The following is a 136,671-nucleotide window of genomic DNA, read 5'->3' on the forward strand; positions in this document are numbered from 1 at the left end:
CTCGGTTATATTGCTGCTGGTAAAGTTTGGAAGCTCAGTAATACCACTTTCACACTGCCACCCTGGCAATATCCTGGGTATATGAACCTGGGATATTACCGGGGGACGCATCCTCCGACCCTGACAAATAACAAGGTAGCCTATGTTCACACTGAACACGGGGTCTGCCCGGGTCTCCATGGCAACATCACAAGAGTAGCTCTGATTGGCTCCGCTTGTGATGGTTTTTCATTTTTAAACTTTTTAATGGGTATCTGTAAGACTCGGGTTTAAAAACCCGGGTCTCACAGTTCACACTAGAGGCTACCCGGGAATAACCTTCCAAAACACCTGGGTTCAATTCCTGGGTCATACGACCGGGGTAGATGCAGGGGACCCCTTTCAAACTAAGCCTGGACAGGGGTTGTCGGGGCTCGCCCCAGCAAAAACCTTAGGCAGTGTGAAAGGGGTATAAGTGAAACCTTTTATTGTCAGGTGCCGCCCCTGCTTCTCCTCTCCCGCGCAGGGACAGGCGCCTGTGCCCGATTTACTCGCGTTCGGTTGGCGAGCAACCAGGCGCATCACTTCTGCCCGGAGCCCTGGCCACACCGCGCATGCTTGTCCCATTGCTAGGCAACGGGATGGTGGTTTTAAACCTGGCGGTGATTAGCCCTCCTTGCTCCCATATATAACAGGACTCTGATACCATTAGGGTGGCAGAGTATTAGGTCAGACCTTGCTCCAGCATTCCTGTTGGTGTGTTCCAGGGCTCTTTTTAGTAACTGTTATTTGGCTCAATGACCCGGCTTCCCCTGACGACTCTCTTGAACTCTGATTAGGCTCCTGAAGATATTTGGCTCAATGACCCGGCTTTCCCTGACGACTCTCTTGAACTCTGATTTGGCTCCTGAAGATATTTGGCTCAATGACCCGGCTTTCCCTGACGACTCTCTTGAACTCTGATTTGGCTCCTGAAGATATTTGGCTCAATGATCCGGCTTTCCCTGACGACTCTCTTGAACTCTGATTAGGCTCCTGAAGATATTTGGCTCAATGACCCGGCTTTCCCTGACGACTCTCTTGTACTCTGATTTGGCTCCTGAAGATATTTGGCTCAATGATCCGGCTTCCCCTGACGACTCTCTTGTACTCTGATTTGGCTTCTGAGGATTATCTGGAATCTGACCTCTGGCGACCTGAGCTCTCTTGGATTTCCCTTTGGCACTGAGCCCGCCCGGCTTGATCCTACTCCTACAAGTTCGCTGACAGCTGTCTTAGAGAACAGGGACCTGTGAATCCCTTGTTCCTAAATCCAAACCATCTTGCGGGGGTCCTCCGAGTTTCCAGTTGCAGGAGTGACTATCCCAGAAAGTAGATATCCTCTATTTTCCTGCCTGTGATAGTTATATTGTTGCTATTGATTTGGATGTAAATGTGGTAGCTTGTGGGGCTGTAGTTATACAACATATAACGTGCATAGCACCAGGAATCCCATATGTGTTGAGAAGTCTCTAGGGCCCATTAACGGGAGCGTCTTACTTCAATAATGCAGTTACCAAACTTGTGTACAATGTGGGGTTAGATCATGTAATAACGTACAGCTGTCACACACACAGGGGACTTCATGTACAAAGCGACGTGGGTGCCTAGTGTAAGACAAGTTGGGTTGCACCACAGCGCATAGATGGTGCACCCAACGCATTTCAAGGTGTGCGCCTGTTCTCTGGAGATAAACTAGGAGTGCATCTAGGCAGTCAGAAATCTGAAAAGACGCACCTTGCAAAAGTGTAAATGTCACATCAATGTCCAACCGCCTACCACTTTATAGCCACCCTTCCATTACATTACATATCTGGAGTTTTCTCCTAAAATGCTGCAGAGTTTCCCGTCATGTATGGCTAACATTAATGTACAGGTGTGTATTTGATGGTTTTCTTCACATTGGTAAAACGCGCCTAGCACGGTGCTTCCTGGTGAGATACAATGATAAGGTGCAAAATGTGTCCTGTTGAAAGTATAGAGTGAAACCTGATCTCTGCCAGCTTATATCTCATCAGTGCCCTCTAGTGGAGAAGATCAGTGTGTGCAATGAGTAAGTTTATTCTCTTACTAGGGACCAGTGTGAGCTGACAACTAGGAGAGAGATCAGTGAGAACCTATCAGTTATCTAACAACCAGCGGCATCATGGGGGCTCTGTATCCCATAGGTTCCTGGTGATCTGACTTTATCCTCAGAATGGCGGCCTCCACTGTGTGGATAATGGGGCTTTCTAAGATAACATTTAGCAGAAACATTGACATTGTTACTGCCCTTATTGCAGGAAGTGCAGTTATTTGTCATTATAAAAGGCTGTCACTGGTCTACAATACAATCCATGTGTGCTGTGTAATTATCTGACCGCTGAACCTGGCCACACTCGTGGTGATATTACCGCCGATCTTCCCCTATCACCACACAATGACCAAGATGTCTGATAATAATCTGATCATAGTTATTGTGGGTGTTTCATATCTGTGTTATTATATCCCCCTGTGCGTTCTCAAAGTCTCTCAGAATTCTACTTGGGTTTAGTTCAGTAAAATAAATATTCTGGATAAGGATTGAAACCCTCGTTATCATTGCATTATTTATATGTTAGACGTACGTGGCGGAATAAGGAGTCACTGGGAAGATTATGATCATCATGTGATTCCTTAGGCGTATTTATCCCCTTTATGTCCTCAGACACATGAGTGTTTCATATGAATGCACAAAAAAGCCGTTTCTATTATTCTGAGGACCGTTTTGGACATCACGACAGAGAAGGAATTAACAATAATTAATATATAAATAAGTGAAGGCGTCTTAATACAATTTACTAACTGGTTCTATATTCCATTTTTGTAGTCCCTGAAGAGGCACCAAACGAAATAATCTGAAAATAGATCAACGTGTCAGAGAGAGACTTAATAAAAAAAAAACCTTATATAAAATGTTTAATGTTTTGTCCTTATCTTCTGTAGAGTTGGCTGTTCTGTACTTCTATGCCTTCTCCTTAGATGATATAATAACAATGCATTCAGTTTAAATATCATGCACAAATCTAAACATTTTATGTTGAGTGTAGTGACATCATTCGGTCTGTAGGTGTCACTCTTACTATAGCTTTCATGTCAGGATTAATAATTATCAGGTTAGTAACATAAGCAGTACAAGTGGCACCTGTAGGGTACTAGAAGGTAATTATTCCATACAGTAAGACCTATATAGCAGTGACCCTTTACTCCAGTTATATTTGGTCAACAACGTAGGTGTGGTCATCCCCCTGGTACATTATACAGTATAATAAAGTAATATTATAATGTATTCCCACTGAAGGGTTTATTTATCTATAGCAGACAGTGACTTGGATGCGGGAACATGTTTCTTTCTGTTTAGTTCCCCTTGACAAAGATATATTATTTTGGCAATAAATTGTAATCATAAAAAATTAAGATATGTAGAAAATGTCCTTGTTGTAATAGCCCCAGATTCCAAATATCCAAAATTCAACACCAATAAAGGTCACTGAGATATTTTTCAGCTGACAACAATCCCTAAAATCCTGATTAATTATCAGAATTCAATATAAAGGTAAATGAAGTGGGATAATCTGAATATTACTCACAGACATGGGCTCCTGAGATACATATATTATTAATGACTTCCAAACCAAATGTCTGAGGTGGCAAAGTGGCCAATCCAGGGGGTAGATTTATGAATCCTATTAAAAAGAACAGTGGAGGTGTTATCCACGGCAACCAATCAGATTCCAGCTGTCATTTATCTAGTACATTCTAAAAAAATTAGAGCTAGAATCTGATTGGTTGATATGGGAAACATCTCCACTGTTCTTTTATAGAAGGATTGATAAATCTCCCCCTAGATCAGTGTTGGCTAACCTGTGACACTCCAGGTGTTGTGAAACTACAAGTCCCAGCATGCTTTGCCAATATATAGCAGCTTATTGCTGGAAGGGTATGCTGGGACTTGTAGTTTCACAACACCTGGAGTGTCACAGGTCAGCCAACACTGACCTAGATCAAGCAATTAATAAGAGTAAAACCCCTGTATAAGAAAAAAAATGAGACACACAAATATGAGAATGGATTGGTTGACAGAAATAATCATTAGAAGACCCAGGAGCCGCCATCGGGTTCCGGCCAGTGAGCTTGTAAGGACAGATCCAATCACCATATGTGCTGAGCTGAGAGTACAGCAGGGTGCTGACATGTTGGTTTAGATCTGAGGAAGCCTAGAACCTGAGGAAAGAATATAAAATATGTATTGTATTTATCATTAACCATAGTTGCATACTCTCCCCGATTGCCCGGGAGACTCCCACATTTTTGAGAGTTCTCCTGCACTCCCGTAAGAGCAGGACAACCTCCCGCATTCGTTAGTGAAGTGGGTAGGGGCGGGATAATTGCATCATCCTGGCCCCACCCCTACTGTAATAGGCCAAAATTGGTATAGTTTGACAGGGACGGGGCCAGGATGACGCGATTCGTGTGGCCACGCCCCCCAGGACGATATACTTATTTTTCTTTTTGGAATTTAGTGGCATAATTTTATGCCATCCTTTAGCTTATGAGTCACTTTTACCTTTGCAGTCGGCCCAGCCAGACTGCAAATGTAGACTTAACCTCATGTGTCAAACTCCCACTGTCCCATAGATTGTATGAACACTTGGTATGATAGTTTTACAGTTTTAATAATTGTTGGTGTTTTCTCCTTTGTAAGTATTTAGAGATTGATACACAACAATCCTCTGGAACAGCAGCAATTATCATTACCAAGTTTATTAACATATAGCTATTTTGGAACCATTTTTTACATATATTTTGATCTGTTGAAACTATTCTATAAACTATACATTAATTCCCCTATTGGGATTCCACAGAAGTGGCCGATATTATCCATCCTTTTGGATAGCATAAAAAATCTTTTTCTTTGTAGGTTTTGGAGGGATACAAAATGATTGTTACTGCTACCCACTAGCCACCGACATAATTAGCCCCCTGAATCTGAGTCTATGTTGTATAACTGAACTAAACTTAGAGGACTTGTAAGTTCTGGGCTGGCTCGCCAACTGCTGGTCAAAGTTGAGTTGTTAAAGTAACCCGCACCTCAACCCTCATTTACTCCCCTTTTCCCTTAGTTTGCAGTAAGGATCTGTGACGAGATGCTTTGCCAATCCGTCGAGGATTTGATTTCACAGATACATATTGGGGTTCCTTTTACCGTCATTAATCCGCTGCCACTGACCACTCCGACTGTTACTTGGCCACCAGACACTCGCCGCGTGTGTCAACTGTGCACCAGCTGAGGGTGTCCCACGGCCGGTCACCCTCGCATGTTTAGAAGAGCATAGATTGTAAGCTTCTCAGCCGGGCCCTCTTACCAATCTGTCTGTACTACCCAGTATTGTTTTACTACTGTTTGTTCCCAATTGTAAAGCGCTATGGAATGTGCTGGCGCTATATAAATAAATGTTGACGATGTTGATGAAGAGCAGATCAAGGCCATTGCGGTGGATGGACAAGCATCAGTGCCCCCCGACAATGGCATGGAATCCATTGATTCCACCACTTAATTTAGAAACGCTGCAGGTAGCACGTTGTGTTGTGTCTGGAACTTGGTGTATACTCTGCCTTCTAGAAACAATCAAGAGAGTTTCTCAAGGCTAAAATACAGTATACAGGCACACAAATCCCCTGTCTGATATTAACCACAGCAATGTACTCTCACAGGTCTTACTCCAGATCACGTATATTGTCAGGTTACGCACTCTGTGCATATCGCATGTTACACCATGTCCTGTGCAAGGATTAATGGGAGGTCTGGAAAAATCCCACCCATGAATGTTTGTTCATGTCTGTAACAAATTGCCTTAATAAAGCTTTGTTCCCTGTAGCTTCTCACACTGCATCAAATTATTATATATTGTGATTATTATATCTTAAATATTGTTGACAAATATTATATATTTCTTATTTCATAGTAAAAAAACATTAGATTGCGCTTATCCTTTACATATCACACATCTGTCTGTAACTAGCAGATTTGTAATGAACCTTTAAAATAACTGCAGCCTTGTAAAGTTGAACACAACAATATGCTGTGCCGTACAGCTTACAATCTAATAGGGGAAAGGAGATGTGTAATGCTGGGGAAATAGTTGTGTGAAGTATGAGACGTGAGATTAATGGTATATTTGTATTGTGTTACACACAACGGTATAGCTGTGTCATTAGATGCATTCCTGATGTGAAACGCGTAGAGTGTTTGACCAGGTTTATCGCCAGTTTTAATCCCATAACTATCTGTAGACTTAAAAGTCTGAGTTTATTGGAAATTGGGTCCAAAGGATAGATATAATGTATAATAGACAGGAGAGACGGTTTGGTGCAACCTATTCCGTGCTCATCCAAGCCATGCCCTACTGACGCGTTTGCATCATTTCATCATTCAGGGGCCAAAATGATTCACTGCGCCCTGTCCACCTCCAGACTGCCAATTCACCTCCCCTCTCTTTCTGTTTCTCCGTATGTGGAGGCTCATTTCTGTTTGTAGAGGCTGCTTCATAGCACGAAGTCTGGACATCTATCTTTGTGTCCTAGTAGCACCGTCAAGCCGCACTGGTGCAAAACTAAGTTGTTTTATGGTACGCATTGTGCGCAATTAGCTAATGAGCGTCAATTAGTTACTTTAAATCCGGGCACAGAAATTTGGAGAACGGGAGGCTCCCGCCATGCTCCCTGCTAATACAGTGGGTGGGAACATGGTGGCTCAGTGGTTAGCACTTCCGCCTTACAGCACTGGGGTCATGAGTTCAATTCCTGACCATGGCCTTAACTGTGAGGAGTTTGTATGTTCTCCCCGTGTTTGCGTGGGTTTCCTCCGGGTGCTCCAGTTTCCTCCCGCACTCCAAAAAAAACATACTGGTAGGTTAATTGGCTGCTAACAAAATTGACCCTAGTCTGTCTGTGTGTGTCTATATTAGGGGATTTAGACTGTAAGCTCCAATGGGGCAGGGACTGATGTGATTGAGTTCTCTGTACAGCGCTGCGGAATTAGTGGCGCTATATAAATAAATGGTGATGATGAGGATGAACAAGTTTTAAACAACCAACGACTTATTTCATGTACGGACTGGTCTTTTACATAACGATTTTTCAAAGTTCAAAAAGCCATGTTGGTGGCAAATAGCGTGGTTTATTATCGGCGACAACAGATAATCATTTTTAAAAGCGTCTAAGGTTTTTTAAAATATTTTGAAAATGTTTTATTGATATTTTTACTCCAATGTTAAATGAGCCTCTGTCTTCTCTCTCTTATCCGATTGGCCCCAGCCCTAGGAAAAACACAACGGGAGCAGACCAGGGCAGCGGGAGAATTTGTGCATCGTTCATAATTAGTTCAATGTCATTAGTGCAACCAGTGAACGTTAATGTAAAGTGTCAGCTGCTGGTTTGTGTTAGTGTAAAACACAAGAATTCTCTTCACACCCTTTAACACCTGAGAATCTGAGTAAGATTAAACAGATTCTCAACAGCTGCATTGTGCTTACAGCAAAGTCACTCAACATAATTACTGCAATGTATGGAATTAATTCAACAGGTGTGCGATCCGTGAAACCAAGTCAACCTTCCATCTCCGTGTATCTTCCTGTTTTGATAGCAATGTCTGTAGACATAATAAGATTATACGTCATTGTTCAGGCAGACATGATAGCAAAGAAGAAAAGGAGTCATAACTCGGACGTCCCAGCCACTTCCAATTAGTAAGTGGACAACCCCTTGGTGTGTCCTGTACTTGTGTGTGTCACCTGGTAGTTTAAGATCACCTCCGGCCCGGACACTGGACTCCCAGGCTGTCACTGACTGTCAGAGGGGCCCAATGCAAATACAAAGGTGCTACAGGTAGGAATGGCAGGGCAGAACCTTCATTCCACCTAAATTGGGATAGTCGAGAGGCAAGCAGACATGATGCAAGTGGCCATATTGTCCCCCAGTGATGATGTCATCCAGTGGCAGAACTACCATTGGTGCAGTAGGTGCGATGCACCGAAGCCCAAGGAGATAAAGTGGCCCGCTGTATGGGGAGTTAGCGAGCTGTGGTCCCTGGTTCCATCCTCCCTGCTTCCCTGCACTGGGGCCCACAGCTCGCTTGGTCCTCCTCTGATGTCATCACAATAGCCACCACTTGGCGCTCTACTGAATCCTACATCTGGAGCCCTACACTGCATGATGGACCAGTTGCGGATTGTCTTACCGGGGTACAGGGCACGCCCCGATGGGCTGGCCCCTAATGTCCCCAGTATGGGGAAATACAGATGGAGAATTCAGGCGTTTCTCCTTACACCGTCACTGTATATGTCTGGTGTAATAATCGTCATGGATGATGGATGACTAGGCCGGGTATCTGCGAGTGCATGGAGGTAACAACCCCACCAGTGGGGTGGCACCATCTCTCCAGGCCACCTCCATCAAAATGTGCTGTAACTAAGTAATATATAGTTGTCTACTCTCCCGGAATGTCCGGGAGTCTCCCGAATTTCTGGCAGCTCTCCCGCACTCCCTGGAGAGCAGAGCAACCACCCGCATCCTGCGCACTTCTTTAGTGAAGTGGGTGGGGGCCGGGGCTTAGTAACGCGATTCACAGAGAATTAAGTCATCCTTGCCCAGCCCCCTGCTGTAATAGGTCGAATATGGAGTCTTATAGCAGAGGGGGCGGGGCCTAATGATGCAGCTCCCGTGATCACGCCCCCAGGACAGAGCAGCGAAATCTCCCCTCCTGGAGGAAAGATCTAAAATGTTGGCAAGTATGAAGCAACCGGCGGGCACAGGTGACCTGATCAGGCACACTCGCTCGTGTTTTCACTGTGGAGTCCAACAGCCGTCCGCCAACCCCATTCTGGGCCGAAACAACATGGGAACAAGGACATGCGGTGATTGTGGGCTCCTGACCTGAAGTCAGCAACTTATGACCTTAACCTGAAGGACACTACATGCATAAAAACGTATTGATCATATATTGATTTTAATGTTATCTGGGAGGGCCCCATGAGCCGGTATGATGAAGACCCCCTGATCAGACCTTTTCTTACAATCCGCCCCTGGAGAGGTGGATGGCTTGTAGAGTAACTGAGCAGCAGACATGTCATACTAGGTTATACGATAAAAGAATATAATGAGCGCATTTGACCAAGAGACAGGGGTCAATTAATGGGATGATGATGAAGGTTACAGAGGGGACTGTTGGTTATTTGGCAGTCCGCTCGCTTGGTTCTCTTCCAGTCCTGTCGCAACTTGCTGGCATGTCTGTGTTACACGCAGGGAGAGAGTCATATGATAGTTCTGAGCAAACAGCTAATGAATGGCCTTGACTCAGGACAAGCCATGGACAGTGGAAAAAACACAATGTATCAGTGATTTGATTGTGATTAACGAATGGGATTGTGGAGGGACTGGGTGTACTAAAGTAGCCTAAGCCTACTAGGTGTACATAACAAGCCTATTCAATTATTCTGATCCCAGAGTACAGGATGTTAGGGATCTGTTTGTTCCTATGCAACAAAAAAAAATTGTAAAAAAAAAATTGAATGAAGTACAATATGTCTAAAAATATTGACCACTGAAAAATTATTTATTTAAAAAACAAAAATCATTACTTGTTATATAGCAATGCAGTGAACCATTCCCCAGGCTGTATAGGGTGGATGAGAATTCTGCCCCTTGATTACTGCAGATAGCAGCTAATTACAGTATTAAATTCTGTTTTCAATTAATGAGTGTATAAACTCAGTGCCATAAAGGTCCGATCAAGCTGAGATTTTCCCGGCCAATGAGCATAGCTGCCAATATTTTAAATAATTTGTTGGGACACTTTGGTGCAGTTCAAGTGCAAATCAGCTCGTCATATACTGTACTGTTTAGGTAGACCTATGTGAAGTATAGTTGCTGTCATGGCAAGTTTACTGAATGAATGAAGATTGAAAATGAGAACTGCATTCATTATAGAGAATTGTACTGTGCAGATGGTCAACAGAGTGAAAACATTTCTACAAATCTAAATGTCTAGATAAAATCAATTAGGTGACACTTTCAAGAATGTCCACTAGAGGGGGTGCTGCAAAGGACTCTCAGGAATCGGTTCATTTTTACTAAAATAAAACGTTCTTCACAACTGTCCCCCTAAGCTGGGGACCTGCCGATTTCTAAATTAATATTAATGCATAGATTTACCAAAGTTCTAAAAGCTCTATTGACTGTGAAAGCAGGAGTTTCAGGGCTCTTTTCCATTTTGCCCAATACATGAAAGGGTTAACACCGGCGGTAACATTGCTATCTCCAAAAATAACCCTTGCCCTTTGCGCGGGGAAGTCTATATAACACGTATCATGTTGGTTCTTGTATCGCACCAATAGCTGTTCTGTTATCACCATCTTAGAGTGGCGATAATAGATTAAAATATATATATATTTTTTGTAATTCAGTCATTTTTAAAAATTTTAAATTTTTTAAATAAATTTAATCTCTTTACTGTGTATATTGGAGTCGACTCAGGTTTGCGGACAACTACTGGCCCGGGGCAAACGAGTATCGATTGGCTGCCCTCGGCAAGTTTTTTTTTGTGGCGATTAGAGGTCACCATAGGGTTATATTTTCCTTGGTGGTATTGAAGCTTTAAAGTGGAATTAAATTTTAAAAGTATTTCATGAATAACGCCATGTAAAATTGGTTTTAGTAAAAGGATTCTAGGCTTTTCAGATACATGCTGTCAATAGCAACAAGCAAGTCATTGAATTACCTGCGGGAATAATAGGCTGATCCTGGGTTTTGGATTCCAAGCAGACCATGGTAATGGAGGGACCCTAGGGGGTAAATTTATCATCCTTCTAAAAAGGAAACTCGGAGGTGTTGCCCATAGCAACTAATCAGAGTGTACTTATCATTCTCTCTAGAATGCACTGTATCAACGATAACTAGAATCTGATTGGTTGCTATGGACAACACCTCCACTTTACCTTATTTTCAGAAGGTTTGATTGGTCCCTCCTTTGAATAAGCCTGAATCGGACTAAAAGGTTCAGCAACCAGCAGTAGAGATTAAATATATTATTGCTTACGTGCAGGGCCGTAACTAGGGCTGTGCCATAGGGGCGACCGCCCAGGGCGCAGCGCTGAAGGGGGGCGCAATTTAGGAATATTTTAGGTTAATTTGGTTAAAATTGAGGGCTAGGGGGGCAGCATTTGTCTTTCTCGCCCAGGGCACTAGAATTCTAAGTTACGGCTCTGCTTACGTGCACTATAACCAGCCCAATTCCCCTCAGCTACCCATGTTTAGGACCCCTGCAGTCCCTGCTTACCATTGCTCAATCATGGTCAGTTCTCCAATGATTGTTGAATTGGGGAATATTTAAAGAATACAGTGGTCAGTGCAGGTGTATTGAGAGTGCTGACCGGACATACGATCTGAGTCCTTGACACATTAACGCCCACTAGGGAAAGACCCAAAAGCCAAATACAGAGAATCCCCTGTTCAGGAGGACCCGGGTCATCCGTTTCCCTAATTTGTATGTTTACTTACACAGTTAAACAGGCCCAAACATGTATCAAATATTAATTGGTGATTCTCTTCCTTTTAATCCCTAGTGATATTTAACTGGTGTCTGACATTCGGACGTGTAATAATGTGTATGTACTAGACCCTGGATCCAAATATCACCTGCTTATTACCCAACTCTACGTGGATTACAAAACTATCTCGGGACAGGGGCGTATGATGTTTGATCTGCTGTCACATTCGCTGATTATCAGCCAGGTTTTGAGAGGTCAACACCGAGTGCTTCATTCTAAAGACCCCGGCAAACACTCTATTTCGTCATATTGCCAGGACTGTGCTCATTCAAACACGACAGAGGTCAGGTCATCAATTACAGCAAAAAAAAAGGTTCTAGGTATTAAGAAAAAATAAATAAACGTTTGTGCGGCTAATAAAGTAAAAAAAGTTAACGCCACACGGTGAAGGCAGCCATTTTGTCGGCTGAACCAATATACATGATAATGAAGCCTATCAATTTACTAGGTGATCGGTGAGGCATAATTTCCCCACAGAGGGGTAGATTTATCAAAGGCTTCTAAAAAGGAAATGTGGAGGTGTTGCCCATAGCAACCATTCAGGTTCTACGTGTCATACTCTCTAGAATGTACTAGATAAATGGTAGCTAGAATCTGATTGGTTGCTATAGGCATGTCTAGAAAATGATATTGGAGGGAACATACATAAAAAAAACATAATAACAACAATTTATTCTGTCATTCATTACAAATATGTAACTGAAGAGCTTAAAAATAAATGGGACGGACTTTCTGTGAAAAAAATAAATAAAAAAACAACCTTACGTCCTGGAGATCCATATTAAACAATATATTCTAGGGCTATAACTAAAAAAAAATGTCCTACTCATACGGCTAAAATGGCAGGCTGAAAATCAGGGGAGGTGCAAGGGGCATGTGGGGAGGTCTGAGTGGCCTGTGAGGGACTTCTGAAATATATGAGGCATCTGTGTGCTTGTGGAGGCATTTTGTGGCAAGTTGGGGTCTGAGTGGTACGTGGTGGAGTTTATAAATGGACTAAAAATCTATATAAACAATGGACCGATGTTCCAATCCTGCAGTGTGTCTGCACTCAGGACCGGCAGTGTCCATAGATCTCTATGGAGTGTACAGAGTCAGGATCTTTTCAGCTGATGGTTATAACAGATGAAGAGCACAGATCTGACGGTAAAACTTATAAAACGTGTACAGTGTGTACACAGGAATCGGCTGCAGATCGGGACTGTCAGTCATTGGTAAAATCGTTAGCAATATCGCAACGGGAGAAATTTTCTGTAGTGTGCACCCAGCCTTAGACAATTGAGCAGATCCTGAAATTTCGACATAAAGTCTGACATTATAGCAGTTTCCTGCTCTGACAATAACAATCAGTGACTTGTTAGCTTTGAATAAGTAGCTTCATGAAGGACAAGATAAGGGTTTCAGAAGTGACAATTACAGCAATGTTTCCCAAACCCAGTGCTCAGGGCCTGTAACAGTGCAGGTTATCTATATCTCTTTCCTCGAGTACAGATGTGATCATTACTGAGTGATACAATGTAACAGATCCACAGGGTGTACTAATTATCTCATTTGTGACCCGGAAAACCTGCCCTGTTAGGCAGGGCCGGACTGGGCCACCGGGGGGCCGGGCTATCCCCGACCCTGATCGCTCCCCTCTTCGTTGGTGGGGGAGCTGGTAACTTTAGAGAAAAAGAAATACGTGGCCGCAGCGCTCCCCGACTCCTCTCTGCTCGCACTAATTGTCGGGCGTGACGTCATCACGCCCGATGTTCAGTAGGGAGCGGCACAGAGAGGAGTCGGCAAGAAGAGAGAAGACAGAAGCTGATAGAAAAGGTAAGTGTAAGAACGGAAGCAAGGGGGAGTAAAGGCAGCATGGCAGCGAGTGAGAAGGGGCAAATGCAGCATGGCAGCGAGTGAGAAGGGGCAAATGCAGCATGGAAGAGTGTGAGAAGGGGCAAAGGCAGCATGGCAGAGTGTGAGAAGGGGCAAAGGTAGCATGGCAGAGAGTGAGAAGGGGCAAAGGCAGCATGGCAGAGAGTGAGAAGGGGCAAAGGCAGCATGGAAGAAAGTGAGAAGGGGCAAAGGCAGCATGGAAGAGTGTGAGAAGGGGCAAAGGCAGCATGGCATAGTGTGAGAAGGGGCAAAGGCAGCATGGCATAGTGTGAGAAGGGGCAAAGAAAGCATGGCAGAGAGTGAGAAGGGGCAAAGGCAGCATGGTAGAGTGTGAGAAGAGGCAAAGGCAGCATGGTAGAGTGTGAGAAGGGGCAAAGGCAGCATGGTAGAGTGTGAGAAGGGGCAAAGGCAGCATGGTAGAGTGTGAGAAGGGGCAAAGGCAGCATGGTAGAGTGTGAGAAGGGGCAAAGGCAGCATGGTAGAGTGTGAGAAGGGGCAAAGGCAGCATGGTAGAGAGTGAGAAGGGGCAAAGGCAGCACGGCAGAGTGTGAAGAGGGGCTAAAGCAGCATGGCATAGTGTGAAGAGGGGCTAAAGCAGCATGGCATAGTGTGAGAAGGGGCAAAGGCAGCATGGTAGAGTGTGAGAAGGGGCAAAGGCAGCATGGTAGAGTGTGAGAAGGGGCAAAGACAGCATGGTAGAGTGTGAAGAGGGGCTAAAGCAGCATGGCATAGTGTGAGAAGGGGCAAAGGCAGCATGGTAGAGTGTGAGAAGGGGCAAAGACAGCATGGTAGAGTGTGAAGAGGGGCTAAAGCAGCATGGCATAGTGTGAGAAGGGGCAAAGGCAGCATGGTAGAGTGTGAGAAGGGGCAAAGACAGCATGGCATAGTGTGAGAAGGGGCAAAGGCAGCATGGCATAGTGTGAGAAGGGGCAAAGACAGCATGGCAGAGAGTGAGAAGGGGCAAAGACAGCATGGCAGAGAGTGAGAAGGGGCTAAAGCCGCATGGCACAGTGTGATAAAGGGGGGCCAGGAGAAGGGGGAGCAAAAGCAGCATGGAGGGCGCAGTGTCATCATAAGGAGGCACAGCATGGTGATGAAGGGGCACAGTAATGTGTGTGTGTGATGGCACAGCGGGTTTGTGGCAATGTAATGTGAGTGAGGTAGGTGGTGGCTAACTAATGGGTGCTATTTGTGGGGTGGTGGTGGTGGGGCAATTTAATTTTATAGTGGGGACTAGTGATTTAAGATGGAGTGGTTTGGGGACTATTATTTGAATGCGGGCTGAGTTTGAGGAGCATGAGGTCTATTTATCAAATGTGAATATTTAATAACAGTGACGGTGGCAGGAAATAGGTATATTTATTATACGCAAATGTTATTAATTTATTGCAGGGGCTGTCTGAAGGGAGGGAAATAGGTTTATTAAATGGGAATACTATTACTTTAATGTTGGAGCTGGAGGAAGGCCTAAGTATTAATTGTGGGTCCTATTGATTTAACGCCGGGGCTGGTTGGAATTTTCTAAATGTAGCCTTTTTTTTTTCCCAAATAGGGCCCCCAACATTCCAGGACCCAGACAAGCCGCAACTATAGAAACCAGCAGCCACAGGTGGTGAAAGTGACAAGAGCAGGTAGGACAGTCTGTCAAATGTTCTGAGTCTAGTGGGACAATCCCGATTTTTTTGGTGACTGTTCTGCCCAATCTAACGGGCAGGTCAAGACTGTGTACTCTTTATATACATACTGCATTCTTTACATACTACACTATGGTGCTAGCTGTCCTTTGTGGGCTGGCCACTCCCCCTCTGGTGGGCCCCTAGCGTTGTAGTCCCCCCGGTGGGCCCTTCATGCCCCAGTCCGACACTGGTTTGGGAAACACTGAATGACAGCAAAAGATCAGTCACTAAGTAGTTACATATTGGGGCTGCTTTTCCCTTGACATCTCCAGTGGTAGAAACAATTGTATAAGGCTCAGGTGAGACATCCTCCTGTATCTGTACCTTGATTGCTGGGTGTTGTAACATCAGAGGGAGTCAGACAGGCAGGTACTGAGCTATAACACACCCCCTGCCCTCCCCTGTCAGTATCTGCTATATGTACAGGATCTGGGAGAAGACAGATGTTCCAGAGCGTTCAGCCAGCACTGTGAGTACAATATCCCTCTTACTTACCTGACACTGTCTCCTAACACCAAGCGTCCTGATTACCCCACTGCTGCAAGATATCCCTCCTTCTCCTAGTCTCTGACAAGAGGCTGCTCTCCTCCTGCCATGTCTGTCTCTTCTCCCCCCTCTGATTGCCTCTTCCATGCGTGGTACAGCTCTGTGTGTCTGGTTCTCTAATAATACGACAAGCCAAGACAAGAGGCTAAGCTGGACAAATGACAGGTGGGATTGAAACACCTTGTTGCAAGTTCAGGCAAGCTATGCTATTCAGCTTTCTTGTAATGCAAAGCCCCAGCAAGCTGGGAGTTGTAGTTTCCCAAGAGCTTGTCTATCCAGGCAATAGAACCAGTGGTGGTTATATATATGGATTTATACCCAAGCAGAGGATGATGTGGGGTCCGTAAGCAGAACACGGGGTCTATGGAAGGGGAAAGAACTATGGGACCCCAGCCCCTGCGGGGCAGGTGCCCCTCTGCCCCTGGGGAAGAGCCATAGGGTCATTATCTTATTGCCCTATACATCTTAGGGGATACCACCAGCAAAGTCTTCCCTCTACCTTTGCAAGTATTAAGCATCGCAGTGATAGATCTCAGGATGACGTTACCAGAGCAAAATCATTTAAAGAAATATTTAAACTATTTTCAATGCTGCAATGTTTAAAAATACTTTAATTATTACAGTAAATAAAATGTGTTTTTGATACTTTTATTTACATTTTGGGGCATTCAGTTCCATTTAAAAAGTATAAATGAATTAAATAATGTATTTAAACATTTTTTAAATTCATATACTTAATTGTAGTAATTGAATATGTTTAAACACAGCATTAAAAAAATAGTTTACTATGAATAAATCATTATTATATTTTTATAATCCTTTCGTTCTATTAATGCTTTTTAGAGACCCGTCCCTATGCAAAGGTTGGTGGTAACTTTTTAGATGTAAAGGACGATACGATAATGAGACCGATCGCCCGTGAAAACTCTTTATCCACTGTAGGACTCTTCACCTTTTCATAAATAGCCCATAGAGATAGGATGTGATACGTTCTTTTATTTCTGGCTATACACCTTCCTGTGGAGCATATATATTGTATTAATTACCCATGGATCACTGGCCGCCGCAGTCGTTGAGTCTCATGGTGGCCATGGAACTACCAGCCAGTATGCAGTGCATGCTGGGACTTGTAGTTCCAACGTGAGTTGGAGATCCACATACTGCAAAATGCTGCTTTAATCAGAGTGCTACCTTATGACTGGCCATAATGCATTGTGTTCTGTTTTAAAATATTTCCATAGAACTGTATTTATACATGATGATAATATTAGATTTATGACAGAATAATAACTCCTACGTATTAGAACAGTAGATAGAACAAGAGTTGTATTGTGCAGCCGTCAGAGCAGATACTGAGAATTGCTTCATACAGATCTTATACTGAGATCTCCATACAGAATTAGACAGATTACTTAGCCATTGTGTAGCAGTCAAAACTGAACAAAACCAGGAAGCACTGTCATGTTTAATTATAGATCTAGGCAGTGTCAGTAACATTAATCGTTTACAGTAATTGTGAGTAATCACTTGATGACTTTGGGTTGCATCAGTTTAAGTGAAATATATTATAATATATATATATATATATATATATATATATATATATATATATATATATATGTATGTATATTTTTTCGGGGGCAGAGGTTGTCAAAAAAAAAAAAAAAGCCAACCCTAAAAAATCCTCACGCTCAGGTTGGAATTCTGGGCATTCCCATGTCCAATCATACTCTGCTCATTCTAGAGCATTTTACCTTATAACTGGGGCAATGTGTGCCTATGTTTGCTTCTGCCAACAAGATCAATACAGGGGCGTACTCTTACCCTCTTACCTTTACAGGTATGAATGCAGAGAAGAGGGATTGAGGGGAATGTTGTATCATCACTATAGAATAAGTGGATAGTTAGTCCCTCCTGATTTGGCTACAAGGCTCCGTGATATTTCTGAGTGTCAGTTACATGTGACTGATAAGTGCTGAGCAGCACAGGAGCTAATTTTGCTTGTTTTACAACATCTTTTGCACTTGTCCTGGGATAACGCAACACAAAGAGGCTTCCTGCGTATAATTGTACCTGATGCAGAGAGCAGCGCAGAGGTGTGTTGTATTTCGCCACAACGGGGTAAAACAACTCTGCCTGGTGATACATACACATGGCTGAAAAGCATAGAAGGTACAGTCAGTGGTAAAATTTGTGGAAGGCGTACGGACAGAGGCATTTAATGCAGCTCATGCCAACAGATGCTGGGACGACTGTTGCTAATCCACGTTCAATGCTGCTTAAAAACTGCTCTCTAACCTCCTCACTTGACCTCTCCCAGTAGATTGAATCCACTACTCATCAGGATCTCCGCTGTCCTGATCTTGTTTTCTCTAGACTATAATCAGTTTCTAATTTCCTTAACACTCCTTTCCCCCCTCTCAGATCATCATCTCATTAGTTACCCGATCACCCCCAGTTCTTTACCCTCCTTGCTGTCAAACTCTTCCAAGCCTCCTCATACCCGCAGGGATATTACTTCTATTGATTTTCAACAGTATTCCACCTCTCTCCAACACCTTCTCTCCCCTATCTCTACATTCTCCTCCCCTGATATGGCAGTTACTCATTTTCCCCAAACCCTAGCAACAGCCCTTGATCAAGTGGCTCCAGCGACTATACATACTCCACGTAGAATTCGTTGCCAACAGTGGCACACTACAGTAACACGAAATCCACAAAAACTTTCTCGTAAAACTGAACGTCACTGGCGTAAATCTTGTACCTCTAATGATTTCATCACATATACTGATATCTAAGGGAAGCACAGTGGCTAAGTGGTTAGCACTTCTGCCTCACAGCTCTGGGGTCATGCGTTCAATTCCCAACCATGGCCATATCTGTGTGGAGTTTGTATGTTCGCGTGGGTTTCCTCCGGGTGCTTTGGTTTCCTCCCACACTCCAAAAACATACTGGTAGGTTAATTGGCTGCTATCAAAATTGACCCTAGTCTCTCTCTGTGTGTGTGTGTGTGTGTGTGTGTGTGTGTGTGTGTGTGTGTGTGTGTGTTAGGGAATTTAGACTGTAAACTCCAATGGGGCAGGGACTGATGTGAATGAGTTCTCTGTACAGCGCTGCGGAATCAGTGGCGCTATATAAATAAATGGTGATGATGATGATATCTACCACTCCTATAGAAATGCTCTGGACACTGCTAAACAAGTATACTTCCAATCTCTTATCTATGCTCAGGCTTCTAATCCCAAACGTCTCTTTAACACATTTAAATCTCTTCTCAATCCTGCTGTCCCAAATCAGCCGAATACCATCAGTGCCCAGGAACTTTTTTCCCTACTTCAAGGATAAGATTGATAAGATCAGACTTGAAATGGTATCATCTCCCTGGAGAAACAATCAGATCAATTCCTTCCCATCACCCTCTGACACCTTCTCTTCATTTGATCCCACAAATGAAGAGGAAGTTTCTACTCTCTTCTCATCTTCCTACTCTACCTCCTGTCCTCTTGATCCCATACTCTCACAAATTGGTATGTCCCTGTCTCCTGTGCTCATCTCAACTCTAACTCAAATCTGTAATCTATCTCTCTCTGCTGGTATCTTTCCATCACTATTCAAGCATGCAGCGATTACTCCTCTTCTAAAAAAAACTAAATTCTGAGCCAAACTCTCTCTCAAATTACTGCCCCATCTCTCAGCTCCCGCGCCCCTCCAAACTTCTTGAGAGAATTGCCTACACTCTTCTCACACGTTTCCTTTCTGCAAACAACCTATTGGATCCTCTTCAGTCAGGCTTTCACTCTCAACACTCAGAGACTGCGCTGACCAAGGTTGTTAATGATCTGATCACAGCTAAAAATAAATAGGGTTTACTCTCTTCTAATTCTCCTGGATCTCTCTGCTGTATTCAACACTGTTGACCACTCTCTCCTCATACAGACGCTACAATCCCTAGGTCTTGAAGGCACTGTCCTTTCCTGGTTCTCATCCTACCTATCTAATCGCTCTTTCAGTGTTAATTTCTCTTGATCCACCTCTGCTCCGTTTCCTTTATCAGTTGGAGTACCGCAAGGCTCAGTCCTAGGTCCTCTGCTATTCTCTATCTACACCACTTCTCTTGGAAAACTAATAAGCTCCTTTGGATTTCAGTATCATCTCTATGCGGATGATACACAAATCTATCTATCCTCCCCTGATCTTTCACCATCTGTGTTGTCTCGTGTTACTGACTGTCTTTCTGCCAATTCATCTTGGATGTCTTCTCGCCAACTCAAACTCAATCTTTCAAAAAAAGAATTAATAATATTCCCACCCAACAACAGAAGCTTCCTGCCTGACATTTCTATTTCTGTTGACAACATGACCATAAATCCCACCCCGCAAGCTCGCTGCCTAGGTGTGATCCTTGACTCGCAACTATCCTTTGTTCCCCACATCAGCTCTATATTTACATCATGCTCAATATATCTAAAAAACATTTCCAGAATACGCACATATCTCACACAAGACACTGCAAAAACCTTAATTCATGCACTCATCATCTCTCACATCGACTATTGTAATTCCCTCCTTATTGGTCTTCCCAAAATCAGACTAGAGCCCCTACAATCTATTATGCACGCAGCGGCTAGATTAATTTTCCTTGCAAATCGTTTTACATCTGCTGAGTCATTCTGTCAGTCTCTACATTGGTTGCCTGTTTTTCAACGAATCCAATATAAAATTCTTCTACTAACATAGGCCATCAACAAAATTGCACCAACATACATCTCCTCACATGTCTCAAAATATCTCCCAAATCTACACCTTCTGCACAAGATCTGCGTCTCTCTTACACTCTCATCACATCCTCCCATTCCCGGTTACAGGGCTTTTTTCGGGCTGCACTCACTTTGTGGAATTCCCCCCGTCTAGCCTTTAAACCTTCAAGCGTTCTCTGAAAACCCACCTCTTCAGACAAGCTTATAATATTCCTCTACCACCCTCTTAATCTCCCTAGGTTACCCTATTACCACCCACTACACAGCTAACACAAGACAACAACCCTCTGACCAACATAGTTGTGTAATTGATCACACAGCCCACTAAATACTTTGTAACCTTTGCATTCTACCTGGACAAATATTCAACATGATGCAGCACTTACCCTTGTGTATCAAACTATTGTCCTATAGATTGTAAGCTTGTGAGCAGGGCCCTCTTACCTCTCTGTATGTATTACCCAGTATTGTCTTATTACTGTTTGTACCCAATCTACAGCGCTACGGAATCTGCTGGCGCTATATAAATGATAATGACAGGGCAATAGCTGGGGTAAACCAGTGATTTCCGCTCTGCATTCTGCCCGCTGATTGATATTTCCCGACAGGTGGCCGCACCCTGTTCTCAGATGTTCATCTGCTATATTACACTTTCTTGACATGTGGCATTCCTTGCTTTTGATTTTGGCTAATCACGCGTCATCCAAGCCTGCTTTTCACAGGGGAACCTGTGGTGCCCTAGGGCCAGAAGTCCTGTGCAACGTCCCTTCTCTAATTGGAGGTGACATGTATATAATTTGTGCTTTGCGTTCCTTTCACACATCCCTGCACCCATGTTCTATTCCTCCAGGCCAACTAACTGCCTGCATCCAGAGAGCGGAAAGTGTTACCAGGGTGTAAAACTTTTCACCTGTAAGTGACACCTGTGCTTGGGGCGTCCTGCTCTGTGGAGGGCACTTGGCCACGGTCACTCCCCCAGCAGACACTATTTTTGCACAAGCCCTGAGCTGTTGGAGATCAGGGGGCAAATGTACCCAACCTTCAAAAAAAAGGCAGAGTAGAGGTGCAACCAATCAGATTCTAGCTATTATTCTCTAGTGTAGTAGATAAATGAAAGCTAGAATCTGATTGGTTGCTATGGGTAACACCTCCTTTTTTCCTTCGTATGTTTGATGTATTTAACCTTAGGTCTTGTCCTAGAGCACTGAGGTTTAGAGACACCTAAAAGGACTGAAGGAGTGACAAAATGTCACTGAGCACCAAACTTAAATTAAACACCCCTCATTCCTTATTGGCTGACCGGACGAGGGGTTGTGTGGAATTACTGAAACGCTTTCTCCCTGGCCCACTCTCTCTAGTAGCGGGATGTCATACTGTGCAGTGACGGAACTACCATAGGTGCGTGCACCGGGGCCCATGGAGATAACGGGGTCCGCTGCATGGGGAACTAGCGAGCCTTGGGCCCTGGTCCCCTTCTTCCGGCTTCCCTGCACCGGGGCCCACAGCTCGCTAGTTGTGCCTCGAGACTGTGTGTTGCTCATCCTCTGTGTCGTGGATAGACGGGGCGAGTGACGCTGGGCGTGTAACGTTTGTTGCCCTGCGTTTTAGAGTCTTACCCATAGGCAAACCGAGGGAGGGGGGTTTCTAGTGCCTGGAAACCCCCCTCGAAGCCTGGGACACTGTATAATTGAGGTGGCTGGACCCTGCTCCCGCTTCACACGGCTCTGCTTGAAAAGGGAGAGCTGTGTGCACCTAACAGTAGTCCACGCAGCATTGCCCATGTATATTATGGGGATAGGGAGAGTTGGAGAGCAGCCAAGCATTGTCTAAAATTATAGCCACGCCCCCATGCATGCTGGTCACACCCACTGGTGGCGTGGTGTGGAAACCCCCCTCCTCAAATCCTGCATTTGCCCCTGTTACCCTCCACTTTATTCATTCTCACATGCCTGTTAGACACCACACTATTGCCATATCAGAGACCTGGATACAAACACAGTGAACGCAGCAAAACTTTAATTTCAGTGCCAGGGCTACATTATCTGACATAAAGTTGTGCTAAAAAGGAAGGAGACAGGGTGTACAAACCATTGTCTCACTATAAGAGTTTATTGCTTACACACAGAGCAAAAAAAACAAAACCTGACTCCTGTTCCCTGGTAGAAGCCGGACTGCCCCGCAGGTACAGGACTGTTTGTTTGTAAAGCAGAATCAGGTATAATTTACTATAGGTTTGTGGTGTCATTTGCTATCCACCCCTACCTGGAGCAGGATATCAAATGACGCTGAAACCATTATATCCGATAAATAACAGTGATATAATATTATTCTCATTTCCTCTTTCCCTTGTAGGAAAGTCCCTTATCTCGGTAACCCTTCATCCAAGTAGCATACACCCATATATGAATTGTCAGTAGAGAGGAAAGTTAGAACTGGTTTAGACTCTAGTCTCTAACTGCTAATTACGTGTAACCTGATTTTTATTCTAAGGTGCTTTAAGCCAAAGAAACATCCATTAAAGTGACAGGATAGTGAAAACAGCATTATAAGGGGCAGATTCAATTGACCGCGTTACTATCGAAAATAATGTGGCCCGTGCACTATTACTGTTACTACGATAATGGTGATTATTGTTAATGTTGGTACGGTAACTTCAACACTGATCTTTGCTGAAATCCAGGTTAAAATGACCATATTAACGGTAATAATACGCCCTATTGTCGTAGTAATGGTTATAGTGCAAGGCCGCGTTAGTCTCAAGTGCGCTATAACCATTACTACAAAAGAGGCAATTGAATCTGCCCCTAAGACTCATCTTGCAGAGATACCAGGGTACCTCCCCCCTGTCTGAGAAATAGTTTATTCAATAGATTTTGCTTGGTGATGCCACTCTCTAGGTTCTTGTCCTTATTGTATATGCTTTGTAATATATTTAAACTACCTCCATAACCACACTGGTCTTCTCTTCAGGGGACTCCCATATTTACCAGGGTCTTGGGGAGCAATCACGGGGCTGGAGAACTTTCTGGGTCCCCTTAATCATCTGTCACTTGTGGGTACAGCTTGCAACAGCTTCCAAACACACAATCACCTGAATGACCTGACACAAGAAGATTTAGCTCACAATGGGTCATATAAGTCCAGCATAGACCTTCTGCATGCATCGGGCATATTTCTGTAGATCGTTGACATAAACGTGCATTCAAGCAAATAATATCACACAAGTTCAAAAACATGGTATTGTCTTTTATCTGTGACCCTGACCGCAGTGTTAGATCTACAGTTTGAGAGGCCCTTTAATTTGTTGTGGACTTGATCTCAGACAGAGACACATGTGTAAATTAAAGTATTGGTTGCATATTTGTACTCCTGGCTCCCCTTTTTCCCAGGTCACCTGATACAGCTGGGATACCATGTTTGTTGCGGGACCAGCACCTATTAAGAAACACACGACAAAACGGTTTCCGCAATTTTTTTTTCTCCTATATTGCACCCCCTACTGGAAACTAGCGTGCATTACAGGCTTGGGTAGAAAGGTAATTTTGAGGCAGTAGTTTGTATAATGTCCTAATTGATATACCTGCCCCACCTTTTTCCAGTTTCCTGTGACCTTTACAATGAATTCATCTCACATTTGGAAAAGAAAATCGCACACAGAAGTGGTAGCAGCATTGTGGGATTTCTCTTCTTACCATAATCCCTTTAGCTCATCTCGGAGCTTTCCTGTCAATCTTATTGATCAAGTGATAATTCTCTCACCGTACAATAGCTTGGAGGCCTGGTGGTAAGGATATGAGTGATATCATTGAGGGGGGGTTATGACATCATTGGGACTGTAATCAGGCCCAGGAAACACTGAACTTGGCAAAGACACAACTAACTGAAATTGAGTTTTTAATGTATATGCTGTATTTCGAGTTGCATATGACTTAAGACTTGTACAGCTTATAATACAAGATGCAGTAAATATAACATGCCATAACCCTCCCTCCAATAAAACAAGCACCAGCGCGCTTAAATAGGCTGGATACAGCTAATGTGGGGTGGACGGCTGTCCTACTCTAACAGGCCCTAAGTGTGTACATTGGTGTCCGTTGGCATCTACCCAACTGGATAAGTAATTAATGTGAAAAAAGAAAAGGCAGTGAATTAATATTCCTCAAAGCACACATAGAAATATGTATTGGTTAAAATGCACTTGTCAACCGCACTCAGTGGTGGCAGCCATTTTGTGAGGTTAACCGATATATATGAGAGAATTCAGCCGTGCCATGACAAAATGGCCGCCTCCACTATGTGTGGTCGACTGGTTCTTTAACAATCCTTTGTAGATGACTGTACCTAGAACTTTGATGTTATTTTTCTTTTTCTCTTGTTTAAAGGACACTCCGTGAGTTGTAATCACTACGACCTGACTGATCTGTCGCTGAAGACCTACACCACAGGTCAGTGAGAAATGTTGATCAGTTTCTGGTATTTCAATGATCTGAAAGATCTCTGGGGGCAAAGGGTGGGGGTCCTTCCCTCACTAAATGCAGCCACTTGAGGGGGATAGGGGTTGGTGTGAGTAGGAGCAAACCATTAATGAAGCGCATGTTTGCTATTGTGTCAATGATTTGTGTAACAGTTTTAGTTGTGATGGTGTTTCAATCTCTTCTTCCTTTTTATATACTTTTGCTTTCAGTGTCTGGTGGTTTATCATTTGCTTAGGGGGCATATTTCTTAAGAGGCTGTAAAGCCCTATTGACATCGAATACATAAAAGGAGTTACTGCAAGTGATATATTATCTTACCGGCGAGTCTTTCCCAGAATAACAGACCAAATGCATAAAAAGAAAAAAATATGCTTTATTCTTAGAACAAAATTTTTATTTTTTACTGTTCAAATTATTTTATTTTTTACATAACTTACATCTATTTTTATTCTATTTTTTGTTCCCATTTGTGAAACTGAAGCCCAAAGAGAGAGGGAGAAAAAAAGCTACAAATGAGCGCAGAGGACAGAGAAAAGCGCTAAAGGCCCCTAATTAATATTATAAGTCGATGACGCCGATTTTTCTATCGCTGCAACGAAACAACAAATGTGTTGTAATAAATGTTACATTAACACCTTGCACAGTGTAGAGTCTGACTCCACTACCAGGGCTGCATTCACAGCTAGTGGATTGTGAATACACTCTTTCCTTAGGGCACATGACACAAGGGCCCATTGAGCTTTGGGGCCAATGATAGATTAGATAATAACATTAAGGACAGTGATGGGAGGTGTGACAGACTTTCACAGAAATATGGCAAGACTTAAGCTAGGTACACACTACACGGTTTTCACCCAATAATCGGCTCAAACAGCCGACATACGACCGCTCGTTCAAAAGTCGGGTCAGTGTGTGTTGTGACACGATGGTCGAAAGTCTGCCCAAATGAACGATTGTCGCCTCATTTGATTGGTCGTACCGTTTAATATTTTCATTCCAATCTCGTTTCCGCTGTGTAGTGTGTATAAACTTCCGACCGATCCACAACATTGTGTACGAAATTACAGTCATTGCTCAGGGCAACATGGCTGTAAAAAGTGGCTAAAGGGACGTCCGCTCTTCCCTTTATCGTCCTAAACAAGGCTAGTGTGTATGCAGTCCATGGACCGAGCGATCGCAACATCGATCGCATATAAAATCGCTCTGCATAAAAAAATGGTGGAAAATTCTGTAGTGTGTACCCAGCTTAAGGAAGCCACATATGTATGAATTCCAGATTTAGCCAGCTGTACTAAGAAGGTAATACAGCACCCTTTAATGTCCTATACCACAAAATACTTATCTTTCTAGGGGTGAGGTTACTAAGGTATGTCTAACAATCATGCATGTACATATAGTTTGGGCTATAATTCACTATAACTTTGTTTTTTTTTCCTTTTGCCAGAGGCAAAATGTCGCAAACCAAAGGCACAGTGGTCTTGGCATACAGCGGGGGTCTTGACACATCCTGCATTCTCGTGTGGCTGAAGGAACAAGGATATGACATCATCGCCTATCTGGTGAGTTATGGTAGTCGCACCCGCACAGTGATCCCGTCACGCGACTCAGATCCGCGAGCAGCGCAGACGCATATTTCCCCCAATAACCGAATTTTCAGTGTCCAAAATGTGGGCAAGTTTACATATAAAAAACTCCCTATAACCCTTATAAATGAGTCATTAGCTGTTAAACTTAATGGGAAAAAATGTTAAATTGGATATATTGAGGTTTTGGACACCCTGGGGCACAAGGCCTCAGCTGCCTTGAGTTGGCTCAGTCTCTGCAGAACAGTTATCTCTTGCATTAAGTCTAGTGCAACGTACACAGGTCAAATGTGTGCGTGATAGATAAAATGTTACCTTTGTGACACTTCTGTATGGTCTCCACATGTCAGCAGTATGTTAGAAATAGCTGAAGGTGATATTTATATAATCATATTATTTATTTATTTATTTTTTGTAAAGGATAACTACACCTTTTTAGAACTGAAAATTTGGAAAAATATCCGCCCCCCCCTCTCGTACCCCCTTACCTGAATTACTGGTGTGATTCCTGGGAGACCCCCCCCTACTCTGGCTGTTTTTAGTCCATGATTACACTGGGGCCCTATAATGGAGGGGGGCCCCATGCAGCGTCCTGTGTTTGCCCCTCCTCCTGCTATCATCACTGCGCACCTTCACGCTCACCACCCAATAGTCCTGGTGCAATGACTTTTGGGGCCGGGGCTCTTGAACCTCAAAGCCTGAAATGGAGATGACAAGAGCACTGGGCCCAGACGCCTATCCTATAAATTTATCCTCTTAAAATTCAACTTTGTGTTTTGTTCTTGCTTATTTGGGCCATAACGCTTAAAATGTTGAACACAAGGCCGTGAGTCAAGGTAGCCCACTCTGTACCCGCCATATTCCTGCCTTCTGCGCCATATTTCCTGTCAGTGCTACTTCCTGCCTCCAAAGATAGCGCACACTTGCCAACTCTCCCTGAATGTCAGGGAGACTCCCTGAAATAGGGGTGATCTCCCTCACTCCCTGAAGAGTCTGGTATTCTCCCTGATGCTGAGCCAGTACAAGACGTGGTTGGCTTTGACATCTGTGGCATGATGACACAGTTCAGAAATTGTGTCCTATGTCCATGTATTGATGCCTATGGAGGTGGCCATTTTCATGGAGACCAAGATTTAATCAAAGACTGACAGGTAAGACAACATGACTTCAGTAATGGAGACAGAAATGTAAAAGACACTTCAGTCTCTAGAGATTCATTAGCTGCTTTTCTTTAACGCATAGTTGTCTATTCTCCAGGAATGTCCGGGAGACTCCTGCATTTCTGGGAGTCCTCCTGGGAGAGCAGAGTAACCTCCCGGTTCTCGTCCCCGAAATAGATAAGTGACGAGGGGCTGGGCTAAATAACGCAAATATCGTGTCATCTGATTTGATTCTTCAAGCCCCGCCCCCCGCGAGCCCACTTCCACCGCACAGATGGCAGCGTAATATTACCGAGGGGGGTGATGCAATGAGGGGACACGCAAAAAACTTGATCATGGGCCCGCTCCTTTTTAAAAAAACGCTTATTATGCACTTTAAGATACTTTTTAATTAGAGACAGAAGTAATTGTTTTAATGTTGATTAACTATAAAACAAAATGGCCCCTTCAATAATCTGGGGTTACAAAAAAAGTGAGTGAGATATTATAGTATCTATGAGGTATATGTGTTGTATCATATACTAGATGGTTTAATTGTGTATTTTAGCACAACGCTGTAACTCCTGCATCCACCTTTCTCCTCATGTAGCCGGCACTGAGCTGACCACTTATCCCTGCACAGCCACGTCTGATCCCAAGGGCTAGATTTACTAAACTGCGGGTTTGAAAAAGTGGAGATGTTGCCTGTAGCAACCAATCAGATTCTAGCTGTCATTTATTTAGTGCATTCTACAAAATGTCAGCTAGAATCTGATTGGTTGCTATAGGCAACATCTCCACTTTTTCAAACCCGCAGTTTAGTAAATATACCCCCAGGTCTAATGTGCTGAGCCCTGTCTGGTACTAAACTATAGAGAGATATTTTAGTTTTACAGCATTGAAATTAATATTTCTGCACCACACACAGTCTATCTCCCCACATAGGACACTAACTTGCTGTTCTCCAGTGAATTCTTTAAGCCGTCTGGTTGGGGAATGGCAGAGTAAACTTGAAATTATTTGTAAACGTTACTGATTGGGTAGCAGGCTGCCATCGCCGGCCCTGGGCAATCATATTAATGGGCATAGACCCACTTCCTTTTGTTGAGTCCTGAACTCCGTGGATCTTGGCAGTACAAACCCTTACAGAGCGGCAGCGGACGTTCGGAATGTCCTAGAAGCCTCGAAATGTTCTAAAGCTTTGTTTCCACAATCATTATTCTAATGAACTTCAAGAGGTGGAGAGGGCACATTATGGGGGGGGGGAGAGTTCCAGTTTAATGGGTGTTCGCAGAGTCCCTTTAGATGCTTAAATTGACCCAATTTTTGACCATTGTCTGAGGCAGCAGTGTTTGGCATTACTTTCAATGACCTTTGTGTCACCTATATATAAATATAACATTAAAGCATACCATTGACGAACAAGACAATATCCACTTAAGACATAAGTGAGGCTCTAATTTTGGGAGGAAAAACAGAAAACTTGTAATTAAGTGGGTGGCCCTAGGCAGAACAACTTAGAAATCTCCCTTCTTCTCGTTGCATTAGTGGGACTGCTTCCATGGCTCTTCCTATGCCTGCCAGGACAATTGTACGGACGAGACCCAACAGGCGGTCTATAGGTTTAGGTTCTGTCCCGACCCAAACCTGTCTCATGCTCTATAAACCCAGTGAGTGTTGACTTACAGGACTTCCCTATAAAAGGCATTACCCAGAATTCTATTCTCCTTTTGGAGTGGACCAATGAAAGGTCTTGTTAGATTCGTCTATAGTCAAACATAGAGAATGACAGACAGGTCATATTGACAGAAGCCTTTTCTGTCCTCTCCTCGCCCGGGCTCTGGTCATCTTAGTTCTACAACAAGAGCAAACAGTAGCTACAACCATGTCCAGCTGCAATCTGGAACTGTGAAGAATGAAGGACTTTAAATCCATACCCGTTACTTACTGATTTATATAACGGTCCATTGGCCCATAGCAAACACTTTACACCCTTTCATTTTAAGGTCTGTTCTATATATAATGTATGGTGTATGTGTGTATATACTATATAAATGCCTAGTGGCGTGTGTGAAAAAAAAAACCCAAGCTGCAGCACCACCTGCTGGGCAGAGTTATACACTGACCTATATATTTCTTGAAGGAGAAGTGACAGTTGGGAGTGGTTGGTGGTTGCCGGGGGTGACAGTGGGGAGTTTTTAACACCTTAAGTAGCTTGATGAAGGATGTGGCGATGAAGATGAAGGATGAGGTGATGGAGAAAAATGATGAGGTGGTGACATGTGGACAAAACCACGTTAAAAAAGGGCGCTTGCGTCGGGAAGTAACGCTCTTCCCCTGAGGAGGCCTGGGCTAGGCCCAAATGCATGACAAGAACCTTTTTAACACCTTAAGTAGCTTGATTTGACTAGAATGCACGAGTATCATGCACGGGTTAACTTGTGTGTATATATATATATATATATATATTTTTTTTTATTATGAGATATAGATTAGATAGATATAGTGGTGTAAGCTGGTACCTGTCTATTGTGCTACAGTTGTTGTGATTGGTCTCATTGTGGACATACAACAGTGTAATTTAAAATCCTCTGTCTCTGGTTAGGCAAACATTGGCCAGAATGAAGACTTTCAGGAAGCTCGGAAGAAGGCCTTGGCTCTTGGGGCTAAGAAGGTAACCTCTATATATCTCTATCCTTGGCTACTAACGACAAGCTAATAATCACAGTTCATAATTCATGTGCACTAAATGAAAAAATATCAGAATAATTTATAGCCGTAGAAACCATATATACAATTAATAGAGAGTACGCTGAGAAGAAAGTATAATGCACTAGATATGAGGAATCTGCTTGGACTTGTATCATAAGCAGAGTCATGAATGTCCCTCTATGATAAGGTGTTATACACATGTGGGGAAAATGCCATTCTATTGGACAACATTAGAGAAAGGAGACGAGGGGTTAAATGTATCAAGCTGCTGGTTTGAAAAGTGGAGATGTTGCCTATAGCAACCAATCAGATTCTAGTTATCACTTTGTAGAATGTACTAAATAAATGACAGCTAGAATCTGATTGGTTGCTATAGGCAACATCTCCACTTTTCAAACCCGTTGGAAACTCGCAGCTTGATACATTTACCCCGAAATCTCAAGTGTGAAATGGCTTTATTACAATGTGCAGAATAATAATCACAGTATGAAATCTTCATTATTGGGGTTTTCGTTAATTCCAAACTTTGGTAACATCTGAGGTTGTAATTTCACCTTTTTATCATTGACGATTTACTTTCCTTGGCACGATTTACTTAACAATAGTTTGCAAAGAGTGCACAGTTGGAATCTCTTTAAGGAGTAGTAATAATATGTAGTTTTATCGTATTAGTGTGGACCTTATACAGTGCTTCAACATTAGAACCTTTTTTTTTCTTTTTTTTTTTAACTTGAGCTACAATATGTTCTGGGACCTGTAAAACATAATATGGATTGTAATCTATAAAGAATACAGTCTGCTTATGTTCCTGTGAGGGTGAACAGTTTATTGTTCCACATATGAATATACGTATGTACATCCAAGTTTACTCTCTTAGGCAAACCGAGGGGGGTTTCCTAGTGCCTGGAAAGCCCCTCCAAGTCTGAGGCACTGTATAATTGAGTGCCTGGTGCCTCCCACTTCACACAGCTCTGCTTGAAAAGGGAATACTGCACCTAACAGTAGTGCACGCAGCATTGCCCATGTATATTATGGGGATAGGAAGAGTTGGAGAGCAGCCAAGCACTGTCTAAAATTATAGCCACGCCCCCATGCATGCTGGTCACGCCCACTGGCGGCGTGGTGTGGAAATCCCCCTCTACAAATCCTGCGTTTGCCCCTGACTCTGTTCCACTTTCCCCTTCTGCTTCTACCCACGTACCTGGTTTCTGGTTGAGTTTGTCTAGACGTGGTACCGTAGCTGCTGGTCTCCCTAAGTCACCCCCAAGAAACCCCCATAAGGATGCTCTATTTCAGCGCTGTCTTCTAAATTCTCATTATTCTCCCGTCCGCAGGTTTTCATAGAGGACGTACGTAAGGAATTTGTGGAAGAATTCATATGGCCGGCAGTCCAGGCCAATGCCATCTACGAGGACCGCTATCTTTTGGGCACTTCACTGGCACGTCCTTGTATTGCCCGAAAACAGGTGGAAATTGCCAAAAGAGAGGGGGCCAAGTATGTCTCCCATGGTGCCACGGGAAAGGTAACTGTTGTTCGTGGACCATCCCATAGTCACAGCTGTCTCTATAAACCACACAATGTCAATTATAGAAAATGTTAACCAATTACAATTGAGATTTCCAAATGCCCATGTTTACAACTAATGTTGCTCTAGACATTGTTAGTGAATATACTTGAAATTAGTGATTGTGTAGGTGTAAACTTCACGTCAAACTTGAACCGGTTATCACTTTTGTGACACCCCTGTCATTCAACCGAACTTCTGTTCTTCTCCTAAAATAATGAAGGTGAAACCGGGATGGTTTATTACATGCTGCATTTTTCGTGAGGGAAGTCTGTCATTGAGACCAGAAATTCATTTCTCCTATGGGGGTAGAAATCTGTTTCTCCAGTGGAGAAACTAGTGACAGGAGCTCATTGAAGCAAGGGCAGCATGGTGGCTCAGTGGTTAGCACTTCTGCCTCACAGCACTGGGGTCATGAGTTCAATTCCCGATCATGGCCTTATCTGTGTGGAGTTTGTATGTTCTCCCCGTGTTTGCGTGGGTTTCCTCCAGGTGCTCCGGTTTCCTCCCACACTCCAAAAACATACTAGTAGGTTAATTGGCTGCTATCAAAATTGACCCTAGTGTGTGTGTGTGTGTTAGGGAATTAAGACTGTAAGCTCCATGGGGCAGGGACTGATGTGAGTGAGTTCTCTGTACAGTGCTGCGGAATCGGTGGCGCTATATAAATAAATGGTGATTATAATGATTGAAGTGTTTAGACCTTGGATCTAAACATTGACAATAGTGCAGAGCAGTGCTATGAGGTTTGACAAACTGGTGCAGGATGATTGAGGGGTTACAAGCACCTTGGTATACGTTCATGCGCCCAGCATGTTTACATTCATTATAACCTTCCCCAATGAGAACTCTACGTTCATCAAGCATTACTAACTAGATAATGTTGCAGCAGTTAGGGATGTCCACTAGAGGGCACTGTGATATTGGAGGTCTCCCTGACTGCATCATTCTGCAAGTAAGGATTAAGCTGGGTACACACTACAGAATATCGTTAACGATTTTACCAACGACTGACAGTCCCGATCAGCATGCAGATCCATATGCAGGGGGGGTACGGGGGGTACTGTTGTACCGGGCCTGGGCTCACCAGTGGGCCCGGTACAACAGCTCAGCACAGACTTACCTCGGGGCCCGCCGCTGGTCTCCGCTATTCTGTCTTCAGCCTGTCACCGTGACAGCCAGGCACCAGGATCCGATCGCAGGGGTGGAGGATTCATTTCCCCTGCGATCATGTGCTCTGCCTGTGAGAGAACGGCAAGAAACAAAGTTTGAAAGTAGAATAGAAACGAAAGCAGACCCTGAAGTCTTAGACGAAAACTATGAGGGGAATTCTGTTATTACAGAATGAGGGGGAAGTACAGCTAGTCCTGGAATAATACCCAGCTGCAGCCGGGAGCAGAGGACAAGCAAACATGACATCAAGTGCATGCTGATTACACTGAAATCTGGTACAGACAAAGTACACATCAGATCAGAGAAAGTTCAGCTATTGGCAGCTTATAATACACAGAAATCTTAGTTGGTACAAAATAAAAAGTACTGCCACAAAATATTTACATTTTATTTATTTATTATTTTCCCCCACACAGCAACAAAACTGAGTAAAACAAATAAACAACTTCATGAAAATAACAGACACTGTAAATAGAGGAAATATAGACCAGTACAAGTCACAATATCCAAACCCCAATTTTACTTTGTAATTTTTCATGGTCCAAAAAAACTGTGAGTAGGGAAATGCGTGAGTGACTGACTTTTGTGGGGTACTTCCTAATACACGGGACTACCATCAGACATTGTGTGGCCCAATATTAATGAAACAGACAGACCCCCCCCCCACCACCTCCTATGAACAACCCCCCGTCTGCCTGGGTAGACACAACTATGGGCGACGGGCATGTAACAGGCATTTGGGGAGGTCTGATTGGTGTGTGGGGGAGTTTTGGAACACATGAGGGATCTCTTGTGGCTGCAATACCATTATAGTATCACCATGGTACCTGAGCAGTGGTCCGCTTCCAGGGCTTTAGTTTATTCATCATCACCATTTATTTATATAGCGCCACTAATTCCGCAGCGCTGTACAGAGAACTCGCTCACATCGGTCCCTGCCCCATTGGAGCTTACAGTCTAAATTCCCTAACATACACACACACAGACACACAGACACACACACACACACACACACACACACACACACACACACACACACACACACACACACACACACACACACACACACACACACACACACACACACACACACACACACACACACACACAGAGAGAGACTAGGGTTTATTCATCAATGTATTTATTTCACATATAGATGACCAAAGAAAAACTGTAGGGGTGCTAACCATTTTTGAGAATTTTTTTATTAATTCCACTAAAAAGGAAAAACATGTTGTCTGTCTCTATAGTGATGTCCAGTAATAAAATGATTATTAAATAATAAATGGTTTACTAAAAATGTTGAAATATCCACTAGACAAGAGTTTAAAAAACTTTTATGGTAAATTCATACAATACATAAATTTAAAACCTCGTCGTCCTTATGGATGAATGAAAATTACTATTATATATTACTGATTTATCGTAAAGATGCTACATGCCCGTTTGGCATAGAGATACAGGTTTAGTGTCTAATGTTTAGGAAACGTACTGTCGTGGTTAACAATAGGAGAAATCATTAGCATCTGCTATGGACATCAGGGGCGCACGGAGGATTTTTCAAGGGGGATTTCCTCCGCCCCTGAAAAAATAAATAAATTTTAGAGACCTGTAGGGCACTTTTTAGCGAAGGGGTGGGGGGGGGGGGGGGGTTTCTGGGTCTCCAGAAACCCCCCCTGCGTGCGCCAATGGACATCAAAACTTTATCAGTTCATTCCTAAATGTGCTGCTCTGCCTTGTTTAGTATTGCTGCACAGATTCCGCAGGGGCGGGGCGACTGAAACCAGAGTGGGTGGAGCAGCCTTCCCCAGAGAAGTTCACTACAGTGGATAGAGAAATATATATTTACATTTGTATTTTTTTGTGGTGATGCTAGCAAGTCTGCTTGCAGAGCTTTCCATTTAGCACAGTTCCATTGTTGCCCTTCTCTTACACAGAAACCCTTTAGCTACGGTCAATTAAATGAAATGAAGATTCGATCATCTCACAATACAATAGATTGGTCTAATGGATATGTGTGGCATAATTTGGGGTGTGGCTAGGTCCTGGAAGTTCAAGAAAATAAAATATATAGTACCAGCTTTTAAATGGAAGTTGGCAGAATGTAACAAAAACAGTTCTGCATAAGATTATAGCACCAACATTGTCCCGTACAACAGGGACATTTTGTGCGGGTCTCCGTGAAGTGATGTGCATGCAAAAAATGGGCATGTTGTCAATTGACCATCTATCTTGAAAGTATCCTAACTCTTCCAATAGGATGTGATTTAGTAACCTATCACATATATTTATTTCTCCCTATGAAAACCTCAACACTGAACTAAATTATGACCTCAAGTGTAAAAATTGTTCATCTCTGTAATAGCCACTAGATGGCGATAAAGACCATCCTTTTACATTGTAAAGTTGTTTCTGGGAACATGAGAATAACTAAAGAGTAATTATCACAAGCAGAATAATGGACAGGCAGCAGCTCTTATTACACAATGCTAAACGTATATTGTTACCACAGTTGTGGTGAAATCGTAATAATTTGTAGTGCTACATTGTCCATATAACTATCCATCCAGGTGATACATTACCTAGTATAGTTATCTCATACATTCTGGAATTGGCTCTTTCGGAATTTGGTTTTACCAAAGAAATATGAAGTAAATGCTGCTTTCCCGGTGGTCCTGACGCATAATGTAATATCCCTGTCAGCGTTATATACTGTGTTTATATTAGAATTTAACACCGTTAGTTCCTTGTAGTCGTTCTACTCTACTGTTTCGTAGAGCAACAGTGATATGGTGATGTCAGCGTAGAAACTATGAAGGAAAGAAAGATGGCAATCATGGGAAGCTGCTCGGGATCGTGATATCGTGCACTAATTCAAAGTGCAAGGGAAACCGGGCGGGCAATTGCAGATCAATTGTCTGCAAACTCCAACCTGAGGTGCAGTCGTCATCATCATCATCAACATTTATATAGCTCCAGCAGATTCCGTAGCGCTTTACAATTGGGAACACACATTAATAAAACAATACTGGGTAATACATACAGACAGAGAGGTAAGACAACCCTGCTTGCAAGCTTACAATCTATGGGACAATGGGAGTTAGAAACACAAGGGCATGTGCTATATCATATTGCACACTGAACCAGCTAGAATGCAAAGGTAAAAGTATTGAGTGGGCTGTGTGTGGCAATGTTGGTCAGAGGGTTGTTGTCTTTTGTGTTAGCTGTGTAGAGGGTGGTAATAGGGTAACCTAGGGGGATTAAGATGGTGGTAGAGGAATATTATAAGCTTGCCTGAAGAGGTGGTTTTGAGAGAACGCTTGAAGGTTTGAAGACTAGAGGAAAGTCTTACTGAGCGAGGGAGGGAATTCCACAAAGTGGGTGCAGCCCGAAAAAAGTCCTGTAACCGAGAATGGGAGGATGTGATGGGAGTGGAAGAGAGACACAGATCTTGTGCAGAACGGAGGTGTCGAGTTGGGAGATATTGTGAGACAAGTGAGGAGATGTATGTCGGTGCAATTTTGTTGATGGCCTTGTATGTTAGTAGAATTTTATATTGGATTCGTTAAAATACAGGCAGCCAATGTAGAGACTGACAGAGTAGTCACAGTTTCATCAAATATGGTCGTACAGGACCAGAGCAGGATATAATAGGATGGTTGTGGGGCATTAACCACTCATCACACCTGGTAATGCGCGATGGTGAGTTCAGTGGTGCAAAGAGCACAGACAATGGACGACCGAGCAGGGTAGGACGATGATCTGATCATCGTCTGCCATGTTCTCCTGGTGTTTACATGGGTGTCCTCTGGGTACTCCTGTTTCCTCTCGCCCCCCCGTAAACATACTGGTAGGTTAATTGACTTTCACCGAATAAACCCTGCTGTGTGTATATTTGTAATAGGGAAATAGAGTGTAAGCTTCACTGGCCAGGGACTGATGTGAATCATTAAATATTCTATATAAAGCACTTAGTAATATGTAGGTACTATATAAATACATACTCTCCCCAACCTCATAGTATTGCTTAGTAACTTCACTTATCGTTTGCATAAGACCTATTTGGAGCACTGTGGTTACCTGGTAATCTCTTATTTCCAGGTCCGTTCCTCTCCTTGTCCATCTTTTAGACCAGCGATCCCAATTTGAAACCAAAATCCCCATTCCCTTCCGTATTGTTCCTTTTTGAGGTCTGATGTATAAATATATAGAAGTGAACTTCATCGATCCCCTAAAGATCCAGCTTGTCTGAACCTTGCAATGATCTCAACCCTGTGTTGTTGTTGGTGTTAGTCTTCATAGTTTATAATTTGTATTCCAACATCTGCGTGTTATGTATCTATGAATATAAAGAAAAATAGATATTTGTATCATTAATCGGTGTAATCTAGCTGGATTGACTCCTAGCTCTGAATGAAGGACACAGTACACAACATTATGTAGTAAAGCAGTAGAATGACAAGACATTTCTTGGGATTGAGCTTGTGACTAGAGTTTATTTCAGCACTGCCACTAAGGGACAGTTCTTCAGAGAGACTTGCTCTCTCCAGGCACAAGGAATTGCACCCACACTAGTACAAGGTCTGAGCTCTCTCGTTATCTCAACACAGAACCATTAGAGCTTCCAAAATTTCTGCACGTATTCCTAGGGCAATTTTACTGATGAGCAATATATAGAGTTATGGATATTGAATTGATAGGTAGGCACAGACTATGCAGAGGGTCAGTTAACGTAAGATAGTTCACAAAGGCTTATTTGTGGCTTATTCTGGGCGCTTCAATCTTCATCTCTGTGGAACGGTACAGGAATAGGGGCCTGACATTGTCCACAACTCGTAAGAGAACAATATGGCTTGCTCTGCGCTTAATGACACACAATGTATAACCTCTCTGAAGAATATTCAAAATGTAATATTTAAATTGGCCAATGTCTCTCTATGGGGTAGATTTATTAAAACTTGTAAAAAGAACAAGTGGGGGTGTTGCCCATAGCAGCCAATCAGTTTCTAGATCTTGTTTTCAAGCTTGTACAACATAAATGATAGCTAGAATCTGATTGGTTGCTGTGGGCAACACCTCCACTTTTCCTTTTTAGAATGTTTGATAAATTATTTGCTTATTTAATGAGCATTAAAAATGAATGCTTTATTCGTTAATTGGACTCTCGGTTCCACAGCGCATGCAAGAGACCACAAACCTGATCACGTATTTCGACTGTAGAGACCGGTCCGGTGAATCCGTAATTTACCCCTTGGCCAATTCATGACCAGTATCGCTGAGACGGCTAAATGTTTTAGTGAAATAATAAAAAAAAAATCACTATTTTTGACTGTGCTCTGAGATGGGTAGAAATGTTAACTGATAAATATTTATTAATTATAACAGTAATTATACTGTCTAATCAGATACATGGGTAGTTTATTGTTTCATAAATAATGACTCTTGTGTTTATAATTCTGTTTTTCAATGTTTTTACAATACTGCGTGTGAATAATTCATGCCTACTGCTATACTAAGTTGATCAGATCTTGCTGTGGTTTTGTTGATATCCCTCAGTTGACAAAGCAACTTGCAAAATAGCATTTAAACATTTGCTTAGTATGCAGTATAAAAGGCTGTAGATACTTCTCTCCAATGTCTGTTGTAACAAATAAAATGAGTTGATGTAAAAGCCCAAACATTAATCTTAGCAAGTTCACCTAATACAGATTACATATTTTATTGAGCAGAAAAGTTGATATGTTTAAAAAACAAAAAAACTTGAATGTGTTTAATATCCACCAGAAGACTACGCAATATTAAAAAACAAAAAATATTAAAAAAATATTGTTCATTGAAAAAAAAATACTTTATTTAAAATAGTTTTTTGTTTACTTTTAATTAATTTTTCCATTTTCGCCACGAACAGGGCTTTGATAAATATACCCTCAGTCCTAAATGCAAGGTTATTTTGAACAATTGCATCCTTTTAAAATTGTTGTTCATTTGGCAATAATGTACTTGCACGGATCACTATTTCAACAGTCTGTGTTAAAGAAGCTTCCTCATTTGGTGTCCTTGGATCAGTTAATTAGCTCTAATTATAATTAGGATTGTTATGCAATTTCTAATGCACCTTCAGATGCAGAGAACAGACATCAGTTTAAGGTACACCCTCTGCATCTTTCAAATACTTTGCCATACCAGTGTTTGGCCACAAGAGGGAGACATAGACCATTTTCTAGTTAAAAAAAAAAAAAAATTTATACAAAAATTATCATAAAGTTTTTTTTTATTTCTTTTCTACTACATCTTGAATCCTCACATTTTGTAGGAACAATTATTTTTGTGTTTTTGAATCTGCTATAAACACATCAGAGAGTGCATTAGATATTCTTTATTTGAAAAAGAAATTGTCATGTTTTGAGCATGCATAGACTGATTATATGCAGTCTGGTGTACTCCAATGTCTGTACATACCGTACTTGTGTACATGTACACAGCATATCGTGTGCCACAGCACGAGGAGAGCATCAAGTGACCTAGATGGATAACAGCACAGTCTTTGAAACAATATAACACAGATGTTGGTTTGTGAGCTGCGTGATGTCTCTCCTTCCACCATCTGCTCTCCGTTCACCTCCTCTCTCCTCCTTTCTTGCAGGGTAACGATCAGATTCGCTTCGAGCTGACCTGTTATTCTCTATATCCAGAGGTCAAGGTAAATTTCAAAATCCTAAATATCCTTCTGTGCTGATCAACACAAACACAATTGTCTGATTTCCTGTACAATATTTTATTTTAGAAAAGTGTAAAACTTCTTCAATGCATTAAAAGTTGAAACACATCATTTGTTTTCAATTCATTCTCCATATTGAGTTTTATATTATATTCTATTGTGTTATAGTGTGTGTGTGTGTGTGTGTGTGTGTGTATAGTTATTAGTTGCTATGACAGGGTGTGTTGTATACCAGGCTGTTAGGATAGTATTGCTCCAGTTTATACGATGTAACCAATACAAAACTTTAGAATAAAAATCTTGTGCAGACCGTCTTCTATAATCTAGATTAAGGCATAGTAACCTGTGGGTTGATTGTTGAAAATAATCAGGTATTTATTTATAAGACACATAATAGGACTGTTCTGATATCAATTGATTATTTTTAGTAGAACCGTTGCAATGTCTGTATGAAATGCAAATACAACCTCTAATGGACACAATAAGGGTAACACTAATCGGGGCTTATTAAATAACAAGTGGTGTTTTCCCCTAGAAATGTACCTTGTTGCTTGTTTTTTTTTCTATTATTATTTTACTTTTCATATAACCTCCTTGTAATTACTCTCTTCCTGACCTTCTCTCTCCTGCAGATCATTGCACCATGGAGAATGCCTGAATTTTACAACAGATTTAGAGGGCGTACTGATTTAATGGACTACGCTAAGGTACCGTACCGGTTTCTCTTCATTTACTGCAGTGGTCAGTGTCCCCTCATCTCAGACACTACACATCAGCATCTAGAGTCAAAATTGTCTGCTGTGAAATACTTAGACTGATGTCAGGTACAAAGCTATATAACTGCCCATTTGTCTTCCCAATGGAAGTATGTTGAAGGATTTATAAAACCGCAGGAAGAGTACCTGCAATAGATAAGTATCCTGACAGGCTGTGTGCACCAGGTCTACATCGGTAGGATTTACTTGAACGCGCCCTTTTTGTTCTTGACTTACACTTGCACGGGCCTTGCCTCCTCTGATCTGCCTCTGTAAGCGTAAGAAGTCTTATATGCAAAATACACCTGACTCTGTATACAGAGGCAAGCATAAGTCTGGTTTGTTTCTGATTTGTTTTTTGGGCACGCGCAGTTGTGAAATACGTATCTTGCGCTACGCAAATGGACTTGCATCCAACTCTACATGAAGCCATAGATGATGAAATTAGGGGATTTTGCTTGAAACTATACTTTAATTATTCCCTGATTCAAACATTAAACTGCTTCTAATTCACAATAGACCATTGATGTTCTAAACACATAAATCTTGCTTACACCAAAAAATATCTATGTCCATGAAACTATGACCAGACTGAATGCCTGCCCCCAAAAAAAGAACAATGATTGATGGATCTTGTTAAAGAAGACCGCTGCGATTTTTAACCAAACCCATGTGTATTATATAGGACAATGTTTAAAGGACCAGTGAACCTAAAATATAAAATGGCCATTGAAAGACCCAGCAGGAGGCCGCTCGTAGTGGAGTTTGTGCTGACCACACACTGTGATTTCAATTGGCAATTTGATCCGTTTTTGAGACAAAATTGTCTCGCAATCACCGGGCTTATGGGTCCGAAACACTACTATGCAGTAATCAAACTGTCAGTTGCCCACTTTGACATGTGTATGTGATCATCGGCTGATCGTACTGCATAATCCATACCTCCGGCCCCAAATCTGTCACTTGGACCAGCGTCTGTACAGGCAGTGTAGTTGCCTGTACAGCGATTATGCAGAAGGATGGTTGTGTTGGGCAAGCACTATCCTAATCATCAGCTATTTATATAGCACTGCTATAGAGGGGAACTTCTTGCACTCCTCCATTTGAGTATATACATTTCCAAAAATTCTGTCACCATAATAATGTGGAAACTCGAGTCGTTTCATATATCAATTTATTAAAGGACGACTTCACTTAAAAAAATGCCAGTTAACTAAAGCTGACGCTGTAGAGCGAACTTACTCCTCAGAATTCCGATTTAGAACCTTGGGACAGAATAGGCCACGCCCTGACCCACCATTGTTGCGTTAAGTCAGGACTGTTATGCAGACCTAAAAATTATAACTCTCCAGTATACTTGACTTTAGTTTTAAAGTAAATGTTTGGATTATTTTTATTAGCCCCAATCGCACTGAACCTCATCCTAAAACCTGTCCCCACAACGGTGAATGCAGCTTGGGACCAGAGTCCTCTCATACAGGTTACACGGCTGCTGGGGGCCCTGTGTGTGTGTGTGGGATGGCTATTAGCTTGTGTGTATGTGACAGATTTGCCCTTTGGCATACCCTGAGCTGGTGATTATTACCTATTCAGAATAAACAAAGAGCGGCATTAATTGACTAACAAGCTCTTGAAAACTAATGAGCGGCCCTGAGTTCTGTGAGCAGCAGAGCATGAGGCGTTCCCCCTAAGATCGCAGGACATTGTCCCACATGACGCATGGTCCCATCTGGGACGCTCATTTAATATTGTAACATCGCTGAAATAGGAACATTTAAGCCTCCGCTTTTTAAGTCTTATGTTGCTTTTGTCTGCAACTCCCAGTTTATTTTTATTTCTGTTATCTGTTGCTTGTGCACCTCCACCCCTGTCCTGTACCCATTCCTCCCCCCACCCACCCATTAGTATCTCTTCCTTCTGGTACTGGACGGTGAGCTCTGTTCCATGCCTGCCAGCCACATATTTTTTTATCAAAGGGAACCTACCCCCCTCTTCCTCCCTTGTGCAAACGCAAAGTATCATTGGGAGAGTTAAAGGGACTTTTCTGTAAATGAGAATAGGGCTTAAACAGATCGGTATCAGTGAAACCCTTGTGCTTTCAGAGTCCTGTCTACCTCCCGTACCTATACCCCCCCCCCCTCCTCCTTCTCTTTCCTAAATAATTGGTGGCATTTAGGAATGAGATAAAACTTAAGTGTTCCATCCCCCCCCCAGGCTACAGATTGATCAGGGCTCTGTCTGCAGATAAGTAATAGGCTCTCAGTTAACTTGGAGCCTGGCTATTTATTAACTGGACGGTGACATTAACCAGGATTCACACAGGCTTCCTCTCCTTTCACTGCCTGTCGCTGCCATTCACAGAAGAGGCGATTCATTCAGGGCGTAAAGAAAAGATACAAATTGGAGTTTGTTACAGGCTGGTTATAAAAATCTCAGATAGTCAATAGGAGTATTGCATATAGTGGTACATTATATTACGGGGCAGTGTAGGGTATATTAGCATGGTTTATGGCGGTACATCATATTACAGGACATCATAGGGACACATTCTGCACACACTCTTTAGTCGTCATTGTTTTATTTATATAGCGCCACTAATTCCGCAGCGCTGTACAGAGAACTCACTCACATCAGTCCCTGCCCCATTGGAGCTTACAGTCTAAATTCCCTAACATACACACACACACACACACACACACACACACAGAGACACACACACACACACACACACACAGACTAGGGTTCATTTTGACAACAATTAACCTACCAGTATGTTTTTGGAGTGTGGGAGGAAACCGGAGCACCCGGAGGAAACCCACGCAAACACAGGGAGAACATACATACTCCACACAGATAAGGCCATGGTCGAGAATCAAACTCATGACCACTGAGCCACCATGTTGCCCAAATGCTATATATGCTTTACTATCCATTTAATGGAAAATTATCTCTATTTATACCGTATAAATTCCCTTTAGATTATTTTATCACACCCAGCCCATGCTTGTTATATGATGTTTGAAATGTATAATTTTTGGGTGCTAGAATGTCCCCTAAATGGGATTACTCCTAATGAGTCAAACCAGCAGAAATCACTGCAGTGACATTCAGACTTAAAACACTTTCTAAACAATGAAGAACAAGCTAATGCAGTGTTCACTAGTAGCCCTTAAACGGTCTAATCCCTTGTTGGTGTGACTCAGAGGTTACGTGTGCCAACACTGTCGCTGGTACAAACCCTGGCACAAGTACCCATTTGCCTCTTTTTGTGTTATATGCACCAACATTTTATTATAAACTAAAAAATATAAAGATAAAGTGCACAAAATAAGTGTATAAAAAGTGTTTATTTTTAAAGTCCCGTCCCATTCCGTACAAACTGTGTCCTAAGTGCTGGTGTTATTTACCCACTGAGCACTGTGACACATCCAGAGAGTCTAGCTTACTGACTAGAGCAAGCTGCAGTGCATTATAATGAAGGACAAGTCAATATAACAATGAAGTGTCTTCTGACTTGTGACATCTTCATTATTTCGGCTCCGGGCATTCTTCGGAGATACTGGACAGCTCATAAGTGTGAATGGCTTTACAGAGACCCCTCTGCTAAACATTAGCCAGAAGCCTTTCTTCGCATGTGGGTGGCATTGGTGCGCGCAGTTAGAGAAAGCTTTGGGTGTGTACGAAGGGGGCCTTCGGCTCTTTGTTCTGTTCATCAAGGGTCCATTGCTTACCCTTCAGTGCCTAGCCCAATGACGGGGGACACATCCTCGAGCAAGCCTTCGGACCACCTAAGGGGGGGCCCACCTAGGTCCCAGTTGGGAACCTGCTTTTTCCTGCGATGAGTTTGTTAACATATTAGCAACCTCGCTGAGACGGAAGCGATTCTGAGTTATTCTAAGTACTGGGAGCGCACCTGGGGATACGTCTGGAGACGGCGGAGGGGACGCTCCGTATGCAGGATGTGAAAGGAGGAATATATTTGATCAGCGATGTTATGTGAAGTGTAATGTCTGTGCTGGATTTGTGATTACATTCACAGAGGGACGGTGGTGGTGTTTATAATGCATAGAATCCATTGACCATTCATAGTCGCGTATATCTGTGCTCGCTCACTTGTACATACAGAACATCCCTCTATGCATATGTGTACGCTTTATTTTCTCTCTGACTGTTCACATAAACTGTCTAACTGTATTGGAGTTTAGAGAAGACCGTGTCCGTCATCTGTGTAAAATAGATTCAATTCAGCACTGGTTATAAAACATTCCTGTATCCCCTAAGGCCATCGCTGGTATAATAACTCTCCCCAAGTTCATTAGAACACACTGTAGTTCCCTCAATCCAACATCACAATATGACTAATATCCTTTCATATATATCATCATCATTTATTTATATAGCGCCAACATATTCCATAGCGCTTTACAATTGGGGACAAACACAGTAAACTAATACACAAACTGGGTAAAACAGACAAAGAGGTGAGAAGGCCCTGCTCGCAAGCTTACAATCTATGGGACAATGGGAGATAGACACATGAAGTCTACATTTTGCATCTTGGCCCAACCAGACTGCAAAGGTAAAAGAGACTCATAAGCTAAATGATCCCATCACGCAACAATGTTGGTCAGGGGGTAGTGGTCTTGTGTGAAATTGTGTAATGTGTGGTAATGGGGTAATGTAGTGAGGTTAAGAGGGTAGTTAAGGAATATTATAAGCTTGTCTGAAGAAGTGGGTTTTCAGAGAACGCTTGAAAGTTTTTAGACCAGAGGAGAGTCTTATTGTGCGAGGGAGAGAATTCCATAGTGGGTGCAGCCCGAAAAAAGTCCTGTAAGCAGGAATGAGATGATGTAATGAGGGTGGATGAGACACAGATCTTGTGCAGAACGGAGTTGCTGAGTTGGGAGATATTTTGAGACAAGAGAGGAGATGTATGTTGGTGCAGCTTTGTTTGATGGCCTTGTAGGTTAGTGTATATATATGTGTGTATATATATATGGTGATATTACCAGCAGCTTAGCGTTCCGATTGTGAGGCTCATAAGTGCTTATTACATAATCCACCACCGCTTGTTCTCAAATGCACCTAACCATTGTACTGTAGTGTTGGGAACCAACTATGGTGCCATACTCACTCCTTATACACACAGCCATAAAGATTTATATTAAGGTTGGCCACACGTGGGCCAATCCTGCTGCTCGACCCGATTCGTTGAGTGTGAAGGTCATTGTTCAGTTCTGTCGCGTGGCTGGGCCAGGATCTGGCCTTTCTTCTCTCGAGTCCAGTGGCCGACCTACTCGAACAACGATCCTTTAGCTCGGATAGTCTTGATGCCCCAAAAACTTTGTGGCCGAACACAGCTGCCTTAGTTTGCCCCATTATCGGCACACCCCTATGTGTAAACTCGCGTAGCTTACTTATAAGCCAGAAGACATTGGCTGACCCCCACTCAGTGAGCAATGACTACAGAATGACTTGGGAAGCATAAATAATGTTAGATTTGTTTCCTGAACGTCAGCCGGACCAGGGGCATTGCTTGGTTCTCAGAAGGGCCTGGCCCCAAAAATTTGTACTCCTGCAACTGGTATAAAGATAATCTAAATAAAAGAAAAAAAATCTATTTATATTAAAGCACAGCAATAATAGTCTCTATTTTAACAGGACCAATGGTATGGGTGGACCAGGGTGTGGTCTTATGTCCCAATTTTCAATTCCGAAATGTTGGGGAAGTATCAATTAATACATTTTAATAGATCACGTGGCACTAGTCAGTTCCAGCCCCTTGTAGTACAACGTACCCTCCTGGTAAAAGAGGCAACTTTTCATCTCTTTTCAGAAACATGGGATCCCTGTACCCGTGACCCCGAAGAGCCCCTGGAGTATGGATGAGAACATCATGCACATCAGGTAACTGCTTCAGCTTGGGATAAGAGGATCCCATCAGGAAATCCAATTATAGGAGTCACTGTACTGTCTCTGTAGACTGAGCAAGATGGAAATTAAAGAGTTAAAAACAACTAGATTTGTTAGTGAAATTCCGTTATTCAGGGTTACACTGAACAGCAGATCGACACTGCAGCTCTTCAGGGTAGATTGTTTTCAGGCTTACATTTCCAGCTTGCTGATCATAGTGGAAACGCTTATACAAAAGGTTAGGGGGTAGGTCTGGGAGTTGAAAGGGGTTGTTATTATCTTAGAACACAGAAATACAATAGCTGAGCGCTGGAAATACAATAACTTCTGGTGTTTTTTATTTTCAGCTATGAAGGTGGAATCTTGGAAAACCCAAAGGTAAGTGTCAATCATCCCAAACACTGGCTACCCCAGTTTCCTCTGAGTGCTCTGGAAACTAAAGGGTTAACTTAATGTAACCGTCGTCCGGCTGCAATGAGAATCTGCCGCTCGGTGCCCACATGGCACAATGACCATCTTCTAACCAGTTCACTTTTTAATACTATAACTTGCAGACTGCTCGCCCTAGAGGGGACAGGTGGTATTACACCCATCTGTGACCTGGAGGATGTCACAAACTCTAACCTCACGGTTCCAGATCACTCGTCCTATAACATTGTATTAAACCTAACACAGAGGAGACTTTGTAGTTTAGTGTCGGTGTTTCCTGATATTTGCACTGGGATACAGCTTCCGGCATTCCTGAAACACAGATTAGAAACTGTCCTTTAAAAAAATAAAAATAAAACATGGACTCATTGCTCCATGGCTATAGAGTGTTTCAAGCCGTGGTGGGAGTGGGCTGGTATACGGGGGTATGTCATACCGCCACTTCTCCTACTGCCTTCATTGTAACACTAGCACATTCCAGTCACTTACACTTTCCATACCATCACTTGTAAATTTTGGCCACTAGTTTAAAGCCATGTGACTTAAAGGGCTGACTAACGCAAATGTCTGACCAATAGGGAAACTAATCTCAATTCCCAGACATATGCCCAAGTAATTGACTCATCCAACCTGTACAGAACAATGCAAGAGGTTGTCATGAGTTCCCTTTAAAACTGCTTTAGCTGAAGACCCGCTTCCTGTTCTGGAGAGCTTACAATCTAAAATGACTGTCATTGAGACCTAGTAAAGGATGCAGTCCAGCGAGTGAGCAAGACATTGTCTTCATGCTCTGACAGTCACTGAGAGCTACTTTAGGTAAACGATCTGTCAGCACTAATTACACTATCCGTCAGAATGAATGAGCCTGCAGGGTAGGGGATGAGTGGCGGGGCTGAGGTGTGCGATAGCGGGCGGAAGACTCCACTTTGTTCCAATATTTTGATAAACATTTGTCTTTGATCAGTCTGTCAGCCCCCCGTGGCCAGGCTGTTTAACCCCGGGATCCAGGCAATTCTTTTTTTTTTTTTTAACATTTAGAACACTTCGCCCTACTGTGTGACTTTTGCTTATTTATTTGAGTGGTGATGACACTGAGAACAGAATGATGTACCTGATATGGCATGGTGTACACAAAAGCCCATTTTTGCAGACAAGGTCATTTAAAATCTCCAATCTAGTGCACTGGAAATCCATTTTTGTCTTTATCTATTGTATATTTTTATTACTAAGTTTTTACTTTACTCCAAGTCCCCGACACAACCTCCCATATCGTCTCTCCTCTGTCTTGGATCATCCCTCTTTTACTAATTTTATGAGTTAATTATGCATAATTATTAAATCTTGATAGAAGAAACGTGTTAATCATGTTGGCAAGCTATGCACAATCCTATAGCTGCGTTGTTGCCTAATTTCAGGGGCTAAACCAATAGCCAATCAGTTCCCTGGGAACTAGTGACAGACGTACATCACTGAGGCCTACAGTCTGTTCTGACTTTAGCCTCAAGGCAATAAATGACTTCTTCTTTTTTTTTTTTTCATCGTGGTGATGACTAAATCACTTAGGGGATTATTTAGTAATGTCCACATATGCCCCCCATTAATTATTATCCATTATCCGTAATAAGGGATGACATTACGCAGCCAATTATTAATAAATCATCCCAGGACAGCTCCCCCAATCAGAGGCAATGAATTTCCTTCACTAATAACTCCAGGATCTGACCAGGAGTCTTTATTGCGTGCGCAGAGCCATTTTTGTTAACTGAGGGGAAAGCGGGAAGGCTGCCGGAGAAGGGTCCAGAGATCTCTCTCCTATGATGCTCTCCCCGTAGAGCAGAGCGGCTAGAGGCCTCTTCAGATGGCGTGAGCCATCGGCGGTCAAGCTCCAAAACGCTTGACTTTTTGGCGCTTGTTAAATTGGCCCAGGCCGCGGTACTCACTGACCATTATGGGGACTGTGGTTTAAAGCGACACTTGGCCTAATGCAGGAGACATCTATGAGATCTCCTCTGTTAAGGTTTTGTTAATTCAAACTGCCTAAACCATGTGGAAAAAGCCATTTCTGCATAGTTTAATAGTTCATTAAGAAAGGCCTCAGCGTTTAACAAAAAAAAACATTGCCAAGGCAGCTGAATGTTGCTGGACTAGAGAAGTTAGCGATAACTGGGCCAGTCTCCATAGGTAAATAGGCATCAACTAAAGAGATTAAAAGGTCAAGAGCTTCGCTTATCTTGACGTCAACCAACTTACTGCGCCGCCAAAAGGTGTCTTGGAGGGTTTCCATCCTCCACCAATCAGGTTATATTACATACTCAGGTGACCTTGGCGTGTAGATCTGTTGGATAATAGCATTGATCAGGCTAATGGGTTATTGATGTATCTTGGATATATGTATATTTAAAGTGTTGTTTTGTCCTGTATGTGTATAATGAAATAACTTGGGTAACAACAAGGTAAACACAATAAACTTAGTAATATAGAATTGATCATTTATTGAAAATGCAACAGGTGAGACAGTACATAATCGGTCACATTGCAGATACCGTGTGTTTCAATCTCAACTGTATTTCTTTTATTCCAAAAAGTGGTGTTTAAAATACACTAATTTTAATCACTAAAAACCAATGGATAGGTGGAACAGTGCTCAATGTTGGGTTGATTTTAAAGGAATGGAACAGAAAGACCTTTTGCGCTGGGGCCTGGTTATGTACTGTTCGAAGCTCTTCAGTGTGTAAGGAACAGATGCACTTATTTCAGATCATATTCATTTCAAATATTGACCCCCAAGGAGTGTCCCAGCAGCTAGGAATCCTGGGTTATTATACACAGTTAGATGCAGTGATTTACAAAGCAGCCTGATGTTGGCGGAACACACCAACTACTTTCCAGGATCCATAGTTAGTGAACGTCGTATCTGGGAGTGCCCTCCGTGCTCGTAGTAACACCCTCAGTAGGAGTATGGTGACTGTAGTGGGTGTGGCCTGCCCACGGATCTCGCAGACCACGGACCGGGAAAGAATAACCTTTGTAGACTACACACAGCATTACAGTTCCTAAAATAACTTGCAAATGAGTTCCTAAAATAACTTGCAAATGGGTGGCGTGGTGAGAGAGGGATTAAATACTATTGCTGCCTTTAGTTCAACTCTGACCGTGGCACTATACGCGTGCCGCTGTTATGTTCGCGCCGCGTTTGCGTGAGATTCCTCCACACGCTCCAGTCTCCATCCAGAGCGCAAAGACGTTCTGACAGGTTAACTAATTGTCTGTTGGCGCTAATATGAATAATGAAAAATAATTATAGGCGCTCGTAAATGCCAAACGTGAATTGGGAAGACTGTTTTTTTTTTATCAAACCATGTCTTCTATCTGTCCATCTCGTACATATGTTATCTAATCCATCTCATCAACATCACCATCGACATTTATTTATATAGCGCCAGCAGATTCTGTAGCGCTGTACAATTGGGAACAAACTAATAAAACAATACTGGGTAGCGCAGACAGAGAGGGAAGAGGACTCGGCTCACAAGCTTACAATCTATCTCCTATCTGTCTTATCTATTCCCATCCACCCCCTCTGTCGCTACTCTCTCACCTCATTTTCTCAAACCATGTGTCATCCGCAGCACAGATTTCTAAAAAAACAGATGGTTGGGTCATTTTCTGCCTCCATGAGACCCGATTGAGGGGCAATGAGGCATTCTAATGTTAGAAAGATAGAAATTTACTTGCTTTAACTTCATATGGCGCTTTGAAAGAGTTCATTCAGACTCGGACACAACAACATCAACTGGGTGAATAAAATCATTGATGGCACAAGCAGCCTTTACACTAGCATTCAATTCATGCCCCATTTCCTCCTAATCTCTCTCCCCCCTGTGCGCCCCCACCTCTCCCTTTTCTCTCTCCCCTTTGCAATCCTCTACTTACACCTCCCTTATAGCCCTCTCTCTATCTCCTTTCCGTCTTTCTATTATTATTTTTTTAAACATATAAAATATATATATATATATTTTTTCCTTCCGCTTCTGTTCATGTTTGGATGACATTGCTGTAGCGGAACCCCGCAGGGCCAGATAAATGGAAAAGCCGGTGATCCAGTGCCGGCGTTGACTTGTCATTTGAACCGAGGCTTTGAAAAGGAAATAAGAGTGCAGCAGACTTGGCTGACATAAGGCCTATGGCAGATCGTTTGGCGTCTTATTCCTATTTGGTTATTTTATATAATAGATGTGGTCGCTGGCGGGGTTAGAACTCCGGACGCTAAGTGGCTTTGATTGCCGGTGCTTAGTAAGGAGATTGGAAACTTGATATGTCACAAGCGCCCTCTAACCCCTCTCTGATATTGCCAGCTTTTTCCCCCGAGTTGTCCTGTTTCGTGACACATGGCGCTGAACAATAGGCGGTAAACGTTAGGCTTGTTGGTATGGCTTGTCTGTCCATCTGTCTGTTTGTGTACCCTGCATTTAGGAACACTTGTTTGTGTGTAAGATTCCGGTATTGTAAGTGGGGGAAAAATGAGTTCAAGAAAATGAAGTATTCAGAGTCTGTGTATTTGTCGTCTATACACAATGGAAGCAGCCATATTGTTGGTTGAAATATACATAAGACTGTAGCCAATCAATTCATTAGGAAGTGATGCAGTCGCTGGTTAATCCTGAATTGATAAGCTTGGTTTTCATGAATGTTGGTTCACAAAACGACTGACATTGGGTGACCACAAGAATATAAAAACTGGACGCTGGCAAAAGTCAGTTCTCACTCTGTCAACAAGATCAACTCCATGCCCCCCCTTGACTTTTAAATGATTAAAGATGGACAGTTAGGCTTTGTGTCAAACTGTCCAGCCAGTGGATGAAATTCCCATTGAGAACCTGATTTTAAAAATGATCTGTGTTCTTCTTGAGTCCTCCAAAGCCAATTTGTGTGAGTTTCCAGGCCTTGTCGTACTTCTAGTTTTATGATTTAAAGACTTGTTAAATAAGCGCACAATTTAACAGTGCGTTGTTTGTTACGTCTGTCTTGCGCTCCCGTCTTTGAACATTTTAAATGGGGAGTCACTTTTCTGTTGCGAACTACTTGCACCTACTTTAAGATCCTCGCGTTAAAACGTGGTTATTGTTTTAGTGAAGTCTAGGGTACTGCAGTAGTGAAGCATATAATACTGAGAATGCAAAGTAACACACTGCGTATGTGGAGAAAAAGGAAACGGAGGGACTGCGGTAAAGTGGCATCCGGTACAGCGTTGGTGACATGTCTGGTACTGCGGCAGTACGTGGTAGCGCTCTTTGGTAGCGGAGTGTATGGCACTGAGATGGTCATGGTAGGTTCTAAAGTAGTGACACGATGGATAACAGCAGTTGGGAGGATTAAAATCGGGGCCTTGTGTGTTTGAAAACATTCTACACTGAACTAGGAATATAATGTATGGTCTATTCCGACTGCTTCTAGCTCATTTTACTATCCTGTCCACAAGACAAAATCTTATTTGTGACATTATAGTTCTTAATTTGGCTTTCCATAAGGAACACCCCAATCCACCCAACCCCATCTATAATCTTAAACCATGTAATGCTCTTCCACCACAAAAGACACATTTTACTCCGTTCCACGCACACCGGTGTAAAAACCGAGGCAATGGGCGCAAAAAGCTGCTGTATGGTATTCTAGTAGCCGTCTATACTGTGCGCGGAATCCATACAAAATACAGATGCAAAGTTTGCCCATGTCTTCAACGTGTGGGGTATTCTAGTGGGTTCACTTGGGCACGGAGTTGGTGGGAGAAGTCTCTGTGTATGGCTATGGGTTGACCAAAACAAAGTCACCAAACACACACGTTTATTAAAAGAAAACGTAGACATGAGAAGATGTTTAAGTAGTAACTACCTGACTCTGAGGCCCAGAGGAAGCCCCTGTTACAGCCAATCTTGGCCCCCTCTTCCAGCTAGCAATGCTCATTGAGCAGTTTCGGCAGGTACGCTATCCTTAAAAATACAGTAGGTGACTGTCGATTTTCATAGCCAGGAACGCAGGGTGCTGGGGTTGATTGACGGGCGTCAACACGCCCACAAGTCAGGGACGGCAAGCAATCAAAGCCAGATTTTAGCCACTAACCCAGAAAGGCCGTGAATGATGAGTGCTCAGGGAAGGCGCCTCTTCATTGTAACGCTCCCAGAGCTGGCATTAGGCTGATATGTTTTTAGATGAGATTTCTGCTTTGTTCCTCTCGGCATCCCCTGGATGTATTAACCTCGGGGACACTGAGCGAGTGCGTTCCTGCAGTGCACCTGCTGGGGTCACCCAGGATGATTTCTTTCTCCATCTTTGCAGAATAAACTACAGGGCTGCGTACAGGGCCCTGTCTTTATGCAGAAAGCCTCATCCTAGCGCTCAGTTGGCGGTGTTTGTGTAGCTGTCACCCCTTCCGTGCAGACTCTAAATAAACAACACTGCTTGATCATGTAGACGGTAAATGGCTTTACTCTTATTAGTATAACTGTTTGCTGTAAATTAGCTTTTCAGTACACTAGATTATACTATACAAGTCTTCTACAGTCCTGTGAGATATCCTTATATTTGAGTGGTGATGTCATCACTCGTGAGACGAGTAGTGATGTCACTTGTCACATGACAAAACTGTCCAATGATGGAAAGCGTTACTGCATGGCTTCCCTCATACAACAATTTTTGTTCCAAAATTTAAACTTGGTATAGGGAATAATATGATGCCTACGCTAAAATATAAAATCGTATGTCACCTCAGATCTGTGACCTAAAAGATAGAAGCCTTTTGCGTCTGAATCCGCAGCACGCGCCTGTTTTCCCACAAGTCATCGGTGAGTTAGGACGTCCACCGACCTACCTCTCTTGGCGCAGGCGAGGGGTAAGTGCCAGAATCGCGCAAGTCTGAATAGGAGCACATGCGTGTGCCTACTTTGTGGGCACGCGCAGAACGATTTAACGGAAGATGCGCTACGCTGGTTTAGGTCCCACTCTGTGTGTTTATATGGTCCTAGAGGTCTGAGCTGATCTCTAATATACTTAGAATTTGCAGAAACATGTCCCCCCAACATTCATAACAAAAAAAAAAAATTGGGACTAAAATTGGCCACATTCCAGATCTCCCCGCACAATGTTTGATATAGCCGGGCGGGGCCCCCGGTTACCTGTGGCCACACCCACAATCTTTATAGGATGCGTATCACTTGTCTGAGGTAAAGATTGTAAGCGGGCTAAGCTCCAGGGCAGGCTCCATGTAGTCCTTTCTTTCCTGTTATCGTCTCTGTAATTTGATGTGGTCCCGTCTATGGTAAACTGTTCTGTATCCCCCCTGTTAGGGGCATCATGCCTCTTTGACATCTGAAAATTGGGAATGTTGGACGTTGCAATATAGTGTGTGTGTGTGTGTGTGTGTGTGTGTGTGTGTATGTATAATATAGTTTATTTTTTATTTTCCCCCTCAGAATCATGCTCCAGATGGGCTGTTTGTGAAAACTAAAGACCCCAGTACCTCTCCTAGTACCCCTGACATGCTGGAAATTGAGTTCAAGAGAGGTAAGTGTCCAAACACTTCATTGTGAAACACACTCTAGAGGCAACGATGCTCTAAACCAGGCCTGTCCAACCTGCGGCCCTCCAGGTGTTGTGAAACTCCAAGTCCCAGCATGCCCTTCCAGCTATCGACTGGTTGTCTACCGGCAAAGCATGCTAGGGCTTGTAGTTTCACAACACCTGGAGGGCCGCAGGTTGGACAGGCCTGCTCTAAACCTACTAAAATTACTGATTTATTGAAGCAAAACTACCACGTGATGCTGCTCTGAGCAATGCCATACGGCCACATACACATCTGTGACACGTGTACTTTTGTGCGTGCTTTTTAAGAGTAGTAAAGTAGCATAAATGATCCATTTTTATTTTATTTTTTTTGTATTGAAGCATCAATAGTCTGATTAGTAGCATCAAAGTCTTTCCTCTAGTGCATTTTTAGTTTTTAGAAAGAAGAATAGAAAGTTGTAAAATGTGTTTGGCTTCTTGTGACGCGACACACTTAATTCTGCATGATTGCAACCTTTTTGTTTGGGAAATGGTTTAACCTATCAGGATGGAGTCGGCTGTGGGAGTGTGAAATGTTGGTCTCCCGATGGAAGGAGCAGGGAAGATTGGGAGAGTCCATGCTGAATTTCAACTAATGACAGGACAGTCCCTCGTCTTGAACCCTCAGACAAAAACGAGATGCGGTATTGAGATGTTTAAAAGAGCTGCAAGGGGTGGAGACTAGTCAATTAGGGAGACGTTTCTGGCTTGGCGGCACAACATAATTTTACTGGTTGGCGGCAAAATACCGCTATAGGCCTATACTTTCACCAAGGTGTAACTTATAGGGGAGAACAGATTTATAGGTACAGTACTACCAAGGTAATTAAGAGGCGCAAACGTAATATATGAAATTGGGACAGTCCTCGTGATGTTACTCAAGACATAAGTATACTTGCCTACTCTTTTAGGTAGTTCTCCCCAACCCCAGGAGAGCGGGCCTTTCTCCCAGATTTCCTAGTGAAGTGGGTGGAACGGGGGCCCCGTGAAGCAATGGCGCAATCTTAGCATTCCGCCAGGGGGAAAGGTCTAAGATGACATGATTTGGAATGCTGCGCTCGGAGGGGAGTATCTCAAAGTTGTGGACTTAAAGACCGAAGTGAAACTAGTCTCCAATGACAGTATTTTAGGAGAAAAATTCAAATGTTGTAATTAAAGAGCTGTTCTTTTTTTGTTCAACCGTGCGCAGTTCCAGAGACGGAACTAGCGAACTGTGGGCCCCGGTGCAGGGAGGCGGGGAACTGGGACCCTCTGCATCTGCCATCCAGTGGACCCCATTATCTCCATGGGCCCCACTGCACAGCACCTGCCGCAACAATGGTAGTTCCCCATCGAGCACCGCAAACCCCCTCCAAACGTTTCCCAAGATACTTTTCCCAAAAGCATTCCATGAGCGTGCGCTTATGTGTAAGCAAACCCATCAAATCACATTTGTGCAAAATTAATCTGTATATTTTAAAGTTATGTAATTAATCTTATAATACTTAATTTTCTAAACATCACTCTTGGTGCCCCTGGATCATTAGGATTATTGTGAAACTTTAATGTTTTGGGCATTAAAAATAATAGTTTTTGCACTGAGTAAAGACTATATCCCAACGCTGCCTGTTTCACACCTACGGGACGGCTAGTTTTTTTTTTCACGGACATCCTCACGCTAGTGGCGGCTTTAAAACCGGTGTCTGGCAGCTGCTGGAAGCCCGTCGCCTCATTACAAACACATAGCTACTTATTTACACGTGGTATTGTCACGGAATACCCTAGGAAATTAAAGTCCGATCGAACAATGACAGCCTCATTCAGTCCAGTCCATAAGATTCTCTATTCATCGCTCACTTCATTTATTTGAAGTTCTAATCTAATTACTGACTATTTGAAAACGATAAGCTGCAGCTAAGGGAGAAGCGCGGTCTGTGATGGGCAAAAGTGACGGGCGGAATTCAGCCCATCGGGAAGGACAGACCCTGAAAAACCTTTTAAAAAAAAAAAAAAAATTGGGATCGCCAGACTGACGGAGAGAGCTTAAAGTTCATTATTGCAAAGAATTACATTTAATGGTAAAAAGAGTGAAAGTGGCCCTCTTAAGAGGTGATTGGCAGTGAATAGTGCAATCAATGCTAATGGGTAGAACAGATGGAAGAAAGATTAAGCAGCCTACTAGGGCCCAGGCTCCGCTTTGTGGCAAAACCCCTTGTCAGATTGCTAATACATTTATTGCTCATTTCGGTTAGCAAAAGAATAATAAACCCTTTCTTTTCATAGTCTGTCCTTTCCAACCCGAAATCGACCCCTCCCTCTCCCTCCCCAGCCCCATCACCACACCCTACCCTCTGCCTTTTCTTGTGTAAGGTGTAATAATTAATTCATGGGGTCTCCCTTTTTTTTTTTGGGCTGAGCAGCTTTAACTTCTCACTGACGGGAGCTGCCCCCCCCCTTTGAGTGCTGACAAGCACGGAACTTAGTTGGAGCTCTTTGAAACAGACATGATGGGAGGGTGGGTTTGCAGAAACCACCGTGCAGCTAGGCCACCGGCTCACCCCTCCCACCCCTCCCCTGTTCCCATTTGTCAGCCTCAAATCATTCAGTGGTGGGACAGAAGGTGCATAACCGTAAGACAATGGCAGAGCGTGAAATGTAATTAGTAATGGTGCTGGTGGCAATTTCACAGTGTATGAAATGAAAGGACAGGGTGACAGAGACAGGCAGCGGGGCGGGGGGCTTTATTTTTATTGCAGTTTCTATTTTGCCATAAATCTGTAACCTCTCCCCCCCCAAACTCCTGATACTTAAGAAGTTACTTAGAGTTCATATCTGTCTCATCCATTTAACGCTCTGCGTTGTGTGACTCAGGCTCTCTGCAGCCAACGGAAAGTGCTCTGTTCCCCCTGGAGGGGATTTCTCTGTCTGTAAAGCCTTCGCCTCCCACAATTGCCCCCATGTTATGTCCTATGGTTTATTCTCTATTACAGGTGTCCCGGTACAAGTCACTAACCTTAGAGACGGGACCAAGCACCAGACTGCGCTGGATCTGTTCTCCTATCTCAACGACGTTGCGTAAGTCTGTTGGCAGAATAAACTCCACACACAGAAGCAGTAATTGTTTTTATATCTGCTCTGTGTGGAGTATTTAAAAATATAAATGCATTTATTTAGCGCTTTTTTTTTTTTCTGTATCCTATCCTCCTGTCTGCGTAAGGATTTCAGCTGCTTAATTTAGGGAGACACCAGGATTACTGTGCAGGAGAACCTGCAAAGCCAACCCAACAGAAATGAGACTTCACCTGTGGCGTGCCAGATAATGCGGCGTGTTGACAGTGTTCTCTTATTCTTGTTGGGTTGCTGTGGATGCCCCTACTTAGCTAGCAGCCCTGGGGGTAAATGTATCAAGCTGAGAGTTTTCCGGCAGGTTTGAAAAACCAATCAGAGTCTAGCTATCCTTTATTTAGTACATTCTACAAAATGACAGCTAGAATCTGATTGGTTGCTATAGGCAACATCTCCACTTTTCAAACTAGCCAGAAAACTCTCAGCTTGATACATTTACCCCCTGATCTCTACACTGCAGGTGCTTCTACTTGGGTAGCTTCCCCGGCTGCTGAAGACGACCATCTAGCCCCCCCCCCCAAAAAATATAGTACATGGGAGATTTAAATACCCCTTTTAATGACCCTTTAAAAGCCACTGTCAATGCCAAAAGATGTGAATGTCATTAGTTTGAACATTAATAATACATGTACCACTAGTGAGAAGGTTTACTTGGCAAGATAATACCATGATGGTAACATTTATGAATGTAGAAAGTCCAAGCCCGGAATGTTCGCAAGTGCACGTACTTGTCCTCTAGCGCGTTTCAAGGTCCAGAAAATGAATCTGCGCTTAGTGTTGCAAGTTTTCAGTTACACCTGAAAATACCCATGGTGGAAAGAGCGAGATATCGCTTCTTAGTCCACCCTACTAATATTTCAGGACTCACCTTTTTATTCCTTTATTATTTTTTAAACATTGGTCAAAGTGCACCTGGAAAGGTATAAAATGCGTCCCAGTAAATGGATCAGACCCGATTCAAGCCCATTTGCAGGGCGGAAATGCTGTCTACCCTCTTGTAAAGGAATTGCCCTAATAATGCAACGCCCTCTCCCATTACTGCATTTATATCTGCAAAACGAAATCTCGTTTTTCCGTGCCTCTAATCTGTACTCTGGCAAGAACACCCCTGTTTTACCCAACTTCTCCCATCAGAACCCCCCCCCCCATCTAGGAATGCAAATTCATGCGCTTACTCAACAAAACAGTGTATAGTGGCGCACAGGGAGGCCCGTGGTATTGTAAAAGATTTGCGCTGCGGTTTCGCATTTTCGTGGTTTGTAAATGAACTTTATCAGAAGCGAGAACCCTGTCTGTACTCTATACCCGATACCCAAGTATTCTCACAACCCACTAACCGAAACCAGTACCCTGACTATAGTCACAACCCAGTTACATTAATGAATCTATCCCCAGACCCGTACGCTGGGTATCCTGTATACCTAGTACTTGGACTATTGTCAAAATTCTATAACCTTTTCCAACCTCATGCACTCGCCAGCCTGAACTAAGTATACATTATACATTTTCCATTTACTAATGACATTCAGTTCACTGTTATTAAATCAAGGACCTTACCACCCCCAGTAGCAATATAACCATTAACCTACATACCTTCAATGTCACATTAAAGTGTCATAGAATTTCCAGGCTTCCATGGTTTCCTCAATAAACAATGGTAACTAGTCTAATGCGAGGCAGAATTATACTGAACCTACAGTGGAAATAATGGACTATACTGTACACGCCATAAGGTGGTACAAGAAATAATGACAAATTGAAAGGCAGCAGGAACAATATGTATCAACCTTGTGTCATTGTGTTGTGAGTCAGATGCATGAGAGCAGATACAAACATTCTGTTAACGAATTACTAATTACTATACTAATTGCTAGTATTTATCTTCCCTTCGTGTTCTTCAATTAATTGTTTGATTCATAACGTGGTGATTAGGTAATGAGCGCCCCCTACTGGAAAATAAGCAGGTTACAGTGTCTAGAGGGGCAGCCGAAGCTTTCTGTGTAGACACACAGGATCTTTCTTTTACACGCACTATTTATGAATTTAAACAACTTTATTACAATTATACAATATCCAACACACTGCTCCCCCCACCCCCCATGTGGCTAATAGCAACCTGCACTTTTGGCTGAACACCACATAATCATCCTGGACTTATTCTAGTATTTAAAAAAGGGTAAATCCAGGACTCTTTGAATCATGTTTGCTCCATAAAATGTCATCATTTGCATGCAAATTAGAGCCAGACATATGGGTTTACCTGAAATTATTTGGACATTCATATATATATATATATATATATATATATATATATATATATATATATATATATATATATATATATATATATATATATACAACTCATGAAAATGATGGTGTTGTTTTTAGCAAACAATTAGATTCTGTTGCACCAGTTTTCATTAGTGCCCCCCACCCCCCCCCCCCCAATATAAAACTATGTGGGATCTTTAACAGCATCTGGGACCAGTCTCGGGTGCAGGGGGGAGCCCATTTAACGATTGTTGCGGGTAGGCATTATCAGAACATAATATTTAATTATTTTAACAATTTAAATAACTCTCGAATTTATGTTAAAGAACCAACTTATATAATAGACAATGAATATATTTTTTTTTTAGTTATTGCCCCTATAACTTGTATTTATTTAAAAAAAAATAATTAAATGCCTCTTTGTGTACATTTACCTCCATACCCAGAACACAAACATGCTCCGTGATTGTGCTGGAGGTCATCCTAAGCCCCGCCTACCCAGGTCTCTTTGCCCCGCCCTCCCTGTTAAATAAACTATGTTGGTTATAATTTGCAATCATACTACACAGCAGAGTACAATAAGGTGATCAAGTTACAGACAGATTAAATACAATCACAAATTGCCACTAACGGCTTTATAATCATTTCTTTATATAACTGAATATGCAATCACTTACATTCTAAGGAGTATATTTATCAAATGTTCATACTTAACATGATGCAATTTATCCATAAAATTTCACCAAGACCGCTAAACAATTCACTAGTATACAGTAAGCACTGAGGATTAATGGCACAGTGTGGATGTGTTGTGTCTTCAGTGATTTTAAAGTCTATTTTCAGATCTTGGTAACCGTTCCTGTCATAGAGATCTGTACCTAACCCCACATACAGACAACCGCAAATTACTTAGAAGCCTATTCTGGTGTCAGATGAGTCTATACTTAAATTGCGTTGTGAGTGAGATGTTGGAACGACGGAGGCGGTGTATATAATGTTGTCTCTCTCTCTGCAGCGGGAAGCATGGCGTGGGGAGAATAGATATTGTGGAGAACAGATACATTGGGATGAAGTCACGTGGTAAGTTGTTACCTCTGCATGCTGAAGCCATACATTGTAAAATAAGATGCATGTACATACAACTAAGGAAACTGTTCCAGTGAAGCATTAAGTTATCAATTACCGTTCTAAGCCGGTATCACCGAACAGTGACGGTTTGCTTAGCTACCATGCTGATATTCTTTCTTGATGAATCCTATTGCTGGGACTGGGGATATACTGATAAATAAGCTCCATGATTTCACCTAATACACAAATACATTTTCGAAACCTTCACATACACACAGTATAATACAATCCCTCCCAATTCATGTCTCTATTCCCTTAGAGGGTGATACCTTTATTAGGTATAAAATAGACTACTATGGAATACTTTTGCAAACAATTTGCCAGCCTCTGGGACCTTTTGAGCCTTGAAAGCTTGCAATGATTTCCAGAATAATTAGCCATTAAAGCGCACCTGCCTACTAGGCCCAAGGGACAAGCGCAGGGGGAACGTGACAACGCAGTTGAACTTATTAGTGGCCCACCCTCCTGCTGCGCGGCGATGAGATACTAATCATCGCTCAGCATGGTGACGCGATTCGCCATGGTGGTCAAAGCCCCGCACACTCCATAAGAAACTGAAGCGGGATCGGGAGCATGGCCTACTCTGACGGCAGTCCAGGAGGGCTCCCCTAAATTTGGGAGTCTCCCAGGAGAGTAGGCTTTAAAGATAACACCTTTAAATTACTATTAAATTTAATTAGCTGTATTTATTTAAAGAAGTATTTCATGTTTAATGGCTAATACCCCCTATCTCAAGCTACAAGCCGTAGGAGATTGTGGAAATGAGACATAAATCAGAAGGTCCCAATTGTACAGCGCTATGGAATTTGCTGGCGCTATATAAATAAATGATGATGATTAAGGGCCTGCTTTGTACAGTCAATCAGCCACATGGGATAAAAAATGAACTTATTGTTAACGCTTTATGAACCAATCATCCAGCTAATTTCTATGCAAGCACAAAGGTGAAGAAAGCGGAGACTGGTGGAGGAAGTGACGAGGGCAAGAGTTTGTAGTGTCACTGTCGTAGATAGAGTTATGGAGGGCAAGTGTTGGTGATCCCCTAACGCCTATAATACTAGACATAGAGGCAATCAAATATGCAACTACTTAAAAGCAAAACAAAGGTGTCAAATCTTCATTGTGTGATCTATTATCCACTTGCTTATCTTCACATAATTCTATTTTTAGATTTTAGCAGTGGAGGGGTTAATGGATGCTGCCGCTGGTGCAGGTGTGTGAGGCTGGGCCCTCATCCATGTACATAACCTGTCTGTCTTACTACGGCTCCCCTAACAATAGACCATTCCGTTCTCTGCGCTAGCAACGCTGGGCTGAAATTGCAATAGATTTTATGCATATTATGTCCTTTCACAATCTCATTATCAAACTATGGTTTTTGCACTGAAGGAGGCCTAATTAAGTGAAGTAAATTAAATCTGTAGGAGGGAAGAAGTGCCGCTCGTTTTGCTTTTTAATTGTGCCTAAATAACAGGCTTTTTTTTTTCCCTGTCTTTTCTTCTTTTTATGAGCCCTTTAAGTAAGACAAGAAATGGTGATTTAATTGAACCTGCTAGGAGATGGAAAGTTTATACAAAGTTTCCGTTCACCGTGGCTGAAAGTCACTCTTATACCGGGAGTGTGACATTTCTATAGACCGGCACTTTAACATATGGAATTGTTGTTTATCAGAGAGGATCTGATATGGGAAGATACATTAAGTCAGTTTTGTATACTCAGAATACCCAGTGAATGGCCGCTATGTAGCGTTTTAAACAGTCTTCTCCTGTTTCCTTATGATTTATGTAGAAAATGATTGGCCCTTATCAGCAGCTTGATTGCCCAATGGGCTGACCAGCCTGCAGCCTAGGGCGCAAGACAATTCGGGTGGGGATCAAGGGCAAACGCAGGATTTGTAGAGGGAGGTTTCCACACCACGCTGCCAGTGGGCGTGGCCAGCATGCATGGGGGCGTGGCTAGAATTTTAGACATAGTGCTTGGCTGCTCTCCAACTCTTCCTATCCCCATAATATACATGGGCAATGCTGCGTGCACTACTGTTAGGTACACACAGCTCTCCCTTTTCAAGCAGAGCCGTGTGAAGTGGGGGCAGGGTCCAGCCACCTGAATTATACAGTGCCCCAGGCTTGGAGAGGGGTTTACAGATACTCAGAACCCCCCCCTCCCCTCGGTTTGCCTTTGGGGATATAACATTTAGGAGTACAAAATTCTTAAGGGGAAAGGTATAAACTGAAATTCATTTCTAAATATAAGTGAATAGTTGTTCTCCAAAGCAAAAAAGAAATGCTGACGCATTAAGACAATGGGTCATCGTTGGACGGGCTCTCTGGGGCAAGCGAGTAGGAGAGACAAGGATGGCGATGGGTGCGGATGTGGTGGCCCTCTACCCTTTCATACCTTCACCATCAGTAGCGCTCGTTCGTGCCTCCATTCTGCTATTTTAATGAAAACTAAATGAGTGACAAAGATTACCGTGACCCTTTTAAAAAGCCAAGTGGAGCGGAACTTCAAAAACACAGGAACATAAACGGCAGTGGAGGGGCGGGGTTTGGGTGTTCGAAGGATGCAAGATCTATCGCTTATAATCCTAGGGTGGGAGTTGAGGGGGCACTATGAGTGTATTGGCCTAGGGCGGCATGAACCCTTAATCAGTCCCTGCTTATCAGGGTTATTAAATTTAGTTTTAGGTCCCGTTACCTGGGTTTACCGTTGGGAGAAGGTCCGAGCTGAAAAAAAAAAAGCAAACGATTAACTCAAAAGTAAGACCACAAACTCATAGGTGCATTCTCCATTGATCATGCTCAATCATATCGGCTTCAGAGGTGAACCTGCCATCAGCCAATCAGAAGTGGCTAGCTAGTGATGGCGACTGTCATTATCGGTGTGTATTTGCACCTGTCCTCAGCCAACCACAAGTGATACGGCTCCTGATGTGTGTATCTGCGTCTCCGTGCGGGTCTACCTTACTAAAAAGTACACAAATACGCCCTAACTGTGCTTGGCCAACGATAGACCACCCCTTCACTCCCCTGTTCCACCTCTTCAGCCGCATGGAGGCGCAAGTGGTAGATGCGAACAAATTGGCATAAGCGTAGATTGTTTTGTGCGCTTGCACTGTATGGAAATCGTATTGCATGCTAAATAAATAGAATGTAAGTTTACAATGTTGTCCAGTTAACTATGCACAAACCTTGCAGCACAAAATGGTTTTTAATGCTGCCAGGGCCCTGTTGTCTGGTTGGCAGCATGTAAAACACATATTTGCTCTGGCAACGCAACAAAGCTCTGGCACTGTAATGGGTCCTGACCTTGGTCCTCACCTACCTCCCTCGCTGCCCTCAGGACACCAGAAGCCCAAGGATCTGAGCAGGTTTAGAGGCAGAGCTGTAACTGTTCTGCTTTCCAAAGTGCCACCTCGCCAGAGGCGAGGAATTGGGAGAGTAGACCAATTACAGCTCTGCCCTTTCTGTTAACGCTTTCTCTCTATCTTGCGCTGGAGAGAGCAGCAAAGGTGCGAGGTCCATCTAGAGGCAGAGTTCTGTCTATATTTGTTCTGTCTGTTTGTGGTGCTGATTCTCTCTATGCTGTATAAACAGTCACTCATCCATACTGTACAGTAGGGGACAGCATGTTATTTATAGGAACCTAGCAACAAATCACTTTACTGAACAGAAGAGCATGCATGTTCTATCTACGCCGAAAATCCGATGAATTGTTTACTTTATAAAATACAGACATACTTTTAAATTAGTTTTTAACATACGGTAATATAAATCAGTGCTAGGTTATGAATGGCCCTGTACTTGGCACAATTCAGTAAAAACAAAAATTGAGGGTAAAGTGACCTACAAAATCAGTGTTACCCATAGTTGTGTGCCTCTACTCTGTGCAAGCTCTGAAGTTAAGGTACGGTCTGCCCCCTTTCTCCAAGTTTCGACGTTTCCAGACGGTTTGGGACCTAGCCATGACCCCAGGGCCGGATTAACCCGAGGTCTAACTGGGGTATAGCCCAGGGGCCTCGGGCATCCAGGGGGCCCTTTTAAAGTCCGCAGCAGCATTATTGATCGGTCCAGGGGCAGGGGCGCCCCCAGCCCGATCAATGCTGCTGAGCACAGTCAGTCCAGTCCTCCGTCCCCGGCGCTCAGTACTCTGCTAACTGAGGAGATCTCGCGAGTGAACTCTCGCGAGATCTCCTCAGTAAGGAGCTTACAGCGCACCGGGAACGGAGGACTGGACTGACAGGTAACCGCTTTGGGGGGGGCCCTCACGGGGGACGGAGGCGGCGTGCGGCTCACAATGGGGACCTCACCCTGCCCCACAGCTAAGCCAATCTCCCAACATAGGGCGAGCACCTCCATATCTACAGCTCTGTAGAATCTAAGCAGAGCACTGCGATGTGATTATTATACATTCATGCCTTTTTACGTTTACATTCGTCAAATTTAAAAACAGGATTAGTTTGGCTTTTGGACCCTCTACCGTGATTCATTTTCTTGTAATATATAAGAAAAGGGCATCTGCCTCGTTCATCACACTGGTGCTGTGGTAGAGAGCGCTTTCTGGGCATGTCGCTGCTAAAATGTCCACATGTATATTTGTCTGTGATCATTCGCCAAGTAGCAGTATGATAGACGGAGGTGCCAATTACTGCTGTCACAATCATGGCCCCCGACGAAGTGGCACGTGTCTTTACAGTTATATTTATAGCTATTAAGTCTTTCCATGCGCTGCATCAGAAATATCTTTCTCTCACTCCTCTCCTTTAGTTTCCATAACCACACCCCAGTTCAGTAAGCCTCACCATTGTTATTTTTGGGAAATCCATACTGGCCTTTACATACAAAATAAAAGGTTGACTGACTGCAGTCATTCCAGCTTTAGGGGTTGCAGAAACCATTTGACCCTGTCCCTCTTCACCAGTTCCATTCTTCAAAAAAAGATCTAGGTTCCTAACGGGACCAGCATACTGCCCCCCCTCCCCATAATGACTGTAGTCCCCCACACCCCATTTGTATCACTAGTTGGAACTCTTGTGTTTTGTTGTTTTTTGGGTTCATGCCGTTGCCTGTTCCAATGCATGTCAAATATATGTACCTCGGTTTCTCATACACTGCCTGAGCTCTTTTTCCTCCAGCTGATTGAATGTGGGTAATCTTAGTGAATTGTCAGCTTGATGGCACCCCTTCATAGCAACCGTGTCCCCGTCTGTCCTCGCAGCGTCTCCAGTTCTGCCAGAGCACGCAGAATGCTGCCTTTTAGCTGTAGACATCTGTCACAGCAAAGAAAGTATAAGAATATGCCTGCTGTGAGACTGTAATGGAAATCCTATATAAAAGATAAAATGTTGACAAATAATAGACTTTTTTTTCTGTGTGTATAGTGATAACTTAATCACATTTCCCAGAATCCTTTGCTCATTCTTCTATATTGTAGCTGGCTACCTTGTTTCAAAGCAAAGATACTGGAGTTATCCCTTTACAGTTTTCAGTGATAATCACAATCCTGCTTTTCTGTTCCCCGTTCCTGATTTTTCTCCTTTGCAAGTGAGCCTGCCTCTCTAGGAAAGCCCAAATAAGCACTTCTTTACAGACCCTCTGGTGAGGGCTCAATCTATTGTCTGCTGTAAGGGCAACAGGTTGTTCTCTGCTTCAGAATTATTCTAATCAATCATATTGTTACTGAACCAGCTTGTTCTTTCTTGTCTGACCACAGCCTGTCCTACCAAATCGGAACCATTTCTGCCTGCCCTGACCTTGGCTTGTATGTTAACCACATTCCTGTCTTGTCAGCTCTTTGCCTGAAGAGACCAGTTCTTGGGCCATTGTTAAAACTGGGATTTCCATTAAATTCCGTGCCTCATTTTAGTACAGGACCTCTAAGCGCAGGGGAACATACAAGACCAAATGATGGATTTTCAGCCAAGTCTTTCTAGTAACTCGAAGGACTCATTGGGTCATTGTTCTAGTGTTCAATTTTAGTTGCTTCTGGTGTCTATACCTCTTATGCCTACTCCTGTGCATTCCACCACCCCCTCATTATAATGAGGATTCTCAGGCTTGTGGGAACTTTCTCAGCCAATGCTCCGTTCACTTGAAACTTTAACCTGTGAATTCTTATCTTGGGACCTCCCAGGAACTAGTGATGACTTGATCACCTTGTGCAATGAGGCTGAATTTGTTGTGTTGCAGAGAATGCGAACTAGAGAACAAATACTTCAGAAAATCTGCATAAGTTGATTTTGGCTCCCAACAGCTTTTACTTCCTTCCACTGACGAGCCTACACAACAAGGTCGTTCCCATCTTCTGAGAGGGAGTATACCATGAACATTAGGTCTATGTTTTATTGTGGAACTAAATATAGCCTGATCGACCAGTGTGGTCAGATGGCTGGAAACGTGGAGCACATAGCTGGGGTAGGAGAGACCATCCCCGAGCGAAACCCTGGTGTGTTTTCCAAGTGCAATGCTGAGACTGCAACTCCATCGTTCCTCTGGTTACACCACGGACCTGTTGCCTCTTCTCCTAGGAGCTGACGTGTAGGCTTTATCTATTCTGGGTGATGTCTGAGTCTACTTGGACAATTTATTTAAAAAGTATTCTTCACTGATGGTTTCCATAACAACGCTCAACAACAAAAACGAGCTAACACCAAGGGGCCTCCTGAAGAACCTTCACATCATCTGTTTTTTTGCTAACTGACCACAAGGATTCTTAATACCTCCCAAATTAGGTTGCTTCAATGGAGAACTTGGATGTAAACAAAATTTTCAGCATGGCGGAATTCTCCCATTAAAAAGAAGTAAGCACAAATTTTTTTAACCTATAAAATGTGGTTTGACAAACCTATATTGTGCTCTTTAAATCAGTCTGTCTGTCACTTGCCGATTTTCAAGAATATCACTGGTTTTGAAAATGTCAATCCAATTTGCATAAAACACAAAGTGCCGCGTTGTCCACTGCACTCTGCCCATCCATTCTTCCAACACTTGCTCGTGATTTTTTAATTGTAGCTTCTATAACTCGCTTGTCATCGTCTCACAGGTTGCTGGCTGTTAATTCCTGTATATCTCCCTTGTCACACTGCCCGGTCTGTGTTCCTTGCCGGGTTCATCTCAACACGGAGTTTCAGTGATCTCTGGAGGGAGTAATTTAGAGACACTGAAAATGGGAAGGTTTTCACCTCCTCGCCCTGGAAGCCAGTTTTGCGGCTGGCTTGGCACAAGACGTCTTGTGACAACTACAGTCTTTAATAAGCTTTCAAGATGTCAAGTAGGTCAGCAGCTAATAGAAATCTCTGCTGGATAGTCTATGAGTACAAAATGATCGTCTTGCTACCTCAATGGACTTCGGCCAGAAGTCGGAGCAGTAGAGTTACGGGGGAAAAAAAATAATATATGGACCTTAATCTCAATTAGGCTGGGGGGACCTATTAACTTCCTGCATTGGCCAAAAATATTTATGAACTCCAAAAACATACTAGTAAGTTAATTGGCTGCTATCAAATTGACCATAGTCTCTATATGTGTTAGGGAATTTAGACTGTAAGCTCCAATGGGGCAGGGACTGATGTGAGTTCTCTGTACAGCGCTGAGGAATTAGTAGTGCTATATAAATAACTGATGATTATTTATATAGTGTCAGCATATCCTGTAGCACTGTACTATTAGGTACAAACAAAGTAACAAAACAAGACTAGGGGGTATATTTACTAAACTGCGGGTTTGAAAAAGTGGAGACGTTGCCTATAGCAACCAACCAGATTCTAGCTGTCATTTTGTAGAATGCATTAAATAAATGAAAGCTAGAATCTGATTGGATGCTATAGGCAACATCCCCACTTTTTCAAACCCGCAGCTTAGTAAATCTAGCCCTAGGTATTAAAGTGGTAAGAGGGCACTGTTCACAAGCTTACAATCTATAGGGAAATTGTAGCTTAATACACGAAGGTAAGTGCCATTTATTGCATATTGGTGCCACCATATAGCAGTGGGATAAAGTGCTTAGTGGGACTGTGATCCTGTCAGGGGTCAGAGGGTTTGAGTATAGAAGAAGACTAAGGGGTATATTTACTAAACTGTGAGTTTGAAAAGTGGAGATGTTGCCTATAGCAACCAATCAGATTCTAGCTGTCATTTTGTAGAATGTACTAAATAACTAGAATCTGGTTGGTTGCTATAGTCAACATCTCCACTTTTTCAAAGTTTAGTAAATATACCCCTAAATGTAAGTTTATATGGATTGTGTAGATGGGTGGTAATTGAGTAGAAGAAACTAGGGAAGGTTAAGATGATGGCTCAGGATATTTGATAAGCTTGCCTAAAGAAGTATTCAGAGAAATCTTGAAGGCTAGGGGAAAGTCTGGTTGTATGAGGTAGGGAATTCTACAGAATGGGTGCCCCCAAAAAGGTCCTGTAATGGGGATTGTCTGTAGGTAATGTGTGGATGAGAGGATTTGGGCTTGGGCAGAGCAGAAATGTTGAGTTGTAAGATATTGTGAGACAAAGGAAGAGATGTATTTTGGTACAGTTTTGCTGATGGCTGTATCATCATCATCATCATTTATTTATATAGCTCCAACATATTCCGTAGCGCTTTACAATTGGGGCAAACACAGTAAACTAATAAACAAACTGGGTAAAACAGACAAAGAGGTGAGAAGGCCCTGCTCGCAAGCTTACAATCTATGGGACTATGGGAGATTGATACATGAGGTTAAGTCTACATTTTGCATTTCGCTCCAGCCAGACTGCAAAGGTAAAAGTGACTCATAAGCTAAATGATCCTGTCCCACAACAATGTTGGTCATGGGGTAGTTGTCTTGTCTGAAATTGTGTAACGGGTGGTAATAGGGTAATGTAGTGAGGTTAAGAGGGTGGTTGAGGAATATTATAAGCTTGTCTGAAGAGGTGGGTTTTCAAAGAACGTTTGAAAGTTTGTAGACCAGAGGAGAGTCTTATTGTGCGAGGGAGAGAGTTCCATAGAGTGGGTGCAGCCCGAAAAAAGTCCTGTAACCAGGAATGGGAGGATGTAATGAGGGTAAGTGAGAGACGCAGATCTTGTGCAGAACGGAGCTGCTGAGTTGGGAGATATTTTGAGACAAGAGAGGAGATGTATGTTGGTGCAGCTTTGTTGATGGCCTTGTAGGTTAGTAAAAGTATTTTATATTGGATTTGGTAGAAAACAGGCAACCAGGCTGTATGTCAGAAGTATTTTTATATTTTATTCTGTAAAGTACAAGCAACCAATATAGGGACTGACACAGCGGAGCGATAGATGCACATTTTGCAAGGACAATGTGTCTAGCCGCTGTGTTCAGTCTGGATTGTAGAGGTGCGGCCAAAATGAAGGTTTATCTTCGAGATTGAAGGTTGTTAAATATTGACTGGAACAGACTGAAAGCTCTCTATGGTTTTGGCAATAATGCCAGTGAATTAAAAATAAAATAATTGCCAAACAAGATAATTTTCTTTTAGCTATGATTTAGTTAACTTTTGGATCTTACCAAATGAATTTGCTTTATATCACTGATGCTTTTTGATTAATGCTTCTCTTAGTAATCCTAAAACGACCCTGACAGGCTGAAGCTGGTGCAGTACTATTCAACAAGATCTGGGCTCGATAGGTTGACCGTGCCGATATTAATGTTCCCTAATACCACTTCCTATCATATCTTGTGTAAGACTTGTGTTAAATGTTCTGCTTTCCATTACTTGCATCATTGTCTATATACTTTTAATTCATCCTTTGACATTGCTGGTATGATTTGTCTTTTGTGCCCATACTCTTGCTCTGATTGGTTGAAGCCTTTACAGCATTTCTCGTTTAAAAACAAAGCAACTGAAAATAACTTTGCCTTAATGTAACGACAGACACGTAGTAAATTTTCAGTGCACAAAAAAATAACAATGGCGTCCAAAGCGGTAAGGTGCTTCCCCTGCCACACTAGGCTCTGGTATAGGTTGCCTTTCTTCAAAGTCAGGTCAAGGTGTGAGTGTTTATGCCTCCCTCCCCCCCTCTGCTATATTGTCCTTGTTACATTAAATACTTGCATTATATTTTATATAAAGAATACGAAATCCAGACGCATTTACAATGGCACAACCTAAAATTAGGCCAGCGGTTGGCAACAGGTGGTTAGCGGTGTCTCCTCCTACAGTGGGGACCCCCAGCCAGCTGCTTATCAAAACGGGGGCAGCTTCCATACCTCCCAATGGTCCTGATTTCAGCGGGGCAGTCCCGCCTGGGTACGTTTGTCCCGCGGGTGGGATTGTTGGGGGAAGGGTGGAAATGGGCAGCCTAGAGGTGATGTGACCACGCCCCCTTTGTAACGTGGCCACGCCCCCTGTCCCGCTGCCAGGGACAGATATGTCGGATGGTATGGGCTTCCACGTCATGTGATCTCCTCTACGCAGTGCTAGGAGGTCACGTGTCATACCTGAGGAGGGGGGAGTACAGTGTGCTCAAGCCAGCGATGAAGGCTGGAGAGTTATTAGTATAGACATTCCAAGTGAGTGCTGTACTAGGTTTTTTAGAAGTGCTGCTATTTACTCTCTGTCAGTGCCAAACCAAAACTTCACACTGTTATTTAAGAACACCTGCTGCCTACACAACGTAAAGGCAACCATTTTGTCGGCTACACCAATATTCATCCAATCACTTCACTAGGACCCTGGTGACGACACTCGGGCTTTTCACGATCAATATTCATGAGTCACCTGATCCTGTTGAATTGTTGGGGACTGCATTCTCATGACTATTGGTATAGCCAACAAAATGGCCGCCTTCACTGTGTGTAGGAGACAGGTGCTATTTAAGTCTGTCAACTGTGTTTACCCCCCACCTCTCTTCCCTCTTTCGCTCTGTCCCGAAAACACTGGGTATGAACAGAATTAAGAAGGATCTAAAACAGGCCTGGCTAACCTGTGGCACTCCAGGTGTTGTGAAACTACAAGTCCCAGCATACCCTTCCAGCAATAAGCTGCTATATATTCATCATCATTTATTTATATAGCGCCACTAATTCCGCAGCACTGTACAGAGAGCTCATTCACATCAGTCCCTGCCCCATTGGGGCTTACAGTCTAAATTCCCTAATATATACTCACAGACAGACACACAGACTAGGGTCAATTTTGATAGCAGCCAATTAACCTACCAGTATGTTTTTGGAGTGTGGGAGGAAACTGGAGCGCCTGGAGGAAACCCACACAAACACGGGGAGAACATACAAACTACACACAGATAAGGCCATGGTCGGGAATCAAACTCATGACCCCAGTGCTGCGAGGCAGAAGTGCTAACCACTAGGCCACCGTGCTGCCTGTATTGACAAAGCATGCTGGGACTTGTAGTTTCACAACACCTGGAGTGCCGCAGGTCAGCCGAGCCTGAGCTAGAATGTCTCCGGGTGAACAAATAATATATAGTTTGGTTTTAAAGTTAATTTATTGCTGCATAACTTATTTTTCTATCACCCTTTGTATCTGTTTCATTTGAAACCATATACCGTTTAGAGAAATGCCTAGATACCGGCATGGGCTACAAGGAAATGTTTTTTTTATTTTTTACAGGCTTTTAAAGTCACTTTCCAAGCTAATATTGGCTGGGTGTACAGAACCTAACAACTCCGGCTGTTTTTGTGTCCAACCTCGTTTTAACATTGTTCTGACAGCCAGAGAATTAACCTGTCAGTGTACTAGGCTGTACTCCAAGCACACGGACATTTAGCTAAATGAGCTGTTATCCTTGGGAGAGATACTTTCGGCTTTGTTGCTTGTTATATAGCTCTCAATCACACCGTGAGCCACCAGCCTCCCAATCATTCCTGTTTTTAAATAGTATTATTCCCTAACAGCTTTATGCTTGGGCGAAAGTGAGAGTGAAGTAGGGGGAAGTGAGGGAGGGGGGCGGACAAGGAGGGGGGTACAAAGAGAACTGTTATTTAAAGGCCCTTCTCCGCCGTCCCTCCTCTACTTCTCTGTGGCTTTAATTACAGCCTTTCTGCGGGAGTCCGGTGGGCAAGAGACGGGGAAGCGATCAGTTTCTGAAACCTGTCATTTCAGCCTCTTCAAAAAAGAGGAATCTACACATTTTCACCACAAGGTGCGAAGTGGTCTGTCTCTGCCCCCAGCAGGGAGGTAATGACACATACACTTTGCTGCAAGCTGCGAGTGAATGAGGTCCGACGGCAGTTCTGCTGTCATGGGCCTCATTAATGGTGTCATTTTGAAAGCAAATTGGGCTTCATATATTCTTTTCTTTTTTTTTTTTCCCCTCCCCCCCCCCTTCCTCCATTTTCTCTCTCTTCCTCTTCCCCCTCCCTCTCCCTGCCTGGAAAAAATGTCTAGGTATCTACGAGACCCCTGCCGGAACCATATTGTACCAAGCGCACTTGGATATCGAGACGTTTACTATGGACCGAGAGGTGCGGAAGATAAAGCAACAATTGACGCAAAGATTTTCTGAGCAGGTCTACAATGGTAAGTGGTCTGCAGTCCTCACTCGTGTCACCGACTTGTCAGTCTAGAACAGTGTTGGCTAACCTGTGACTCTCCAGGTGTTGTGAAACTACAAGTCCCAGCATACCCTTCCAGCAATAAGCTGCTATATATTGGCGAAGCATGCTGGGACTTGTAGTTTCATAAAACACCTGGAGTGTCACAGGTTAGCCATCACTGCTCTAGAAACTACTTCTAAATCGTATAGTGGTCCTGTCATGCCCATCTGAAACCACACTGGTGTGTATAAAACATAAATGTGCCGGCTGTAAGGGAAGGTAGAGAGGGCGTTTGTCATAGGACTCCAGAATCCACAAGGCCTTTCCTCATTCACATTGTGGTACCATATTGTTTGACTGAAAGCATAATAAATGAATGCAACTCTAAGTGCCTCGTGCCTCAATGAGGTCACTAGTTCTTAGAGCATATATGAGAGGAATTCTCATGTATATGGGAACAGCCTACAAAATGACATTTGTTTCAAGCTTCCATTAGTCAACATGTTCCTTTCCACTTTAGACTGCAATTCATACAACCAATCAGAGAGTAGTTTATTAATCTGACTACACAGACGGCTAAAAGCTGATATCTGATTGGTTGCCAACACCTCATTCCTCTTTGCACCATGAAAGGATCGTTCCACCCAAAAGTTAATTTTCAGTTTTGGGTGGAACATCTTAAGTAAAATCCAACCCACAAAGACTGATTACCCGTGGTCCTGTTATCACTAAATCCAATACCCTGACATCTTACGTCTGCCTGGCAAATTTATGTTTTATAATACATGTGTGTTAGCCATAGCAATGTGCACAGCAGTGATGTAACCCATAGCAACCAATCAGATGTTTGCTTTTATTTTATAACCTGTATTAGAAGAATGGTTGGAAGAATCTGGTTGCTATAGGTAACAGCACATTGCTTATTAAACAAGCATTTTAGCTCATAATGACATCTTTTTTTTTTTTTTGCATCTTTTGTTCTTGCTATTTATGATGGTGACTCTTTTATGCACTAATTTTGCATGGGTGATTTTAATTATTTGTAAAATTCTATTAAAGTTGCATGTATTGAAGAAAACAAAACAAAACACTGTTGACCCCCCAAAAAAGAGAAAACATGACTAGCACCTGGTCATGGTCATTACATATAGTGGTTATTTAAAAATACAGATCATACGATAAGCAATTTTCATAGTAATAGCCCCTATGCCCACAATAGTGGAGTTTAATATTTATAGTTGTACATACCTTTTTTTAAGCAAACTTTGGGGAACAAAAAAAGTCTTTTCTATCGCACTTTCTGTGCTTTGTATACATTTATTTATATCATCAGGCAGATCAGCCCTGTTGATCTCTCTGGGTACAGTTGTATTAAATCTAGCATCATGTTGTATCCCAAGAAAGCAACCCTAAACAATTCTGTCTGATGATATTAAAACATGGCTGGAACACACAGAACGAAGCCAGCAAGAAAAAAAGTGATGAGTGGAAATCACAAATTCCTCCTTCTATATAATTCTAAACTTAAAATCTTCTTATTCACTTAATATTCATTTAGTAGTTTTCACTTATGTGAATTGAATATTACCGCTGATATGTTGAAAAAATTATTTTATGGTTATCAACGAGAAATATTGGAAATATTAGAAATTATTATATTATTTCAGACTTAACGTTTTGAATGAAGGGGAAAAAAAATATTCTATATTTCTTCCAAAGCTTTACACTAAGAAAATATCAACAAAAATGGAATTGCTATTTTGGTAATATCCATATTTCCACTACATTTGAAACCGACTGTCACATCAATGACACGTTACTGGTTTGTGAATTCAAACTTTATGGTGAAATCCTTAAAGTAAGACCCTAAATTTACTTTTGTGAACTGTTAAATTTATTTAGTAAATATTGCAGGAACTTATGTCCTAGTCAATAACTTACTAGAGGGGAATTCCTTATTTAAACATTAAGTGTCGATGTTGTCTATAGGCAACCAATCAGATTCTAGCTGTCATTTTGTAGAATGTACTAAATAAATGATAACTAGAATCTGATTGGTTGCTATAGGCAACATCTCCACTTTTTCAAACCCGCAGTTTAGTAAATATACCCCCAAGAGTGGAAGTCATCCGCCTTACAATTGCCACCTGAACAGTCAGATTTTGGAGAGTGGGAATAGGGGAAGCAGCAGAAGGTGCTCTTAATTGACAGTAACATTCAAACTAGGAAAAATGCGGAGACCAAACAGAAAATAAGTTACTCACAGTTTTGTGGGGCCCTTGTATGTGCGGTCCTGTTGCAGCAGGTTTAAAGGACAGACACACAGACTAGTGCAGCACGGCATTGATACTTAGGGGGATAAAAAGGAAACGTTCTAGTCCGTTAAAAGGGTCGCCAAGATATAATAATAATTAAGAATAAAATAGTGTAAATATGTCACTGTGGGAGACTAACTGTCTGCATTTAAAGGAAAAATCGGTGCATTTACATGAAATAAAATGCTGTACACCTTTTTCTGCCCAAGTACCCCCATTTTTTTCCTCCAAAAATAAAGGAAACTTTTACACACTTTTAAGATTTAATTAACAACTGTCAGCAAACGACAAATGTGCTATCACCCATATTAACAATGGTTAGACACCAGATACCATTAGTTTAGTTTGGTCCGTAGCCCACGTGTGATAGGCCACTATCCTGCACGCACAACGTTATTAAGGATCATTTTTAGCATGTTACAAAACCCCCTTTTATACTGCACCAAGGTTGTGTTCTAGCTGTTACTCTAGGCCCGGTTAGTTGATAAAGGCCCTATAGCCCTGGGGAATGGCCGCTCTCTGTTGCAGGCTTGGGGACAGATGTGCCTTGGTATTCCTTTCCCGGGAGGAAAATGGGAGCCCTTTCTTCCGACGTCGACTAATGTTACCTTAGAAGAATGCTATGGAAGGTGGGCTCACCTGAGCAAGGCTCTCAGCAAACAGCCGCCCATATGGGCCCTGATTCCTGACCCTGATAAAGGCTCCAGGTCAGGCCGCAGCTTGGCGTCTTTTATCTGGAGGCCGCAGGGGGGAGAGGACGGGATCTTATAGCACAGAGGGCAGAGGGATGAAAGCCGTGTTATTCTATGCGCTTTATAGATCCCCGGGAACCGAAAACCAAATTCTGAAAAGTTAGAGAAACTCCAGCAATAGTTTTGCTGCCTTTCTATGATTACAATCAATTTTACAATTCTATGCCACAGTCAGTGGGTAACTCCCCATTGGTGTCAAATCTTTTATCTTGTTTAATGTGTCAAATTCCCAAATGTAAAGGGAAATTTTAGACTAAAAGGGAAATTATAACTGGAAGAGCTCTTTAAGAAATGCGTTCATGTGAATTTCTGTTTCGATCAAATCTGCTTTACTACTATTGGGAACTAAAATAACCAGGATTTATCCTCATGCAGTTCGAGCTCCCTATTGAAGGACAACAAGGTTAATTTGCATAACAGGAAGTGTAGTGAGCGTAGAAAAATTCCTTCCTCCATGATCTATAAACATGTCACATTTTGTAAAGTCATTTAGTAGTAACCCTTTCATATAAAGTTGTTTTCATTTCTGGTTTAGTGTCCTTTTTAAAAAAAAAAATATCTGATAATGCTAAAATAATTGACAATAATTAAGGTCATTCATAACACTAAGGAGTAAATTTACTAGAACTTCTGAAATTGAAGTGTAGGAGTTGACCATAGCAACCAATCAGATTCTAGCTGTCATTTAGCTAGAATGTACTATATAAATGATAGCTAGAATCTGATTAGGTGTTGCCCATAGCAACCAATCAGATTTTATCATTTATATTGTATGTTCTACAAAATGACAGCTAAAATCTGATTGGTTGCTGTGGGCAACACCTACACTTTTCCTTTTAAGAGGTTTTAGTAAATCTACCTGTAAGTTATTATATCCATTCTGGAAATTTTATTTCATATACATCCAAAAGATGCCCAAACATGCACAAATCCAGCTGTTCAAGTCGACATATGGGCATGTTGATGTAATTTGTCAACATCATTAATTTATAGGTAAAATTATGTATTGTGTGATGTAGGTTTTTTATGTTGAAGATTTTTCAGTCAGACCCAGACTTCCGTAGTAAATTAAAATGGTGGCCAGTTGGAGTCGAAGTTCCAGGTCACACAAACAAGCCCCTACTGCAATAATCCTCACAATACTTGTATAATGAGGAGATTTCTTTGCTCTGTTACTGATCTGTTGGTTTTGTGCCCTCAGGTTTCTGGTACAGCCCCGAGTGTGAGTTTGTGCGCTACTGTATCTCCAAGTCCCAAGAGCTGGTGGAGGGGAAGGTCCAAGTGTCTATCCTGAAGGGACAGGTGTATGTGCTGGGCAGAGAGTCGCCACAGTCTCTGTATAACGAGGAGCTGGTCAGGTAAGCGCCAAGCACTCACCGTCCAATCACTGACTACAACCTCCATTGTTACAAAGGTTGTGGGAGGAGTGCAACAGGCGGTAGATATATTGCACTCAATACTGTGTATTTACTTTTACATTCGTACATCCGGATGGGTAATGATCCGTGCTAGGATAATACGGTTACCCAACTTTGGCTGGTCAGGAAGCGGCTGGAATTCCCACCACTTACGTTTTATTGGTTTTTAAGTCACAAGAGGGGCTGCGGAAAGTGCAACTGCTACTCGTCAGAGCTTAAGTGTTGATAATCCTGGCCGTATGGTAAACACTTGGGCGCTGGGTGGCATCACATGATTGGCTGTCCAGCCAAAGATGAGTCCAGTCTTGGATAAGTGTTACATTAACACCGCTGTAAACTGGGGGGGAAGGTGGCATATTGAGGTAGTGGGGCTTGAAGGGGGGATGCTAATATTTACTGGTGGTGTTTCAGGAACATTTTGAGTCATTAGTTTATTGCAACCTTCACTTACTATTCATCTAAAGTACATTTGGAGAACAATTTACACAAAAATCTTACAGGGTTACTCAACTTGTATGTGTAGCCCCCCCAGTCCACCGTCACCCACCCAATAACATACTGTTTGCTAGGAATACTCAAAATTTTCAGATGTTCTAGTACTAACTATGATGATCTGGAACCATCTGTGTAATTACTGGGCTAGCAGCTCCTGCCGGCCCCAATATCTGAGGGGCTCTGGTTGGGTATCACCTGTACTGCCCAAGCCCCTCTCTCTTTTGACCTCAGGAGAGAGCTTAATGAGCAAGGAATTCAAAGCCCCAGAATGCCGTGCTCCTAGGGGAAGGGATCTCTATTGCTCCCTTCCTCTCTGAACCAGGAATTGTAGAGTAACCAGGCGAGGTGAGTGAAGAGTAGGGTGCCACTCACAAGACACCTCAGGGGCACTTTCAAAATGTTGCTATGTGGCCCCCAAAATTCTAGTTGCGCCCCTGTCTGAAACCATGCTGATTACAGAGCTGCCTAGCAGGTTTGTTTAAATAAAGACACATTTTCAAATATTAGGTTCTGCACAAAGTTCTTCAATTCACAATAATACAGGCTTAATAGGAGCCCATTGTATTTAGGAGCCAGATAGATGGAATTGTGCCTCATTGTGATTCTCTATATACAGCTCCAGACAATATATACAGCTACAGTATTTTACAGTAACAGAGTTCAAACATTACATTAAGATATGAAAGCGGTCACTGCCCCAAAAGGCTTACAATCTAGGGCTGGATTGGCAAACGGCCTAATTAAAGAAACTGTGTAAACCCCACTTTCCCCAACTAATATAACTGTGAGGGCTCTTTACCTAGGACCCCTCCTCTGGAGGTCTCCTCCCCCAGACACCTACACCAGCATCCAATTTCTGTATTGAGAATGAGTCAGAGGTACGGTGTAAGATTGCCGCAGGAAGCTGATTGGATGACTGCTGTGGATTGCCTTAGACAACCTTGCCCTGTACAAATCATTCAAATTATCCAGGCTGTTACACCCACGATGTCTATTGTACTGTAGGCTTGGTGTAACTTTCACTGTATGTATGGACACCTTCTCTTGTATTGGCTGTAAACTGGTTTTATTCTGTAGATCACAACTAACTCTAACACGCCACATTCCGTCATTTTAGGGTTGCAATGTCCATGTCCGGCTACAGTACACTCGCCTAGTGGTAAAGTGTAGATGCAAATTGATTTATGTTTATCACTTGCGAAGGGAGGGAGAAGTCATATTATCTCCCCCATTACCACCTACCTTGGGTACCCCCTCCCTCCCCTTCCTCCCGTGCGTTTCCAAATCAGCAGCTTCTCAAACCACATCCACCCCCCTCATTATGTCACTCTCTCTTGGAGATTCGATGAATAAAGTCAAAAGAAGAAGGGGGGGGGGGGAAAAAAAATCCTAAAGTGAGCACGATCAGGAGAGAGCCGGCTTTTATACTCACCGTGTCTCCAACCATTTGCCTTTTCTTCTTTTTGACTTCTGCATTTCTGCTTTGAAAGCTTTTGAATGACAGCATAACGGGAAGCAGGGGGAGCGAGCGAGCTGTTACAACTAACACAGGGTGGAAATGCCTTCGCACAGTGGGTATAAAGTAACGTAATTATAGAGCAGGTCATAGTCACTTCAATGAGCAAAAATAAAAGCCACCGGTTTTCTTCTCTGTCTCTTTCCTTCATACTTTAGTTTCACGTCAAGGGAGGTAAAATCATTCTCCAGTCGTGTGGATTTTTTTTTATTTTTTTCTCTCCCACAATTTAAGGATGGTGGTAATTTATATTGGGAGGGGTAGTAGACGTTGGCAGGGCAAGGCAGCGGTTTTGATTTTTTACAATCCCTGTGTTTCAATCTTGCAGTAATACTTAGTTCGATATTAACAGCAAGCGAGCAAAGGCCGGCGGAAGAAAGACATCTTAAAGGGGATAAGAAATGTCCAGAAATGATGGTGATTAATATTGTTTGGTGTGAAAGTAAATCCAGATGGAGTTTACATGAGACAAGATTCAGGGTGTGGAAAAATGGCACCTTGTTGCCATCGTGGCTCTTGTTGTTGTGGGCCACGTAGCCCCTTGGCTGGTGGGACATTGTTTGTTTGTGGGCATAGACCCAAAATAGGTCGCCCAAGGCTGCATAGAAATGGGACTGGTTTAGAATTCCAAAGGGGGAGATTACTGGGGAGTTTTTAACAAATTTGTTAATCGTCATCAGTTATTTATATAGCGCCACTAATTCCGCAGCGCTGTACAGAGAACTCACTCACATCAGTCCCTGCCCCATTGGAGCTTACAGTCTAAATTCCCTAACATACACACACAAAGACCAAACACAGAGAGAGGATAAGGTCAATTTTGATAGCAGCCAATTAACCTACTAGTATGTTTTTGGAGTGTGGGAGGAAACCGGAGCACCCGGAGGAAACCCACGCTAACACGGTGAGAACATACAAACTCCACACAGATAAGGCCATGGTCGGGAATCAAACTCATCGAATTAGAGTGCACTGTGTATGGGAAGTGTTATGTCCCAGCAGGAGTAAAAAATGTTAGAGGGAAATCCACACTTAAGGCCACTGGCGAGATGTATAACATTTCATGACCATATACGGGCATTTAGCTTCTCTTTAGAGACAATATATTCCGCGGCGCTGTACAATTCAACAACTGTATTCTGGCATTCTGGGAAAAGATGCCATCTGCAAAGGACCAAACGTTTGCAAGAAAAAGCCCTCACTTCACCCAACTCCAGCCAGTGCAGACTACGGAGTCGCCTAGTTTGTGGCGGCATCTCCAAAGGCCGAGAGCAGGTCCACACCTTGAAGGTCACTAGATGGTCACCTAGGCAAAGTCCCGTTTTTATGTGTGCATCCAGTACACTTTGGCCAACAAATCTACCCACACAAACTCCAGGGAGATGGTTCTCTGGTTGGTGTTGAACCCAAGGCCCCAGTGTAAGCTGGTAATCCTAACCACTGTGCCGCACCTGGATATATTTCCTTAATTTCCTTATAATGTACAAGAATATTTACCAGTGTTCTGAGCTAGTTCTTGCTGTGTTCTCTAAAGGCTTGTGCCAAAGGAGAACCAGATTTAGCCAAATGTATCAACTTTCAGTGGATTCACATCTGTCTGTTGGCTTTAAAAAGTATCAATAAAGAAGATAGCCTATTGTTATGTTCTGTGTCACCATCCAGCTAACTAAAGTGCATAGGCAAACTAGTGCCTGGAACCCCCCCTCCAAGCCTGGGGCACTGTATAATTGAGGTGGCTGGACCCAGCTCCATCTCCACACAGCTCTACTAACAGTAGTGCACCCAGCGTTGCCCATGTATATTATAGGGATAGGAAGAGTTGGAGAGGAGCCAAGCACTGTCTAATATTATAGCCACGCCCCCATGCATGCTGGTCACGCCCACTGGCGGCGTGGTGTTGAAATCCCACTTTACAAATCCTGCGTTTGCCCCTGAAGTGGATACTAGGATAATTCTGCAAACATACATATAATCCATCCCCTTTTCTATATGTACCCGTGTTGCAGAATCCACCTACTATCATCACTCGATGAAAAGGACTTTCATCATAGGATGCATTAAAGGCTAACTATAAATAATGAACAATAACCTTATTAGAACAGCTTCAGGGCTCAGTAGGATTATGAGGGGTTGTAGGAACAATAACAGAGATGTGAACATATTAATCTACAAGCAAGATTATTGTACACACAAGAGAACGCATATGCGCCAATGCAGATCTGCACGCATCTGGCTCCAGCGTCTCCTTATGACTGGAGAAGAAGCATGGGGGGGAGGGGCCGTCTGACATAGACCGGGTACAGTAAGCCCCTCCCACCAGAACTGCTGTGGCCGTAACTCAATTTTATTCAAATAATGACATTCTCAATATTTATTTTTACTGTTGAATATTAGTACATTATATATTCAGAGTTTTTGTTCAATCCTGGGCTTCCTGCCAAAACAAAATGCACTCTGACAGCGCTGGTGAGACGGAGAGCAGGTAAAATTGTCGGTTGCATTGAGTCTGGGGGCCCGGGACTAGGTCCGCTCTGACTAAACTCTGTTTTAATCCTACAAAGAGGAACAGTGAGGGATATTAAAGTCACTGCTTTTTTTCCTCATACACTCAACTGATTTCCTTCAGAGAACATTGATTAATTATAAAACGGTGAAGCATAATGTTACCAGCTTTTATCTGGACAATTGCCACCCCCTTCAAAAATAAATTACCATGGTAAACGCCCATGTAATTGGTATATGGTCATTTACATGGGAGTCCTGTACCTTTTTAATTAAACCTATTACATACACAGTTGAGACCACTGAGGAGCCGGTGATATCACTAGACATGAAGCACTCTGCACCACGATTGGCTGCCTTCTTATGAATATTGGTGCAGCCGACAAAATGGCCGCCCTCAGTGTGAATACAATTGGTGCCTCCTAAATATAATTGTTTTTGTGCAACCAGCTTCTCTTTACCACTTGTTAAAGGCTTCATTTTGTCTCTCCCACACAGCATGGACAAGCAGGGGGATTATGAGCCCTGTGATGCGTCTGGATTCATTAGGATCAACGCCGTGAGGTGAGGTATATTTATACTTTTGGCGTTTATTTATTTTTTTACTTCAAACACTTGACATGTCTGTAAAAACGTGAGGGGAGAAATGGTGCATTTTAGAGGAGCTAGTGGGCAACAGGCGGCCCTCTGAGCCGTCAGCTGTGGCCCCCAGTCCCTTCCTGTTTTATTGTCAAATCTGTCTTGCCTGCCGATATATTATTACAGATGGGTGTGTCTGATTAATATTATTGTCCTTGCTGAGACTAAGGGTAATTGCAGCCATTTTAAAGGCTAGAGGGCCCCCAATGGGGCCCCTGAAGTGTATCGGGTTCCTATCGCTGGTTTAGAGCAACACAGCTCCGACAGATTTTGCACTATATTTACGTGTGGAAAGCAGCGCAGTGCATGATGGGTAACATTGCTTCTTAATAGCTGCTACCATAGAGGTTCTGCTACCATAGAGGTTCTATCTGTCAAGTTTTCCTTGGACAAAGCACTTTTTTGGAGCTGGAAATTTTTCTAGCGTCCAGTTTTGGAGCGGAGATGAGCCCTAAGACCTGCTTAAATCTCGTACCCATTCATTTCACTGGTATTGTAATGAGAGAACTCATAGGGGCATATTCAATTAAGACAGCAGATCGTTGTTACTTGTGGCTGCACGCTTCCCATTACCGCAACATCGCAAATTTCCCTTTTCACCAACATAGGGTTGCTAAGGGGATTCTGCAATGTCGCGTTACCATATTGGCGCTTTATGTGCGTTATCGCCATCTGCCGCCTTATTTAAATATGCCCCTTAAAGGCAGAAGAGTAGTTTTATTCAGAAAAATGCCAGATACAGGCTCAGAAAATGAAGACACTCCCAGATGGGTCAAAAGGAGAAAAAAAAAGAAAATGTTAAGTTTTTTTACATAGACTTCTTTCCTAGTATTCAGGCTCCACATCTCCGAGCTGGTGATTGTTTTAGGGCTCTTGAAGCTGATAAGGAAGCAGGTAACCATTAGATTGTGAAAACGTTAAGTCACACTGGAATACTGACCTTTAAAACAAGAATGTGAATTCTGTACAAACAAGACAGGTTTTCACGATATCCTAGAATGGGTGCATCTGGCTTTCTCAAATACAGTCACCCTTACAATCTGTCCTGCAAGAAGCCACTGAGAGAAACACCGGATAAACATACCAGTATTAAAAAGTGGCTTTTAATTGCCATAAATCCTTATTGCCACTCTGCCGGCTGCAAGGATATAAAGGTACTTGTTGGCAAACAATTTGCTCAGCGACGTATTGGGTTAAACATTCAAATTTGTGTGTTCAAACACCTTTTATTTCTATTGTACCGAAGTTTACAGTGTCTTGTACCTGTTCTGTCAATGCCGCTATTTAGAAAATACTTAACATGCTCCTTCAGCATTAACATAAAAGCCTTTTTTCGGCTTTTAATTGCTGTATTCAAAGCTTTTGAATCACCAGTGATCTGCAGTCACCCTTCCGTCTTTTAAGGAGTTGACGAGGGAGGGGTAAAAACGAAACCACGTAATTCATGCATTATTTTAATAAGTGGCTCCTTGACTTATTAACAAATGCGATTGACCTTGTGACTTCTATGCAGTCCTGAAATTGATTTGCATGAATGAAGACGTTTTTTTGCTAATTTGCTACCCTCCGCCCCTGTTTTCTGTCTGGTTTACAGGTTAAAAGAATATCACCGTACGCAAAAGAAGGTCACAGCTCCGACAAAGTGAAAACGGGAAACGACACAAAGCGGCAATAGAGGAACTGTATTCTGTGTGCACGTTATTCGCCTCCTTTCCTCTGCTTCCCCGCACTCATTGATTGGTTTCTGCCATCATTACAGATCTTTTGTGCAGTAAATCACAGGTTAGGGAAGTCTGTCTCTGGCTTCCTCAGTCCTGTGGCACAGCAATTACAGGGATTTGTATAGTTTCATAGGTTAAACTTGCTGTTAATACGTAGATATTAAAGAAAAAAACATTTCGGTAGAGCTTATAAAACATTTAAGAAAAAATAAAACTATATTCACCATCCTTAAGAGCAGCGGTCTTGTTTTGTTAATGTGTTGTATAGGGGCGTATTTCTGGATGTTGTTGAAGGGAAAAGTGTTCAGAAGCGAAACACATATAAAATAATTATATATACGTTAATATAGTTCATACTTTCCTAGTCTCCTGAAATGTCTGGGAGACTCCAGAATTTCGGATGGTTCTCCCGGGCCTCCGGGAAAGCACAGGAATTTCTCTTGGACTAGTGAGGGGGGGCGGGATGGGGGCCTTGGTGACGCGTTTCACAGCAAATAGCATCATTTTGTACCTGTCACCTGGAAAGGAAGCTCTTAACATGAATACTGTAAAGTCTAATTTATTTTAGAAACAAAATATGTCTGTTATACACACACAAACACACTCAATTATTTAAAGCAACTGTCAAGGCTATTGTGTTAGCTTGATACAAAGCAAGCAGCTTTTATGAGGTGATCCTCATACCGTTAAGTCCTGTACCATTGCTGACTGCTCTGCGGAATACTTTCAAAATGCATCATGTGACATATCTGTTCGCTTAATATAGATGGGATAATGCATTTACTGCTGGAAATTATATGGATATTAGAAGTCACAGAGGAAATGGGAAAAATATGAAGGTGTTGCCTACAGCAACCAATCAGATTCTAGCTAGCATTTTCTAGAATGTACTAGATAAGCAATGTGGTTGCTATGGGCAACACCATCAGTTTTCCTTTGAAAAAGGTTTGCGAAATCTACCCCTTAATATGAGGATATAGTTTACAGGTTATTGCATATACACATAAGACGCCAACATTATCTGGATAAGGTTGCATTATGTATCTATGCAATATCCTGTAACGTTGGTGTCCTTTCCTAATTATGGTACTTGTTGTGGAGAATGAGCAGCAGCCACAGGTGTAAGTGTCTGTCTGGTGGCAGTGTGGGGTTTAGTGTTGAGCCCTTATATATGTACTAGGGTTTAGGGCAGTGATGGCTAACCTGTGACACTCCAGGTGTTGTGAAACTACAAGCCCCAGCATGCTTTGCCAGTAGATAACTAGCTGATAGCTGGCAAAGCATGCTGGGGCTTGTAGTTTCACAACACCTGGAGTGTCACAGGTTAGCCATCACTGGTTTAGGGAAACCCAGCAATTGATGTCCCTACTGAACGTGAATACTCATGGCTGCTGTAGATCTCCTGATGTAAAAAAACATCCTCTTAATTATCAGAGGAGATCTGCATAATGTTGACCATTGACTACAGCACGTTTGCAGGTGTTGGGGTGACTGGAGATGAATAGAGAGTATGCTCATGGAATGTATACTGGGAGGAACTGCAGGTTAGAAAGTGCAAGACGGGATGGGATAAACGTCCCAAACATTGCTCTGTGTGTTAGTCCTGATTTTGGTCTGATTTATAACTGGGGTGGAGTTGGTGCGGCTTATTTGCCCCAATTATTTTTCTTTTCAAATATTGACATATGCGTTACAGCTTAAATGGGGGGAAAAGGCCAGAAATCAGGGGTTGTTTAATAAATATTATTGCATTTTTTTATGGTGGCACTGACAGAAGTGTGATAACGAGAGCACAAATATATATGAGCAGAGTATATTCTGAACTGTATAAAAACAACAACTGAAATAAGCAAATATCTAGAAGAAAAACCAAACTAATGACATCAATAACTAAAACATCAATAAAAGATTCACATGAAATAGCTGGTAAAATAAGGAAAATTGGACATAAGTATTAAACCGCAATAAATATAGCATTGCCATTTATTAGCTGCTTGCGTTTCTTTCTTGACCCCCCTTACAAAGCATGACAGGGCTGAAAATAGTTGCACAATGTAAACGTGAGTCTTGGCATGAAATTGACTGTGCACGCGTACAACTTATGTCTTGTATTCTGCATCTACGGCAACTTGCGCTTGAAGGGCCTGAGTCACTAAGGAGAGCAGGGCAAAAAAGGGAGTAAATTTGATCCTGGACAAACTGTCCCAATGCAAGGGGTGCAAATTAGTTTATTATTTTGCACACAAGTTAAATACTGGCTTTTTTTTAGGGGTGTACACCGGCCACTTTTTAGTGTTTTCTGTTTTGGGTTCTGATTAGCTTGAGGTTTTGGGTTCTGATTTGTTTTGCCAAAACACCCGCCGAAAGGTTTTGGTTCTGATTTATTTTTAAAAAAGCATAAAAAGTGCTAAAATCCCATTTATTTTTTTTCACTCCTACGCTATTATTAACCTCAATAACATTCAATAAGAATCATTTCCACTAATTTCCAGTCTATTCTGAACACCTCACAGCTATCTGGACTGCGTAGTGGAGTGGCCCCGGTACCCAATTTGGTACCGGGGCCACAATACCTCCTCCAACTGGTCTGAAGTCCACTGCACAGGTGGCTGCTCCTACATCCTCTGCAGCATATACAGGGTGTAGTTCGAGCGCGTCACTACCTCTTGTTTTCGACGATGACAGGTCATTTTCATTAATTTTTGATTTGGCAGCAACAGTCAACGTATTTTAATATCTGATACGCATCTATCTGGACTGCGTAGTGGAGTGGCCCCGGTACCCAATTTGGTACCGGGGCCACAATCATCATCCAACAAAATTAAAAGTATTCATGCACAAAAAAAATAATTATCATCATTTATTTATATATCGCCACTAATTCCGCAGCGCTGTACAGAGAGCTCACTCACATCAGTCCCTGTCCCATTGGAGCTTACAGTCTAAATTCCCTAACATACACACACACACAGACAGACAGACAGAGAGAGAGAGACTAGGGTAAATTTGATAACAGCCAATTAACTTACTAGTATGTTTTTGGAGTGTGGGAGGAAACCGGAGCACCCGGAGGAAACCCACGCAAACATAGGGAGAACATACAAACTCCACACAGATAAGGCCATGGTCGGGAATCGAACTCATGAACCCAGTGCTGTAAGGCAGAAGTGCTAACCACTGAGCCACCGTGCTCCAATAATAGTTAATTATCCGGGGAAAACCCCTGATCATTAATGAATAAACTCCTTTGTGTATAGTTATGCATGCTATATGTTATTTCATTTATAGATGCCACAGACCTGTTTATTGAGGTCTATAAAGGCAATGTGTCTCTGGCTGTCACATTTGCAGGTTCGGATTACAGATCTCGCTGGAAACATAAGTCAGTGGGGGGTCCGTCTTCTGCGATCATGATTTCTCTGTAGAGCTGATAAAACTCCTACAGATAGAGAGACTATAAAGTAAGATTAGTGGGTTGTGGATGAAGGTGGTTTAGTGTTCTCATGTCTAGAGCTATGTCACTTTTTGTTTAGTATGATTGCGCATATAAATAAAAAATATTATTTTTTTATCTATCAATTTATATTTCAACTTTCCCCCAATAAAAAAAAAACACAGGTGGAGTAATGGAGCAGAATATTATACAGAAAATAAATCATAATTATCAGACTGCAGATCATAGAAATAAACACAATTAGTTAATACAAGAAAACTTTTTTTTGGGTTGTCTTTAGTGGTCAAAGTTTTTGTAAAACGATGCAGTAAGATTTTTATATCATCATCATCATCACCATTTATTTATATAGCGCCACTGATTCCGCAGCGCTGTACAGAGAACTCATTCACATCAGTCCCTGTCCCATTGGGGCTTACAGTCTAAATTCCCTAACACACACACACACACACACACACACACACACACACACACACAGACTAGAGTCAATTTTTGATAGTAGCCAATTAACCTACTAGTATGTTTTTGGAGTGTGGGAGAAAACCAGAGCACCTGGAGGAAACCCACGCCAACATGGGGAGAACATACAAACTCCACACAGTGCTGTAAAGCAGAAGTGCTAACCACGGAGCCACCGTGTTGCCCAAGATTTATATGAAATCTTAATTCTAAAAGGAACACTGGAAAATGCAAATTAATTTTTCCAATACAAATTAATGGTAAATATAGACACCATTAATGCATAGTTGGCAACTTTATTCAATTCCCCTCCTGGACCTTTTCGGAGGGGAGGACAAGAGGCAACTGTACTTGGATGTGGCGCAGTGATGCAAGCCATTTGGCCCCGCCCTCTGCAGCACAGAACTACAGGGGCGGAGCCAAAATGACGCAATTTCCCTCAAATCGTGTCATTGAGGCCCCCTTTCCCCCCCACTTCTAGGAGAACTACTGGATATTCTGGGAGAGTAGTTAAATATGCATTAATGCTTTGTAATAAATAAATTTGAGGCGGACACCAAGATATTCTGCAATAATTTGCTATCGGGGAGAAACATGTGACACAGAAGATAAGATAACCCCGGTTTATAGACAGGGTGTTGGATTGTGGAAAAGGGCGAAGCCATTAAATTGTTTACTGATAGCCAGTGCCGTGTCCTGCAAAACTTGCAAGTAGACCTATCATCCCCATACACTGGAGGCAGCCATTTTGTGGATTAAACCAAAGGGAGCAGGTATCTTCCCTAGTTCCTCAATCCTCATTAACTGACAGACTTATTGTAGGCTCATTCCCTCAAAATGGTATTTAGTGGGCTAGACCAATATTCAGCCTACAATAAGTGACATATTTATTCTATGAGGTACGTTATTCCTGTTCATAGGCTTAGTACTTGGTAAAACACCAAGTGCATTTATTAAACTTTCTAAAAAGAAAAGTGGAGGTGTTGCCCATAGCAACCAATCAGATTCTAGTTAACATTTATCTAGAAGTACTAGACAAATGATAGCTAGAATCTGATTGGCTGCTAAAAGCAAGGATTGATAAATCTATGTCCTAATATGATATGAGATATCTAATTAGAAGTCAAAGTTGCTCAATGTCATTTTCTTGGACTTTCTCCTGCACATCCCCTACAACCTGGCATATCACCCTTCCACAAAACAGGCCGCCACACTCCTAGCTCCCTGGCGTGCCGGATTCTCGGGGCTGATCTGTAAGCCTGTCAGGCCCGCTGAGATGACCTCGATCAATATCTCATCTCTGGGTCTCTCCTAGCGGAAGTGATAGTCTATTGCACGACTGTAATGGCTCCTTTCTACTGGAAAAGGCTAATCTCCCTCAGCTGTACTGTCACCGCAGGTGGCCTGAATCTGCGGGAGGTGCCACTGGTCCTTACAGGAGCGGAGAGAGGGGAGAGATTAGGAGAGCAAGACCCACTTGGCTACAACTCTCTGAGATACAATGAAAGTGGAAGCAGTCAACCGTAACGCTTTTTTAATGGGTGTTTTATAGGTTAACCCAACTGCTGCCAGAGGGAATTCAATTTACCTGCTCTAAACACAATGTGTACATATCAAAGAGTTCAGTTAGGCAAACTGCACATAGAGTGACCTAAAGACTGAATCATGCTCAGGAAAAATATCCTATTTATATTTAAAGTTCATTTTTGTTTATAAATATTCAGTAAAAGTGTTCATGCTTTATTCAGTACAGAGAACCTTATATAGTATCCCTACATACTGAGAGAGAGAGAGGTAGATATAGCAATGAAATATATATATATTATACACACACATACACACATACATACATACATACATACAGCGCCACATATTCCGCAGCGCTGTACAGAGAACTCATTCACATCAGTCCTTGCCCCATTGAAGCTTACAGTCTAAATTCTCTAACATACACACAGACACACAGACTAGGGTCAATTTGTTAGCAGCCAACTAACGTACCAGTATGTTTTTGGAGTGTGGGAGGAAACCGGAGCACCCAGAGGAAACCCACGCAAACACGGGGAGAACATACAAACTCCACACAGATAAGGCCATGGTCGGGAATTGAACTCTTGACCTCAGTGCTGTAAGGTAGAAGTGCTAACCACTAAGCCTCTCTCTCCCCCCCCTCTTTCTCTCCCCCTCCCCCGCCCTCTCTTTCTCTCCCCCCCCCTCTCTTCCCACCCCTCTCTCTCTCTCCCCCCCCCTCTCTTCCCACCCCTCTCTTCCCACCCCTCTCTCCCCACCCCTCTCTCCTTCTCTCTCTCTCACACATATACCTGTTTTTCCATCTGACAGCATCCTGCACTCTGATTGATATATACTTCCAGCCATACACCAATCAGCGAGTGGAGACCTACCACTGCCCTGGTAGATGGATGGCCAGCGCGAGCCATCTAGTGGGCATGCCAGAAGTCTGTCATACCCAGTAACTTTGCGGCCACACACTGCATGGACGTGGCCGGTGGCAGGCTAAGAAGTGGCTGCCCGAGAGGGTTGGGCTGTGTACCCAGCAGCATCCTCTGCCCGCCCTCGCCTGCCAGGCATATCCATGAACTGTTATTTTTGACAATTGTTTTTTTTGGTCTCTTTTGTTACCGCAACTGCTGTATAAATAACATCTTCCTTTATCACCTGTCTTCTAACCTACACCCCACTCCACACCCCTTTGACTTCACAATTAACTTATCCATTATTACCTTTCATCTTTAAGGACATGCCAGCAAGAGATCAACACAACTTGAAGCTATCACATGGGCTAAATTGAGAATTACAAGCAACATACAGAACAAGGTGAGTGGTAATATGCAGCTGTAGTAATATGCAGCTGACCATACACATAGCTAAGTGGAGATACTGAGATTTACACCAAGCATACACAAGAGAAGCGTTATGATACTCAGAATTGCACTCAGAACAAAGATCTAGAGAAGAAGTACTGTGCAGCTATCCATACATAAACATAAGAGCCAATACTGAGCATTACACCCAGCATACCTAACAAGAGAAGTGGTACTGTGCAGCTATCCATACATACACATAAGAGCCAATAATGAGCATTACACCCAGCATACATAACAAGAGAAGTGGTACTGTGCAGCTATCTATACATACACATAAGAGCCAATACTGAGCATTACACCCAGCATACCTAACAAGAGAAGTGGTACTGTGCAGCTATCCATACATAAACATAAGAGCCAATACTGAGCATTACACCCAGCATACCTAACAAGAGAAGTGGTACTGTGCAGCTATCTATACATACACATAAGAGCCGATACTGAGCATTACACCCAGCATACATAACAAGAGAAGTGGTACTGTGCAGCTATCTATACATACACATAAGAGCCGATACTGAGCATTACACCCAGCATACCTAACAAGAGAAGTGGTACTGTGCAGCTATCCATACATAAGAGAACTCTTATGATACTCAAAATTGCACTCAGTAAATGCGAAACATTAAGCAAATTACACCCAGCATAAGGGAACAAGGAAAGTGTGTCCCGCTTGGCCGGGCATAAATAAAAGTGGTCATTTTTAGGGACAAAAATTACCAGCAATAAAACAATAAACATCGGGATTGTTCCGGGAAATCAGGGACATTTGACAAGCATGAAGACGTTGCAGAGACCTTTGCTTATAAAAGCTTCCAGCAACTGAACTGCAACAATTTTGGCTCCATAGATCTTTTTTTCCCCAATAAGGCGGAGAGTGTAGAATGGAGAACGGCTGTCACTGGCGACGATCTGAATGATTTTAACAAGGTGGCTTTGTACAGCCACGGCTTGGATTCCTTCGCTGTGGCCTGCAGCGCTCTTCTCAGGCTCTGCTGACTGTCTACTGAAAGAGGATATTATCCGCATGCCTCTGGGACAGGCTGCCTAGGAGGTGGGGGGGGGGATCAGAGATTCAGCAGGGTAAATACACACACATACACACATCACAAAGCTTCCCCTCAGGGGACAGCAGTCAAAGTTACAGTGTAAAAAAAGATGACAAGGACCTCATAGAAGTCGGCCGGACTGAGATGCCCATCTGGTCACTCAGAGTAAGGGGCTTAGAAAACACTGCAAGTTCCCAGCCCCTCTCACCTGCCCTTCTGACCCAGGGGCAAGAAAGAGTGTAAAAGGTGAGTGCTTTCTGGAGAGCAATAGACAGGTAACTGTTTGTGACTTGTGTATAACAGACCATAGTGTGTACGGAGCGGAAGCCACTCAGGTATTGCAATGAGATCACACCTGCCGACACTAAATCCATATGCCCCCTTATAAAATCATTTTACCCTTCTTTAACGTGCTTTTTGGACTTTGCCACCTGCCAATGTTTCCAGACAGAAACGCAGAAGAGCTGGTGTATTGCATTAAGGCAGCAAAGCGCGTGATAACAGCCATCACTAATTTACTTCCTACTTACACTACTAAAAATTTATCCCGATGCGATATCGTTAGAGATTTTACCGATCAGCAGCCGATTCCTGTGTACACACTATACTGTGCTCTTCATCTGTCATAACCATCGGCTGAAAAGATCCTGACTCTGCACACTCCATAGAGATCTATGGACACTGCCGATCACGAGTGCATACACGGAGCAGAATTGGGATCGTTCCATCATTGACCGAGATTTTTAGTTTGGTTTAAAACTGAAATGGAACGATACAAAAGTACTTTGGAATGATAATTGTTCATCGTTGCAGCTCGCACCACTAATGTGATATCCGGTGATATCGTTTATCGTGTGACTGGCCCGATAATTAGCTAAAAACACTGTCAACTTTATTTCCCTTGCACTGTAAATTGCAAACACACCCTGATAAAAGAGCAATTCTCGCATATTTGCCAACTGTCTCTAATTTTCTGGACCACTCCCAGGTTTTAAAGTATCAACCAGTGTAAAAGTATGGTCGCTGCAACGCCCGTTTTATTTCTTAATATCAAGATGCTACACAATGTACACACCTGCAAGTAGCCTACTTGTCCGATTTGCGCATTACAAGATGCGCGCTCACCTTGCGTGAAGGAGTTTTACACACTGGTAAGCAGTGGCGGATCCAGGGGGGGCGATCGTCCCCCCTAGCAGACACTTGCTGCCGACGGCTGCACAGTATGTTCAGGTCCGTCCAGCCGTGACAGGCAGGGACAGTGTGCTGCCCGGCTGCTCTGTGTTTAAAACACAATCAGAGCAGCCGGGCAGCACACTGTCCCTGCCAGTCACAGCTGGACGGACCTGCACATAGTGTGCAGCCGTCAGCAGCCTAAGATGTTAGAAAGGGGCGGGGCCTAAATCGCCCCCCCCTATCTCACCCCGGGTACAGCATTTTTCTAGATCCGCCCCTGCTGGTGAGTGATCCTGAGAAGGCGCGTGGTAGAAACCATGAAACGTTCCTTCAAAGTTTAGGACCATTCACCTTTATTCATTTAAAGTTTTACATCTTTCTACTAAAATATGGCTTACTTTCGCTTTCTGAATGGATTAAATAAATGGCGAGAGTGAGGGGACATTAGGGCTGTCATTATGTGGGTGTTTGAAGCTAATTATTTCATGTGACTCTAACCCCCTCATTGCAAGAACATTATTATTAATTCTCCGCCATGAGTCACCGGACATCACCACGATGTCCGTCTGCGCTCATATCCAGGTACCCGAACATCACGGGTTTCCCTGCCCACATCTATAGGGTGCGAGGAAAGATGTGTAATATTACATTACCACGTGACCGTTCCAGAGGCGATCCGTGGCACATCGCAGGGGTTTGAAATTCCCCCTTTATTTATTTTATTTAGGAGATTTTATATGTCAATCCCTCACGCTCGGAGCAGATTTTTGCGCTGTGATAAATCCATATATAGCCAGGACTCAGGCTCGGTTTCCCGGGAATCAAATATACCCGAACTTAGCAGATCCCAGTACCGAGCTGAGCCGGTGCGCTTTTTCGGATTGGAAAACAAGGCAAAACGTCATAGTTATGTCGTTTGGATTCCTTTTGAAGATCCAATATAATGGTGGGTGAGGGAGGGCGGGCCCAAGGACAATTTCATCTTGCTCCATTTTTCTTTTCTGCCACTGCTGTGTGTCATTGTGTCCTAGATGTGCTAGGAACTGCCGTGTGTTTGTGTCATTGCTCTGTCGCTTACCCTCCAGCCAGGTCGCTGCAGTCTTTCTCCGAAAGTGTATGAAAATAATATTGTGATCTGTGAGGTGGTCAAAATTGACTGCAAATGACTTGAAATTAGTATTATTGAGGTTAAGAATAATGTAGGAACAAAAAAAGAGCAAAATTATGGGATTTTAGCATATTTTAGGATTTATTCTAAAAAAAAAAAAAAATCAAAGCCAAAACATGTAGCTAATCCAGATCCAAAACCAAAACCAGTTAACGGGTGTCAGTGAGCATCTCTAGCCGGAACTCATGACAAAATTACCTATATTTGCCTATTTGAAACATCTGTAACGTTCTATAAAAGTATTATTAAAAAAAATCATACATAAAAGATTTGATATTTTTCAACTATACAAAAAAGCAAAACAATGCAGTTCTCTAGTAAATCCCTAGCCAGCAGAGCTTACACTCTAACCAATATTTCATTAGCGAATATGGTTAACACGGAAGGGAGTTCATTATGTCAGGTTAAATACTGCAGAGCTGATTTAACATGCTCTTATTAAAGACTCTTCAATCCATGCCTTGTTTCTGTCCCTTTCCACCCTTGCTAATCATAACACAGATTTACTGTCACACATTAAGCATGTTGGGAGTCACCGGGTCACAGGGGTTATGCCATCCCTCCCTATCCCACTATTGATCTGTTTTAACCGCCCTCTTCTCAAGCACTCTGCCCCCCAGCACCGGTCCCCCTGAGCCATATCGAAGTACACTAGTACACTCAGGTCACCGCCCGCACTCTTGAGATGCCCAAGTCGGGATGCCAGTAGACAGATGTGATCTGAAACCTCTGACCTGCTGGAGTCTCTGGTTGGATCCAAGTGGATCGATACATCCATAAGGCACAGGGAAAGTGGGAAGGTTAGAGAGCTGGGGGGTCAATGTGTGTTATCAGCTTATATTGATGTGTTAGAGGGTTTAAAGTTACTGTTTATGGAGGTTTTTGATACTTACTAAAAACATTGTTTACCAACACAATTAACCACCCCAGCGAAGAACTTTTCCTCTATAGATTTCCGGGGCTAGCTAATAAATCACAGCATTGTTGGAGGGGGCCCTTGTCAGCCTTAGAATACAGGCTCGGTTTCCTCTTTTGCAAGCACTTCTAACATTTACCAAACAACCTGCACTTGCACTTTACTTATTTTGTGCTTCATAAATGCCTGCATCCTCTTTCTCCTGTATAGTTACTCACCTACATCTGGCTTCTCCTGGGCTCACTATGCTTCTGCATCTTCTATACTAACTACATACCGGCATCCTGCTTCTCCTGTGCTCGCTATTCTCCCATAGCCTCCTTCTCCACTGCTCACTATCCTCCTACATCCTGCTTCTCCTCTGCTCGCTATTCTCCTATATCCTGCTGCTCCTCTGCTCGCTATTCTCCTATTATCCTGCTTCTCCTCTGCTCGCTATTCTCCTATATCCTGCTTCTCCCCTGCTCGCTATTCTCCTACATCCTACTACATCCTGCTTCTCCTCTGCTCGCTATTCTCCTATATCCTGCTTCTCCTCTGCTCGCTATTCTCCTACATCCTACTACATCCTGCTTCTCCTCTGCTCGCTATTCTCCTATATCCTGCTTCTCCTCTGCTCGCTATTCTCCTACATCCTACTACATCCTGCTTCTCCTGTGCTCGCTATCCTCCTACATCCTGTATCTCCTGTGCTCGCTATTCTCCTATATCCTGCTTCTCCTGTGCTTGCTATTCTCCCATAGCCTCCTTCTCCAGTACTCACTATCGTCCTACATCCTGCTTCTCCTGTGCTTGCTATTCTCCCATAGCCTCCTTCTCCAGTACTCACTATCGTCCTACATCCTGCTTCTCCTCTGCTCGCTATTCGTCTACATCCTGCTTCTCATCTGCTCGCTATCCTCCTACATCCTGCTTCTCCTGTGCTCGCTATTCTCCTATATCCTGCTTCTCCTGTGCTCGCTATTCTCCCATAGCCTCCTTCTCCAGTGCTCACTATTGTCCTACATCCTGCTGCTCCTCTGCTCGCTATTCTCCTATATCCTGCTTCTTCTCTGCTCGCTATTCGTCTACATCCTGCTTCTCCTCTGCTCGCTATTCGTCTACATCCTGCTTCTCCTCCGCTCGCTATCCTCCTACATCCTGCTTCTTCTCTGCTCGCTATTCTCCTATTATCCTGCTTCTCCTGTGCTCGCTATTCTCCCATAGCCTCCTTCTCCACTGCTCACTATCCTCCTTCATCCTGCTTCTTCTGTGCTCGCTATCCTCCAACATCCTGCTTCTCCTGTGCTCGCTATTCTCCTACATCCAGCTTCTCCTGTGCTCGCTATTCTCCTATATCCTACTTCTCCTCTGCTCACTATCCTCCTACATCCTGCTTCTCCAGTGCTCGCTTTTCTCCTATATCCTGCTTCTCCTCTGCTCGCTATCCTCCTACATCCTGTATCTCATGTGCTCGCTATTCTTCTACATCATTTTTTTCTTGTGCTTGCTATTCTCCTATATCCTGCTTCTCCTGTGCTCGCTATTCTCCCATAGCCTCCTGCTCCACTGCTCACTATCTTCCTAAATCCTGCTTCTCCAGTGCTCACTATCGTCCTACATCCTGCTTCTCCTCTGCTCGCTATCCTCCTATATCCTGCTTCTCCTCTGCTCGCTATTCTCCCATAGCCTTCTTCTCCACTGCTCACTATCCTCCTACATCCTGCTTCTCCAGTGCTCACTATCGTCCTACATCCTGCTTCTCCTCTGCTCGCTATTCGCCTACATCCTGCTTCTCCTGTGCTCGCTATCCTCCTATATCCTGCTTCTCCTCTGCTCGTTATTCGCCTGCATCCTGCGTCTCCTGTGCTCGCTATTCTCCTATATCCTGCTTCTCCTCTGCTCGCTATTCGCCTACATCCTGCTTCTCCTCTGCTCGCTATCCTCCTATATCCTGCTTCTCCTCTGCTCGCTATCCTCCTACATCCTGTATCTCATGTACTCGCTATCCTCCTACATCCTGTATCTCATGTGCTCGCTATTCTCCTACATCCTTTTTCTCCTGTGCTCGCTCTTCAACTATATCCTGCTTCTCCTGTGCTCACTGTCCTCCTACATCCTGCTTCTTCTGTACTCGCTATTCTCCCATAGCCTCTTTCTCCACTGCTCACTATCCTCCTTCATCCTGCTTCTTCTGTGCTCGCTATCCTCCAACATCCTGCTTCTCCTGTGCTCGCTATTCTCCTACATCCTGCTTCTCCTCTGCTCTTTATTCTCCTACATCCAGCTTCTCCTGTGCTCGCTATTCTCCTACATCCTGCTTCTTCTGTGTTCGCTATCCTCCTATATCCTGCTTCTCCTCTGCTCGCTATCCTCCTACATCCTGTATCTCATGTGCTTGCTATTCTCCTACATCCTTTTTCTCCTGTGCTCGCTATTCTCCTACATCCTGCTTCTCCTGTGCTCGCTATTCTCCTACATCCTGCTTCTCCTGTGCTCGCTATTCTCCTACATCCTGCTTCTCCTGTGCTCGCTATTCTCCTATATCCTGCTTCTCCTGTGCTTGCTATTCTCCTATATCCTGCTTCTCCTCTGCTCGCTATCCTCCTATATCCTGCTTCTCCTGTGCTCACTGTCCTCCTACATCCTGCTTCTCCTCTGCTCGCTATCCTCCTACATCCTGCTTCTCCAGTGCTCAGTGTCCTCCTACATCCTCCTACATCCTGCTTCTCCTCTGCTCGCTATTCTCCTATATCCTGCTTCTCCTGTGCTCACTATTCCCCTACATACTGTATCTCCTGTGCTCGCTATTCGCCTACATCCTGTATCTCCTGTGCTCGCTATTCGTCTACATCCACGCCACCATGGTGCAATGCTGTGTTCATGTCATCAAGGAACCCATCCATTTCACTGTGCACGTGTAAAGTTTTATTTGTAATGATAGTTTAAGATATGAACACACTGTAAAATACAAAGATGTTCGTTCAAAGGACACACAAATGTTGGGACAAACAATACAACAAAAATAACAAAAAAAGAGTGACAGTAACAATTACCTGCAGTATGTCACATCATAGAGAACAATACCGGATATTGAGAATTACCTGCAGTATATCCTGTCATTACTATTATTATTATCGTAGATTTGTAAGGCGTCAAAGTGCTCCACAGGGAAGACAAGGACATACATAAAACAGGGACATAGAAAGTAGACAAAATAAACACATACATGAAAACAAAGGGTATGGAGGACCCTGCTCATTAGAGAGCTTACATTCTAAGTGTAAGAGGGCACAGCTGAAACAAGAGGAGCGAGTGTGGCTCAGAGTAGAGATTGGGAGAGTTGTGAGGGTGCATTAGTGTGAATAATATTATCGGGGATAAGGTCACCTCTAAAATAGAGATGGGTTTTCAGAGAGCGTCATACAGAATAATAATAGATACTGAAAATGAAAACCAGCTTACAGAACAACAGAAGTAATACTGTGCAATTTCCCGCACAGAATAAACAATACCTGTTGTTATTATTATTGAAAACAATAAGGAGCCCTTTGTAAACTTTTAAAGACAATAGAGGGTTTATGATAACTATTTACAAACATTAGGGGGGTCCTTGGTAGTTGTCTGCAGACATTTGGGGTAAATATTTACATATATATGGGAGTACTTGCCAAAGAATGACAGATAGAAGGGTTGTTTTGATAAACAACTACATACATAAGGGGGTACTCAGTAAATGCTACAGATATTAGGGGGTAATTGGTCAAATATTTGTAAATATAATAGCAAATTATCCATTACACTTTAACTTCAAATTGCTGTTTAAGAAACAGTAACAAAAATGCAAAAATAAATAAAAATTACCCATTATGCACTAAACTATTTGAAATTCCTGCAAGGTGGTAATTGGATATAGTCGATTTGTATTACCTGAAAAGGTCCGTCTGTAGGAGGGATATGGGATGGCTCACACAGGAACTAATCCGCCACCGACACTCATAACGTATGATAGTCTGATAGTGAATGGGCGTTCACATAGAGATCACTGATCCCTACGTCTTTTCTCCCAGGAATCCCAAACTTCCAGGGGCAACCCCAGTTGTTTCACGTGCAGCCCTACTGACCATAGAAATTCCCCTACCTTGGTCCTCTGATGTTACAGAATGAGCACAAGGATTAGAAATTTAATGGCGACATCTAATCAATAGTTGTACTAGTCAGTCGGAGGTTAACCTACTGTGTGAACACTTCATCCTGGTGACCAAATTATACAATCTGATGCCCAATAGAGGAACTACTGTGGGTGTGGCCAGTACAAGGCCTGGAGAGGCGAATGACCGGGCGATGCTAATGTCCCCCCATCTGAGGCCCCCTGGCATTGCCGTGGTCACGTCATGTTGGGGTGTGCCACATGTCCGCTGGGAGATGCCTAGTGCTGCGGATACATTACACCGCCCCCAATCCCCCTCCCTAAAAAGCACTCCTATATTGCCATACACATCATTTGCAGGTGCCCGTGGTACCCGCTCACTATGGTGACTGGGGTACACCTCATAAGTCTCAAAAATCCTGGCTGTGAGGACCGTCCCCTAGAATCGTGACCCTCCTGGCTAAAGCCGGACGGTTGGGGGTGACAAGAGAGGCAAAACTATTGGTGTGTACAAGTCCCCAAGGATTTCTGTAACCATATAAAAGGCGCACAGCCATGGAGGTCAACGCAGGAACTATCCCTTTAAAAAACACAACAGATAATGTCCCAATTTAATAATCATATATAACTGTGATTTACAGTAGACCGTCACAGCTAATCATGCATTAGACATTAACCTGGTTATACCATACCTGCCAACTTTTCCTTGCTGGCTTAAGGGAGATCCTGGGGAAGGTGGGCGTGTGGGGTCAGGGCATGATGAATCGCATCAATTTGGCACCTCCCTCTAAACGATTGTCACGATTTCGGCCAATTACAACAGGGGGTGGGGCTAAGATGATGCGATATTTGCATCATTAAGCCCGACCCCCCGCCACTTATCTATTGCAGGGTCGAGAATCGGGAGGTTGCCCTGCTCCCCAGAAATGCGGGAGTCTCCCGGATATTTCGGCAGAGTAGGCAACTATGCGTTAAAGAAAAGCAGCTAATGAATCGCTAGAGACTGAAGTGTCTTTTACATTTCTGTCTCCATTACTGAAGTCATGTTGTCTTACCTGTCAGTCTTTGATTAAATCTCGGTCTCCATGAAAATGGCCACCTCCATAGGCATCAATACATGGACATAGGACACAATTTCTGAGCTGTGTCATCATGCCACAGATGGCGAAGCCAACCACGTCTTGTACTGGCTCAGCATCAGGGAGAATGCCAGACTCTTCAGGGAGTGAGGGAGATCACCCCTATTTCAGGGAGTCTCCCTGACATTCAGGGAGAGTTGGCAAGTATGGGTTATACTCAGACATAAATGTCTGGGTTCGTGTACATGTGGCACTGAACCCTGCAAACGCCTGGCAGACGAGTTTCCTTCTCTCACCATTAATTATCCAATTAACCAGGAAATATGCATCTGATAGGGAAGGGTCCCGAACTACGCCTGAGTCAGACACACACACTCTGATTTTGCCTTTTGAAGCTTTGACGTTGAGAAACACTTCCCCATTTATCAGCAAGAAGTGTCCTTGAGAGGCTACAACAGAGATCTGCGCAGCGCTCTTCTAAGGAAAGAGCTCGGGAGGGGAGGGGGGGGGGAGCGGAGGGGCTAAAAAGTATTTTCTGCATTATGCCTTTAACAATATGATAGCTTACTAATTATTTTATGCCGCTTTATTCCAGTTTTGTATTTGTATTATTATTTAAAGCTGTCCCTCTCAACAATCCCTGAAATGGAAGGTCCCATCTGCTGGCTCCAATCCTCTCTCTCTCTTATCCCATTATCCCATTGCCAGAGTCGGTTAGAATATTTTTGTACCTTTTATTCTTGTCCGCTTTTCATTTTTGAAGCTTTTTTTTTTTTCTTCTTTCCTGCTTCCAAAAAGCCGGGTAGGACTTGCTTAATAGATTTAACGTCAGATGTGTGCAACGCAGACCAATAAAGCCTAATGCACTGAGCCTTTGTCTGTTAGCTCGCTCGCACAGACATTTTCCACTCATAAAAACACTTAAGACACATCAGCCACAATCCTACACAAAACAGCCACTTGTTAGCTAATTGTGCGGTTACCTGCCGGCTCTCTGCTTCCGCAAACACACATACACCTAAACAAACACACACTCACTGGGAATGTGAACAGCAGTGCACGTACTGTAGAGGCAAACAAGACACATAAAAGGCCTACAATTATACGTAGCTACGGCACGCCTGGGGACTTGTATACAGTATTTCCTCTGCCGTACCCGGCCTTGGCCACCTCTGTACCTGTTTGCTGCGGCTAAATAGGAGCACTGTAGTAATAAGATGGCTGTAAAGATATAAAACATGCCTACCTAGTTGTGACAAGATGGACCTCCTATGGCACCCTGTCGTGTTGCTGCGGACCGGCCTGGCTCGCCCCCGTCCCCTTTCTTTATCACAATTGCGCCCCTCTAAACGGAATTGGAGGGGCTCTGATGCCACCACTAGGTTCCTTCAACGGCACCTAGAACGGCATCCTTCTGGGTAACTCTCGCTGCTAGTGTACCCCCTTGCTGGTACCCCTGACCTCTTGCCTTCAGATCAGGGTTGCTGTTTATTGGTTTTCCCCTGGTCTATCACACTGGACAGTGCTGCAGGGTAGCGGGCAGAGCGTTGTTATTAGATGCTGGGTCCCAACCTCAGAACAGCCGGATAACAGATTAGATTGGTCTAATCTGTAGGTCACAGGAATTACAGCAGGTAGGTAGACACCAAAACAGTGCTGTTTATTAGCTCAAGAAGTCCTTACAAGACAGTTACCCACTAGTCTGATGTACTAGTGATAACCAGAAGTTACAGATGGAATAATACATAACATGGTTACACAGAGCTCTTTATATACAGTTTCTGAGACACATGTTGACAGGGGGGTAACCCAGCCCCTTGATCCTAGCTGGCACCACAAAGCCTGAGATATTACTCCAGTGTTTGCCCTCAGGATGTAATATATTCTCTAGACTTGGAGTTAACGCAATGTTAACTTTTAAAAAAAAAATTGACATCAATCTGTGATTTGCAAAATCACTTGCTGTTTCCATTGTTCAGAAGTCTCCCATCTCTCAGACACAGGGTGAAAAAGCTACACAGAATAGAAAGGTAATGGCCCCATGCTATGCGTTCAGACTAAAAAGATATGTTGGTCACTTTTGAGATGAAAAGACTTAATAAGCAGAGGATTAGCCTGCCTTCAGAAGTTACAACAACAAATTTCCTCCTCCATGGCATACAGCTTCAGAAATCAATACAACACAATGACAAAAATCAGTACATTTGCAATGATATACATCTGATAAATGGACTCTGATAAAAATAAATTCCAATTTTGTAAATATCAATTTCATACTTAGAGGGAATTAAGGTCAAGGGGCCTGATTCATTAAGGATCTTAAGTTGAGAAACTTCTTATTTCAGTCTCCTGGACAAAACCATGTTACAATGCAAGGGGTGCAAATTAGGATTTTGTTTTGCACATTAGTTAAATACTGCCTGTTTTTTTCATGTATTTATATAGCAGAACTAATTCCGCAGCACTGTACAGAGAACTCACTCACATCAGTCCCTGCCCTATAGGAGCTTACAGTCTAAAGCCCCTAACATACACACACAGACAGACACACAGACTAGGGTCAATTTGTTAGCAGCCAACTAACGTACCAGTATGTTTTTGGAGTGTGGGAGGAAACCGGAGCACCCAGAGGAAACCCACGCAAACACGGGGAGAACATACAAACTCCACACAGATAAGGCCATGGTTGGGAATTGAACTCTTGACCTCAGTGCTGTAAGGTAGAAGTGCTAACCACTAAGCCTCTCTCTCTCCCCCCTCTCTCTCTCTCGGGTATACGTACACCTAAATTCAACAAGGAACGGATGTGAAAATACGTGCAGTGATGAATACGGGTCTAGATCCGCTCAGCTCTACCAAACAAAACACTATAGGATATGTCCAATACATATGTAGAATATAAAATCACACGAACGAACAAAAAAAAACACAAAACTATTCAAATAACGTCACCTGTTAATAATATAGGCATTAATGATAAAAAAAATAACAAAAAGTGTTTGTTTCTATTTAATTTTTTTCCCATGATATACATTTATTAGTATGCTATGAATGTCTATTGTACATAAAAAAATTTTTTTACAGTTGCTCCTGATAGCAAACGCATGCATACCCAGCTGCCATTACTAGTAAGTGGCACTTAGACTAGACCTGTTGCTGGCTGAAAATCAAGTATCTGAGAGACACCCTAGCTTGGATCAGACGCTGCTGCGTGCGTTTGAGATTGGCACGCCATTACTGAACACTGACTACGGGCAAACGCCCCTTCCTTGCCCCGTTCCCTCCCTGACATTGTAGTTTGTAGTAAGTGTCCTTTGCGCTCAAACATGAACTGAACGTGCCTGCGTTCTCTGGCGTATAACTCTGTTCTGGGCATGCGCAGCGGTCTTGCGGCTGTACGCACAAAATCGCCATTTACGCCCCTTACTGAATTAGGCCCTAGAAGTTTAATGTCCATAACAGAACAATCTTCCCTCACAATCCCGGTCTTATCTCATGTGCGTTCAGTCCTAATAACCCGCTGTTTGTTTGTTTGCTTGTATGTATGTCTCATGCAGTAGCCAACTGAATTTGTTTCTGAGCTATGTTTATATATATGTGTGTGTTTTTTTATGGTCACTTTAGCAGGTAGGGAAAAAGAATTCAACAACAGCTACAAAACCACAGGTTAGTCCTCTAACTGTAACACACAAGCTGTGTCTATTGTACAAGGAGCGCCGTGCGCTCAACCACTAATGAGTCCTACATCATACGACACCGAGCCTGACAGCACAAATATCATTTCCCAGCAGCCGTAGGGTTAACCGTGACCACCTATAACAGGATCTATAATTCTACAGGCATTTTCTTTGGTTGGGTGCCTGCGGCACCGCCGTTTAAAATCATCAGGTGCCAGGCAGAAATCAAGGGATTACATATTTTAGGGCTGGACAGTCCCATCTGTCAAAGCGACAGGAATATACACACCCCTCTATCGCTCTCCTCTGCCCCCCTCCACGGGCAGAGCTGTCAGTACACACAGCTAACTGCGTTTCAAACTCCATTATGGAACCGGAGCAGCAGCAAATGGCAGCTGTCAGCACTATCATCTATGCTATAATTCACTGTACTTTTTCCCCAACAGCATTTAAATAGCAGTTCTACCTACTGGGCCAATTTCCACAGCTCCTTCCTGTGTGTTGGTTTTTTTTTTTTTTTTCCTTCTTAAAGATACAGTGCACCTATTTATCCCCTGCAGGTTAATGCATATCCGAGTATAGCTAGAACATTAGCCAAGTAGTTTTCCAGTTCCCTCTGTGAACTTATTTTCTCTGCTGACACTTTTATTACTTCATTCCTATATTTCATGTACCGTATTTATCCATGTAGAAGCCGGGGCCTCGCATGGTAATTGCATATGAAAGAAAATATCATTTTATTTAGGGGGTATTCAATTGGCGGCGATGTGGCATGGATATGGCGCTATGCACATTGCCGCCATTTACGGTAGAAATCTCCGCTCATTTTTCCTCGCACCCCAAAAATGAGCATTATTATTATTATTATTATCTTTTATTTATGAGGCACCACAAAGGGTCTGCAGCGCCGTACATAGATCTTGACGTAACAGTAAAGGGTGACAATACATGGCATACAAGGTAGTACAAAACACAGTGCAGTAAGCAAAGGGTAATAAATAGACAAAGAGCAATATGTATAAACAAGTACCAATTAGCAGAGAGAAGTACATAGGGCACAGAGGTAAATGTGAATTCCAATATACAGATAGGAAGGGAAGGAGAAGGTGGGGGAGTGAATAAAGGGATGCACCTGTGACCAGTAGAGTGGGCAGCACTTACAAGATCAGGACGGAGATGGAGAAGAGGAAAGGAGGGGGCAGGAGTCCAGTGACGAAATGGAGAGAAGAGGCGGAGGGCTAAGGGCAAAGTAAAACAAGAGAAGGAGGACACGAGGAAAGAGGGCCCTGCGCAAGGGAGCTTACAATCTAAAGGTAAGGGGGAAACTGACAGGAGACACAGAGTGGGAAGATGGGGTGAGGGATGAGAACACTGAGGGAGAGGAGCAGGGAATAAGAAGGAGGGGGCGAGGAATAGAGGGGTTCTTCAGGCAAGCTTATAATATTCCTCAACCACCATCTTAATCTCCCTAGGTTACCCTATTACCACCCTCTACACAGCTACCACAAGACAACAACCCTCAGACCAACATTGCCACACACACAGCCCACTCAATACTTTTACCTTTGCATTCTAGCTGGTCCATTGTGCAATATGATGTAGCACATGCCCTTGTGTTTCAAACTCCCATTGTCCCATAGATTGTAAGCTTGCGAGCAGGGTTCTCTTACCTCTCTGTCTGTATGTATTACCCAGTATTGTTTTATTAATGTTTGTTCCCAATTGTAAAGAGAGAGAAGGGATGGAGGAGGGCAGGTTTAGGTGGAGAATGGGTAGGCTGTCCTGAACAGGTGAGTTTTAAGGGAGTGTTTGAAGTCGGACAGGCTAGGTGGAAGCCTGATAGAACGGGGTTGAACGCTCCAGAGAAGGGGGCACAAGTCAGCCATTGGTTTTTCTGACCACAGTAAGAAGATGACACACACGGTAATATTCCATAGTGTCTCCTGGCAGATTGTGTATGATACTGCTTATAAGTGTAGGGGGTGTTACAATATCTTTCATTGTTTCTGTTTTATCCTTCTACACCTCAAATATAAGGAAGCATTGCTCAAACATCACGGGGCAGCCTGATCTTAGAGATATCAGATGGCAACAGGCCCCGCGAACACAATGCAACAAGCAACCAAGAAACACATAAATGGTGAGAGTCAGTTTTGTAATACAATTAATCTGGCCTTGCAGATTACGCTCATGAATGCCATAATAACTGACTGCTGCCCCATGAAGCAGAAAATGCCATAGCATTGCTCTCTGTCCACTCTGGTTTCCATGGTAACAGGTTCAAACACATTAATTCACAGTGTGCATCAATTTGCCACCTTCCCTGATGAAAAATGGTTTAGGATTAACATAATAAATTCCCAATAATTTCCATGCCCGATTGGTCCTTTATTATGATAATCCTACACCATTTGTCATAGCGATTAATTGGTTACGGGGAACCAGTCAATGAATTTGGTAAAACACTATAATGAGATATTATATTCTTATTTATATGGGTACAAGATGGCTGCCTTCACGGCTAGGGGGAGAGAATGTGGCTTGTGATTGGTCCTCAGGCTCACCCGCTCCACTGCTATTTAAAGTAGGTGGGCTTTATTGATTGACCGGTCTGTATCACAGAACCGACAATGCACCAGGAAAAATGGCTGCATGCAAAAGCTTCGGCTTAGGGGAGGACACGTTAGGAAAACACTGCCCTAGGTGGTAGAGCAGCTTCAAATAAAATTCAGCAAGCATATTATATGCTGTATCGGGTTACAAAACTACACTAAGTTTAAGAATTAAGAAAGAAATCATATGTCTGTTACTGGTAATGGGGCCAGTTGTCACCATACTGCCTCCGTTTTTTTCCTTTGATCCACAATAATCTTATTTAACGACCCCATCCTCAGTCCTTGCCAGATACCTATCAAATTCCCACTTCACACCTATTGTCTCCTTCTGCCACTTCAACATAATTCCTTGGTTCCTCTTCATGCTTTTATAAGTTCTAAACATTTGAATAAATTGAATTTCTTTCTGGCTAGAATTCATTTTCTTTTTGACGTTTTTATCTGAGAGTTTGTCAGGGAATGTGTTATTTAGTAAGAGTCTATTCATATTTAGTGTTTTGTTATGCACTGCCAAGTCACTATAACGTGTCTGTTCTGTGTCATATTAATACAATAAGCTGTCACCATCTGCTATGACACGGTTCCCTTTATACGCTACTTTACCTAATTGTCTTATTCCATTTAAACTGGATGCTCTTATTTTTATTATATTGAGCTGTTCATCACACTGTGATAAATGAAACAAGGATTACCATGTATAAATTCCTTACACATCATCATCACCATTTATTTATATAGCGCCACTAATTCCGCAGCGCTGTACAGAGAACTCACTCACATCAGTTCCTGCACCATAGGAGCTTACAGTCTAAATTCCCTAACACACACACAGACTAGGGTCAATTAGATAGCAGCCAATATGTTCAAAAGCTGCCACAATTTTGGCAAAAACTCAATTAAGCCGTGCTTTCAAATAGCCAATATTTTTGTCAAATTAAATTCTACAACATAGTTGAAAACAAAATTCAGCCCTCTCCTACTGTCCATTACACCCCAGAAATGGGAGGTGACTTCCTGGGCTCCGGAGAGAGCAGGCAATTATCCCGGGAACCCTTACCTGCTTCAAGGTGGGCGGGGAGCATGACGGGACTGTATCATCCTGCCACCTGGGGGTTGGCGGAGCTTTATAACATGATTGACCCGCCCACTATTCGCCACAATCAAGCACACCCACCTCTTTTCCTGTCTTGCCTCCAGACTTCCCAGACTCAATTTAGCAAATATTGGTAAGTAAAACTGGGTACACACTACAGAAATTTCGACCAACTTTTTATGCTGAGCGATTTTACATGCGATCGATGGTCCGATCGCTCGGTCCATGGACTGCATACACACTAGCCTTGTTTAGGACGATAAAGGGAAGAGCGGACGTCCCTTTAGCGACTTTTTACAGCCATGTTGTCGTGAGCAATGACTGTAATTTCGTACTCACTGTTGTGGATCGGTCGGAAGTTTATACACTGCACAGCGGAAACGAGATTGGAACAAAAATATTAAACGGTACGACCAACCAAATGAGGCGACAATCGTCCATTTGGGCAAACTTTCGACCATCGTGTCACTACACACACTGACCTGAACGAGCGGTCGTATGTTGCCTGATTGAGACGATTATTGGATGAAAACAGTGTAGTGTGTACCTAGCATAAGTATGCCCCATACGGTATGCTCATTTCTGAACATTGCATTTACTTGCAAAATTTGCAGAAGACCACGACCACCAATCAGCAATTAGCTTTTATCTGTCTAGTGCAAGTCAACAACGATAGCTTGTGCCTGACTGGTTGTTGGTTTAGTGCAAACTTAATGTATTATGTTTCTATATATGGTGTTTCTTATACTAGAATTAAAGCACAGATTTTAACATTGTGAAGGGTGCCCCTCATCGTTCATCTGTAGAAGTCCACAAGTTGGCAATATTATATTATCCTCTTTTTATGGCATATATTTCTAATGAGTTTTTAGGTTGGCCACGGTGACCTACACAAGTAACATTACAATCCAGTGCACACATAAGTAACTATTTAAAAGGGTTGGGTTGATGTAGCCGAGTGCTATATTTCCCTCGATTAGAGAAGAGCTACGACATGTATAAAATCATCATGATCAGTTATATAAATAGTGGCACCAATTCTGCAGCGCTGTACAGAGAACTCATTCACATCAGTCCCTGCCCCATTGGAGCTTACAGTCTAAATTCCCTAACACACAAACACACACAGACACAGACACACACACAGTCTAGGGTCAATTTTGAGCAGCCAGGTAACCTACCAGTATGTTTTTGGAGTATGGGAGGAAACCGGAGCACCCGGAGGAAACCCACGCAAACACGTGGGAGAACATACACACATCACACAGATAAGGCCATGGTCGGGAATTGAACTCATGACCCCAGTCCTGTGAGGCAGAAGTGCTAACCACTGAGCCACTGTGTTGTCCTTAGGAAAGCTTATAGTAGCTCAGAGCACTTTTATGACTAATAATATCCTTATAAATTACAGAAGGTAGTGTATATATATATATATATATATATATATATATACACATACACATACATACACACACACACACACATATTATACATATATATAATGTGATGTTGGCATTGGACAGCCAGCGTACAGCGCTATCATTTTGCAATAAAGCATTGATATATGTTTGCTACACTGAGTGCTGGCTGCCAATAACATCTGCTTCTATATAATTCTACAGAAGTGAAGACACTATGTTTTTCTTCCATTTAAAGCAGTCATTATTGCTTAGTAATAGCAAGCACTTGTCCTTTTTTCTGGAAATTAGTGGTGAGTGGGGGGGTACTACTCTATTGTTGTCTATGTCAATTTCAGCTCAGTGGGTAAGGCAATCGTATGCCTATTATATAATCCTCTATAGCATAGAACTGTAGAAACTGATAGCACTATATATAGGTAAATGGTCATAATCATAACTCAATCTTGAACACTGAATCTTTATTGCTCGCATTTACCACGACAATATAGCACATATAGGTTACCCAGACATCTTTTCGGTATACTTAAGGCATGTTCTTCTCTTTGTCCCTCTCACAAACACTTACAATGTATTGTTGCTTTGTGTGCAGATTACCTTATCTCTAAAAGCCCATTGAGGAAGCATTGATGTTGGCGGGCTATTGCTTTCACTGCAACTCAAAGCATCTCACCAAGCAGAACACACCTGTAGCCCCTCTTATCCAGGAGGAAATATTGAGACAAAGTAGTTGATGTTATCAGAAGATTAACATCCCTCGCCCCAGGCTAAGACTTGTCAGGGGCGACAGGGGGGGTTTAAGAGAAATGCACATCTGTATTTTCACAGGTGGAGTAAAATACCGTGAATGGGAGATGAATGGGATTCATCGTGGTAAACAAAGAAGCCAAACCAAACTTAATGAACAGTAGTAAAAAAATACAATGATAGTTTTAAGGATATTTTCACATGGCCCTGGTTTCCACATGACAGTCCCTGTTTTCATAGATTAGCCGCCAGACGTTTATTTTCCATGATAACGTAAGAGTTGTTCACTACTGACCAACTGCTCAGTACCACTTCTCTTGTGGTTTTATACTGGGTGCAATGTCCACACTCTGCAGTTATTGTGTACGTTTGTAATGTCTTGAGGCTTTTCCTGCGGGCAGCTCTCAGAATGTCCTTGTATTTGTTATGCATGAGCTAAATTGCACAGTAACTTGTAGCCTGTTCTGTAAGTTAGATGCTATTCTCTTTTTCTCGTTCTGTAAGGATCATTTACAAACTGCAAAACCGCAGCATGAATTATCTTACGTGACATCACGCACCTTCTTCTTCTGCGATATTTCATCCGGCTTTACGCAAGAGCGCATGGACTTGACAGGACAAGATTGCAGCATTCCGGGAATAGAACTTGAATTTTTATATCATTCTATACTATTAATGGGACACATTGTGCACCTTCCAGTCTCATTTCTGTGGGAAACTGTGGCGGCACTTTCAAATTCAAAATTTCTTGGTCAAAGTCTCCAATTTCTCTGCGCACTTCCATCAATCTGATAAAAACACTCAAAAGAGCCATTAATTACAATAAAGACTTGTCATGATTAATTTAAGCCAGCGGTTCCCAAACTGTGCGCCACGCTCCCTAAGGTGCCATGGCAATGCCACACGGGTGACGTGGCCAGGGCTGGGGGTAAGCAAGGCGGGGCACTACTTGGTGATTATTTTGGCTTAGGGGTGCCTTGTGGATCCACTGATTTAAGCCATAAATAAAGCTAAACAAGCAATATTTTCGGAGAACAACTGAAGGGTTTAAGCGACTATAGAGGGTTGTACTAAGGTGTCGGCAAGTTGGACCTTGAAACTCCATTTAGATGTATCTGCAAACCTGCAAACTTAGGTATATATTGATTTTCCAAGGCATTTCCAAGGACGGGGAAACATACATTAAAATTGGATGGAGATCACTTGCATAATGTGCTCTACATTGTATTGAATTATATAGTTCTTCCTAGAGATCCCTACACAAGATGACTGAATATAGCTGTGCAGCAACCAGCTTCAAACATTAGCATTTATGAAAATAAATCAAGATTAACAGCAAATTATCTATACAGCACCTAAGACAGCAACTGAAATGGCAATCGTCTCATTGCTTCCAAAAACCAACTTTCATATTAGCGTAATATACAATAAAAGCCACGGATATGGTAAATTTTATTATTATTAGTTCTGCAAACAATTGGACATTTGCAGCAAGAGCCTAATAATATTTACTAGTTGCCTAGATTTTGCTTCGGCCCTTAAAACCTGCTTGTGAGACTGTTGCCTAAGTTTTGGTTCACTCTTGGCTGCTGATTCCATTCTATAAACAGTGCCTGGGAAGTGTGCAGGATTCTGGGTAATTAAATTGTTCATCCTCTGGGCTGTAACTCTTCTATGTCACCCTTGTCTCCACTGCCACAATACCCCCTTTCCCTACAGTATAGACTTTCACTGAACACTTATTAGCAAAAAATGGGTAGTGCATATGGATTTCAGAGTATGGTCCCAGGTAACTATGAGTGAGGTTCGGTGAAGTGGGTTTGTATCTAGGCAGATAAGGGCGGTGGCTCAGTGGTTAGCACTTCTGCCTCACAGCACTGGGGTCATGAGATCGATTCCCGACCATGGCCTTACCTGTGTAGAGTTTGTATGTTCTCCCCGTGTTTGTGTGGGTTTCCTCTGGGTGCTCCAGTTTCCTCCCACACTCCAAAAACATACTGGTAGGTTAATTGGCTGCTATCAAATTGACCCTAGTCTGTGTGTGTGTGTTAGGAAATTTAGAATGTAAGCTCCAATGGAGCAGGGACTGATGTGAGTGAGTTCTCTGTAAAGCGCTGCAGAATTAGTGGCGCTATATAAATAAATCACGATGATGATGATGATGATGATAACGGTGGGGAAAGCTATGCAATCTTACGTCAAACGCAATTTCTGTAACTATTTCGGCAACGTTTGAAAGTCCCAATGAGCATGCCCCTTCATGTCTACACACCTACACGATTTACCTTCACATTTTTGCTCTTCATCCGTCAACCGTCTGCCGAAAAGATCATGGGTTAGATTTACTAAACTGCAGGTTTGAAAATGTGGAGATGTTGCCTATAGCAACCAATCAGATTCTAGCTGTCATTTACTGAGTGCACTCTAAAAAATGACAGCTAGAATCTGATTGCACGATAATTGCATAGATGCGTACCCAGCTTACCATCCCAATAATACAGCACTTCTGGTGTATATCTGCCACTTTACGAATAAATAATAAAAAAAAAACCTCTCTGATGCAGATGTTACCGTATTATCTTGTGTGAATCATTTTTAAGGGCTGTCTGTACACTGTAGGATGAGAGCGGAGTCCAGAGAAGATTCGTTGAAAAGACTACTGAACTCAGAACACCAAGAATACCAAAAACATGCCCCAAGAAATAGAATACATATATTTTTATGTCTCCATGGTAATATTTCGTCATGAGCGGCCAATAGAATCTTGCTCCTTTTTCTACGAGTTGCTATTAGCAATCAGGTTTTAGCATAGAAAAAAATACAAATAACTGGTAGCATGCTGGACAGAACATCATCTACTAAAAAGGAGCCCTGAGCAGAATAAGAAAATCCTTAAGCAGCTATCACAACACCCCACAATGCCTAAGGGAAAAAAAAAATGAAAGGAAGAAAACAAAATAACTCCAGTTGTCCAGACTAGGGGAGAAAAATACAGGCAAACATCCATAATTTTCTCGGTGGGGATTTGCAGTAATTGAACCATTACGATACAAATAGAGCAAGCTGAAGCCTAGTCATAAAGAGAAGCAGGAGTGATCTAGATGTTTGAATTATGTCATACGTTGCTTTAAATTCTTTGCCCCCCTCTACACCCATTACTCACACCCATCACCAAAACCACTTTCCTATTTCTTATTATTTTCCCCCAAGTCGTTCTATGCTTTGTCAGTAAGCCGACGGAAGACTGCAAGTGCTACAAATAATTTCTAATTTTTCATTTGCCGTGATTGAGAACTTGACGTTTTAATTTTTTTTCCCCCCTCTGTTGTCGTTATGTCTGGAAACGGAGATTTACATCGGAAATTTGTTTCTTAGTGGTTAAGGGCTGCAATTTTCTTTGCGGTGAATTATCATGTCTTCGTGACGTTTAGATTGAGATCCTGCAATTTTTGGTTAATTTTCTGTCCTATGCCTCTGGTGGGGTGTTAATATTCTTCCTAGACTCGTTAACTTTGGAAATTGGAGAGGTTGATGCCTCCTCTTCGGAGCATGACAGGCTACAATTTTAAGGGGTGATCACGCCAGGTTTGTACCTACTGCATAATTAGGGAAAATAAAGGTTTATTTGAATTCTAAATGTATACATGCTGGATTTTTAACAGGTTAAACAATGAACAGTCTATGGCTCCTCCCATTGAGTCTATCTGCATAGTATTAGAAATTGAGGATGTTTATTTATGATGAGCTAAATAACGATATATAATCCATTAGCATGTCCCTCACACTATAAAAACACAATGCTCAAAATATCTAGTAAGAATTCATCTAGGTCCCTATGTGTTAAAAAAATGGAAATATTTTTTCCCCTAAAGCTATGCTGCCCACGTACAGGCCAATCCTCCCGCCACGCCCCGGGCGTCTAGTTAGGATATATACGTAGGTGGCCAAGGGGTGTATTTATCAATACTGGTGACAAACAATATACATCGCTGCAGATCACATTTTTCCATGTTGGGGCTGCTCTGACAGTCCCATCGAAGACCCCCCCCCCCTCCCTTCCCCCACCATCATCAAAATCATCATTTATTTATATAGCGTCAGCAAATTCCGTAGCGCTTTACAATTGGGAACACACATTAATAAAACAATACTGGGTAATACATACAGGCAGAGAGGTAAGAGAACCCTGCTCGCAAGCTTACAATCTATAGGACAATGGGAGTTTGAAACACAAGGGCATGTGCTACATCATATTGCACACTGGACCAGCTAAAATGCAAAGGTAAAAGTATTTAGTGGGCTGTGTGTGTACCAATGTTGGTCAGAGGGTTGTTGTCTTGTGTTAGCTGTGTAGAGGGTGGTAATAGGGTAACCTAGGGAGATTAAGAGGGTGGTAGAGGATTATTATAAGCTTGCCCGAAGAGGTGGGTTTTCAGAGAACGCTTGAAGGTTTGAAGACTAGAGGAAAGTCTTACTGAGCGAGGGAGAGAATTCCGCAAAGTGGGTGCAGCCTGGAAAAAGTCCTGTCACCGAGAATGGGAGGATGTGATGAGAGTGGAAGAGAGACGCAGATCTTGTGCAGAACGGAGGTGTCGAGTAGGGAGATATTTTGAGACAAGTCCACAGAGATTATTTGCTACTAACGATGCCGGTGAATGGAAGAAGTGCCATGCGCATAGCACTTTCAAAAGGACAGGTAACCAGCGCAGACGAAGAGGATTCAATTATAAAAGACAGCAAACGCCATAAAGAGATGGCGTCTCTTTGCTGCGAAAAGCAAAGCTTTTATAGTGCACATCATATAGCAGTTATCTTTCAATAAAGGCATTTACTTACATGCCTGATTAAATTCTCATCAAGTTCGATCAGATTATTAAAGTTCCAGTTTTTGGGATCATGCACCCCCAATAACCCCATATTACTGCCAATATCACAGCACCTGTGACCAGTTTTACAACATCATTGGTTTCACGGTAGCGGAATCTCTGTTGAATTTATCGCCATCTCATTTGCGTATAATGCCACTGGCAGTAGTAACCATCCCTATGGCTTTAACAATAGATAAATGTTCATATTATACTGAACTAAAAAACTTTCACTAGCGGTGGCAGGTAACCCTATCAGATATTTACCATATATTTATAATGCTTCAGACATAAATATAACCGTACAATTATTATCCAGTATTCATTAAGAAGCCACATTTGTTGCAGCACTGTTCTGTAATCAAAGATGTGCTGACGTAGCAAATGTGCACAAACAGAAATAACGGATTAGGAAGTCTCTAATTAGAGAGATTGCCATATAGATACAAATGTATTAAGGTTTTATGGATATGCAGTAAAGGTTTTAAAGCCCCCCGGGCCGCTTATTCTGTGCTGTCATGTGATCCCCTTCCCCCCACCGGCCCTCACCAAAACATTTCTGTATGGTTCCATCCCCAAATTATTACAATTATTCTAATAAATTGTTAACATAAAAAAGGGAAAAAGAATAATGTTTAGCGAGCAGAGTGCAGCCTCTTCCACACTGGTGTCCTAAGCCCAGGTTATGGGACCTTTTATAAGAAATTATCTGCTGGAACAGAGTTCCGTGAACATCTGCAGATACCCACGCAGCACGGTGGCTCAGTGGTTAGCACTTGTGCCTTACAACACTGGGGTCATGAGTTCAATTCCCGACCATGGCCTTATCTGTGTGGAGTTTGTATGTTCTCCCCGTGTTTGCATGGGTTTCCTCCGGGTGCTCCGGTTTCCTCCCACACTCCAAAAACATACTGGTAGGTTAATTGACTGCTATCAAAATTGACCCTAGTCTGTGTGTATGTTAGGGAATTTAGACTGTAAGCTCCAATGGGGCAGGGACTGATGTGAATGAGCTCTCTGTACAGCTCTGCGGAATTAGTGGCGCTATATAAATAAATGGTGATGATGATGATACCCTGTGGGATCTGTACCCCAGTCCTTTTGGCTAACCAACCCATTTTTTTTTTTTATTGAAGTTGCCCAAATTGGTGGTAAAAGATAAAGTTTGTATTCATTATACCCCTCAAATCAGGCAAAACAGAAGTGTAAGGTTCTTAGACGTGATTTAGTTTTTGGTAAAAATGAACAGAAAGACACGTGATTTGTCAGCTTGTAGTTTAGTAAATTTAACAGCATGTGACTGGACAGCTGTGATTTCCCTAAATGTTATCCTCCCCTCAGGTGGAGCCACAGGAGAAGGGGTCATAAGGTACAGGCAGATGAATCACAGACAGGCCGGGTGAACTGCTGTGTGACTAACTAGCTCTCTTTACAAACCAATTACTAATCAATTAAGGACTTCTTTTTGTCCCTTTAACATAAACAACTGCACCCTCTGATGTGGTGAACTGAGGGGAACTGGCAAATTCCACTCACACACCACTCAGTGTAAATACCCCTAAATAAGCAGCAGCTTTGATGTTTTCAAGATCTTTCCAGGTGACATAATCCTCTTGGCCTTTTACTGTTAAAGAAACAGGATACAAATAAAAACTCATAATGGACAACACTGGATAAAATAGGAGGTAGGTAAAGCAAACACACACACACACACACACACTTATTTATTAAACGCCAGCAAATTCCGTAGAGCTTTACAATTGGGAACAAACATTAATAAAACAATACTGGGTAATATATACAGACAGAGAGGTAAGAGAACCCTGCTCGCAAGTTTACAATCTATGGGACAATGGGAGTTTGAAACACAAGGGCATGTGCTACATCATATTTAACAATGGACCAGCTAGAATGCAAAGGTAAAAGTACTGAGTGGGCCGTGTGTGTGGTAATGTTGGTCAGAGGGTTATTGTCTTGTGTCATCTGTGTAGAGGGTGGTAATAGGGAGATTAAGATGGTGGTTGAGGACTATTATAAGCTTGCCTGAAGAGGTGGGTTTTCAGAGAACGCTTGAATCTTACTGTGCGAGGGAGGGAATTCCACAAAGTGGGTGCAGCCCGAAAAAAGTCCTGTAACCGATGCTTAAGATTTAAGGTGTATCTCTAATTTGCAGCAATTGCATTTCAGAATGACCTGCAGCAACTGTTTAACTTTTGGAATACCGTTTTTTGGATAAATAGATCAAAACCTATATCATACCAACCAGCTGTCCCAACTGCAGCAGGACTGTCCCGATTAGCGAATTCTGAAATGGGAAAGGTGACCGGGGAAGTGAGTGGGTCTTCATCTGAAAGACATTTTTGGGGTAGATTGGAGAGCTTATTTTATCCTGATGCTTCCTGGATAAATGATGTGATGTATGTTATGCTACATGTGAACCCAACCCCTGTTCCAGGGATGTGAATATAGTATGTAGGGGCCGATTGGTCATAGGCCTCTCCTGGTAGGCCGGCAGCCCCTATGACATCATGGGGCTGCCTTAGGCTTCCCCCTCCCCAAAACTCCCATCCACACACGTGGGGCTGATGTCTGGCTCCCTACATGTCAGAGACACCAATGGAGGCCGATGGAGGAGACTGCCTCTCGCAGCTTTCAAAAGTCACTGTGTGTTGGGTGTAGGGGGATTCTATAATGTGGGGACTGGTGGGGGTATTACTGGCGACATATAAACAGATGATGACTGATGAATGAGGTATTGATGTGATGTTGAGCTCTATTAAATATTATGGGGTATTAAAGTAACATGAGGTTGGTGGAAGCTATTGATATATTCATAGACAAACCGAGTGGGGGGGGGGGGGGGGTTACCTAATGCCTGGAAACCCTCCTCCAAGCCTGGGGCACTGTATAATTGAGATGTCTGGACCCTGCCCCTGCTTCACATGGCTCTGCTTGAAAAGGGAGAGCTGCATGCACCTAACAGTAGTACAGAGCCGTAAACTTAGAATTCTAGCGCCCAGGGCGAAAAAGACAAATGCCGCCCCCTAGCCCTCAATTTTAACCAAATGAACTTAAAATATTCCTAAATTGCGCCCCCCTACAGCGTTGCACCCTGGGCGGTCGCCCCTGTCGCACAGCCCTAGTTATGGCCCTGCAGTAGTGCACGCAGCATTGCCCATGTATATTACGGGGATAGGAAGAGTTGGAGAGCAGCCAAGCACAGTCTAAAATTATAGCCACGCCCCCATGCATGCTAGTCACGCCCACTGGCGGCGTGGTGTGGAAACCCCCCTTCTACAAATCCTGCGTTTGCCCCTGATACTGTAGCAGCTAACAATGCCATCATTTGTCATGGCTCATTGGGGCAAATAGGCTTAGTTATTACATTTGAATGCTATTAGTAATTAATTAGTAATTGCGACTGGTTGGGGGAAAAGAGCCTTATTTATTAAATGTGACTATTAATTTAATGTTGTCACAAGTTGGGAGGAAATAGTATGTAATTTCAGGGATAGTTGGATACAGGGAAGCCTAATTACTAAACATGCGCGCTATGGATTTAATGTCCGCGCTGGTTGTAGGGAGGGAGGCCTAGAGTGTTTGCTCATTGCTCGGCTTTCCAGGAGGTAATTAGTATCAAGTGTTTGATTAATCTCTATTAATATATAACATATACTGTGTCCTTGGGCTAATACAACAGATAATGGACACTGCACTTGTCTAATACAGCAATTTCTGATAAGCTCCATTAATGTAATTCTTTCTTCCCAACTATGCTAATAACCAACGGTGCATGTGACTGAAATGGAATTTTGAGAAACAGTAGAACACAGGAATTCATACCTTAATAGAATGACAGTGAAATCCTCTAGAATATCTCAGTCCTTGAATACTTGTTTAATATTAACTCAGTCCCTATGATGCTCCTAATCCAATAATAAACACACTTCAACTGAAGATAAAATCAAAGAGTGAGTATGACTTCCTGGATAAACTCTCTCTTGAGTTATCTCAAGTAAATAAAAACTAGCTAGGTTATCACTGGTTCAGTCTCTGGATTAGCCCTAGTACAGCCTCTGAGTACAGGAATCAAGTTAAGCTGGGTACACACTATAGAAAATTTCTGCCGATTAGATATTGTTAATGATTTTACCAACGGCTGGAAAAACAAACAAACCGATCAGTATGCCGATTCCTGTGTACACACTATACACGTTTTACCGTCAGATCTGTGCTCTTCATCGGTCATAAGCATCGGCTGAAAAGATGGTGACTCTGCACACTCCATAGAGATCTATGGACACTGCCGGTCCTGAGTGCAGACACACTGCAGGATTGGAACGACATTGTTCCATCGATGAACGAGATTTTTAGTGGTTTAGAAATCAAATGAAATGATACAATGAGCTTTGGAACGATACTCATTCATCGTTGGAACTTACACACTAAATGTGATATTGGGCCGAACAGTCGTTTATTGTGTGATTGGCCCGATAATTGGGTGAAAAACCTGTAGTGTGTACCCAGCCTTACTCACGACTTGGACTTTCCATGGCAGTACTAGAGGCTTCAGGTCTTTGTGCAGCTTAATCCTCAAATCTCCAAACTAACGCTGGACGTGATCTCATTCTGCTCCTTACCTCCATGCTGAACCCCCAGAGAGAGCAAGTTCCCGGCCTCCACAAGGCATTTATGATCTCTCTATACAACAGTTCCTACCTGTCAGGGGCCGTCCCCGTGTCTGCGCTCCTACACAGGGTCGGGCGCCTGCTTCCTCCCTGCCTCTCGCGTGTTTGCTCGGCAACCAGACGCACTTCCTCCTCCGGCCAGCCACCCGGGTTCACGCATGCACGTCCAATTGCAAAGCAACAGGACGCTACTCTGAGTCCCGGCGGCGGTGTTTCACGTCACCACCCTCCGCCGGTAATAAGGCTCTGGTCCTTATATATTATAGCCTCTGGCACCAGACTGGTGCCAGAGTATTGGGTCCCCCTGCTCCAGCGCTACCTTGTACCTTTCAGCTTGATACCTGTGTTTGACTCGGCTTGTTCGTGACCTGTTTGCTCTTACTCCCTTGGCTTATCATGATACCTGTGTTTTCACCCGGCTTGTTGACTTCGCTTTCGTATTTCCCTTCGGTACCGCTGCTGTCCGTGTGGTTTGACCCGGATTGTCTGACTCCTCTTCCATCTCGCTTCACTAATTACTCCCTCTGAGGACCTCCCGCGGCAAAGCGCAAACTCCCTTGTGGGGGTCCGTGGCGAAGACCTGGGGCACGTTAGACCCCGCACCTCTTTGTGGAGTACCGCTAAAATCAGTAGGCAACATCTTAGCCATTCAAGTACGTGATACTACCTCTTCCACTGTTGGAAGATATTGGCCTCCCAGCTGCCATACATAGGGGGGGGGGGGGCATCTGGACCCCCCCTAAGACTGCCCACAGGTAGGTCAGCAAGGGTTACACATACACAGATGAATGTATGAGTAGCAGTGTTATATCAAGCAATACACATTTTAGATTTAGTGGACCTTTAAATGATTTTCTTTTCTTTATTTTTTACACTTCCTCAACTTCTGACAGTTCTCTCATGTACAGAAGAACTATGAAAGTTTTAAATACAGTCTGTCATTATATTGTGCAGGTGACAGACCGAAATATATAAGTTATAAATACAGTCTATCATTATATTTTGCAGGTGACAGACCGAATATTGGAAACACTGTTCTTTGCCTTCCGTCAGCTTTGAAGTGACCTGTCAGTAAAACTGCATTAGTGAAAATAAAATGTGACACGATGATGTGAACCTTTCACCCAACAGAACTCTGCGATACAGTGCCCACAATATCAGATTCATTTAACTCAGGGGGAAGATCAAGAACATATTACCGATCGGAATGGGGTATTGCGAGCATTCACAATATTTCATCAATAGCAGTGCTTATACAGAGTTCAGTTATTTTTATATAGAGGGAGCTGTATTGCAAAAGGTTTCCTGGGCAGAGGGAGAGGTTATAAAAAAACAAAATACTGCACATTGTGCATTAACACCACAGCAGTGGTCAGGGAACTGACCCCAAATATGGTAAAAATGAAATTCCTGGAGGTAATGCTGCCAATTCACATGCTGTCAGTTGGATTGTGGAGCCCTTTAAATGTGACATTGCTGTTGTACCAGAAGAGCCTCAAGGGTTGGCAGAGGCCCTTCTTAAGCTGCGATGCAATAATGAAGCACGTATTGCATTTGAAAACAAAGCAGATCTGTCATATTTTTGGATGTCAACAGCTGCAAAGGCATCAAAATTGCACATGAGGAGGCAGTCAAAAAGTTGCTGCCTTTTGCAATAACCTACCTTTGCGAACAAGGATTTTCCACTCTAACGAACATAAAAACAAAGCAGAGAAATCGATTGGACGCTGAAGACGGTATCCAAAATGCCCCAATATTGATGCTCTCGTATCAAAAATTAAGCAACATCATTTCTCCAAAACTTGAAGTTTTGAAGTTGAAGCTTTCAAAGAAATGTTGAATAGATTCAATAAAATTTTGAATTCCAATAATTAATAATATATGATTTCCTTCCTTTCAAATCAAGGGGGTAATGTTGGCGTATCTAAATATAGTTGGGGGTAATAGGCAAAAAAAAGTTCCCTGACCCCTGCTCTACAGCATACCTCCCAGAATTAGGACCCTGTCCTTTCTGATAAGGGGGCGTGGCTACACATGTTAGGGGTCACGCCTCCACAACGGGTCTCGCACTTCTGTAGCTGCCCACAGCACCCCTCTCCTGTAGACACCTCCATTGTTTTCGCCACTCACTCACCACCGGAAGCCTCCAGTTCTTTGAGATGAAGAAGGTTCACATTCTGTGTTCCAGAACTTCCAATAATGATTCAAGGATGTTTACATCAGGTGATTAAGGATTACATCATAACACCCAACTGTCCCAATTTAGACGGGACAGTCCCGCCATCCAGAGGTTAGTACTATTGTCCTGATTCCAGGACAGCGTCAGGTGCGCATGGCATTTTAGGTAAGGGGCTGGGAGAGGCCCTGGGCATTCCTCTCTGTAGTATGACCATGCCCCTTTGAAGTAAAAGCACTGGCATTAACGAGCCACCTCACCACTGTGCAGTTCCCCTCACCCACCTCAAACCATCTGACTCCCCAATCTCTGAAATCCCTTTCACTTCTGGAAGGTTAGAATCTACGTTCCGGGCAATGAAAGGGATTTTGAGTGACAGGTGAGCTGGGTCATGTGACTGGCCAGGGTGGGAGGAGACTGGATTTTCTGCACTGCAGCAGGTAAAAGGAAACAGGCAGGTGACACTAGAAAGGACACAGAGAGAGGTAGAGTAACTAAGGAGATAAAGTATAAAATGACGCAGAAGGTAGAAAATCATAATGGCAGCCAGAATTTCATTGGTACTCTTTTAATTGCAAATATTTTTTTCAAACAGATGTATTTTTATAATTGATAAGTGGTTGCCCCTAAATAAAAAAAAAAGGTCCAGATTCGACCCAGAGTATTCTGTAGAGCAGCGATAGGAAACTTGAAACATTTCGGGGACCCTCTAACCTTCAAAAGCACAGTACAGCACCCTTATTCTCAGTAATAAGGTAAAACAATACATTTAATCACCTATCTGTGATAACAGATCAGCAGGCAGTTTAAACAAGTGTTACAAGCTATGACAAACACATCTAACAATAAAACTAGAAGGAGCCAGGGGCCACAGGTGAAAACTCACAGGGCCACCTGTTACCCATCACTGCGGTAGAGTGTAGATATTATTCAGTATCGGTAATAAGGAGACCTCAGGATATAACTGTATGATACTGAGGTGTTTGAGTCAGAGAGAAAGTGTGAGTTCCGATTGGGAGACTCCGGAACCCAGAGAGATGCACAAAGGAATCAGTCACACCGCTACTTGCAGAAGTGAGAGTTTGGCGGTGACACCAAGCCAGGAGCTGTCGGCCTGCCCGATTAGTGACCCGAGGGTTCCGGTGTCCACTCTAAGAAAAAGTGTGTATTAACTGTCCACCCATGAGTATGGATTGGACCAGAAAGAGAGCTCTTGACAGCGGGGAGACTGAAAGAATAAGAGATAGATTGACAATCTCAAGACGAAGAAGCGTCAGCTCTGGGACCATCATGTGACATAATGTAGTCATGATTCATGCAACTATTATATACAAACATATTTTTCCATATTTGGGCAAAAAGGTTAAAAAAAAAAAAAAGCATAAAAAAAACCCAAAAACCACAGTATGAGTTAATACCCGACAGATGGACAGGAAGGAGGCTAAATTGTTTTCTTCTTCAGTGCAAAATTAGGATAATCTGCACTTAGTAAGGGCGGCCCCACTGATCCACCCAACTCCTCCCATTGGCTGATGCAAACTTTTTCACCCCTAAGGACACCCTGGGTAGGCATGTTAGCTAACCTAAGAGCATGTTTGCTGTGGGCTTAAACTTCCGATGTTCACAAAAAGAGCTATTAATGAATCGTAAATTTAAACTTGTAGAATAAAATAAATAAATAACAAAAGACGTCTAAAATTATTACTTAGTCACAAGATTCATGGTTCGGGTTTTGAATTCTGTAAACCAGACTCTAAAAGACATTTATGAACTGGAGCTGCATTATAAGACTGTCCTAAGTGTCCTTGTGACAAAATGTGTTTCTACGGAACCTTGTATGGATGTTTGGCAAACGCGCAGTATATGGATGTGTGGCAAAATGCGTAGTGTGTGCATTTTCCACAGGACAATGGGTGAACTATAGTGGACATGGGTGTTCCGAAAGGCTGCAAGATGGGTTCCATGATATACCAAACTATGCTCAAAATATGCAAATTCAGCTAAAATTATCTAGCGCGTATGTGAAAGCATTCCTGAAATTTTTTGTGGTGTTACCGACTTTAAAGCCATGACAGAAACTTACACTCTCTTGGTCGGTGGTAATCGTTTTCACGATTACGACACCAAGGAGTACTACACTTAAATTCCGAATGTGTTAAAAAACGATTGTAATATAAGCAGACTTACCTCCAAACCGACGCTGTAGATCTCCGATCGCAGCAGGATGGTGACTCGAAGTTATTCCGACTAGTCAGGTGTCCGTCAGTAGATTTTCACTTCATCGCGACCTGTATCACTTTTAAGTTAAAGCGGCAATGTCGGGTTAAGGTTTTAAACACTTAACCTGCGTGGTCCTGACATTGCCGCTTTAACTTAAAAGTGATACAGGTCTACTGACGGACACCATTCTGCTGCGATCAGAGATCTACAGCGTCGGTTTGGAGGCAAGTCTGCTTATATTACAATCGTTTTTTAACACATTCGGAATTTAAGTGTAGTACTCCACGGTGTCAGAATTATCCGCACCGTTAAACAGTACCCAACCCCTCTCGGTGGGGGTGGAGAAAAACAGTACATTTAATTAATTTTTAAGCAGGAAGCGAGGAACCAAACGATTACATATTCAGATCTAAGCGATGGTGGAACTACAGTGGGTGCAGCCGCTTTTAGGCCTGGAGGGGGCCAACCAATGACGGGTTGCAACCCACCCTCAAAGACCCCCGCTCAAAAACCTGGAGAGGAGGCGGCTTCTGAATCAGCGCGAAAATACGACGTAAAATGCATTTTGCCTTCCATTCTAATTACGTTCAGAAATATGTAACGTGAAGGTTCCTATACTGCGACAAAGTTTGACTCACTTGACATTCTAACTGCTTTTGCGATCTAGGTGAGTGCAAGGTAGTGTTCTCTATTATCAGCTATCATCTGAAAAGGTGGCTGACTGCAGTGCCTTAAGCTGGGTACACACTACAGGGTTTTTGTCCAATAATCGGCTCAACCAGCCGACATACGACCGCTCGTTCAAAGGTCAGGTCAGTGTGTGTAGTGACACGATGGTCAAAAGTCTGCCCAAATGGACGATTGTCGCCTCATTTGGTTGGACGTACCGCTGAATATTTTCGTTCCAATCTCCTTTCCGTTGTGTAGTGTGTATAAGTTTCCGACTGATCCACGACAGTGAGTACGAAATTACAGTCATTGCTCACGACAACATGGCTGCAAAAAGTCGCTGACAGGACGTCCGCTCTTCCCTTTATCGTCTAAAACAAGGCTAGTGTGTATGCAGTCCATGGACCAAGCGATCGCACCATCGATCGGATGTAAAATCGATCGGCATAAAAAGTTGGTGGAAAATTCTGTAGTGTGTACCCAGCTTTAGGCTAGGTACACACTGAAGAATTTCTATTTGCAACGATTTTACCAATGACTGAACGTCTGATTGCCCAGGTGATTCATGCATACACACTGACACAATTTACCTTCAGATCTATGTTCTTCATCTGGTCCTCTAATTCTTTAGAGAATGACAGCACAATAGACACTCATTCATTCATTCCTGATTAAAATCGTCTTGTTATGGCTATCCACATGTCCTTACAAACTTCGTTAGCTTCTGTGACTCAGAAAAAAAATTTAAAGTCTCAGAATGAACGAACAAACTATTTCATTTACAGCACTCTCTACATTTAAGGCACCAGGACATGCTCATTGTCGGCATTGGCTGAAAAGACCTTGGGGGTATCTTTAGTAAACTGCGGGTGTGAAAAAGTGGAGATATTGCCTGTATCAACCAATCAGATTCTAGCTGTCATTTTGTAGAATGCATTAAATAAATGATAACTAGAATCTGATTGGCTGCTATAGGCAACATCTCCACTTTTTCAAACCCGCAGTTTAGTAAAGATACCCCCATGACTCTATGGAGATCTTGACCGTGAGTGCATATACACTACATGATTGGAACGAGATTACTAAACAGTACGACCAACCAAATGAAATGACAATCGGCACTTTGAAATGATTGCCGTTCATTGTGTAATTATACACAGTAACGTAATATGTGGGCGAGCGTTTCTTCCGGATGATTGACCCGATAATCGTCTGAAAAACCTCCAGTGTGTACCTAGCCTTAAACGGCATTAGTGACACCAAGCCGTGCGTAGGAAACTAACTCCCACACCGTCACAACTCTATCTCAAAGATCTTTTGTTTTGATAAGCTCCTTTAACATGTAGACAATGTAGCTAGGAGCATGTTTGAGGTTTATGGTGTTCTATTTCCAAAGACAGGTATCGGTAAGGAAGATATCAAGCAGTAATTCTGTAATTCTGCCCTGCTCTCAGCCAGTACTTGTTTACAGATAACATCTCCTCCGCCCCTTCTGTGAATCAGCTTCTGGATGAGATCTTGGCAGAGTTTCATGGCACCTGTCCACGTACAATCTCAATCAACTCTCTGCCAGCTTCTCCCTCCACCAGGAACGTAATTGCCGCCGTATTAAGAAGAGTTTACTAATCGGAACACTAATTTTTCCCAGTCCCCGTGGCAAGAGCGATCAGTTGAGTTATAGCTTAGAGACGTGTAAATTTGCTTCGGATGAGTCTTGCCTGTGAGATACTGAAATAGAAGATTTTTCTAAACTGAAGCAACTGCTGGGATGTAATCGGTAAGCTGCATCCTAATAAACAACCCGCCCCCCCCCCCCCCCCCCCTACTCCAAAACAAACCAGCACAGCCTATAACATGATGGGTCTCATCTAGGCTTAGGAGCAAAGCAAAACAAAAAAAAGAGCAAATTTGCACCTTGGCATTGCAGAGAGATTTAGAGGTATATTTAGCGAAGGCTAGCCTGTCGGCCTCAGAAAAGCTAGTGTAGCACAAATTGCTGAAAAAGGTAATGCTGGCTATGATAGAAAGGTGTCAGAGCACACAGTGCATCGCAGATTGCTGTGTACGGGGCTGCGTAGGCGCAGACCAGAGTGCCCATGCACTGCTGAAAGTGCCAACAATGGGCACGAGAGTGCCAGAACTGAACCAGGGTGCAATAGAAGAAGGTGGCCTGGTCTGATGAATCACATTTTTCTTTATATCATGTGGACGGCTGGATGCCTGTGTACCTAGGTAAGAGATGGCACCAGGATGCACCAGGGAAGATGGCAAACCGACAGAGGCAGTGTGATGCTCTCAGCAATGTGCTGCTGGGTAAGCTGGTAATCATGTGAATGTTACTTTGACACGTATCACCTAACTAAACACTGTGGCAGACCAAGTATACCCCTTCATGGCAGCGGTTGCGGCCTCTTTCAGCAGGATAATGCGCACTGCAAAAATGGTTTGAGGAACATGACAAAGAGTCCAAGGTGTTGACTCAATCCGATTGAGCATCTGTGGGATGTTTTGGAAAAAACAAGTCTGAGCCATGGAGGTCCCACCTTGCAAATTACAGGACTTAAAGAATCTGTTGCCAACGTCTTGGTGCCAGATACCACAGGACACTTTCAGAGGTCTTGTGCAGTCCATGCCTCGGTGGGTCAGACCTTTTTGGCCGGCACTACAGGGGGACCTACACAATATTAGGCAGGTGGTTTTAAACTTGTGGCTGATCGGTGTATAGTCATCGAAGTGGGGGTGTATACAGTGGTATGCCATACCATTTATCCTACTGCCTTCATTGTAAAACTATAAAGTTCCACTCACTTATATTCCCAATACATTTTTCATATTGCCAATTCTAAATTTCCACTTCGACCACTGTATGGGCCAACAAAGAAACCTAGAGATCGCAGGTTGATCCTATATAAATCACCTATCATGGGAGGTCTTGGTCTTCCTCTACGGAATAAATATTATCAAGCTTCACAAATATCTCACATGATCCCCTGGCACTCTAAACTAGGTGGGTGGAGATCGAAAGATTCCTCCTAGGAAAAGACAATCTGGAATTTCTTCTCTGGCCAGGCAAAATATATCGACCGGCCTCGGCCTATGGAATTCTGACAATCAAAGTAACACTAACTATCTGGGACGAATCTAACATTCTATATAAGCTCTCACTACACCCTTTACCCCCCACCCCACTTTGGGGACACCCAATGTTTCCTCCTGGAAATGCCAGCAGCTACTCATGCCCATGGAGAGTTGGCCGGCCCAATCTTTCCTGACTTATGAGAGAAATATGGGTTAGCACAATCGTTACGATATCAATATATACAAATTAAAAATGTCATCCATGCACAGATGAATTAATCTAAGTTAAGACACTTAACTTCAATAAAGTGAACCTAAATTTACTCTGGAGGTCGTAACTGCCTGATTTTCATCCTCTGCAACTCCATACTTGGCCAAGATCAACAAAGTCTGGAAGCTCATGAGGCTAAATGGGAGAGAGGTCTGAACAGTACCCTAGAGACGAAGAACTGGGACCGCATGAGACGTTGAATAGCTAAAACCACAATTAATGTAGCTTTGAGAGAACACGCGTATAAAACATATGCCAGATGGTACCCTGTCCCTTCTAAACTGCGGAAGATATATCCCCAGTCTTCTGATCTTTGTTGGAGGGGGATGCGGGGGGGGGGGCGGGTGAGAACATTTCTTCACATTTGGTGGGAGTGCCCCCATATTGCCCAAATTTGGGAGATGGTTATCAACAGAATCTACGGAATAACGGATTTTCAGGATCCACTTGTACTACTCTCAAATTACTTCACTTGCCAAACACGGAGATAGGCTTATTGTTCCTATAAGTAATGCAACTAAAATCCTAGTCGATCGGGAATGGAAGAAGCAGGCCTCCACAAGCAGAGAGGCTCTGCTTAACCGCATATGGTATGCGTCCTCGATGGAATATTACCCAGTCTGCTCGCTGATGAGATGTTCGTCTCCCACAAAACCTGGAACCTTTGGTAGCAATACCACAATTCTACACTTACGGGAACCATTTGAGCACTCAATACCCAGAACTCCCTTCTCTGTCAAATCCCCCTCCCCTCCGGATTTTTCCCATAAGCACAAACCCAATATTTTTAAAACAAAACATTGTAGACAATTAAATAGGTGAGAGTATGCCTCCTGTCACTACCACTTTGGCCTCTAGTAATTTAACACTTTCGTTACGAACAACTAGTTGATGTGTTAGGTTTGCTGTTATTATGTTTTGCTCAATTGTACGTTGTCGATTTTACTTCAGTTTATTGTACTCACCCATTTGTCGATTTGTATAAAGAGATTTAAAAAAAAATTACTCCTGACCTATCCAGTTGTAACTAATACATTAGAGAGTCCCTCTCTAAGTGTGGATGGACCGAATGTCCAGCTCACAACAGCAGTTGGTAAGTTTAATTCACATAGGAACAAATAGCAGTTTTCTCTCCCTATAGAAGATTCCAGGATCTTTCCCCAGGTAATGAGAGAGACTGACAGAGCCAACTAGAAGCCGTTTATACTACACCTTGCAGGAGCAGCTATTAATTTTCCTGCTGTCTGACTGGCAGGACAGAAGACCCAAAAAGGGCCTAAGGAATGGAGGCCCTCCCTCTCTCTCCATTCACTCCAGGGAACCCATGATCCGTTTCTTCTTGAGCCCAAAACTTTTGAAAAGCTGTCTTTCCACTGGCAACAATTTTCCATGGATTTCAAAACACACAGGTCAGAAATATGAGACTTGCGTACAGTTGATTAATGATTTTGCAGATATTTCTGTCATATACATTTGTGTAAACCCTAATGAAATAAAATTAATGTATATAATTCTTTGCTTGTTTTAAGGAAAATATATGGGACATTCATGAAAGTTGGTGCACGGGATAAAAATGCTGTATTCCAGGACTGGAGAAATACCTGTCGCCAAGACAACAAAAAATTGCCCACTGGCAACTGGAGAAAATTCTGCCCTGCCTTGTTCTCGTGTTCTGAAGGCAGGTTCTGGATGACGGATCTATCTCCAGTACAAAACGCTGTGTCAATAGGTTCTAAAGCTGGGCAGTCATTCTATTTGTTCCTGTCATATCAAATTCCAGACACAAAAGGTCATTTATGAACGTGCAAAAGCACAGAACTTTACTATTTGTACAATCTACTCTCCCTCTCTCCCCTGCGTCTCTCTCTGTCTGTCCACCCCTCCCCTTAGATTATACTCTCCTCTGAGCAGGGCCATCTCTCCTCCTGTTTCCACCACTTCTAACTCTGCTCTCCAGCTACTTAGCCCTCCTCCTCGAGGGTCCTCCACCCCACGTCCACTCTCGCTCCCTCCTCCCCCCATTGGGGCCTCCCTGTCTTCCGCGCCCTTCTTCTTGGGCCCCGTCGTTTGCGGATCCTCCCTCCCCCGCCCTCTCTAGCTGTGCATTGAGCTTATTGAGTTACTGTGCTTACTGTTTACTGTACTGTGCTGTCTCCCATTGTATTGTAATTTGTTTGTCCCTGTACGGCGCTACGGACACCTTGTGGCGCCTTATAAATAAAAATTAATAATAATAATAATAAATCGCACAATAATGGGTACACACGGTATAACACACCTACACCGCACTGTTTGGAACCAACGCTGGAAAATCAAGTTGTGCCCGCTTTTGCATAATTGCGAGACAAACTGGAAGCATGGTTGAAGCAATGAAAACTTCACTGCTAAGCCTTGCCTACTAACACTTTAGCACTAACAGCTTTAATAATTGTAACTTTTAAATATTCCTTCTAAACTACTGCTTGGTTTAGCATTATGTCCTAACTCATAAAATCCAGGGGATATCAGGACTGCCTTTCCTATGTGTCGATTTTGTGTGTCTGAATATTTTTATTACATTGGTAGAAATTCACTTTTACTGCTAAAAAAAAGCATCTGGAAGATGCAAACGTTTTGAAAGTTTTTTTAATATAATTTAATTAAATAGCGTCAATCATATTACGCAGCTTTGTGCAGAGAATATTCACATCGGTCCCTGCTCCATTGGAGCTTACAGTGTAAATTTTGTCAGAAGCCAATTAAACTACTATTATGTTTTTGGAGTGTGGGAAGAAACCCATGCAAACACTGGGAGATTATACAAACTCCAAAAAGATAGGGGATTGGTTGGAATCAAACCCATGACACCAGGACTGTTAGACAGCAATGCTAAACACTGTGCCACCATGTATAGGATCATTCCAATATATCCCAATTAATTTCTGGCAACATATAGATGTTTTTCACCCTAACTGGGAGTGCAGCTTTAAAGCGCAGCTATTATCGAATCAAAACAGAGGCAGCCATCTTGTGAGTCGAACCAACATTCACGAGAACGTAGCTATAACATTAATTCATTACACAAAACGTCATTGATATCACATATTACAAGTGAATGGAAAGGCATCATGAATATTGGTTTAGGTGGACCTGTGAACTACTTATAGAGGAGGCATCCATTTTGTGGACTGAACCAGTATGCAGCCTATCCATTTGCTAGGAAACCGTGACGGGTATGATCTGGCATATATTCATGAGGTACTGGTTGCACCACTCTCCGCGACCTGACCACGCAATCACATTATGCGAGCACCTCCGTTTTCTGGAGGGGACATGGACATGTGTCTATTCACAAATCTTGAATGTTGAGAGGTATGACAAAATGGCTGCCTTCACTGTGTGTAGGTGACAGGTGCACTTTTAATCCAAGTGATCTCGGTCAGTGCGAATTGTGAGCATGACCTAAAATGTTCATCAGGTGAATTAGTATTATTTCAATAAAATAAAGTGTTTTTATTAACTCATCAGAACCAAAATTGTATACAGTAACATATCATCATTTATTTATATAGTGTCACTAATTCTGCAGCGCTGTACAGAGAACTCACTCACATCAGTGCCCCATTGGAGTTTACAGTCTAAATTCCCTAAAATACACACAGACTGAGAGACACAGACTAAGGTCAATTTAATAGCAGCCAAGTAACCTACCAGTATGTTTTTGGACTGTGGGAGGAAACTGGAGTACCGGGAGGAAACCCACGCAAACACGGGTAGAACAGACAAACTCCAGAAAAGGCCATGGTCGGGAATTGAACTCATGACCCCCGTGGTTCAAGTGGCAAAAATCTCCTGTTCCGGATACTGTTTGATTCGCATAACCTAACCCTATACCCTCCCTCCATTCCCCCCCCCCCCCTCCTCTCCCCAAAAACGAAAAAAAAAAAACAAAACCACCGCTTTATTATAAATGTTTTCAAGTCTTAATAAGTAATAGATTACCCTATCTCTTCTTTCAGCACTGTTTTCTAATTATCGCCAGGGCTAAATTTTATATGTGCCAATTTGGGTCTTCTATTTTTGTATTATCTGCTGTTTGTTGTTGGCACAACTGTTAAGTATGTTACTTCCTCTGTCTCTGCGGTTTCAAAATAAAAATAAAAAAAAACAAAAAACAGGGAATGTTATTTGCACATATTGCAATATATGTTAAGCTGACCAACTCACGCCAAAGTCTTCCCATTCTGGTCAGTCCTAACAGGATCAAATGCCATGCTTTTTATCTGGGCTAAAGGCTTAAAAATAAAAGAGGCCTAGCATTTGATCATATTAGGACTGGACAGAAATTACTCCAGAAGTGGAGGTGTTGCCCACAGCAACCAATCAGATTCTAGCTATTATTTATCTAGTACATTCAGGGATGGCCACATTCATATTCTTCAAGGGCCACATGTGTGGCCCTCCACCCTTCAAAGGGAACACACATCATCCTTAATTTTAAAAATGGTCTCGTCACCATCAATCACTCATCCCAAAATGCCCCGACATACCCCTCACTTGCCACGCAGTCATCCCACTGCTCCAAAATTCCCCCACATGCCCTCAAACAATACTACCACATGCACTCAGACCCCACTTGCTGAAAAATGCCATCACATGACCTCATACTAACACTAAAATCCCACATGTACTCCAAAACTGCCCCATATGCCACTCAGGCCTCCCTACACCTCAGAACATGCCATGCACACACCTCCTGCTGGCATCTCTCCTCTGCCGCCATTTAATTAATGTTAACAAAATAAAATTTGCTGGTTCTGTATGAAAGAACCGGTAATGCCCCCAGGAAAAACAGTTGAATGTAGCAGCCCCTAGGATTTCAGGCAAGAGGCACCTTAGGAAAGTATTATTACTATGGCAGATTTGTAAGGAGCCCCAGTGTTCCGCAGCACCGTAGTGTAGGGAAAATTGGACATACATAAAACATGGACACACAAGGGAGAGTAAATAAATTCAAACAATATAACAAAGGATACAGGGAACCCTGCTCATAAAACAGCTTACATTGTAAGTGGAAGAGGGCACAGCTGAATCAAGAGGAGTGTGGCTCAGAGTGGAGATTGGGACAGTTGTGAGGGTCCATTAGTGTGAGTGGCATCATTGGGGATAAGGTAAGCTATAAAAGATGGGTTTTCAGAAAGCTTCTAAAATTTTGAAGGCTGTGGGAAAGTGTGATTGAGCGTGGTAAGGAATTCCATAAGTGGGGAGCAGCAGAGAAGTCTTCTAGGCGGGAGTGAGAGGTGGTTACCAGAGACGAGACAAGGCGCAGGTCAGAGGTAGATCTAAGAGGGCGATCGGGAGAGTTTTTTTATATGAGATTTGAGATGTATGAAGGGGTGGTGTTGAGGTCTTTGTAGGTAAGGGGGAGTAATTTGAATTGGATCCTGGAGGACACAGGGAGCCACTGTAGGGATTTTCATAGAGGTGGAACAGATATGGAGCAGTGAGAGAGGAAGATCAGTCTTGCAGCAGCATTTAGGATTAGAGATGGTCACTGACCCCCGTGTTTTGGTTTTGGATCTGGATTACCTTCGTGTTTTGGCAAAACCGCCCTTGCGTGTTTTTGTTGTTTTGCTATTTTTGAAAAATATACCAATTTTTTGGAATATAAGAATATAAATATAAATGGACAAAGGCAGTTTGGTGTCAGTCTCTTTGCCCCCCCCCCCCCTAGTAGTTAAATAGAAAAAAAGCAGCCTGCATAGACTGTAGAATTACAATATAAAAAGAAATGGGCAAAGGCAATTTGGTATCTGTCTGCATCATCCTCATCAACATCATCATTAGCACCCTCGTCGCTTACACAAATCTCCCCGTCATCCTCTTCTAATTCCAAAGTGGCATTCTCAATTGGTGTATCACCGGCTACACTCGGGCTGTTCAGGTACACATCAGAAGAACTGCTGAAAGGGCCCTTCTTTATCGGTACACTAACAGAATGCTCACGATTACACATACCACTGGTGGATGGACTCTCCACAGGGATTGGTGTCATTTCTTATTCTGAGCATACATTATCCTCTAATGCCTTACTGTTTTCTTGCAGCTCGGCTTTCACGCGTAACAGTAGTTGTGCACCACTTTTAGACTCCAAATTACTTGGTCTTGCTTGGTCATGAGTGACCTTACAAGAAGAAGGCTCAGTAACATTTTTAGATCTGGCAGTAATAGAGAAAGGCGAAGGCCTCATCTTTCTTTGCCACTGCATGTGTAGAATGGCATGTTGGCAATATTATTTTTCTCGTCATTTAACTTTTCATGAGTTACAGCTCTTTTTCTCTTCAACACGGTTACATTTTTTTTTTTTCCCCTGACTTAAAAAGACTATGTACTTTTACATAGGCTTTACCAGATGACGTACTGGGAACACTACCATCAGGACTGGTGCCAGCACCTGCTTGCTGATTCTGCTCATATGTGGACTGCTTTGAATGCATTTTAATGAGCCCAAACCATTTGTAGTGCAAAATATTGTATAGATAATGCTGCTAAATATGACTTTTGGCAGCCAGAAAAATTAGTGTTTAACCCTGGGGAATATGGGACACCCCCCAAAGCACTTGTAGTGCAAAATATTGCATTAGATACTGCTGCTAAATATCACGTTTGGCAGCCAGAAAAATTATTTTATCACACTGGGGAATATGGGACACCCCAAAGCACTTGTAGTGCAAAATATTGAAGAAAAAAAAAAGCCTCCTCTATCCTCCTCTAACAATTGCTAATAGAATTGGTATCAGAATTGCAATAATAATTGAAAGAATAAAGTATACAATTATTGCTCTGTCCCTGCTCTAATACAGCCTGTGACCTAACCCTGCTCTCTCCCTCTGTCAAATGGTGATGGATTGCTGTGGAGGCGGGTATTTATGCATTTCAAATATCGAGAGAACCGAGCTCTGAGATCCGACGACGTCACAATGTAATCATTAACACATTGTTTAGGGTTTATATGAACCCCGAGTTCTCTCCAGGGAGATTCTGTCAACCAGATTGCAATTTGCACAAAAACAGTGGGAGGACAACAAAATGTCAACACAGGTCTGTGATTGTCTCCATTATACAATTAATTCTTTAAACCCATAGTCCTGTTCAGAATTTGAATTATGTTCATTAAAAAGTTCACCCTGATAGGCCACATTCTGGGGACAGATTTGTAGAATGGATCCAAGAGAGGGGGTCAGAAATATATGGTTTGACATGTAGCCTATAATTAAAAGATATGTACTTGCAAAAACATTAAAAAAAAACACACTGGAAATACAATAAATGAGTATGAAAATGTATGCCTGTCAGGTCGTTCTTATCCAAATTTAAGGTTCACTTTAGTGCACCACCTCGTATCCAATGCCTTCTTCACCAAACTCACGGAAACAGTTGACTTTTGTGTAACTTAGAAAGGAACCTTTACATAATGGACCACTGCAAAGTATTCAATATAAACGCGCTATATAATATATATATATATATATATATATATATATATATATACACACACCTTTATAAACTTGAGACATGAGATTGTATTTGCATTTACTATTATTTTTATTACATTTATTATCAGCCTTTTTATGCTAAATATGGCTGGCTGCAGTGTCCTTAAGTGGGATTACCTAGAGGAAGTCTGCAGTATTTAAGAAATGAACCCCCTCCCTCCTCATAATCAAAAGTTTATGTCAAATATCTAAAGTACTGGTAAACTCCTGAAGCTTTCACATATACACGTATATGAACATTGTTACCGACCCTTTTATACAAATCAATAGGTATTTGGAGTTTGGTGGTCATTTACACATGTGCCACCGTGGTACACGTGGCAGACCTGCACATAAACCCATATAAGGGTCGGTCCTTGAGATAAGTGGGTCTTGCATGAAAATATTATGGCTGT

The 136,671-nt window shown here is 42.8% G+C and overlaps 1 protein-coding gene across 1 annotated transcript; it reads left to right on the forward strand.

Annotated features, from left to right (window-relative positions):
• Nucleotides 1-15,544: 15,544 nt before the first annotated feature.
• Nucleotides 15,545-85,140, forward strand: ASS1 (argininosuccinate synthase 1). Its single transcript, XM_075185219.1, has 16 exons — nt 15,545-15,662; nt 24,879-24,941; nt 26,416-26,530; nt 30,299-30,367; nt 31,740-31,928; nt 39,787-39,843; nt 40,494-40,568; nt 46,453-46,523; nt 46,877-46,907; nt 54,425-54,515; nt 57,524-57,608; nt 60,946-61,010; nt 73,406-73,537; nt 77,823-77,979; nt 83,051-83,116; nt 84,786-85,140. The coding sequence occupies exons 3-16, from the start codon at nt 26,423-26,425 to the stop codon at nt 84,835-84,837; spliced, it is 1,248 nt and encodes a 415-aa protein (XP_075041320.1). The 5' UTR covers nt 15,545-15,662; nt 24,879-24,941; nt 26,416-26,422; the 3' UTR covers nt 84,838-85,140.
• The last annotated feature ends 51,531 nt before the right edge of the window (nt 85,141-136,671 follow it).

This window comes from Mixophyes fleayi, chromosome 9 (assembly GCF_038048845.1).
Source record: "Mixophyes fleayi isolate aMixFle1 chromosome 9, aMixFle1.hap1, whole genome shotgun sequence".
In the NCBI taxonomy this organism is placed as follows: Eukaryota; Metazoa; Chordata; class Amphibia; order Anura; family Limnodynastidae; genus Mixophyes; species Mixophyes fleayi.

Coding starts and splice junctions, on each gene's coding strand:
- ASS1 (XM_075185219.1), top strand. CDS start 26,423: ATGTCGCAAACCAAAGGCACAGTGGTCTTGGCATACAGCGGGGGTCTT. Junction 31,929..39,786: donor CCCATGGTGCCACGGGAAAG/GTAACTGTTGTT, acceptor CCTTTCTTGCAG/GGTAACGATCAGATTCGCTT. Junction 61,011..73,405: donor CATTGGGATGAAGTCACGTG/GTAAGTTGTTAC, acceptor AAAAATGTCTAG/GTATCTACGAGACCCCTGCC.